This window comes from Mercenaria mercenaria, chromosome 18 (genome assembly GCF_021730395.1).
Source record: "Mercenaria mercenaria strain notata chromosome 18, MADL_Memer_1, whole genome shotgun sequence".
Taxonomy (NCBI): domain Eukaryota; kingdom Metazoa; phylum Mollusca; class Bivalvia; order Venerida; family Veneridae; genus Mercenaria; species Mercenaria mercenaria.
The window spans coordinates 16,142,874-16,287,052 of NC_069378.1; the positions used below are offsets into that span (position 1 = coordinate 16,142,874).

The 144,179-nt window shown below is 32.9% G+C and overlaps 2 protein-coding genes across 4 annotated transcripts; both read right to left on the reverse strand.

The window, feature by feature from the left end:
- Positions 1 to 40,013: 40,013 nt before the first annotated feature.
- LOC123539282 (NXPE family member 2-like) lies at positions 40,014 to 77,337 on the reverse strand. The gene is made up of 4 exons (XM_053529680.1): positions 77,206 to 77,337; positions 45,899 to 46,015; positions 43,116 to 43,261; positions 40,014 to 40,321 (listed from the first exon to the last, which is right to left on the reverse strand). The coding sequence occupies exons 1-4, from the start codon at positions 77,220 to 77,222 to the stop codon at positions 40,014 to 40,016; spliced, it is 588 nt and encodes a 195-aa protein (XP_053385655.1). The 5' UTR covers positions 77,223 to 77,337.
- Positions 77,338 to 88,053: 10,716 nt separating this feature from the next.
- On the reverse strand, positions 88,054 to 104,259 carry LOC123539395 (NXPE family member 1-like). Of its 3 annotated transcripts, none has more exons than XM_053530368.1 (7): positions 104,067 to 104,259; positions 97,638 to 97,778; positions 95,383 to 95,528; positions 93,454 to 93,641; positions 91,494 to 91,759; positions 91,013 to 91,194; positions 88,054 to 90,153 (listed from the first exon to the last, which is right to left on the reverse strand). In XM_053530368.1, exons 1-7 carry the CDS (start codon positions 104,102 to 104,104, stop codon positions 89,486 to 89,488), a joined length of 1,629 nt encoding a protein of 542 aa, XP_053386343.1. In that variant the 5' UTR covers positions 104,105 to 104,259; the 3' UTR covers positions 88,054 to 89,485. The 3 variants fall into 3 exon arrangements, with proteins under 3 accessions (XP_053386343.1, XP_045179899.2, XP_045179898.2); XM_045323964.2 differs by having other exon boundaries at positions 93,454 to 93,731; positions 97,638 to 97,775; positions 104,067 to 104,258; XM_045323963.2 differs by having other exon boundaries at positions 93,454 to 93,731; positions 104,067 to 104,258.
- Between the last annotated feature and the right edge of the window lie 39,920 nt (positions 104,260 to 144,179).

The window sequence follows — 144,179 nt, forward strand, 5'->3', positions numbered from 1 at the left end:
AAAAATAAAAAAAAATAGAAAGGGAATAAAAAGAAAACCTCCCTTGTTCAAAAATGTTAACTCAAAATACCCGGGAAAAGATTATTTAATGGAAAAAGTAAAGCTAGTCCTGGTTTAGTTCAAAAGGTAAAATTAAAATAATTTTTAAATTTCTTTTAATTTTTCTTGTTGATGCTTTAAAATTTTAAAGGGGAAGCTAAAAAACAACTAAAAAAAAAAGAAAAAGTAATCTTCAAAGTTACGGTGTAAAAAATAACAGAAAAAATGAATCTTTTTTTAAATTTTGTAATAAATAAAAAAAATGATGTTTTTATATTAATTTTTTAAACTTATATATTTAGTTAAATTTAGGTTCTAAAAATTAAAAAATTTTTTAAGAATTAATTTAAGAATAATATGTTCAATACCATTATCAAGAATTACTTTACGTCATAAAAAATGTAAAAATGTTTATTTATAAATAACTGGAAAAATTGTGATTTCAGAACGAAATAAATTTAAAAAGGGGTGATTACTTTGGGTTGAATTTAAACAAAATTCTTTATAATTTTTTTGAAAAATTGTTTTTTTAACAACAACTTTTTTAAATTTCCCTTTTCATTTTTTGTTAAATTTGTTTTTAATAAATATGAATACATTTTACTTTTTTAATCCGACAAATTCAACAATGGGAAGCCGGCGCTTATCTTTAAATTTTCCAGTCTTTTTTTTTTATTGTCAAATAAAATTTTGAGTTGTGATGTATCACTATTTTCAAAAAAATCTTTTTTCCTTATAAAAAACCTCATAGGGATCTTTGGTTTTAATTTCTAACATAATGAATCAGGTCAGTGAATAGTAAATTTTCAATTACCCCCGACTTTTTCCCTTTAAATAATTTTAAGAAAATCATACATTAATATTTTGAAATCTAGAATGACTTCCAAAATAACAAGGTCTGTTTTTTTTCAAACTTTTTTTTTCTATGAAACCAACAAATTTTTTGTTAAAAATCGTTGAATAACAAAAGAAGGTTTTTCTATATATTTTAAAAAAGGTTTTTTATCATGAGTTAATTTAAAATTAACCCTCTTGCGTAAATTCTTCATCGTCTTACCGAATACAGATTTTGCATTAATTAAAAAAATCTTTTTCAAATGAATTTTTGCTTTTTTTTTTTGATGTTAAAATCAAAATATTTTTTTAAACCCAAGGGGAAAGATAAATTAATATTTTGTTTTTTTTTGTTATTTAAAAAACCCCCTTATTTTTATATAGTAAGTTTTTTTAAAAGAAACATAATTTTGTTTTTTCATTAAGTTGGAATAATTTTTTTACATTCTTTTTTTTATTTCAAAATTTTTTTTTAAATTTTACTTAACTGGAAGCCATTCGTCTGGTTTTTTTAATTTTTTAGGAGCTAAATAATCGTTGTGGGTTTTTTTTAAATTTTTTTGGATATTTAAAATACATTCAACTATAAAATTAGTTTTTCCTTTTGCAATTAATTTTTTGAATTGTTTTTCAGATTAAATTTTAAAATTATCAGAGGGTAAAAGGGTTTCACTGGCCCCAACGTAAAGGTTTTTGGCGTGAGGTACAAAATGTATTTTCGTCAAGTTTAGGATATAAATTTTATATATTTATTTTTTGCTTTACTGTTCTTTTGAAATATAATTTTTCCTCCTCTCCGTCCTTTTTTAAAAAAAAGATACATATCAAAATTTAGTTATTAAATCTAATTTTAATTGAGTCATTTTTTAAAATTGCATTCAAGAAACCAGGATACTAAAAAATGACAAGGATTAATTTTTTGTACTCTAAACATAAATTTTTTAAAATTTTCGAATCTCAGCTAAAGTAATAGTCAGTTTTTTAAAAATGATCATGATTCTCCCATTTTTTAATTTTTAAAATTTTTTCCAACATTTTTTAAATTTTTTTTTTTGTTTAAAATTTTTTTTTTTTTTGTAAAATTTTTTTTTTTTTTGTTTTTTTTTAATTTTTTTGTGAATTGTAATAAAAGGAAAAAACAATTTTTTTTTTTAATAATTTATGAAAACGAAAGGTTTCCAGTTCGCAAAATTTTTTCAAATTCATTGGTGATTAAATTCGGGAAAATTTTTTACTAAAATTTTCAATGATTGAGATATAATTTGGGAAAGAATCAAATAAAGACCACCCGGAAAACTAAATGCCCTATATCTTTCCAATTTTTTAGGAAAAACTTAATTTTTTTTTGGGAAATTTTCCCATTTGTTTCATAAAAATGGCCGTCATAACCTCTTTGATTATGAAAAAAAACAGAATTTTTGGGGTTAGTCTAAATTTAAAATAAATTTGATGAGACTTCCCTGAATTTTTCCTGTTATATGACAAGATCCGTATGGGGAAATTTACCTTCATTTTTCTTTTTCACAATTACAAACTTTTGTTTTTTAACACTTTCATTTTTTTTGACATTCTTTGTTCTTTGTTAAAAAGTTCTTTAAATTTTCTTACAATATTCCCCTTCCTCAAGATTTTTTTTAATAAAAATTAAACTGATTAGGACTCTATAAATCTTGGTTTGGGTTTTGTTAACTGTTTCATAACAAAAAACCTTATAGGTAACCCAATCTATATGATTTTTTATAGGGTTAGTAAAAGAAAAACAAAAAACAACAACAACAATTCTTTTTTTAAGTCAGGGCAATGTGTAACAGTAGACTGAATAAGTAATAAAGTGTGGGTTTTTTTTTAGCAATAAAACAATAATAATTTTCTGGATGAACATGGGGACGTTTTTTTGTCTCAACAAAGCATTTGTTAATGTTTTCAGTAGATGGAAATTTATTTGCAAAAAAAAACATCCTATCGCCTAAAATTACAGATAATTACAGAGTCAAAAAAGTTAAGTTAAAAAAAGGGGAAAAAAAAAGAGCGTTCCATAGGATGAATAGCCCCCGATTGCCTTTGAATGAGTAGTTTTGGGCCCATGTTAGAGTTTTGGGCCTTTGACCCGACTGGGGCTTGCGCGCGACCGTCTGTTCCTGTTCACACATTTGCGAGTTATTTTAAAATCATGATGAAAAACAAAGATTGGATCGGACACGCCCCCCAATGCATATCCCTTTTAAATCTAAAGGGGACCCACCTTTAGTAGGACCGGCTTTCGCGCGACACGTAGCTTACGTGTACACATTCTGCCAAGTTATTTTTAAAACCCTCCCGATGCCCCAAAATTGGCCGGACCGCCCATCAATGCACATCTTTTAAAGTTATGTGTGACCTTGCCTTTTAGCTACGGGCCTGGGTCTTGCGGCGACACGTCGTCTTACTGTGGGACCATTCAGCCAAGTTATTTGAAAATCCTCCATCGATGACAAAGATATGGCGGACACGAAAATTGGGACAGACTGACAGACCGACAGCTGAAAACCGACAGACCGACAACGGTTCAAAAACTATATGCCTCCCTTCGGGGGGGAAAAATAAGTGTCAGTCTCACAAAAATAAGGGATAACGCAAATTGAATCCAAAAGCGCAACAGGATTTAAAGGGGCCATCCAAATACGGGCATTATCGTGGGGAAAAAACTACAACCCTATACGATATAAATTTTTCACGAAATCTCGTTACTGCGGGTTTTATGAATACATTCTCGATAGGATTAAAATAGAAAAAAAAGTGTTTCAAAGGTTTTTGGAACATAATTTTAAAACAATAAATAAAATTTTGCAAACAAAAAAAGGGACTTTATTATGGAATGATTTTGAAGTGAAAAAAAGCTAAATTTTTTGAAGACGATATTCTTAAATTTGGGTTTTATAAATGTTCGGGTGAGTAAAATAAATACACTTTCCCTTTTTAATTTTATCTAACTTGATTTTAAAATGTTGCATAATACAGTACAAATAGTGCTATTTTTAAGGAGATGAAAGGGCCTGTTGAAAGCAAATCCTTAAAATTTTAAAAATATTGCCCCTTTTAGAAAATGGTATAAAATGTTTTCTTTGGATGCAAAAAAAAGGGCATACAAAGGTAGTGAAACTCATCGCCAACTTCTTCAGATGCACAAATTCATTTACGGGCTTCAAGGGGGTTTTGGGTTTCGCCCCGTCCCGTTTCTACAGGGAACCTATGATTTCCCGTCCTAAAATGAAAAATCGAGTAACGGAGGTTGTCTGGCAGTATACTTAAATATGGTTCAAATTTAATTTCACTTTTAAATAGTCTATAGTTAATACCTTTTGAAGAATTTGCAAGTTGCCTGTGCCATTTCTGAATAAACTGGTCGATAAGTGTTCTTTTAACACTTTTTTCCGTATGAGTCAAATTTATTGTTCCTTGATGCGTCCAAATATACGTTTTACCAGTTTGATTTAAAATATTTTTGATACAATTTAACCATTTGTAGTTAATAGTAGAATTTAGCATATTTTCATAACATATCCGAGAAATTTTATCGGAACTACTTGTCAATAGTTTGCACCAGAAGCCATTGAGAAATGAAGATTCGGGTGATGGTAAAGCAGTTAAAACTGTTTTAGTTATTGATTAAAAATCAGCATAAATTACAAAAGGTACTGTTAAACCTTTATAATAATTTTTAAATTGTACTTTACTTCCCTCTTTTGGCATTTTTTACACTTTGGATACCATTAATAGCTAAACAGTTTGGTATGTGTTCATTTAATATTCTTTATTGGGTAAAGTGTTGCAGGCAAGATCTACAAAAATGTTTCTTGTTTGTATTTTTTTTTTTTTGTTTTGTTATTCATTAATCTATTAAAGTCTTTTATCCAAACATAATGTTGGACTGGGGTCTCTGGTGATTTACAGTCGCCATTTATCTTATCTTTATTAATTAATAACATATCACAGTGTTCTTCGTATTGATATTTTGATATGTACAATGGATAAATTCCCGTAGGTTCTTCATAACCAAATATATTAAATGATATATCATTTAAAACTTCAATTTTAGGTATTTGATTTAATGTAACAGGAAACTTTATTCCAGTATAATCAAGATCGTTTATATGATTTTTATATTTTGAAACTCTATGAGGGTTTTCTTTAACAGGAAATTTATAAGCTAAATGACACCATCTAAAACATTCATTATCATCGTTCTTTATATTTATTAATCCTTTCATTGAATTTTGTAATGGTTTTGGTAATTCTAAATAACTTGAAGCAGCCAGTGGACTATACTTATATATATTTATATAATGAGCATCAACTGACTCTATTCTCCAGCCGCTTCCTTCAGAAATCCAATTACCAATTATATTTATTATTTCATCAAAGGCTTGATGTAAAGTGTTTTTTATTTCATTTGTGTTAATAATTTCTAAAGCTTTTGATTGAAAATAAGCTGATTTAAATATTGTATCAGTTTTATCCATATTTGCAAAAGCTTTTTTTAAAACAACGTTTATTTTTATACCTTTTTAAGTTCAGATTTAAGTATTTCATAAGAGTCGTTTATAGTAAAATATAACTGATTCTTTGGATCTTGTCTATATGTAATTTAAATTTCAAATTTCTTATAATATCGTTTTGTAGATCTCTCAATTTCCATCTATATATTATATTTAGAAAAACAAGAGCTGTCTCCGTAGGATGACACATGCCCCCGATGGCACTTTGAATGAATAGTTATGGCCGATATTAGAGTTTAGGACCTTTGACCTATGGAGCTGGGTCTTGCGCGAGACACATCATCTTACTGTGTCACACATTCATGCATAGTTATTTTAAAATCCATGCATGAATGACAAAGATATGGACCGGACATGCCCATCAAAGCACTATCATGAAAAATGATCTTTAACGTCTAAGTGTGACCTTGACCTTTGAGCTACGGACCTGGGTCTTGCGTGTGACACGTCGTCTTATTGTGGTACACATTCATGCCAAGTTATTTGAAAATCCATCCATCGATGACAAAGATATGGACCGGACACGCCCATCAATGCACTATCCTTTAACATCTAAGTGTGACCTTGACCTTTGAGCTACGAACCTTGGTCTTGCGTGTGACACGTAGTCTTACTGTGGTACACATTTATGCCAAGTTATTTGAAAATCCATCCATCGATGACAAAGATATGGACCGGACACGCCAATCAATGCACTATCCTTAAACGTCTAAGTGTGACCTTGACCTTTGAGCTACGGACCTGGGTCTTGCGCACTGCACGTCGTCTTACTATGGTACACATTCATGCCAAGTTATTTGAAAATCCATCCATCGATGACAAAGATATGGACCGGACACGCCAATCAATGCACTATCCTTTAACGTCTAAGTGTGACCTTGACCTTTGAGCTACGGACCTGGGTCTTGCGCACTGCACGTCGTCTTATTGTGGTACACATTCATGCCAAGTTATTTGAAAATCCATCCATCGATGACAAAGATATGGACCGGACACGAAAATTGCGGACAGACCGACAGACTGACAGACCGACAGACAGACAGACGGTTCAAAAACTATATGCCTCCCTTCGGGGGCATAAAAATCACTAAGGAAAAAAGGATTAAAAAATAATAGAATAAATAAAGTTTAAGATGAATTAAAATATTTAAATTTATATCTTTTTCCGCTGGTTTTTGATATTCCACTTTTAACTTGGTTTTTTCCCTTTGCAGCACATTGTTATTAACCCTGAATTAATATTAAGGTCTTTGGATGCTGCGTACGTGCTTCTATATATTTTTTCTTCATTCGTATCCCAATTAGTTGCAATAACTTTTTTAGGATTGTTTCGAATATTATTTGGTCTGGGGCAATCACATAATCTTTCAGCATTTTCTTCTTCAGTTAATAGACAACCACAGTCCCATTCAAATAAATTATTTTTTAAAAGATAAGGATCTATAACATTTTGTAATTTATCAATGACATGATTTTTATATTCATCGTTAACTATTTGATTAAGTTTTGATTTAATAACATTTCTTCTTTTAAGAATTTTTTATATGAATTTTTGTCTGGATTCATTATTTCTCCTAAAGTGCTAGATAATTTTGGCATAATCATTCTATCTATCTTTCTATTAACCAACTATATATAATATACTTATAGAAAAAAATCTTTAAAAACACACCTAAAGAAATTATATTGATTTGAGAAATTTGTTTATATTATCTATATCTTTTGAATAAGATTTTAAAGTCATTTTTTCTAAATTGTTATCAACTGTTAAAATTTTAATACCTTCTTGAGACATTCTGTTTAACCATTCTTCATGTAATTTGTGTAGTTTTTCTAAATAATCTAGACCAACTCTGTTTTCTTCCGTTCTGTTTCTTTTTTGAAGTCTTTTGAAACATATTTCTGGGTCGGTTTTAACATAAACAAATCCATCAATTGGGATTTTTCCGTATGGTTTTATAATATGATCAGTTAAGAAAAGATTGTATACTACCCACTCGGGGTCATTTATAACACCGTTGTCGTGATGTTGTTTTGTAAAAACGTTACTGTTAGTTAAATAACAACGCTCAAGGACAGAAACCCCATCAAACTGTTTAGCAGAAGATAACATTTTTATATGACTGTTTAAAGTTGTTAGCTGAAAAGGAAATAAATATTTGGAAGGTTCTTGAGCAGCAAGTTCAAAAAGGTTATATGAATTATAATCAGAGTCCATAACATTTTGCCATTCGTGAACTGGTTCTGGAATTATATTAAAATTAGGATTATATTCTTTAATAATATCTGAAAACGTACTTTTTCCTGATGCAATATTACCTTCAACTGATATAATTTTTCTCATTTATATAAAATATTTATAGAAAAAATCTTTAATAAATCTTTAATAATCTTTAATAATCTTTGATAATCTTTAATACAACTCTTCTTCTTTTTTACTTTTATATCCGTTAAGTTTAAATTCCTTCATGTGCATTTCAAGAGGTGTTGAATAATTTTTTTCTTTCTGCATTTCTAATAGTATTGTAAAAATATCCTGAATAACTTTTTTCTCTTCTTCTTTATTTACTTTTCCAGGATCATTAGGGTCATGAGCAGCTAAAGCTGCGATCCGTGCTTTTGTTATAAGTTGTTTTATTTTGTGATGATGTGTTTTTAAAATAAATTTCTTGTCGTCAAGTTTTAGTGTATTAGTAAATATGGTAGTTATTGTTGGAACAGCGCCAGCAACTGCTACAAATATAGGAATAACTGAAACAAGTGCTAATGCAGCTGAGCAACCAAAGATACCTGCTGTAATATATAACCCAGTACTTACTCTCCCACAAAATTTATAACTTTTTCTGTAAGCAGCAGCTAGTTTAGTTAAGTGAATAATTAATTGATCTATTGTTTCTATTCCATTATTATTAGAAATTAGATTTTTTTTTACTCATTTATATAATTAATATTAATATTTTTCAACTTAAATTTCTTCCTATTCACTAAACGGTACCCAACTATTAAATTTTTCATTGTAACCTTTCCATTTAAGTAAAGCTTGTTTTTTCTTATAGTCTCGTCTAATAACTTTTTCTATTCTAAAAACCTCTTGTGTAGTAGGTAAAAGTTCTTGTTCATAAAATGAACCTTGAATTATTTCATCATTTAAATCTTTAATAGTGTATGTTCTGGGATTTGTATTATTAATTTTATAAATTATAAATATTTCCTCTGTCCAGTTTGGTGTATATCCTTTTTTAAAAATGTCTTTTAAGTTTACTTATTATAATAAGCGAACTCGATCACCAATATTAAATTTTGCTTTACTCTTTGGTATCTTTAAACGACCATATAAATTATAGAAAACAGTACCCTTATTTAAGTTTTTACTAGCTTCGGTTGGTGTCATTTTTATACTAGAAAGTTTTGTTTTGTTATATTTATCAACCATATCCTGCAAATTATCTAAATAAGTATAAGTATTATTTGCTGTAAAATATTTCCACATTATTCTTTTTAAACTTCTATTTAATCTTTCAATAACTACAGCCTTTCCTTTATTAAATGTATGGTACATATTAATCTTATATTTTTATAAAAATGATTCAAACTTTTTATTAAAATTCTTTTCCTTCATCTACCCATAAATTTGTTGGAATCCTTGCAGTCTTCGGGGACTTTCGTCCCTGAATTCTATCTTCTGAAACTATTTTTTCAAATGCTTCTGTAACAGATTCTCCAGTTTTATTCTTTAATGGAATAACCCAGGCATATTTACTAAATATATCAATAACGGTTAACAAGTACTTTACTCCTTTATTGTATTTTGAAAAAGCTTGCATGTCAACTAAATCAGCTGACCAAGTATCATCAATATCATTAACTATCACTCTTCGTTTCCTAAATTTTCTTTTAATCGGTTTGTGTAATTCTTCTGCTAATTCATCGCTCCAGCGATAGCTTGGTACAGTTATTCCAGGGGTATACTCTACCCCCTTTTCCCGTTTTTTGACTTTTGTCTGGGTGTTAAGCCCATAGGGAACTGTTGTTCCTGTCCCAGCCCAAGTTTGTATTTCGTTTTAATTATAGGTTTTACAACTAAATGTTTTGCAATCTTTTCTCCAAATGTTTTTGATTTAGTTTTATTTAAGTTGGAAAGCATTTTTTTGTCGCATGTACCCTTTTTTACACCGCTGTCATAGCAAAAGTCATGGTCCATACATACTGCATCCAGTTCGTTGACAGGAGGTCCGTTATCTAAAGGATTTCCTGGTCCACAATAATTATATCCTGGGAGTGTTACACCTTTCTTAGGTAATAAAGGTAACATTGCTTTATGAATATCTAAATTGCCTGCTGTGATAGTACTTTTAACAAATTTTTATTTCATTTTTCCACAAGACGAACAGGTAGCCATTATCATCCTTTTCCCGTTTTTTTTTTGCTGTAACATAGTGAGGATTTATATTATCAGTAAATTTTCTTTCTTTCAAACAATATATTTTATTCTGTAAACTCATTATATGTGTTTAAAACTTTTAGTTGGTTTCAAACCTGTGGATTTTAAATTGTCCGGCATTGACCAGTCCTGACCAAGGGTCATAGGTCAAGTGGGGTTATACTGTTTTCGCACAAACAATTACTTTACTACTTCCCCTTACCACGGGCTGACATGGAACTCAGAAATTGAATTTTTCCGTTAGCGTTAAGGAAACACAAAATTTATCATCACATTTCAAGGCATTTGACACCAATTATCGTAATCGGGAGTTTTCGTTTAATAATATATTCTCCGTATACAATTCCGGCATTTTCCGGATGGTACGGAGAGCCATTTTTTGTTGCTTAGAAATTAACGACACGACTTAGTGTTTAGTAAAAAATTAGAGCATATCTAGATTTTATTTAATTAGGCTGATATCTGTTTTGAACACCATACTAAAAAGAGGTTGACTTAATAACTTAATTTAAATTTGCAGCCGAAGTAAAGAAAATACATTTGTTCAGGGAGGTCCTATAATGTCCACCTGTCATACTGTTGAATAACTGTATGTACCAGTGTTTCGAAGTTCAAGTGAGAGGAAAATGTAGGTCTCTGGGTTGTGGTGGGTTTTTAACTGGAGAATGTACATATCAGTTTCTTTTATCATTTATTTTACTGGAAACAAACATTAAAATAATATATTTTGCCTCATTAAGTTATCAAAATAAATGCTTATGAATGATTGAACTAGCTTGTGATAGGTCAACTAAAGTTCTCCTTTGTTTTGGCAACAGCTTTATAACATGGATTTGACCTATATTCTATAGTAATCTGAACACGGAACAGGTGCACGCTGAAAAGATAAACCATGTTATTAACGTAGAGTACTAAATCACATGGCACATATTAAATGGAGAAAATTCAGTAGTTATGGAAACCAAAACTCAAATGATTTATTTTAATTTTAATCTTTTTAGTAATATATCATCGCACGGGAAATCCCGGTTACAGATGAATGGGTGACTGTAGAGTTAGTATATCCCGTTTCGGACTGTAAGCGGTTTCGCATATGTTCTTCTTGGAAATAAAGCAGATAATTTTGCAAGTTTTGTTATTCTTTCACAAACTGGCGTTACTCCCTAAATAATTTGACACTAGAGGTTGTTCCCCCACTGCAGCCTTGCTCTGGTAATTGCGGACGAAAACAATAACAACACCGATAAAGGCAAGTAGGACAGCTGAAAAATCTTAAAATTCTTGAAAGTCATGACTATGTAAACAACGACAAATTTTAAAATCACTATTCCATCATGTATTATTTAAATATTTAATTATCACTTTACCCAAACATAAAAGATTTTACCACTTACTGAAGGTCTCATAGTCTGCAAATGTTTCATTTTTTGCTTTAAGTTATTTTAAACTGAGAACTTAATCAAGTAATTAGAGTTATGGGGGTCAAAGAAATTCAAAAGCTAGGATTTTATTTCCATTCCGGTATTCAACTGTTTTTAGCATTTTTTAGTCCAACTTATTATATGCTGGTCGGCATATTGTGCTAGTGGGTTTCTTACTGGGGAATAATACCAATTCAGAATCAGCTAATGTTGTCAGATTATTTTGACCTATCAATAAAAGGATACCTCTTGATCATTTAAATTTACTGCTTAGTTGAAATGCGTCATGTATGTACAGTCTAACCTGTACTAACGGTCACCTCCGATCAGCGGTCACCTCCGTTCAGCGGCCATTTTATGACGCCCCCGACGGATTTTCCTCTATTTTATCACTTTATTCAGCGGCCACCGAAATTGCCTCCCGACCGCCGTATTTGACCCCTTTCAGCGGCCATTTTCCTTCCAAAACCAATTATTTTTAGGCAATAATCGCCGAAGATACCCGATTTTTGAGCAGCTAAGTTTCGCGTGACTTCACTATAAGAACGACACAATGACCTGAGGTGTAATCCCCTTTTTGTTATGATCAAATGGCCAGAAATTATCGGCAATTAGCGTGTCACCTCGTGTCAATTTTGTTGTTCACAGTTTGACCTCGGTTAAAGATAATACTCGATAACTAATTAGTAGCATAATATTTGTGATTTTTTTATACTTCTGTCATCACAATACCATTAAATTTATACGAAATTAATTGTGTTTGAAAAATCTTTTTTGTCTGTACAAGATTGTTTAATTTATTTTCATGCTCCATACATTATTACATCTACGCCGTTTATCCTTTTAAAGACATTTCTTGCTTCTTCAGTAATTCAAATGTTTTTTATTGGACATAGGTGTTGTCCCAAGTGTTTGACCTATTTAATGTTTCACTTTGACTTCCAGATAGTTTTATGATGTCGTTACTATGTAGGACCACATGTGACTGCTCTAGACAAAAGGTTGTTGTTTTACTCTTAACCAATTCACATGCACTTTTACAAAGATATCACTTAAATGCCTTTGGTATAAAAATATATTCGCAGTTTTGAAGTAATTTCTTTTGCAAAACGGTATGTAATTTTATTTGCAGCTTGTAACGTGTTTACATTTAAGACGTCAAATCGTCGGCGGGGCCGCTTGACGCGTTGATATGATTATTAAATTACCTCTAGATTTGTGCTCTGTGACGTCATTCTATTTTAACAATTACAGTGGCAAGCAGTAGCACCTGTTATTGGTTGCTAAGGTACCAGTTACACTAAATCGAAGTTCAAGGTGACAATGTCTACGTATTAACAGAACAACATTGTAATAGTTAAAAATATGTATGCATGCTTGGCCTTTGAACAAGAAAGACAATATTTTGGTTTTTTTTCACCTTTGTTCTTGAAAACAATCAGGTCAGTTGCGCAACCTAATGTAACTGGCTGATACTATACAGCACAAATGTAAGCGCAAAAGTATGTTTGTGTGTATTAACATTCGAGCTTGTTTGATTGTCAAATAATACACATATTGATATAAAAGTAGCAACACTAATTGTGTAAAACCACTGAGAACCTGCCGGTTACACTTACAAATGTTTATTACTACATGGCATTCAATTGTAAATCCAGCTTTTTATGCTGTAACAGCAGATTTTGTGTAGTTAGCTAAGTTAAAAACACCCACATTTAATATCTGGTTTCTAATGATAAATCATTCAGAGATAGATGAACATTGGATAATCTTCTTTTAATTGAAAAAGAATGTTTAAGTTACTACCAAGACAATTTCGTAGATTCCATTTCCCCCTATAAAAGAAGCCAGTTGGTCTTCTGGATCGCCAGGTAAGTGAGAAATCATACAACGAACATGGTATGGAAGGTTTGTCTACAGTAGATACAGGAACATCTACATTGGCGTTCTTCACATTAACCGTTAACGTTTGCTTCAATGAATTTTGTCCCCTGAAATAAAACTGTTGTTGGTACGCATTTGCATATCAAGAGCAAAAGTTTTGGCTATATCCTGATTTTTAAGTCCCCACACCTTGGTTTTGCATCACGGACGTCATGGCAGAAATTGACGGCTTTTCTAGTACATAAAGACATCCCTTAAATAGTAGTAGAAATAAGAAAACTAAGACAATAATCATTCTATCAAATTAAAAGTTGCAAAACTGTTGACAAGTGACTGATGTACAATAAATAATTGCAACCAAAAGGTTTTGAAACCTTGGAATTTATCACAAGTACGATGGTAATAATTCGCCAGATTTGCATCAGGGGAACCGGTTTCACCGTGACGTCATTTGCCATCCGCCGCGTTTGTTTAAGAGTATTAATTGCACGCTTTTCCAATGTCTTTCTAGAATTTATCTTTAAAAACTGAAATCATTTTCTTTCAACTTGCTTAAGACCTCTCTTAGGGTCCTTAAAGTGACGAATAATTTTGAGCGACCGGATGACGTTCTGTCTTCTCCGTAAAGTATACACTTTTTATAAACAGGTGCGCTTTGGTAGCTTCCAGTGAAAGCTTAAGAATCCATAACATTTGTGAAAATTTACTCACGTTGCCGTTAAGCTCTATTTTCCAGCAAATCCTTAAGGTCTTTTCTTCGAGCTCTCTGTTAAATACAAAATTAAATATTTCCTCCAGTCGCGTTTGTTTGTTTGGTTTTTGTTTTTTTTTTGTATTTTTGTAGTGTTTTTTTTTTTGTCTTTACGTTGTGTTGTGGGTTTCTTTTTGTTATCATCGATAAAATAAAAAGTAGGTTTTAACGGCCTAAATGCAAAAATGGATAAAAGTACACAACAGTATATATTTTCGCAGCAACGTTTTTCACATTTACTAATCAAGCTTTTATTATTGGAATATCGAAGGCTATGTCAAAGTTACCACTGTAAAATGTTTTTGAGGAAACGTTTACAATAGTGTTGATGAAAATGCCTGACAATAGCCTTTTTGATAGACCATGACAAGCATTAACAAGCAGCAATCATATAAATAAAAGGATATTAGGATGGCGATGTCATCCTATTTTCCTGCCATTGGTACCCAAAACACTACCATCGCTTCCATACAACCCTACTATTGGTCAGAGACCACTAATTCAAAAAAGTACAGGGAACTTACTGGGAATGAGGTAAGAGTATACCTGGGAATAAGGTAACATCTGTGCGTTCTGATTGGTCAGTCATGTAATCAAACCCAGAAAGTGATTATTTTTTCAAAATTGATTTTTTCACTGCATTTACAGTATTTTATTATACATTTTGACAAAATGTGCTACATTTTATGTGTATTGAAAAAAAGTTTTATCAAACGAATTTCTCCCGCCATGTCAATGATGTAAACAGGGGGTCATCTCATTCACACGAAAATTACTTAAATAAAGTATCACTATTCATATGTTTTTCGTCCAATATTTTGGTAAAACTAAGATAGTTCTTGAAAAACTTGTAATTAGATATACATGTTTCGATGTATGGAAGGCCGTACACGCCATAATGTTACAATGTATGTCTATGGGAAAACAATTGGTGGTCTCTAACCTATTGCACCGCCATACCATATCGTTGTCGTCCTAATAATAATTGCGCTTTGATTATTGGGAAAATGGCGATGGAAAGATATGAATACATCAGGATTCCGTAATAACTTTTTCTGCAATGAAATATTTTGATATTGGTACTCTGTCCGCTATAAATTGTGTTCAACCGTTTCCTATTATACCAAGAGAACCGTTAAATAGATATTCTTATCTGAATACATCAAGAGGGTAGCGAAGATATTTGCAATAAATAAATACGTAGGCTATTAATGAAACGACCTGCTGTAATTAGATAGCTGTAATTTTTCAACCTGCTGTAATGAAGTTAATGTTGAACAAATAATGAAACTTCATATAAGTTAATTACTATTCATATAATGATAAATAACTAGAATAATTGAAACTTTAATTTTTACTTTTGCTAAAAACAGAGGTAAGACATATGACATTCATTTTGCTTACAAAGAACTAATGAATTAAGAATTTAGTATTTAAGTAAACTATTTACCTTGTTTAACAACATGTTTTTAGTTAATTACCATAAAACAATCAAATAATACACGTAAGTATGGGCGATCTTTTGAAAGCAAATATATTCTTCTTGTTTATTTTCTATTAATCTTTAAGCTGATTTCTTTAGTTCTTCGTCCGTTTCTTACTATCGTTCAATGACAGTATAACTGCCTTGTGGCGAGGAGACTAAATAAGCAATCAAAAGCTCCTTCAAATAACTTACTACCACGTGCGTGTAAACTATGATTAATACTTCTAATAAATGCAGCCTATGCTTTCTTTGCAAAACATTATCGAATGTCAATTTAATTTATTTCAAGTCTTGTTCACTTTCGTTTTGCAGATCGCCGTTTCACTAGAGTTACTCCCTTTATGTTTTGGAAGTTCCTATTGTCGCAAAATAAAGCAAAATGAACATTATTTAATACAAAGACAAATTACGTTCGCAAGGAGCATGCCAGGTAAAACGCCTTTTATAAATTGTTATTATTTGTTATAACTTACACGCACATAGCTGCGTAGCTATGACTAGCGCATTGTCAAATTTGTAAATGGTTAACTTATTTCTCAGAAATGATCAATGACATGTATATGGTCAACAAGCATCTGAGAAGTGTCTTCTATGAGTTTTGTTTGGGCATGCATATATTTGGTCATATTAGTATTGATTGGAAAAAAATACAGAGCATGGAATGGAGGGCGTGGTGAAATGCAGCACTGTTGAATTGAACAGTTTTATTCAATTATTATATAGCATATTGGTGCTGGATGGATGTTTTGGAGGAGTGGGGTACCTTCTGGACGTTTTTTATCATATACAGCATCATTCTTGACCAAACAAATGTTCCAAATGACTAAGACATCAACTAAATACAATGATAAGGTGACAATAACATGTGAAGAAAATGAAAATGGGAATATCCTAAATGCATTCTTGCAAACATCAACTAAATAAAATAATAAAAGGACAATAAAAGCAAAGGAAATCGAAATGTGAATAGATGCGAGGGCCATAAGGCCACTCTTATCACCTGGTAACTCTTTCTATAGATTTTCATGAACACTTGTCCTTACATTAAGCTTAATATATGCATGTATGGAGACAAAACATGAAGACACCCTTTTGAGGCTTAATCAAAAGTTTTATCCATTGTTTTCTATATTTTGGCAAATATCAGACAAATCTGTTAGTCCATTGTAGGTATAGAGACGGACAGACTACCGTACTAAAATATTGAAAGATAAGAGTCTAACAACTCATGAGCAAGTCCTTTACAACTTAAAATATCGTTTATGATAGGATAGATGAACAGAACAATTCAAAAACCAAAAGTATTCAAACGTATTATCCATTTATTTTTATATCTTGGCAAATTTAACACCCGTGGGACTCATATATATGCATTTTGTTCATTTCCGAACACCCACACTTATTAATTATTTCCTCTGACATAAATTTAGCATGACATTTTTGGAACATTTTTATTACATAGATAAGTTTATGGTAGGTTTTGTATATCAATATTTCTTATAAATCATTTCAAGAAACGTAACTCTGACCCTTCTTATTTATCATAAAGAGGGTGGTTAGTGAGTGAGTGAGTGAGTGAGTGAGTGAGTTGGGTTTTACGGCGAATCGACACAAAATGGTCATATATCGCCAAGAAGAAGCCATATTGCGAACGCCAACTGTAAAGCATAAACATTTATGTAAAAATGTAAAACTTACCTAAAACATCCATGTAAAAAGGTAAAGCACACTGCATAATGTAAAGCATATCTAAAATCATCCACGTAAAAATGTAACGCTTAGAGAGGGTGGTTAGAGTTCGGTTAGAGTTCGGTTCTATTTTCTATGTTTCGTTATAGATCATTATATCAGATAGAGAACCAAACTCTTCAAAAAATGCACAATTCAAGCCTGTCGTCTGTCTTATAATATCCACTTTGCCAGTGATAGTAGCTTGGAGGATACTCAGTGTTATATAGGTTACACCGTAACATTAACACCATCTTATATTATATATATATTTTAACTTCTGAATAAAATTATTTTCAGAATGACGATAGATATTAATAATAGAAAATTCGGAGTACGAAATTTTAACCTAGAGTTAGTATGTTTAATATGCTTTTTTACATAACTGCTTCAGCGTCTTTAGTACTGACGGGAATTAGTGATCAAGAACTTAAGTTTCATTAATTACAGATTTTTCTCCCCTTCCTCACACGATAGCGGCGAGAAATATGGTTGTATCTCGGGCTGCTTTTATTACTTAGGTGGCATTTTCATTTTTAAAACAGATGACTCGAAAATCATCTCGATTCTTTGTTGAAGCAGTTTCTTGTTTGATATTGTTGAGTTAAAGAAATATCAAAACAGTCTCAAATCTTCGAGGAAACTCAATTATGATGAGATAATGATTTTAATAATACGTTTTTGACGATGCTTTCTTACATATGTTTGATACTATTATTACACCAGTCTGTTTCTATTTTAATTTTCCAATTACCTTTTCAATAATATTTTCTCGCATTCTGTACCTGGCAGTTTCGGGTATGGTCGATGATTTCTTACAAGCTGCCAGTCTTGACAGAGCAAATGTTCATCCCTTGGTTTTCCACAATAATACGGCATCCCTGAGTTAATGTAAGTCATGTTACAAAGTTCTGTATAGTTTGTATGTTTCAACAGTTGAGTGTGATTCGAATGGCAGGCTGTTTCTTCGCTGAAAGATCTACTTTTGTACAATCCTTGTACGTTTTTTGTGGCTAACATCTGACAACGGAAATATGCATGTAAATATTTAAAGTGAACGTTTGATATTGATGACAATATGTATGTATATTTGGGTATTTAAATTCCCTGCCTCCTGACAATAGTTATGTTTGTGCTATTACTTCTTCTAATTCTAAGTGTTACTTTTGAAAATGCTGTATGTTAATACATGGAAAATTCCTGACTAAGTTAATTAACATGTAAAAACATTTAGTACATAAAACCTTTGAGAAATCTGTACATGTTTCAGTAGTAATAAAGAGTAATCAATATATTTGCATGTCTCACTTAAATTTGATGTAAGTTTATAATGGTTACAAACATTTAAACGTGGCCCACTTGTCTAGTTGTAACACGCTTGATTTATCTGAAGATCCCGCGTTGAACGGGTGAAACTGGTTATTTATTTCTTTGTTTTGATTGATTTTTAAATGTTTATAGACAATATTAAAATGTAAAGACTTAAGCATCTTTCTCCACATCTTTTTTCCCCTGTATTTAATCCGTATTGTGCTTTTCAATTAGGATATATATATATATATATATATATATAAGATTTTGACCCACCAATCATCTAAATCATAGAGACCCAATTATCAGTTCCTAACACTTTAGGCTTGTTTCATAGGGTAACCGCCCCCTCCACCCAAGACGGAGGACGGATAGCTCAGTGGTTTGAACACTGGCCTTCCAATCCTAAGGTCGGGGATTCGATCCCCGGCAGCTACTCGGGAATTTTCAGAAACGCTTTTCAGTGTTTCACACCCAACTAGAGGTGTACTGGTCAAGAACCCAGGCAATCCTTGCATGTATCAGTGCCATACACTGGGCACGTTAAAGAATCAGGCTGTCTATTCGCAACGAGCTAGGCTAAGTTAGCCGGACATGCCTGTATCTGATTTCTGATCTCTCTGTCGTGGGGGCTTTGTCTCACTCTGTCCCTCTGGTCAGATCGCTCTGTGTCTGTACTAGTAGAGGATGAATTATGCGCCCTGTGTGGTTGCATTTGAACTATGTGAAGCGCCTTTGAACGTGAAATTGATCATGAAAAGGGCGCTATATAAATCTGGTATAATAATAAGACCATTGGGAAAGTGGTAAGGAAATTGTTTGGTGCCAAACTTAGTGACCCAACACTCGACTTCGCACCCAATTGTTGACTTTCAGGAATAAAGAGACCCTACAATTAACCATGTTTAAAACTATATTTATGTAAAGGTATTAATATTCTTCATTTTCAATAGATAGATAGTCCATGACAGGTTTTTCTACATGTAGAAGTTAACACATAAATCTGTTATGTATTTTGTCTTTTTACAAATTATGGTACGGTTGCTAAAGCAAATTTTTCCGAAATATATATATTCAAAAACTGTTGAAAAGGCATGTGAAGTCATTTTATATATATATATTACTGGTCTTTGGTCTTTCGAACAGAAAATATATTTATATTAGTAAACATGTAGTTAATTGACCTTTACACTTTAACTCGGATGACTCCATTGCATACATACTTGTGTCCTTATCCGATAAATGTACGTAATTGTCTCCCTTGTATATGCAAGAATTACGTTTATTTCCGAAACACCGCTCCATAATGCCTCACATACCACAAAATGCGTTCCATCTTTGTTATCTGTCACCACACATGGGGCTGATGCCTTGAGGTCTTTGTTTTCAATTGTCGCTCTAAGATGGTCGCCACCGGAGAATTTACGTTTACCATAACCATCGTAAAGCGTGGCAACAGCACGAATTGTTTTGCCAATATTGTAAGTCAAATTTACATGATCTGTAAGCAAAATTGTTAATAAAACAATTGAAGATCAGTTGGAAGGCTATAACGCAACCATACAATTAAATAGCAATTGCTAGACTAAGTTTGACAGAGTCTGTTTACGAGAGGTAAACACCCCTCACGCCCACTAGCACATAAGCGGAATTCCACTACAGTACGAATAAAGGTACTCTATGATCCCAAAGAACAAGAAAATATAACTATATAAGATACTCATTTTTTTAAAAGCAAAGTCCATTATTTTGACTTTTTGATACGTAGGTATTGACTGGAGGTGCTGAAATAACCTATATAAATTTCCTGGCGGTTAACTTCCTTAAATGACACATATATAAAATTCGTTACAATACAGCTTATTACATCAATGATTTCTTTTTAAAGTTGATATCAATATCCCTATCGGCCGTAACATAAGTTAAAATCAATTGTGCGAGTTGATCAGTTACCTGATGCTAATTCGAAAATTAATGTTGATAAATAAATGATAAGCAAACAGATTACATACAACAGAAACAATATTAGTAATATTTTTTAGAGTAAAATTAACCTATTTAGGAACAGTTGGCGAACATTTTGGATTAAGCGAATGACTGACAGATTACAACACATTGTTTTGTCACATACTGTGTCCTATTTTATCAGGCCAGATGTACAGATTAGCTTAAAGTGCGCCACAGAATAATTGTAGTCTTTTGTATTTCTATGATGATAATTTTACATGTCTTGCATGCTGAAAATATACAGGCTAGACAATGTGTTAAGTGCTTAAACATTGTACAGACTGACTGTAGCATTATGCAGAGTATTTGATATATATTAAACTGAGTTAAAGTTAAACATTTGTTCCAAAGGGTAAGATAGTTATTTATCAATTTTATTAAACTAATACTAAAAAGGAATTGACTGAATAAGTTTGTAGATGGAGTTAGAGCAACATTAATTCAAGGAGGCCTAAATTGTTTATCTGTTATCATACAATATAGCTTTATAATACTAGTATTACCAAAATGATTTTCACGAAGTTCATAGAAGAGCTGAAAATGGGGGAAAAACGTAGGTCACCAAGCTGTGGTTGGTCTCTAAGCGTAATACTCAGTCTCCTTAAGCAGACCGAGAAACAAGAGACCAGTGATAATATTTCGCCATTTTGGTAACTTGATTTGATATGATTTATACTAAACAGGTCATATTCTTTTCTAGACTCCAAAATGAGCATGGAAAAACATATCAACTCAGTTTGTAAATCAGGGTACGGACAACTACGTCAAATAGGCCACATCAGGAAATATCTAAATACAGATGCTACAAAATCTCTAGTAAATTCACTCGTCACTTCACGCCTTGATTATTGCAATGCACTCTTGTATGGTGTTCCGAAGGTCTTGCTGAATAGACTTCAAAGTCTTCAGAACACTGGAGCTCGAATTATAACGAGAATATCGCGTTATGATCACATTACGCCGGTATTAAAAGAACTGCATTGGATACCAGCTACTCATAGAGTGGACTTTAAGATTCTAGTTCACACATACAAAGCATTGCATGACCAATCACCGATCTATGTTAAAGACTTGCTGGAATTCTATCAGCCAGCAAGAAATTTGAGATCCAAGAACAACTCAAAACAACTAGTTGTTCCAAAAAGCAAAACTGTGAGGTACGGTGGTCGTAGTTTTTTATCAGCTGCACCGAAGTTATGGAATGTTCTTCCGGGTACCATTAGAGACGCTAAAAGCTTGGATTCTTTCAAACGATCATTGAAAACACACTTTTTTTCAAGGTCTATTGAAACTCACTTTGCACTGAAAAACAAGCTTTGCAATGGAAATTATTTCCTATTCTTTATTGTTCTTTAAAATATCAAGTACAATTAAAATGTAAAACCTGATTCAGGCTAAATACCTTTTATTGTTGATATATATATATATTTTTTGTGTTATATTTTATGTCAATATCATTCTGTGATATGTAGTTTGTACAGCGCTTTTGAACGTTTATTTAATAGATGAAAAGAGCGCTATAAAAATCTGGTAAATAATAATAATAATAATAATAATAATAATAGTGAACTGCGTCTTTCTTCTCAAATGTTCAAAATGGCGAAGATTTTGTACTAATCGTACACTAAAAACACTTGTATGAAGGTCCTAAGGATGCTAGAATACAGCAAAATAAAACCATAACATACCCAGCCGGCTTGAGTTAGCTGTTACAAAGTTATGAAATATGTACGACACTCACTCGCAGTGTCATTAAATGAGATAATTGAATGAACCTCGCGAAACCAAAGAAAACATTCAAGTTCTATCAGTAAAAGTTATAAAGAATGGTCAAAACGAATTTGTCTATATTTTATTCTTAAGAAATGTCTTTAAAGATCTCCATTCAGTGATACTTAGATTAGCAATTAGCGCAATAATATTTAATAACGTTCCCTGTCATTTAAATCAACAACGTGTCCCATCATATAGAATAGAAATAACGTATGAATTGTTTCACGTAGTTGTTAAAGTGCTAAACAAATTCGTCTGTAACATTCTAAAGGTCCAATACTGGATCATCAGGAAGCTGAAGAGATAGATAGGTTATTTTACAAAACCTTTATATGATTACAGATTCATTCTTCTTTTCCAAAGAGTAGTAAGAATGTTTTATCATATATTTATTGAATTATTTATTACTTTATTCATGGATATACATTTACTTTGGTGAGTCCTCTTTTACCAAAAAGCAAAACACAAACATAAAAACGACAATTAATTATACCTTTCAGTGATAGTTTTGAGTGTTGAACGGATGCTGCTCTTTTTACATCTTGACAAGGTTCAAACTTGAGCGCTTGTTCTTCAAGTATGATGTTGTAAAATCTTGGGTCGTGAGGATTTCCAACACCTATGTCCTTTGATGCATAACTGGAAAAGAAAAATATGGATACGACTTTTGGTAAGAAATGTCAATGGTTTCAACATCACAATAAAAATAAAACGTTTATCCACAGCGATCAAATACAACTACAATACAGATTATTAGAATTGATCAAACTAAATTGTCATGAAGTTTGAAGAAAAAGACTCACCTCATCGTTGTTTCTGATTGTGTAAAAATTATACTGTACACGCGTGAGACCGGTACGTCAACCATTAACATTAGTGTTACCACAAGCAATGGGGTTAGAATCAGCACTCCTATTATCCTAAAACGAAGTAATGGAATACCTATAATTCCTCTTTAAACTAATGAGTGAACATCGTTTGTCAACCTTATTCTTAACCAAGGTATTTCCGGGAAATATAAAAGTTTTCTATAATTTTTACCTGCAATCCTGGATAACAAAGAAATGTAACTAAAAAATTTCAAATTGTTTTCCTTGATTTTTCATATTTCTACACATTTGAAGCATATATTCAGATACGTTAAGTTATTAATATACCCCTGTAATACACCAAGGCCATTTTCTAAGAGCGTTAGCGTCACATCGAGACAAACGTGAACGTGATTTAGTATAAATTATTTAACACCTTTTAGAAATAAGGAACTAAATCATGATATAGAATTGAGACCGGTCTTTGATTTCATATCATAAAATAAAACGAATATTTATCTTTACGCCTTGGCAGAATGAGCCAAATTTGTAAGTGTAGAACAATAATGAAGTTCTGTATTTTATAGTATCCACTTTTGAATACCAAAAGTGTTGCTGTGTTGTTAATGATCATACACAAGTCGGAGACCTTACAATCTATTAACTCTCATGATTTTTTAAATTTTTACTGCTCATACGTTTGGAAAGATATACAGGTCCGTCTTACAATCTAAGTACGTAGCGACTTGTCTCATAATTTTTCTCAAACCACTATGATGCTTCATTGACAATTACATCAAATGCAATTTTTGTTTTATATATAGGCCTAATAAGCTTTTTGTTCCTATATGATTAAAGTTTTTTCACACCCAATGAAACGTTTAGATATCTTTATTACTTCAAATCTGTATGTAAAAAGACAAACCAAACCTGATTTTAAGTTCTTGGTAACTAAAACTCTTAATAAGGTATATGTAATACTAGTATTTATATTTGAGTACTACATTCTCAGTCGAAACTAATTGTGGATGTTTCGTGTGATGTAAAATTTTGTTTGTTTGTTTTGGGTTTAACTCTGTTTTTTACACTATTTTAGTCATGTAACGGCTGCCAAACCTAACCTGTGTTCCTGGATTCTGTATCAGTACAAACCTGTTCTCCGCAAGTAACTGCCAACCTCCCCACATAAATTATCAGAGGTGGAGAACGAATGATTTCAAACACAATGTCTTTTATCAAATCGTCACGGAGAACATACGCCCCGCCCGAGGATCGAACTCGCGACCCCGCGATCCGAAGACCAACGCTCTTCGTACTGAGCTAATAAAATTATCAGACTAGTCTTACTATTGTGGCATATTTCTGCATATTTCTGCATTCACTTAAGCAGATAGTTTTTGCGAAAATTCGTACAGTTTTCGTGAAAATTTAAAAAAAAATCACGAAAAGAATTTTTTGTTCTAAGTAGAAACAAAATCCCGATAGTGTCAACTACTGCATACGATAACAGATACGGAATGAACAGAAATAATAAAGGGAGTTAAAAATACGTTGATTTTGCAACCCATCTAATTGTATTAATTATATTAAGTATCTGTAAGTATAAGACACTCTTAGGAGTGGTGGTCGGAGATTGAGGTGGATATAACACACTTCATTCCGTAAAAGAACTATCGAGTTATCTTTATGCATTTCATGGCACTATTTTGACATAGTCTCGATAACTAGATAATATCTTCTAAAAAACTTTATCCTACTTTCACGAAAGTTTATTCAATTTTTCGCGAAAAGTACTGCTTTTTCGCGAAAGGTCATAAAATTGTCATGAAAACTTTATGATTATCGTATGCAGAAATATGTCACCATATCTTACCACTAATATTCATATATATATATATATATATATATATATATATATATATATATATATATATATATATATATATATATATATATATATATATCTGAGGGGAGGAGAATCGAAACATTACTAGAAATAATGAAACACATTACAAAATTATCTTCATACTAAGTAGCAACACTTTTTCGGCATGATTTTGTGTTGTCGTTCTTATTTTTTTTTTTTCTTTTTTTTTTTTTTTTTTTGCTTTTAATTTTTTATTAATTTATTCATCATTCATTTCCACTTACTATAACTGTTACTGCATTTTGTGATTTATTTCTCTCTCATTCTTATCCATTGAAAAATATGTTGTCTTTTATGAATATCCGACTTATTGATCAGAGACTCGTTTCCTGATGTCTACTTAGGACAAAGTTCGAACTTAGGTTTTTCACAAAAAACAAATCCAGTATATTATTTAACTATTCTGCTACTCTAAGGATTTCAGCAAAACAAAAATGAAAAATAAGTTAGATTTGTCCTAATCGTACCTTTGAAAAGCATATACTGGCTGTATTTTATGATTAAATGAGATTTAAAAGTCTATACTTAAGACAGAACTTCATTACATTTACGAACTTTCGTGAAACGGATTCCTGATCCATATCTTTTTTCACGTTTACATCATTTTCTATTTCTTATTTAGACACAACGGTCGAAACTCGTAGGTTTATCCAGATATTGTGGGGGCCTGTGTGGCCGAGTGGTTAAGGCCGCTGACTTCAAATCACTTGCCCCTCATCGATGTTGGTTCGAGCCTCACTCGGGGCGTTGAATTCCTTATGTGAGGAAGCCATCCAGCTGCCTTACGGAAGGTCGGTGGTTCTACCCAGGTGCCCGCTCGTGATGAAATAATGCACGGATGGGCACCTGGGGTCTTCCTCCACCATTAAAGCTGGAAAGTCGCCATATGACCTATCATGTGTCGGTGCGACGTTAAATAAAAAAAAATCCAGATATTGTTTAAAACGTTTAATTGCGCTAGAGTGGTGTGTCCAATACCTAACGATATATCCGTTTATTTCGTGCAAATTGCTTTACCAGTGACTGAATTATTTCAAATTGAAATACACGCAGTCTTATACACTGACCAATTTACTTGTCACATTGTATGGGACTGAAATTCGTAGCTATATTAAATGCCTTATTCAAAGTAGTAATTTCAAAATTGATTAATTGTGTGGTATATATGGACCTTAGGCCATTTCAATGCGCACAGTTTTTACTTTTATGTTAGTTGAAGCTGTCGAAGATAATTCCCGTTTTGGTAGGCCTAAAACCTCTGTTACCAAAGCAAATATCGCTGTTGTAAAAGATGTGATCGATCAGTATGCGCGACTGTCGGTGAAAGATATAGCCAGTTGTACTGGAATATCAGAAGGCAGTGTACAAACAATTCTGAAAAAGCGTTTGGACCTGAGAAAGATTTGCGCTAGGTGGGTATCTCATTTGCTCACTGCGGTGCCAAAGAAACAACGCCTTACATGTGCCCGGGAACTTTTGAAAACATATAAAGGCTATGATAGTCGGATTTTTACTTCCTCACTCGCTAACAGCTGACAAACCTGTTTGCACATGTTTGAGCCACAGCGAAGGGCTGATAATAAGCAATGGAAGCGAAAAAACTACAAAAAATTACGCCCCTGTATGCCAAGGGGACCATAAGTTCGAATAAGATAATGTACGCAATTTATTTTCTTCAATTCTAGTGGACCAGTCGTTGAAGTGTCTTGTCCATCCCGTCATACAGTCACTGGACTATTCTACAAGATCTCTGTACTGAAGAAAGTGAATAGAAATTACAATAATAAACTTCCGAGCAAAAGATGGTCAAGAGTCCATCTTATAGATGTTTTACACAAGTTATTGGTTGCTATGCAAATCCGGGGATGTTTTGATTTTAACGCGCATGCGCTCTTTACGTGTGGCAAAAGAACTCCCAACGATAAGAAAACCTACATGAAATTGTCATTACATTACGAATTGTTTTGCCATTATAAAGATAATTTCAATCAAGTAATTTATTATACAGTATATTTTGATTAAAGACATGTATGTTAATTAATCATATCTTACCTGAAAAGCCTGCTTTATTCTTATTTTCGTCAGAAAAGAACAAGCATTTCCAGTCTTCCACACATCATACAAATATAAAACTTGTTCCTTACATTTAAAAATTTCATATTTTTCATTATATCTTTTTTTCTTCAAATAGTTATTATATATATATTTTTCTCCGCCTTAAATGACATCTGCATACTTTGGGGTCGCGACTCCATGCCACTGAAGTTGTTGTTTTAAGAGATATACCGGAAATCATTGCGTAACTATTATGCAATTGACATGATAAAACATAGGTCACCTGGGTAATCAAGACTGTAAGTTAATTTGGAAAGTGTCCCCTAATTAGAGCGGACCATAAAAGTTACTGAAGCAAATAAGATGGTTTTGATGGGATATACATTAATGCCTTCGGTCATCAATACCATTAAAAGAACGCACTCAGATTAATATATCACGTGGCGGAGCTGTTTTGTGAATCAAAAAATAAACATTTCACGTGAATATCTAGTATTTCAAAATCTATAAAAATATACTTTGGAACTTTAATGGACATTTCCTTTTAAAACGATGAAAGTGTAGTTACAAAAAATCTAAATTCGTAAGATATTAATCAAATCAAGGACTATAACTACACACTGAAGGAAAATACCTGATATAAATCTCTTCATTTTTTATTTCTTATGTTTACATGCTGAATCATTTTCATATCGAAAATGTATCGCGCAAGTACTCATTATCCGTGATTTAATAAAATAATTATGATAAACTTGAATTCCACAAAGAAAAGAACAGATAAAGAATGTAAATATAGAACACCCCTCCCCGCTACCTGCCCCCTCTCTATTAAATCTGACCGCTGCATTCACCATTCGAACCACTTTCAAATTCGAAGAAAATAAAATAAAAATAACAATTTTAAGATGATGATTTTTTTTTTAATGTTGAATGAATTGATCACCGTTTGAGTATAATTGGATACAAAAGCAAAGGCTGAACTTTATTAATTAAACATTTCATTTTCAACTTCCACTGTTAATTATATTTCAAATATCATGTAAGCTAACTGCGACACGTGGTAAGTTATGGGAGATCACGTTAGGAAATAAAACAAAATCTTTGTTATTGCTTTAAAAATTCATCGAAAATATCATTTTTTCATTTTTCTTAACCTAAATTTGTCAAGATCAAAATTGCCGAATGAATAGTCCATTAATCCAAAATCATCAATGATAAAGCAAATTAGTTAAAGCTTTGGATTTGCAAAGATCTACATATATTTTCCTTTGTCTTTCGGTGGATATTTACTATAAAACAAACTTATTATTGATCGAATATATCAAAATACAATATATCTCTAACGTAATTTGTATTGTGCAGTCATGTCTTTTTGCCCTACGTAGAGTGCGCATGCGAGAAAATTGTTTCCCGTTGCTTAACAAATAGCTCTGTGTAAAAAGGTCTATACACGAAAATTCCTCCTCTCACACATATGTGGTTGTTGAGTCCTTTTTGGCTTATGAAGCAGAGGGAGTTGTAAAGTTTCCGCCTTATTCACCTGACCTGAGTCCCTTTGATTTTGTTTCATTTCCAAAGCTTAAGAAATGCTTTCTTGAAAGAAACGTAAATCCAGAAGCAGCGCCATTTATCAGTCTCAAACAGATACCAAAAGAAAACTATTTATCTGCTTTTTATGATTTGGAAAAAAGGTTACAAAAATGTGTTTAGGTAAACGGGGGATACTTTGAAGGCTTGTAATAAAAATAAGGAAAACACGTAGTACTTAAGAAATCCAAACCCAATGACAGAACCTTTTTGGACATATTGTAGGACCGTCGTAATAGTAAATTTACGAAGAATACGTGCAATGTCTGAGAGAAAAGTTAATGTCGGCTGGAATAAGGGTAAATGACAATTAATGTCTTTTTAAACAATTATATGGAAATGAAAATTTAGAAAAGCTGCTAACTATTCAAACAGCGCAATGATTATTCTTAATATACAAAATATAATCTGTCTGGAATGTACGTATAGTGAATGTTCCTCGATCAAATAGGAGTATGTAAAAATTACTAGACAAATAGCTAAAATAGTTAAATTTTGAGACAGACCATAAAATCATTAAATGAAAATTAATCTATTTAATATATACCCGTATATTTGCTCCGTGGACAACGCTCTACGCTATAAGATGCCGAGACGTCCCAAGCTTTAATTCCCCATGTTGCTTGATTGATAGGTTTGAACATTCTGAAGATACATTGATTGGATTTCGAAATCCATTTACCGGGCTCAACGATCTACACAATTAACGAATCTGCGTCTAGATGCATTCTCCACATCGATAAATTGATCGATATGAACGTCATAAAAATTAATTTGATTGGGGTTTGAAATTCATCTACCGGGTCTACGAAATTGAACATTAATGAACCTGCTTCCTAGAGACTGTCTGTAGACTGATTCGCCATATGACTGATAAAGGTAACTTTTTATATTTTGATTTTGCTTTACTTAGCTCCATTAAATGAGACTGTTTTTCAAGGCAACACATCAAAAAAATGATATGTGTATTACTTATTTATTTCTTAAAAGTGTATGATATAATCATGCACGAAAGTTTAATGACATTCATATAAACATTTTGTATGCACCAATAAAACAAGTTATATAAACCATCCTTAATTGTGAAAGTTCAAAGAACAGAAAAAGGTATCAAAAGAAAATAAACTTACTTTGAAAATCTGGACATCTTAAAAAAATCGAATCGTACAAGTATTCTTCCGTAGTCAAAACACAAAGATTTTATCCCAACGGTCACTTCCTTCGCATAGTTACTGTCAGTTACTTAATACACGTGTACTTTAATATTCGTGGCAGGTGTTCTTCCTTTTACCGATACGTAACTAATTTCAGTCTTTGTTTCGTAACATTAACGCTTTGTTTGTGGCTTAGCCCGATAAATGGCTTTTTATATGGGCTATAAATGGCTAATATTAAGGATATTATGTTATTTGCTATCGCAACAGCAGTCTTTAATTTCCATGTGACGCCTTGTAAAATTCTCCCTGTACTCTTCTGCTGTGTAGTCACATTTCCGGTCCTTTGGGATTATGGAGTTCATTCGTTTTTGTTAATAGACGTCGTTGCTAGGGGTTTGAAAGATGTTATACATTTCATTACCTGTCACGAACAGACGCAATCAAACCAAGTCTGCTCTCATGTTGTTTGGTGGAGATCAATGCTTTCGAAGGATCTTTTAACAAATATTAAACAATCTTTACAGTTGAAGAGCCGTCTGTGACAGTAAAAGGTCTTTATGTACACAGGCCCGTGCCCCCTCCCCCACCCCCTCCAATCCATTCCCCTCAAGCTGGCCACCATTTTATACCTGTATTTCAAACTTTTCCATAGGGAGATCGCCTGACGCCCCCTCCCTATCAAAAGGGGAGTAACCCCTCCATTGCCTCAAACATTTAGACCTAAAATGTATCAGAGGCCACCATTTCATGCTTGTATTTAAAAAAATCACCTGAATCCCCTAATATGAGAGGAGTAAATCACCAATAATGCACCTGAGGACACCGTTTCATACCTGTATTTCCGAAAAGTAAACATTTCCAGGGGAAGACCGTCTGACCCCCTAACATGGACAAAGGCACCCCCTACAATACCTCGCTATGCACATCGGCGGTGACGTCTTCGTTCTAGACTGGTGCGTTCCCAGTCAAATATTTCTGGATCCGGGCCTGGCACTTGGACTTGTTTCTGGTCCCTTTAGATCATGGAATACATTCATTTTTACTATAATAAAATTACGCCAAAGTAGGTGTAACGGTCATCAGAGGCATGCACATTTCATTACCTTTCATAAAATATTTCAATTTGATCGAGTCTACTAATATGCTGCTTGGCTGGATTCCATACTTTTATAGGTTCTTATTTTACAGACTTTATTATTATAAATAAAGACCTCGTCTATCTATCTTATTCTCTATTGATTTTCAATAACATTACACGTAGTCCAAATAAAACAGGCTGCAAAATTACTGATATCTGGTTAATTGCAGAAGATTGTTTTAAGATCCTCGTTCAAAATTTATACATACAACTTTTCTTTACAAAAATCCATAATATGTTCTGTGAAAGTGATTAGTGGTACAATTTGTTTACTTAAAAGTTTGCAATATTTCTTAATAAAAAACCAATGTATTGTTCAGACGGGAGTAAACCGTTGAAATGCTCTTGAACAAACACAGAAATTCAACATTTTTCCCCAAATATCTGGCACCTATTTTCACTCTCAACATCCTTTATCAGTGGCATATATACACTCCTTGCCAACACGTGCTGCAAATTTATATGTCTGAAATCTTTACTAAAATTTTGGTCGAGAGGTTTTAAGGCTTTTCAAGTATAATGTCTATTAAGAATGTGCCCAAAGGTTCGAATTCTGCTTGTCACAATCTTATGTATGACAAAATTGTCTTTTTCTTCGAATAATCTGGCAAAAGGAATGGAAGCAAATTTGAATATGTCTTTCCGAAGAGATGAGCTTTGAATTCATGAAATTATTTACATGCAGCAAATTATCAGGAACTATAATGTATACAGCCTTGTAATTTCAACTTAATATAATATTCAGTAAATGATATATTTAGCGATCTCGAAAAAGATATATTCGCATGAATATGCTGCTAAAATATAAGAAATCAGATTAATCAAAAAGACAACAATTTTGTAACGTTAATGATATATCATCAGATGCACTCCCTTTATATACGCATGTTATATATACACATATGTATACAGTCAAACTCATTTATAGAGAATTAGGATATAGCATGAGTTTGGGCAAAAGAACAAATTTTTCAGCTGATCACAATACGTCTTTCACTATAAATGGTTCAATCTTTCACATAGCGAACAGATTCGTACTTATTCCCATATACTTATAAGGAACTGTTCATTATACGGATCCAAAGAGTTCGATATATTGGAGTTTTTCTATATTTGAATAAAAACTCATGTCTTTACACAACATATTTGACACTAATTTTATTTATTGACATTGCTGTTTTGAAAGTTAACATTCTTTATCTATTATTATTATATTATATTTACTACGAAACCACCCCCGATGGTATGATTTTTCTTGATTATATTTATCACGACACCATCCCCGATGGCATCATTTTTCTTTATTATATTTATAACGACATTATCCCTGGTGGCATCATTTTTCTTTATTATATTTATTACGACACCATCCCGGATGGCGTCATTTGTCTTTATTATATTTATTACGAGACCATCCCTGGTGGCATCATTTTTCTTTATTATATTTATTACGACACCATCCCTTGTGGCATCATTTTTCTTTATTATATTTATTACGACACCATCCCTGGTGGCATTATTTTTCTTAATTATATTTATTACGACACCATCCCTGGTGGCATTATTTTTCTTAATTATATTTATTACGACACCATCCCTGGTGGCATTATTTTTCTTTAATATTATATTTATTACGACATCATCCTGATGGCATCATTTTTCTTTATTATATCTATTAAGACACCATCCCTGATGGCATTATTTTTTTTTTATTATATTTATCACGATACCATTACTTATTGTACCATTACTAATAGTACGATTTTTCTTTACTATATTGATAATGATATCATCCCTGATGGTATGATTTTTTCATTATATTTATAAAATTAACACCCCTGTTGTATCATTTTTCTTTATTATGATTATTACTATATCACCCCTGGTTGTTTCCATTTTAATAATGCTTACCGTTTTCAATGAGATATCGTCGAACATCCTTAAAATCCAAAAATAAAAAAATGGGTGAGTATATTGCCAGTAACTGATTTTTGTTTTAATTTTAGGGCCCCTTGCGGGTAACCCCGTTTATTTGATAGTTTCATAGTTCATAAACTTATCATACATAATTGATATACAGGAAGTAAAGCATGAACAAGGTGAAAAACTACAGTACAAGTTACTGATATAATTTTGTGTCAAATCAGTCTTTATTTCAGGAAAATACGTCTAAACGCGGTTTCTCAGACACAAGTGTAATACGATCTGTGCCCTTTTTGTCAACTCAAGAAAATTGAACACTTTTGCTTTATAGTACACTGTAGGACGAATACGGTGCTCATTGTCCTGAGTCGAAAGCTGCAATATCAAAAAATGACAAGATATTTCTTACTTGAAGCGCGTAATTTTTCGCGTGGACAACTTACACACTATGTACCCGGATAATCTTGACACTGTTCAGCGACACTGACTCAATGCCAACATGGCTGATGTAAATCCGATACAACTTTGTTTTCTGTATAATTCCGATGTATAAAGGTATGTTTCGGTTGTTATATCTGTCTCCGTTGCTCAAGTGTATAATTGTTTCAAAATGTATAGGCCCGTTTATACTATGTTGTTAACCCACTGCATATTGACACAATACACGTTCAGATGTGCTGACAGCAAGAAAAGGGATAAAAAACAAGAGGGCCAAGATGGCCCTAGATCGCTCACCTGAGAAACACACCATAACAGTGTAAACATGTTTGACCTAGTAATTTCATGGAAACAAATATTCCGGCCAATCTGAATTAAGATTGGACCAAAAATGTGGTCTCTTGAGTTTAAACAAGTATTTTCTTAGAATATGACCTAGTGACCTAGTTTTTGACCCCAGATGACCCATATTCAAGCCTGACCTAGATTTTATCAAGGCATTGATTCTGACCAAATTTCATGAAGATCAATTGAAAAATACAGTCTCTATTGCATACACAAGGTTTTTCTTTGATTTGACCTATGACCTACTTTTTGACCCCAGATGACCCATATTCAAACTCGACCTAGATTTCATCAAGGCAACCATTCTGACCTAATTTTATGAAGATCAATTGAAAAAAAAAACAGCCTCTATCGCATAAACAAGGTTTTTCTTTTATTTGACCTAGTGACCTAGTTTTTTATTCCAGATGGCCCATATTCGAACTTGACCTAGATTTTATCAAGGCAATCATTTCGGCCAAACTTCATGAAGATCAATTGAAAAATACAGCTTCTATTGCATACACAAGGTTTTTCCTTGATTTGACCTAGTGACCTAGCTTTTGATCCCAGATGACCCATATTTAACCTTGACCTAGATTTCATTAAGACAATCATTTTGACCAAATTTCATATGGATCAATTGAAAAATAAAGCCTCTATCGCATACACAAGGTTTTTCTTTGATTTGACCTAGTGACCTATTTCTTGACCCCAGATGACCCATATTTAAAATCGATCTAGATTTCATTAAGGCAATCATTCTGACTAATATTCATGAAGATCAATTGGAAAATACAGCCTCTATCGCATACACAAGGTTTTACTTTGATTTGACCTAGTGACCTTGTTTTTGACCCTAGATGACCAATTTTCTAACTCGGCCTAGATTTTATCAAGATTATCATTCTGACCAATACTCATGAAGATCAATTGAAAAATACAGCCTCTATCGCATACAAACGGTTTTTCCTTGATTTGACCTAGTGGCCTAGTTTTTGACCCCAGATGACCCACTTTCGAACTAGATTTCATCAAGGTAATCATTCTGGTTAATATTCATGAAGATCAATTGAAAAATACAGCCTCTATCTCATACACAAGCTAAATGTTGACAGACGGAGAGACAGACGACAGACGACAGACAGACGCCGGACATCGAGCGATCACAAAAACTCACCTGCTCAGGTGAGCTAAAAATAACTTCGAGTAAATGATAACCGAACTCAGTTTACATGAAGAATGGATAAAAACCTAACTTACACGAAATCGTGGAAGGATAAACACCTAACTGACTAATATTCTATAGAAATGAATGAGTTCACATGTACATGGTCTGATTATTGTACACATTACTTTACTTTATAAGACGTATCGTCTTCAAACTTTGTCATTAATTTTACAAGATGTTATATGTATGCCTATTACAGTAACATATTTTTCATAATATCAATATTATGCAAATAGCAATGTTCGCAAAAATATGGATAAACCTTCAAAAATAATTCGATATATAATTCATATCAGAGCACATAATTATATAACGATAAAAGAAATTATTTCATACCACAGATGTTCGAAGTTCTGTGACCCCCCTCTCTCTCTCTCTCTCTCTCTCTCTCTCTCTCTCTCTATATATATATATATATATATATATCTCTCTCACACACACACACGCGCATACACACACACCCACACACACGCACTCATACACATACCGTTTCAGAAGAATAGCGTTTGTTTCAAATCTTGAATATCTCATAGAGTAAGAGATTTTATAGATGTGCTAATGGAATATTTTGATATTGTTTAAATGGGATTAGATTTATGATTAGTTATTAACTATAATAATATGACATTTTTCAGACGGTTAGTAGGGGAGAAAAGTTGGGGAGATGCATGGACTGACAGGGGTGGGTGGGTCATAGAACTTCGAGCACCTATGGTTCATACATGAAGCACGGGCGAACAGCTATGTTTTCGTTTGGTAAGGTATTTATCCATTTTAAGTTCGTATGGTTGTGCAGGCTGATCATGATCTACACTGGTCGCAAAGGCAGAATCAATCGTGTCCAGCATGATAAGGGTTAAGGAAGCAGGAAGAAAATATGAACTTACGGAAATGCGCGTGACAAATCCTCTTTACTGGCAAAGTTAATATTATTAACACGGTGTGGCAGACAAGTAAGAACATACGTAATTTTGCATTCACCTTTAACGATAACGTTACCAATATTGACATTTCCTGCACTGTATTGCATTCAAATAATATGAAAAAATCACTTTGTTGAGTTTAATTCAACATGAATCGTTTGATAACAGAAGACAAGAATATGAAATTTAAATTTAATCTGATAACAGATAAATAAAATTACAAACGTACATGAAACTATACTTTTCAAGAGCTATCATTAAACTGGTTCATTTAACACTCTCTTCGTTTATGGACTTATTACACTGTACAGGCAATAAATAATTCCAAATGAATTCTTTGAAGACACAGACGTTCTTGTATTTGTTCCATTTTAGCATGCAATTTAATCAGAAATATAAGGTCATTAATAAGGCAAACATATTGGCAGTTAAAAATTGAGATGCTTTACTCATTTAGACAATTATAATGCTTCCTTACCTTCCCTTGCACTATGATCAGTGTATTAATTCTCAATAGGAAGAACACAAATGTAATTATTCAAACTAGAACTATAATTCTTGTGCAACTCATGTCAGTTCCATGTCGTCTATTATTCTTCTAAGTTGTAGTATATTTCCTCGATATCCAATTAGCTGTCGTAAATATGTCGCAAAATGACAGAGTGGTTCCACTTTATCGCCCAAGAACAAACAATTTGGTACTTGTGAGATATTGCATTAAAATTGAGCGCAACTTTTATTAAGAGCCAGTGGTGTACTTCGTTCTTTAACAATACAAAAAGTAACTGAATTGTAGTCTCTTTATACAAGTCGTCTCTTTTTTAGAAACCTTGTATCTTCTGCAGATTTGCCTGCACAAGCTTTGCAAATGTTCTGTCATAGAATTTGTGATATTTTTTCATCTCATATCATAAAGAATTTATATAATGTAAAAGAGTATCTTTCGTTAAAGCAGCATGCCTCCAGATTTGGCTAAAATAATCTTCCTTTCAAATTGAAGTTTGATCAAATTATGAACATCAGAATATGAATTTTTGTTTCTAACATATTTTAAAAGTTCCAAATCAAGAAAGAGAGATGACCGCGTAGGATATCGAACCCCGGACCGCCGCGGCAATAAAGACATTTTCCCGTCGTCGTAACCAATAGCGCTATAGCTGAAGTAGTGAATAATGTCTTCAAAATATAGCTATTTATAATCGAGACAGTTTATCTTGAGTAAAAGCGTGTCAAATGCTTTTCAATTTTCATCTTAAAATGTAGTAAAAACAGCAAATTCTCAAGTGTTTCCGTAACATAAAGTTTGTCAGTAATTAATTTTTAAAGCCTTCTTAAGATTTATTTCAAGATATATAAAAAATATTATTTTGTTGTCGAACGATCTGGAGGCATGCTGCTTTAAAGTTTTGATTGCACTTGAACTGTATAAAGTTCGCTGCTCACAAGCATAACTTAACACCCCTTTGAACAGTTAATGGCACTGTACAAATTGGAAGATGGACAAGATCATAATAAAAATTTAGCAGGGTAAGGGTTAAAGCCAATGTGTGTGAGGTTCATTGATCACAAGCATAACTTAACATTTGATCGACCATAGCATTTACAATATTTCCTGGTGGGTGATTAAATTTCACGTGCTGAGCTACAGTAGTATCTCTATTATTCAACAAAACAATTCGGTCATGTAAACCCTCAAATACTTCATATAAAATTTTACTGTAAACATAGCCAAAATAGTCATTAAGTCTAAAATTTCCAGCCGGCGTGTTTTCAAATGAATGTGGTGCTTTTATCATAACTATTGATTGTTTATTATATGTTAAAAACTTGTCAACGCTTTCACGAATTATTTCCATTCTTTGTTTGAAAACGCTTTGATGAAAGGCTATCATATGCATGTATATGTGTATAACTACAATGGCACGTTCAGTTCGTGGTATATCATCTATACGCCGAGAGGTGGAGTATAGGGTGTAACGTACATCGTCCCATATTTGTCCAACAAAGAATGGTTGAGCGTGCGGGTACCATCCTGCCTTGAAATTAATTTCCTTATTGTAACACTCTGCCTGTTTATGCCATTTTTCTTTATGCCATTTTTCTGTAATTGGTTGGCATTTAAAACGCTTTAGAAATGTTGTATACCAGGCTCTGTTCGTAGAATCGCCAATTAAATACAATCTCCTATTCGTAAGATTCTTTTGAAAACCTATAAAGTAAAGAATTCATGTATTTTAACACTAATTGAAAACGGAAAGAGAAGTAGAAAGATAAGAGTGACTCAGATACTGCTCTGTCCATTTATGTTATTACATAATATTACAATATTTCTATTATATTAACGTTGAAAGACCCTGAACTGTCCGGAATATGTGAATATGAGCCGAACATTCATGAGTTCATCATTCAGTACTACATTAAGAATAACTGTTTGTTACTTCTCTGCAGTGTTTCATTTATTCAGTAAAATATTTAATGGTAATATAAAGTGTTCAATAAATACACGGACAAGGGTTGTCTGTCTTTTCTTCATTTATCATAAAAAATCAATGAACTGATTACATCATGTAAATTAGAGAACATATGGCTGATATGTCAAGAGAATGGGTATAGAAGTTATAGACTGGTAGATCTTTTAACAGAAGCAAAGAACGCAAGTAACAAAACTAACAGCAGACTCGTGTATATTCAGTCTTGATGAATGGTGAAAAGGTGTAATGCATTTCACTCAGTTTTGCACAGGCTATAGCGGAATTCTATTACATAAAAACTTTGAATAAACTTCACGATCACAAAGGACTAGAAATGATAACGAAACTGAGACCAAGTACGGATAAAAGTGATTGATCGTTTGCTTTTGGACGTATCTGATATATTACTATTCTATTTCTTTCGATTTTTTCCAAGTTTCTGTTTAAATAACTTTTTATGAATATATAAAAATGGAAATACACGTTTTAAATGTTTGCATTTGATATAATACTGTAACGATGAATTTGGTCTCGCGATACTTTTTTACCGAGACAGTTACGCAGAATCCATTTTCCATCGTGGAAAAATCCTGTCGGTTCCCTAGATTGCCATAAAAGGGAAATATTGTACTTTGAACAAGGTACGGGCGGTATCTCTATAAAAGAGACATGATCGTTCCCCTTGCTGTTCTGTACATTAACCGTTACAGCTTGCTTCAATGCACGTTGTCCGCTGAAATAGGAAAATATGCCCATAAATATGCTAATTTACCGGTACAGATAAAACACATTTCTTTACAAATAATGAATCATTATTTCTTGCTGCAACGTTTTTGGAAGTACTCGACTTGATCGTTCTTCCAACTTTAGAAAACTATACAATCATGTCATTACGTTTAGAATAATACCATGCTACCTTGTTATATAATACATATTTAGCGATAAATTTTCACGTACTGTTTTGATATTATAATTTCAACCAGATTTTTGTTGATTAATCAGTTACCTTTTAAACAGAATTTGTTCACATTCTGTGACTTGAAGTATCGGATATGGTTTAGGCAATCCTACGAGCTGCCAGTCTTGGCACAGTCCTGACAATATATATGAGCCGTGCCTTGGGAAAACCAACATAGTGGGTGTGCGACCAGCATGGATCCAGTTTCTCCAATTCCAATAGGCTTTAAAAGCGAACAGCATGGAGCCTGACCAGACTGCGCGGATGCGCAGGCTGGTCTGGATCCATGCTGGTCGCACACCCACTATGTTGGTTTTCCCATGGCACGGCTCAATTATCTATGTGTTATTACTTATCCTCGTTTTAAGTGTTACTTTTGTTAAATATACAAGTTTCTAGAGGCAAAGTCCTGACATTAAAAGAAATATTGTCTTGCATATAATCTACTGTCGTGAAAACAAATACTATTCGGGAATGTACCTTTTCAAACAGATACATGCATACATATCATATATACATAATAAGCATTGTGTGCAGAAAAAACTCAGATAAAAAGTCACCATCTCCGTTCTCGCTTAATTACAATCATGGCGCTAGAGAAAATTTGTTACCAAAGGTATTATTTCTTTTCCCTTTTTTACAGATAATCCTTGACAGGTTTGACTAAGTAGTAAAGTAAAAGTATAAAGTTGAAATCATTATGGATTTTATCTCTTTACAAATTGTGGTACGGTAACTAAAGCGAAATTTCATGCAAAAAATATTAATATACATGTATCTCGAAAAGTACTGTCACCATTCATCTTTCAAACAGGAAGAATATTTATAAAAGAGAAACCTGTAGTTAATATACCTTTACACTTTAATTTAAAAAGCTCGACTGCATACATACTTGTGTTCTTATCCGATAAATGGACGTAATTGTCTCCCTTGCATATGCAAGACTGATGTTTATTGCTGAAACACCGCTCCATAATGCCTCACATGCTACAAAATGCGTTCCATTTCTGTTATCTGTCACCACACAAGGGGCTGATGCCTTGAGGTCTTTGTTTTCAATTGTCGCTCTGAGATGGTCGCCACCGGAGTATTTACGTTTACCATAGCCATCATAAAGCGTGGCAACAATACGAATTGTTTCACCAATATTGTAAGTAGAATTTATATGATCTGTTAACAAAATTGTTAATAAAATATGTGAGAAGATCCTTTGGATGACAGAACGCAACTAAGCAATCAATATATATAAGTTTATAGCAGACTCGGTTTGACAGAGTCTGTTCACGAGAGGTAATAAAATGCGCAACACCCTTCACGCCCACTAGCACTTACTTAAGCGGAATTCCATTACAGTACGAACAAGGAAATTCATTGATGCAAGCATCAAAGACGCCGCCAAGTGTTGTGTCTGAAGTACATTTATTGCAATATGAGAAATCACCTAATCATTACTTTATTAGTCTGACTAGCACATAAAACAATATATGTTATAAACATGAAGAATATAACATTGCGAGTAGGTGGTCCCTATACATACAAAATTAAAGTAATTATTTCACTAACTAAGGTGACCTCCTGTGAAAAGTTGTGGTTCACAGAAACCATTATTTTTATTGTCATGTAATGTAATGAGTGTTTACTATTTACTGATGAAGTTTTATGGACCTTAGTCACCTACATTATAGATTTCAGAATGCAGATTATACACAGCAATTTACTGTTTCCGTTGCCAAAAACAACCAAAAATTTTGTCCAAGAAAAGAACGATATAACATAAATAATCTCTATATTGCCCCTATTCACAAAACATGAATCTTTCTTATATACTTTTGAATATCATAGAATTCTTTTTTTATTTGGACGAACGATAAACTTGAAGTCCTCGTTGAACTGTAAGGTTACTAGGCGTATGTCAGTGTCTAGTTTCAAATTTAATATTACAAGAAATTTAGCAAGCATAATAACCCACTGCCAAAGTGTAGAAAATATTTCAATGATTTTTTTTTTATCAGGAATGGACAAATACAAAAACTATCTATTAAATTAAAAAAAAGAAAAAAAAAAGAAAAAAGTAACAAGACATAATAAAACCACAGCAACTGACTAGTCATATAAGATCAAAGTCACTGATGCTTTGATAAGTTATGGTCCCATGGCTTTTGATATTTCGATCTAACCACATTTAAAGAAGTATTAACTTGACACTGACAAATTCAGCCAAATGCTCTTTAGCCTATTGCACACCTTAGTTGACAGTGTATATCTGTAAACTATGAGTAGATCTATATTACACATAAGCAAAAAAAAAAATAAATAAATAAAAATAGGAATTTGCAAAAGTGTGCGCATTCTGAAATTACATCACTGTACCTATCAACGAAGAAAATAAGACAAAAAGGTTAAAAATAAGTTAACAGAGACATTTCCTTCGTCCATTTCAACATATCTATGCTTATTGATTCCTTTATTTACTTTGTAAATACGTTTTTCTTTCCAAGGAATTTTTATGCAGGCAAATTGTAATTTTCCATAATTTTTTTTTAATGTTCTCTTCGAAGTTTACTGCAAGATTATTATAAAATACACGAACGCTCCCTTGTCCAGGCGATTCACGCGTTGTGGTATATCTGCGGTGTGTTCTATTTATAGAATATGAGATCGGTAAGTAGGTCATGCTAAGAATAGAAATAGAAAACTTGACTTACTGAGTAACCTCCCTTATCAATAAATCGGATCAACATTTTTGACGAAATTGTAAAATAAAAAAATATGTTCTGCTCTACAAATAAGGAGATGAAAGACAGATAGAATTGTTTTAAATCACATAATAAGTTGCATTACATACATTTTTTATGTTTTCTTTTTGCCATTTTTTGTTTATCCACTAAAATGTATTGTGCAATATCGTTGATCCTTTTACAAACTATTCACTGTATTCAGTTTATCACTCCGAAACTATTCATTACCATCTTTACAGGGTCCGAAATAAAAGTGTATCCCATATACTCGACACCGCCTTCAGGGCGGCGTCGAATGAAGGTATTCCATGATCCCAAAGAACCAGAAAATATAACAACATAATTTAAGATACTCAACATTTTAAAAGCAAAATACTTTATTTTGACTACATACTTAGTTTGGTACATGTACGTACGTATTGACAGGAGGCGTTGAAATAACCTACTATTTACATTTCCTGACAATCACCTTCCGTAAACGGCACAAATATAACATTTGTTAGGATATAATTCAAGTACATCATTAGTATCTTTTTACGTTGATATTAAGACAATATAACAACATAAGATAATCATTTTTTTAAAGCAAAATCTATTATTTTTGAAGTGTTTAAATTTCCTGACAATCAAGTTCCGTAAACGGCATTTATTATATAACATTCGTTAGGATAAAATTTACTTAATAGGTAAATCAATAACATCTTTTTAAACTAACAAGTGAACCTTGTGATACCAAAGAAGACACTCAAGCTCAGTGAAAGTTATAAAGGATAATCAAAACGAATTAATCTATATTTTATTTTTGAGAAATGTCTTAAAAAAACTCCATTTCGTGATACTTAGATTAGCATTAAGCGCAATAATATTTAATAACGTTCCCTGTCATTATAATCAACAACGTTTTCTATCATCTAAATAAGAAATTCTTTATGAATTGTTTCTCGTACTTGTTTTAATAAAAGGTGCTAAACAAACACATCACGTAATAATTCAAAGGTCCAATACCCCGATCATAAGGAAAGGGAAGAGAGGGATAGGTTATTTCATACATAAAGGGGAGGAACCTTAAATAAATACCTTGACCGACCTCTTTTTCAAAGAGTAGTATGAAAGTTTTATAATATATCTATTAAATTATTTATTACTTTATTAATTATATATTAACTTGGTGAGTCTTCTTTTACCAAAAAGCAAAACACAAACATAAAAAGGACAATTAATTATACCGGTCAGTGATAGTTTTGAGTGTTGAACGGAAGCTGTTTTATTTACATCTCGGCAAGGTTCAAACATGAGCGCTTCTTCTTCAAGTATAATGTTGTGAAATCTTGGGTCGTGAGGATCACCAATACCTATGTCCTTTGGTGCATAACTAGAAAAGAAAACTATGGATATGACTATATGACTTTTTGTTTAGATAATTAATTGACAAAATGTCAATGATTACAATACCATCGTAGCGGTTCCAAACAGACCAGCCATGGATTCAGCAATTTAGGTCGTGTCCTCATAATTAATCGTTATCAAATCTTCATAATTTTACAAAATCTTCATTGTAAGGTGTGTATCATTTGGTGGATTGAAACTATAAAATATATAGTTTTTATATATGAGCCATTATATTGTCGATCAGACGATAATAATTTGAAAAGTACAATTTGTCAAGTATATACTAAACGAAGCGCTGAGCCTTATCCAATAAAGAGTTAAAGGAATTTAATCTGACATGACCTTTCAAACATAGCGACTGTTTTATTATCATTCCGTCCACAACGAATGACTATGCAATTCGAACACAAAGACATGCCTCATTTGTTACATTTTCTCATAAATATTAAAGAAAAATAAAAAGCCTCATTATTTACTTCACTGTCAACATGTATCATAATATTCTGAGACGTGGACTCACTACGTCTTTACCTCTGTGTACACACTAATGTCATAAAGCTTGAAAACAAAACATAAGAACTCATTATAAGCTCTTCTCACACTTACTCTTTCTCATATTTTCAGTTCTTAGCTCTGGTTATAATGCATTGTGTTAAAGTTAACTTTAAGCCTGATGCTGGCAAGTGATTCTGCCTTTGCGACCAGTGCAGACCAAGGTCATGGTCTGCATTGTTCGCTATTCAGTCAGTAAATTTTCAGTAAACGCCCCTTCTGATAATAAATGGTATTGAATAATGAACCAGTCCATTTTAGAAATTTAGCAGGGCAAAGGTAAAAAAACACACATCTAAATAACAACTATAATAACCCAGTACATAATCTATTGACATACAGACTGAAGACAATGTCTTAGCTTATCCATAGTTAACTCTGTACTCAACCTTTAGTATAAAGTTTGAAAATAACGATTAACCTCATTTCTAGCTTTGTATACAACCCACAGTTTAAGGTTTAAAAACAACTACTAACCTCATTATTAGCTCTGTACACAACCTATTGCCATAATGTTTGAAAATAGCGACTTACCTCATTTTTTGTTCTGTACACAACCCATTGCAATAATGTTTGAAAAGAAGGATTTACATTATTACTGGTCCTGTACACATCTTATTGTCTTAGGGGGTTTAACTCATCGTTAGCTTTGTACACAACCCTTTGTCATAATGTTTGAAAAACAGCGACTTACCTAATTATTTGCTCTGTACACAACATATTATTATGAAGTTTGAAAACAACGATATATCTCATTATCAGCCATTAACACAACTCATTATTATACTTATACAACTTATTGTTATAAAGTTTGAAAACAAAAACTTACCTCCTTATTTGCTTTGTACAGAATCTATTGTCATAAAGTTTGAAAACAACGAAAAACCTTTCTACTGGCTTTGTACACAACTTCTTGTCATTAAGTTTGATGCAGGGACTCACGTCATCATAAGCCCTATAAATAACCTATTGTAATAATGTTTGAAAACAACAACCTACCGCATTACCAGTTATAAACATGGTGTGTCGTATAGTTTGAAGCCAGTGACCCAACGTGTACACCACCTATCGTCTTAAAGGTTGAAGACAATATTTAATCTTTTTAGTCCAGTACTCAACCTATTTTCAAATGTTTGAAAACAACGACTTACCGTATTATTAGCTCTTCACACAACCTATTGTCATAATGTTTGAAAACAACGATTTACATCATTTAGCCCTTTACAAATCCATCTATTATCATACTTACAAAATCTATTGCCATAAAAGTGGAAAAGGTAACAGCGAATTGCCTTATTATTTGCTCTGTACACAACTTAAAGTCATTAAGTTTGAAGACAACCACTTAACTGATCATTAGGCATGTACTCAGCTTATTGTAATAATGTTTGAAAACAACGACTTACCACATGACGAGCTCTGCACACTGCGTGTGTCGTATAGTTTGAAGTTTGAAGCCAAAGATCTATCGTGAACACAACCTATTATCCAATATTTCATATCAACAGTCCAGTACTCGACCTTTTTTTCAAAAATCTAGGGGACAAAGTCTTAATATTTCAATAGTTCAAAGACAGAAAAAAACTATAGTTCAGAAGATTGAATCAATGAATGACCTCAACTTAAGCTCTTTATACAACCTTAGCTGAGCTCTATACAGTTAGAATACAAAGTCTTACCTTAGATTAGCTCTGTGCATCTCTTACGTATTACATTTAGTCATAGCGGCGATCGAAGGCAACTACAATACAAACTAATGGAGAAATAACAAAGTCTAACTACATCAATACTTCTAAGATTGAACACTACCTATAATAAAGAAGACTGAATCAAAGAATCACACCGACATAAGCTCTGTACGCAATCCACTGTCAAGAAGATTGAATCAACGAATAACCTATGCTGTTCACTGCGCACAAACTATTTTCCTTCGATAAGAAGTCATAGTCTTACCTCACATTAGCTCTGTACATATAACGTTTATCCATAACGATCAAATGCAACTAAAATACAAATTATCAGAATTAATCAAACTAAATTGTCATGAAGTTTGAAGAAAAAGACTCACCTTATCGTTGTTTCTGATTGTGCAAAGATTATACTGTGCACGCGTGATACCGGTACGTCAAACATCAACATAAGTGTTATCACAAGCAATGTGGTAAGAATCACCACCCCTGTTATCCTATAACAAAGTAATGGAATATATATATATGTTGCATTGGTGAAATAGTATACTATTATTAGACGTTCTGTGGAATGAAAACATTTAGAGGCATTTTACTGCTTCTCCTGAAATACTGCCATTCATAATATCAGTAAAGGAAGTTTATGGTGTCTCATTTCTGCTATATCGTGCTGTCGTGTTGGCGCCCCCTACAAATAATTTTGTTGTGTAGTCATGTTAGCGCCTCCGCCAACACGACAGGACGAGGACACGACACGAAACAACTAGGACGATGACACTAAAAAAATTTCTTTCCTCTTGATGCCCTATTTTTGACGTGTTCTAGTGCTTGCGGGTGCACCATGCTACATCACGACACCCTACAAAATAGCATTTAGTCGCTCTGTTGTGCTTGTGAGACGTCGAGCGACAGTAGTATAGTAATTGTTTGTTTTGGCCCGATTTTGACCCCCCTGACCCCTTGACCCTATTCTAAAAAATCCAATGCCGGACAATTTAAAACCAAAAAATAAACAACTTTTCATAGTACTTTATGAAAACCTATAGTAAAATATGATTAAACACTTTTACCAAATATTTGCCAAAAACCTGCCCAAATGGCAGCAATGTGGCAGTCGCCGCCCAAATGGCAAACTTTGGCAGAACGTTGGGAAACACCAAATTCAGCCAATCAAAAAGCCTGCCATTTTTCTGCCAAGTGGCAGCAATGTGACAATGTCGCCAACTTGGCAAACTTTTGGCAAACTTTTGGCAGATTATATTATATTAAAATTTATTAATAAAATGTAAGATATCTGATCTTATTTTGAATTAAATAACTACATTAAATTTGTCTTTAAAATATTTTAAATACAATTTTATATAGATGAGTTTACAGAATAAAATATATTGTTTAAAGAAAGAAAATTTACTGATAATAAAATCCTCACTATGTTTACAGCAAAAAAATGGAAAAGAAGTTAAGCTACCTGCGCATCTTGGGAAAATGAAATCAAAGTTTGTTTAAAATACAGGGGTAATTTAGATATTCACAAAGCAATGTTACCTTTATTACCTAAGAAAGGGTTTTAACACTTTCCCGGATATAACTATTGTGGACCAGGAAATCCTTTAAATAACGGACCTCCTGTCAACGAACTGGATGCAGTATGTATGGACCATGATTTTTGCTATGACTCAAGACTAAGTAAAAGTGAATGTGACAAAAAAATGCTTTCCAACTTAAATAAAAAATAAATCAAAAACAAATTTGGGGAAAAGATTGCAAAACAATTAGTTGTAAAACCAGCCATCAAAACGAAATAACACACTTGGTCTCGGAAAAAAAAAAAAATCAAAAAAGGGGAAAAAAGGGGGTAGATATACCCCCGGAATACTGCCCCAAGCTACCGCGGAGCGATGAATTTAGCAAAAAATTACACAAACCAATTAAAAGAAATTTAGGAAACGAAGAGTGATATTTAAGTTTTGATGATACTTGGTCACTGTTTTAGTTAAGCAAGTTTTTTCAAATATAATAAAGGGAAAAGTACTTTTAAAATGTTTTTGATATATTTAGTAAATATGCTTGGTTTTTCCCTTAAAGAAAAAATGGAGAATCTTCTGAAACATTGAAAAAATAATTTCTGAAATGAATTCGGGAAAAAGCCCCCCAAAGATGCGGGTTTCCCCAAAAAATTTAGGGTAGATGAAGGAAAAGAATTTTATATAAAAAAGTTTGAATCTTTTTTGAATAAAAATAAAATTAATATGACCATAAATTTAATAAAGGAAAGGCTGTAGTTTGAAAGATTTAATAGAAGTTTAAAAAATATGGGGAAAATTTTTACAGCAAATAATACTTTACTTTTTCAATAATTTGCGGGATAGGGGTGATAAATATAAAAAAAACAAAAACATTCTAGTATAAAAATGAGCCCCCAACCGAAGCTAGAAAAAACTTAATAAAGGTACTGTTTATTTAAAATTTTTATGGTGTTTTTAAAATCCCAAGGCAAAAAAAAATTTTAAATTGGTGTCGAGTTCGTTAAGCAAATTTAAAAAGGGGACTTTTGAAAAAGGATTACACCAAACGGACAGGGAAATTTTTATTTTTTATAAAATTAATAATAAAAATCCCAAAACATACACTATTAAAGATTTAAATGTGAAATAATTCAAGGTTCATTTTTAACAGAACTTTTACCTACTACAAAAGATTTTTTAAAATAAAAAAAGTTTTTAAACCCCGAACTATACAAAAAAACAAGCTTTGTAAATGGAAAGGTTATAGTGAAAAATTTAAAGGGGGGGTACCATTTACGATCTTGAAAAAAATTTAATTTAGAAATAAAAAGTTAATTTAAAAATGACAAAAAAAATCTAATTTCTAAAAATAAGGGAATAGAAACAATGTAAATTAATTATTTCATTTAACTAAATAGTGCGCTTACAAAAAAGTTAAAAATTTTTGTGGGAGAGAAAATACTGGTTTATATATTACAGCGGGTTTTTTTTGGTTTGTCAGCTGCATTGACCTTTTCCCAGCTTTCCATTTTTGTAGAGTTGGGGCGCTGCCCATCAGAAATTACCATTTTTTACTAAAAAAAAAATTTGACGACAAAAAATTTTTTTTTTAAATCCACATCACAAATAAAAAACTTTATAAAAAAAGCAGGGATTGGAAAAGTAAATAAAAGACCCAAAATAAAGTTTTCAGGTTTTTTACAAATTAGAAATGCGAAAGAAAAAAATTTTAAACACCTCTGAAATGCACATAAAAGGAATTTAAACTTAACGGATATAAAGTAAAAAAAAGAAGAGTGTATTAAATTTTACATGCGTTTTTAGAGTTTTTTTTCTAAAGTAATTTTTTGATGGTTAATGAAAGGTAGATAGAATGATTATCCCAAAAAATTATTACACTTTAGGGAAAAAAAATAACCCAGACAAAAATTCATATAAAAAAGTCTTAAAAGAAGAAAGTTATTAAACAAAACTTAATCAAATAGTTAGCGAGAAATAAAAATCATGTCTTTAAAAAAATTTACAAATGTTATGCCTTTCTTTTAAAAATAATTTTTTGAATGGGAACTGCGGGTCTATTAACAAGAAGAAAATGCTAAAAGATTATTGATGTCCCAGACCAAATAATATTCGAAAAAATCCTAAAAAAGTTATTGAAAACCCCGTTGTCCCACTTAAAAAAAACTTTAAAAAAAGCACTTATGGCATCCAAACTTAATAAAATTTCGGGTAATAACAATGTGTGCAAAGGAAAAAAACCATTAAAAGGGGAATATAAAAAACCCGGAAAAAATAAATTTAAAAATATTTTTAATTCTTCTTAAAGATAATTTAAAATTTATTTATTTTTTTATTTTTTTTATTTTTTTTTTTTTTTTTAACCTTTTTTCCTTGTGATTTTTTTTCAAAATTAATATATAGTGGAAATCGAGAGATTTCCCCAAAACAATATTAAAAAAAATTTTTAAAATTTAAATTTACATTAAAAAGATCCAAAAATCAATTTTTTTTAATATAAACGACTCTTATGAAATATTTAAAAACTGAACTTAAAAACTTTAAAAGGTAAAAAAAAAAACGTTTTTTAAAATAATTTTGCAAAATGGAAAAAATGTACATAATAAACAGCTTTTTAATAAAAGGGGCTTTAGAAATTTTTAAACAAAAATAAAAATAAAAAAAAATTTTACTCAAGCTTTTGATGAAAAAATAATAAATTGGAAATTTGGATTAGAAGGAAGGGTGGGGAATAGAGTCAGTATCTCATTAATAATAGATTAAATACCCTTTGGCGAATTTTTTAGAATTCCCAAAACCATTACAAATCCTAAAAGGTTTAATAAAAAAAGAATATGAAAACGTTTTGGGGTTTTTGGATGGTTTTGGGTTTTGGTTTTTTTTAAAATTTCCTGTTGAAAAAAACCCAAAAATTTAAAAATATAAAAAACTTAAAACGATCTTGATTAAAAGGAAATTTAAAATTTTCCTGTTAATTAAATCAAATCCTAAATAGAAGTTTAAAAAAAATTTCATTTATATTTTTTGGGTATGAAAAAAATATTTTTTACCCTTGTACATATAAAAATTAAATACAAGAACCTGTGCATGTTGTAATTACTAATGATAAAATAAATGATAAAAAAGAAAAATAACTGTGTCTGAAAACCCTCAGTTAGTCCAACATATTTTTGGGAAAAAAGACTTTAATGTTTAATAAAACAAAACAAAAAATAAAAACAAGAAACTTTTTGTAAAAGTTTGTTAAAATTTTCCAAGAAAAAATATTAAATGAACATATTCCAAATTGTTTACTTAATGGTACCAAGGCGTAAAAAATCCCAAAAAAGGGGGAAAGAAAGTAAAATTTAAAAAATTATCAAAAAGGGGTTAGCAGTTTTTTTGAATTTTTTGCGATTTGAATAAATCAAAAAAAAGTTTTAACTGTTTACCATCAACTGAATCTTTTTTATGAACCTATCAAAATCTTTATAATTGGGGTTAGGGTTAAAGGTTGTGGTTATGACGATAATATACTAAACCAACCCCAGTTTTTATAGGGCCAAGCAGTTTAAAAGTTTATTAAAAAAATGCTTGGGGAAGGGGAAAATTTTGAAAGAATTTTAAAGAACTTTTAACAAAGAATAAAATGTAAAAAAAGATTAAAACCGAATTTAAAAAAAAATTTTGCTTCTGTGAAAAAGAATATATAAAAGGTGAGTGCAGTACGTGATATTGTCAAAAAACAGGAAAATCAGGGAATGTCACTCAAATTAATTTTAATTTTAAACTCACATAAAATTCTGTTTTTTTCAAAATTTTAAAAGGGTTTAGGACGGTCATTTTTTTATGCAACAAATAAAAAATTAAAAAAAGAAATTAAGTTTTTCCCTAAAAATTTTGGAAAGATTTTGGGCATTTATGATTTCTGATTGATTTTTATTGATTCATTCCTTTAAAGTCTCAATCATTGGATAACCTAGAAAAAAAATTTTCCAGAATTTAAATATTTTCTCAAAATTTAAAAAAAAATATAGAATTTTTAAAAGAAAAAGGGTTTTTATCCAAATGATTAAATGGATTCTTTTAAAAAATTAAAAGAAAAGAATTCCCTTCTAAAGAAGGTTTTTTCAATTTAAAGAAACTAATTTTTCTGAAAACGAATACGAACATGAAAAAAATCGGGAAAAAAAAATTTAAAAATTAAAACAATGGGGAATTCATGATCATATTTTAAAAACTGACGTTTTACTTTTGCTTGTATTTAAAATTTTAGAAAATATTTTTAAAGGTACTAAAATTAGCCTTGTTTTATTTTAGTACCCTGGTTTAGCTTTGGGCCCATGAAAAAAATTGGGGAATTAAGTAGATTTAAATAAGATATTGATATGTACTTTTTTTGAAAAGGGACTGAGAGGGAAATTTTATTTCAAACAGATACATAAAGAAAACAAAAATATTTAAGGATTAAATTTCCAAAGAAGAAAGCAAATCATATGTCCCTCGAGCCAATAATCTTTCGGTTGGGCTTGGTAAACCCTTCCCCTCTGGAAATTTAAATTTAACCGAAAAAAATTTTAAAAATTTAAATTGAAAAGGGTTTTTAAAACTAACTTTATATTTGAATGTGCCCTTTAAATACCCAAAAAGAATTAATAAAACCCAATGATTATCCTTTTGCCCCCTGAAAAATTTTTATAAGTCAAGGCTTCTGATTTTGTAAAAATATTAAACGAATTTAAAATGGGAAAAAAGTAATGAAAAGAATTGGTTTCCCCTTTAATAAAAAAAAACAAATTGTGTGTTCTTTAAAAATCTTGAATTTTAAATAACAATTGGGGTTAAAAGTAACAAAAATTAAATAAAATATAACTTTTGCAAAAAGTTTTTTGGTTAAAAAGTATATTGATTTTTAATACTCAAAAAAGATCTAAAGAAAAATTCATTTGAAAAGGACTTTTTTAAAGTTAATGAACAATTCTGTTTTTTGGAAAGACGATGGGGAATTTAGTAAGGGGGTTAATATTAAATTAACACATGATAAAAATTTTTTTTAAAAAAATCTAGCCAAACCTTCATTTGTTAGTTAAAACGATGTTTAAACTCTAATTTTTTTGGTTTCATAGAATAAAAGAAAGTTTTTATTAACGACCTTTTATTTTGGGAATGTGCATTCTAGATTTATAAAATAAAGTTGATTTTCTTATAATTATAAAAGGGAAAAGACAAGGGGAAATTTGTAAATTATTTTTTTCTGACTGATTCATTTGTTATGAAATAAAAAACCAAAGAGCTATGAGGATTTTTATAAGGACAAAGTTTTTTTTGAAAATAGTGATTACGATAACAACTCAAATTTTTTTGGATAAAAATAAAAGAAATTTGGAAAATTTTAAAAGATGAAGCCCCGGGTGTAGTAATTGTTGAATTTTTTGGGTTAAAAAGTAAAATGTATTCATATTTATTAGAAAACAAAGTTAATGTTAAAAAATGTAAAAAAAATTAAAAATTGTTTTAAGAAAACAATAGTTCAAAAAAATTACAAAGGTATTTTGTTTAATTAAACCAAAAAATCCCCCCTTTAAAGTTATTTTTCGATAAACACAATTTTTCCAGTTTGTTAAATAAAACATCTTTATCATGTTATGATTAAAAGTATTCTTGAAAAGGGTATTGTACATTGCTTATTCTTAAATTAATTTTAAATTTTTTTTTATAAATTTTTATTAAAAAAATTTTTTTTTTATTTAAAATTATAAAAAACATAAAAATTTTTAATAATATTTTTAATTTAAAAATTAAAAAAAAGAAAAAAATATTTTTTTTTTTAAATTTATTACAAAAAATTAATTTTAAAAAATTTTTGTTTTCATTTTTTTGGGTTTTTTTTTTAATGTAACTTTAAGGGGAATTAATTTTCTTTATTTTTTAATTGTTTAGCTTTTTTTTATAAAATTTAATTGCTCAACAAAGAATAATCCCCAAAATGCAATAAAATTTAAAATTTCTTACTTATTCCTTTTGAATAAACCAGGACTAGCATTTACAGTTTTCCTTTTGAAATAATCCACCCGGTTTTTGGGTTAAAAACTTGTTAAAAACAATGGGGTTTTTCTTATTAATTGTCTTTTATTTTTTTTTCTTTTTTTATTTCTTTTTCATTTATTTTATTTTTTTCCCATTATTTAATTTTTCCCAGTTAAAAAAATGCCCTTTATTTAGTTAAAAAAATTTTAATAGTTTGCATTTACTCTTTGATTTGATTTTTTAGTTTTTAACATAAATCAAAAACGGTACTTTACTTGAAACATTTTAATGAAAAAAAAACAATAAAACGAAAAGCATACTTGTTTTGTCTTGATATTGAACATTGTTTTTTTTACATTTGGTATATAATTAATTATTTCGGGGGGAAGCCAAATTGGATCGAAAACTGTTATTTACAAAACAAACCCAATTTCAGGCCCAATAAGTGCCCAAAAATTTTATAATTCCACTTAAAACCTTTTCTTTTAATTTTGGTAAATTTTTTTCTACTAAATAACCCAAAATTTTTTAATTTTTAAGGTTTTCCCATTGTTCAATTTCAAAGTTAAAAATTGGGTTTTGTTTTAAATTGTTTTTTTTTTTTATTAAAAATTCGTCTGTAAGGTCTCTTTGAGAATCAATTGTATCCTTTCCCCTTAAAAAGAGTAATAAAAGGTTTCCTAGACTAGCACCCAAACCTACCAAAACCACCGTCTTGTTTTTGTTTTTGTGTTAATTTTTTCACCCCAGATCCTACTAATTGCTTTCTTTATTAGTGTAAGATATGGGTATTTTTCTCTTATCATTAGTCAAAAACTTTCCTTTTCCCAAGTATTTTACTAACCCAGTACTGGCTAACCCAGAAAAAGCCCAATCTAGAGGGCAAAAAATTTTTTGGGGGCTTTTTTTTGCTGCCATTGGAAAATTTTTTTTTCTAACAAAACCACCAAAGCTCCCCAAAAATCCACCATTTGCCTTTCGGAAAACTGTTTTTTTTAAATTGTAATTTTTAATCCCTTTTTATTTGCAAAAGCTTTTTTTTTAAATTTTATTAATTTTTGTTTTTGTTTAAAAAAAAAAGGAAGTTTCCACTATTGTTCTTTTTAATCTAAAATTGGGAAATTTTTTTTTTGTAGGCTCGGGCTAATTTTTTTTTTGTCCCCCCTGTAAGGTTAACTTTATATTCAATATAATTTTATGTGGGTTGTTTTCAACCCCCGTGTTTTTTTCCATTTTTATATAATTTTTTTTATTTTATTTAAACAAAAAAAGTTCATTTCCTAGTATTTTTTTCAACTGTTTCTTTTATACAATAATTGCGTAAACAGAAAATTTGCTGCTGGTGGAATATTTTAATTTAGGGGTTTTTGTAAATATGCTTAGGTCTTCTGTTATTCTTTTTTTATATTCCCCAAATTTGAAAAACCAAACAAACTTTTGAAAATTAAAACTATTTTAAAAGACTTTTCCCGTATTTTTTTTATTTTGTTTTTAATAAATTTTTACATCTCTTATTTTGAAATTTCTTGTATATTCTGTTTTGGATAAAAAACACCATTACAACTTAAAACGCAAGAGCAAATGCAATTTTCTTTGCTGATTAATTTTTAAATGTACTAAAAATGTGGTTTTTTTTTGTGAATTACTTTTATCAGGCGTTGTAAATAAACAAATAATGTTGGGTTTTGTTACACACCGTTTTTCTAAGGTTATATTAGTTTGTTGTGTGTAGTTGTTGCTCACCCTTTCCTAAGGGATGACACTTCTTTTTAAATCTTTTGTAGCAATTAGTCAAAACCCAAATTCATTAAAAAACCCAAAAGGGAACCCAAGAATTATTTTGTTACAATTACCTTTTTCCTGGGTCTCCGCCCTCTAAAAATTAATTCTCATCATTGCCTGCGTGTTATTTAATTGACTTTGGGGTAAAAATTGTTTTCTAAACCCCGAAAAAAAAAGAATAATTATTTAGGAATTTTCATTTACCTCTTTTCCCCCTTGGATTTTCCTTTTCAAATTTAAAAACCCGAAATTTTCGCATTGCGCTACATAGTATCAAAAAAAAATTATTTGTTCCCGTTGATTTTTTCATAATCTTCGATTTCAACCAAACTCTTTACATTTTTACTTTGTATAAATTATTACATCATAAAAAATTTTTCCATTTTTTTTAAACCCCTAACTGATCAATTAAAGAAGCTGCATTTTAATTTTAAAAAAATTTTTATCTCCCAAAATCATAATTATTTACCATCAGCAAGCTTATTTACTTTAAAACTTACTTCAAAATAACCATTTAAAACCCAAACAAAATTGAATTTATCTTTTTTTTTTAAAGTGATATCCCTTTTTTTTTTTGTTTTAAAATTTTTTCCCAGAAAAATATAAAGGTTCTAATTGATTAGGGGGTTAATCCTTTTTTTGCAAATTCTTTTTTTTTAAACAAGTATATATTAATATTTTTTTATTTTTATTTAAAATTAAAATTTAGTTTTTTTAAATTAATCTGTAATCGTTTTTGTTGATGGCCAAAACGAGCTAAAGTCCCCGATCCGACAATAAACTATTTTATTTATATTAAAATCCCCTCATTTTCATTTTATTTTATTATTATTTTTCGTTATTTTTTTTGTAATTCCTTTGGGAATTAAAATTTTCCAACCCCGGGGCAGGTTTCTTTTTAAATTTTTCAACAAATTTTTTAGTTCCAGGAAGCTTCCCAAAAGCTTTTCTGCAGCAAAATTTTCCCAAATTCTGTTTCCCAAACCTTTTTGTTCCACTTTCAGGTGCTTTTTCCCGCTGTTTTCCCAAAACTTTTTTTCCAGCTGTTTCAATTGAAGAGCAACTCCGCTTGAAACATTTCGTTAAAATGTCAAAGATACCCGTTATGTATGATTTTTTTTCCGTTGAGCATCAATAAATAAAATTCCTTTATTTTTGTCATAAAATTTTTTGTCTTATTAAAAACTAAATTTAAAAAAGTTTTAAAACTTTAGTTTTAATTAATTTTTTTAAAATTGTGTAAAACTTGTTTCAACCTCTTTAAAAATTTAAATTTTTTCTACCAAAACATCTGTAATATATTTTAAATTTAATTTTTTTAAATTTTATTAATTTCAGAATATCCAACTCTTTTTTTGGGTTCTTTTGTAAATGGTAAACCCTTTTTAAATCTGCGTACTTAAGCATGATAATATCACTGAAAATTTCCACAACAAGTGATTATCAATAAGATCCAATGAAAAGTAAATTGATCCCAGGGGTTTTGGTTATTTGTGTTTTTTGTTTCCCCCTTCTTTTGTTAATTTTTTTTTTCAAATCCCCAATGTATGAAAAAATTTTATATTTTCCCAAAACCAACTTAAAATTCTGTAATTGAAATCAAAATCTTAAACTCTTAAAACAAATTCCAAACTTTTTGGAGCAATTTTTTGATTTTCAAATTCTAATCTCATTACTTTTTAATTTTCCCTAAATTTTTTTAATATCGTGTAATGTTAAAAACCCTTTGTAAATTAATTCTTTCCCCCTACCATATGATAACGAATTCTTTTTTTTTCATATTCATCATAATATTATGCCCAGGTAGGTCTATGTTTAACTATCCAAAACCAAAAACATAAGTTTTTTTTTACTAAAATTAAAGAACGAAAACGATTTAAATCACTTTGGAGTTTTTTTATTATCTTTAACGTTTTTAGAACTTAATTTATTTTTTTTCCATTTTTAAAATTTAAATTAAAAATTTTAAATTTAAGTTTTAAATTCAAAAAAAAATTTTTATATAACATTTCATGTTGTTCTGGTAAAAAAGAATTATTTTTAAAAGTTTAAATTATTCTAAACCCCATGTTTGTTTTTCTTATTATTTTCCCATTAATTGAACCCCAAATTAACTCTAAGTCTTAACCCAATTTTTTTGGTTTTCATGGACAAACGTCATAACCTTGTCCCCCAATTACTTTTTTAAATTTCATGGTTTTTTTTTGATAGGGAAACCGACTTTTCTGTTTATTCTTTTATTTTTTTTGAAAGAATTGAATCTTTTTCTTTTTTTATATTTTTATTTAAAAAAATCAATTTTAAATCATCATCAACTTTAGTGTTAATTACTTTTCCCTTTCCAGTTATTTTAAACCTTTGCAATTAAATTTGTTTTGATATAAATTATTTAAGTTAAAAATTTAAATTACCCTATTTTCCTTTGGGGAAACTTTATATGGGTTAGAATCTTATTCCTTTTCCGTATATTTTTTTTGTTCTAGAAAATAGTTGATTGGTCTCTTAATTGTTAAATTTTTTGTTGCTATAAATTTCTTTCTGTTTCTTTAAATAAGACGTGGGATTTTTATTCTTGATATTGCCCGGGTTTATTACCCTTTTTTTTATTTCATCCGAACACGTTTTATAAAATCCTTACTTCTTTCCACATTTTTTCATTTGGATTTTCAGTTCAGTGTAAAAAAATCAAAACATTCTTTCGGGGGTGTTTTATTTTTTTTTCTAAAAGTCAAAAAAATTTTTTTTTTAAATTAACTGTAAATTCTTTTGGGTTTGCTCCCAATTCTTTTCTGATTCTTTAAACACATCTCTTCATACCAAACCCTTGCTTTAGGAATTTTTTTTCTTGTTATAATAATTTCCCGTTTTTTTAACCCCTTTTTTGTTGTTTTTGTTGTAATGGTTGAATGGGTTTTGTAGTTTGGGGGGGTTTTTCTTCCATTATCTCTCAAATTTTTTGTTGTTGTTCTCTTTTTTTATTTTTTTCAACAAAACTTTTTTGGGAAATAAACCCAATTGCTCCTTAATTCCAGGGGTGCTTTTTAATGACTTGATAATTGTTCTTTTGACTTTCTTTTTTTTTTAGTAAATTTTTTTTATAAATTTCAGTTACATACCGTTTTGTAGCTTTTTTTATTTTTTTCTCATTATTTCTTCCTAAGAGCTTCACTTTTTTCCCGATAAGTTTTTTTTTATTTTTATTTCATTAAGTTTGTTGATTTTTTTAATTTATAAGATAAAGTAAAATATGTAAAATAATGTAAAATAAGTAAGATAATGTTAGATATTGAAAATAAAGTAAAATAATGTAATATTATATAAAGGAAATTCCCAAATTATGTCAAAAATGATAAACCAATAACTTTAAAAAATTTTATCTTTTTAGCCCAAATTCTGTTTTAAAAGTTTTAATAGGGCTCAGGATCTGGAAAAAACAATCATTAATGCATATACTTCGAAAACCTCTTATATTTATGATAAATTATACTTGTTGCTAAAAAATTAAACAATTAAAAATCAGGATTTAATTTCAATTAAGCCCAATTGCAAAAAAAAATTTAAAATGATCCAAATGAAATCTTGAAATTTGCTGATCCAACCAAATTTAAACCTTTGAGAATCTTTAATCAGAAAAAAAAAAGTGTAATATTTGATGTTTTGTATTTTAAGTAAAAAAGTTCAAAAGAAAAAAACAAAAAACTTTACAAGGAGCCAAAAACTGTTTTGGATTTATTTAAGTCAGTCTTTCTATAAAACACCCAAAAGATATTCGAATTAACTGTTCACATTATATTTTATTTTGAAAATCCAGGTAAAAAAGGAAAAATGGATTTGTGAGAAAAAAATTGAAAACGTGATACTTTTGCTAAGAACAAATCAAAAATTGATTTCTTATAATGACAAACCCAAAAAGTTTTTAAAAAACTTTATGGTAATTATAATAATTTTAAAAATGGGGGTTTTTTATGATGTAAAAAATTAAACACCTGACAGTAAAGTAAAGTTAAATTTTATATTGTTTTTAAATGATTTGCTACAAAAAAAAAATTTAAAAAGCTTTTAAAAAAGGGAAAAGAAACGTATCTTTAAAAATAAGGAACTTGTAACAAATGAACAGAGCTTAGATATGGGAGGGAAGAATAATCAACCCAGGAAAACCCGATAAACCAAGATGCAGTTCCAAGACGGGTTTTTGTATAAAAATTTAAAGTGTAAAATGACTATAAAATTGAAGCATCAAAAGTATAAAAAAAACATAGAAGAAAGTAAAGAATATTGAAAATTTAAAAAAGATTTTAAAAAGAAAATTTATTATTAATTAATCAATTCAAGTAAATTGAAGAAAAATGAAAGCTTTACTATTCTATTTTAAAAAATTGAAAAAATCGATTTTTACGATGCAACATAAAAAAAGTATTTCGAGTTTTTTTAAACATTTTATTTACTCAAAATTCAAAATTTTAAAAAAAAAGATGATTAAAAATGAAACTAAAAGCAAGATTTTTGAAGCGAGAAAAAGTTTCAAAAATGATCAGTTTTGAAATCAGAAAAGAAATAAATAAACTAAAAACGAAATGACAAAAAAGGGAAACAGATTTATCGCACATTTTCAAATAAATTGCGAAATAAATTGAACGGAAAAGGCAGCTTTACAAAAAGGGGGTGATCTGATCAGCATTAGATAACTTAAAAAAGAAATTTTAAATTTAAAATAGTGACTTTAAAAAACAAATTCGAAATTGGATTTTTTTATTGTTGACAACCCCTCCAATTTAAAATATGCAGAAATTAAATAATATTACAAAAAATTACAAAAAATATTTTAATTTAAGATCAAATTAAAAAATAACAAAAAATTTGGACTTTTGGGTTTAAAAATCATTAAACAAGAAGAAGCAATTAAAATAATTAAGATAAAATTTTAAAGATAAAAAATTTAAAAAAAAAACAAAAGATTGGATCTGATTGAAAAATCCTAAACAAGGGAATCAATACTCTAAAACCCGTTTACTGCTAATACTAAAGCAATAACCGCTAATGTCGAGAAAAACCACTAATACCCAAGAAATTACAAAGTAAAAAAAAGTTTTTTTTTAAAAAAAGAAAAACAAATTGCTAGAAAAAAAGGTTTGTTGACAATTTTTGTTCTGAAGTTTCCACAACAAAACGGGTTTATGTTTAGCTGAAAAATTTTAAAATTAAAAAAAAAGACAAAAAAAAAAAAAGAATTGGAAAAAAAAAGAAAAAATTTAAACCACGTGAAGTGTTTCTTTTGAATATAACAGCGGTTATTATATGAATCAAAAACCAGAGCAACAAACTTAATAATATAATTTTAAAATAAAAAAATATTTTGATAGTCAAGGTGCTGGAATTTTTTCAACATTAAAAATATAGTTTGGGAATTATTGGTCTATTTTTATATGATTAATTTTGGGAAACTGGGAATGTCGTAATTTAAAAATTTTTTAAACCAAAAACCCAAAAAATAAACGTTTTAGGTTTTCTATTAAAAAAAGTGTTTTCAGTCAAAAAAAACGGGAATTTATTAATAGAATGGTTTTAATTTTAAAAGCGACCCCCAGAAGGGAAAAAGTAATATCCATTTTTTTTTTAGGTGTGGCAAGATGGGTTTTTCAGGTCTTTTCCCCCCGGGGTGTAAATAAACCCCATAGTCGGTTGGGGAATTTTACCTGAACGGTAAATGTTTATATCAGAAAAAATTAAAATTTTTTTAACAGAAAACAATTTTGATATTAAACCTTATGACATTCAACATATACAAAATATCTTTACTTTTTTTTGGATAGTTTTTCAGATTCCCATATTGGAGGAATTATTATTATAAAAAGTAAAAAATTTTTGGGTTTAAACCCCAGTTTAATTACAGTGACCCTAATAATATCTTCTAATTCAAAATAAAATAAAAACCTTTTAATTTATCAATAAAAAAATCTGCCAAAAATTTGCCAAAAGTTTTCCAAATTTGGGAGACATTGTCCATTGCTGCCATTGGGAGAAAATGGCAGGCTTTTTATTGTTGAAATTTTTGTTTGCGAACGTTCTGCCCAAAAATTTGCAAATTGGGAGCGACCCGCCCTTTTTGCCACTTGGCAGGATTTTGGCAAATATTTGGTGAAAGTGTTTAATCATATTTTACTATAGGTTTTCATAAAGTACTATGAAAAGTTGTTTATTTTTTGGTTTTAAATTGTCCGGCATTGGATTTTTTAGAATAGGGTCAAGGGGTCAGGGGGGTCAAAATCGGGCCAAAACAAACAATTACTATACTACTAGCGACAACACAGGAACGTGACAAAGCAGCCTTCTGACTCATTGTTAAAATTGTATTGCTGGCTTTGCGCCGCGCGACAACGAGAGGACTTGATATCATGCTATTTTGTCGTTTTCTCACATTCCAGTTGCCATGCACAAGAAGGCAGGTATGGCCGCCTAAATTTCATCCTGATAACAGCAAAAAATGTTTCTCTACCACAGTAAATAAAATTTGAAGGATACTATCTTGGCTTCATAGGGTTCCATGCGGATCGCATGCAATTTTCATCACCCGCATAAACGCAGGCTTGTCAAAAGATGTGTTTGTTATTTTTACACTACATTTATTACAAATTTACCAACATTTACATGATTCAAACATGTTCAATTCATCGTTTTGAGTAAAACTATAATTTTAAAATTTGTTCTGCATGAATGTATTAAGAACGTATCCTATTCCTCTTTAAATTGATGAGTGAACACCGTTTGTCAACCTTAGTCCTAACCAAGGTATTTTAGTGCAATAGAAAAGTAATCTATATATGTTACATGTTACCTTCAGAACTTGATAACATAGTAACACATCTAACACTCCTTAAATTGTTTTCCTTGATTTTTCATATTTCTACACATTTGTCACATACTTTGAAGCATATTTTCAGATACGTTAAGTTATTAATATACCCCTGTAATATTTCGAAATGTACTGCACACCAGGACTATTTTCTAACAGGTTAGCATCACATCGAGACAAAAGTGACTTCCAGGAACAACACAAAATTTCAAATTTGTAGAAGAAAAATGTAAAGTTAAGAGACCTCCAGTCCTACCACACGACTACAGATTGATGGAGGTACTATAATAAGAGACTCTGAGCTTTTAAAAATGTATAAAAGGAAGCTGAGACGTCGATAAGAATGAGAATGACAGAAATTGGGAAGTCTGATTTATCCGAAATGTTGTAGGTGTCCGGACATATGATCAGTCAGAAAAGCCTTCAATACAATCGATTAACTTAGTACAGTAATACAATAGAGACAGGTTTTTGACACAGATATGAATAAATGTAATGAGTCCAAAACCAAAGCGCAAACTTCATAGTCCAAAGGTAGATCTGAAAATTAGAGACAGATCATCCTCTACAAAAACAAAAGTTACTTCCCCTGACGAAAGAGACAATCAAGAGAAAAACATACAAGCAAACAAATTCAATAAAAAAGACAATAAGAGCCATAAGTGATAGCACTGACAATTCAGAAAGCAAATCTATGTCAAATAGAAACCTAGAAATGGAAGACAGAGATAGCACTGGCAGTGAAACAATGATTTATGAAAATGAAGTTTACTCACAAGCTGCAAACCCAAGTTCAACCCCACAAATGGCAATGTTTCCGCCACATATGTATAGTATGGGTCCATCAATGATACCTCATATGCCAACACCTATACCACACTTAATGACATCTCCTCTTGCTCAATCACGTAGTATGTCTACAGGTATCTCTGATCAAGATGTTGAAAGAATTGCCTCCATATTAAAAGAGGCCCTAAGACAAGAGATCCAAACATTAGTTCAGATACAAGTCAAAGAACTACATCAGAACTGGCTAATGAGATAGGTAATCTTAGAAAAGAAGCTAAGAAAAGAGATATAATAATAAAATTCACAAATTACTGGGCAAGAACAGATTTTATCAAGGGAAAAAAAGCTGAGAGAACTCAAAGAGGACATCTTCATTAATGAAGGTCTCACTAAATATAGAAGTGACATAGCATATGAAGCTAGGATTATGAAGAAAAGTGACAAAACCAATGTTAAGAGTATCTGAACCTTCAATGGTTCAAACTATGCTCAGACAGAAAAGGATGAAGTGGTAAAAATAAACAGTAAGGAAGATTTTCAGAAATACAGTGTGAAGCCAAGCTAGATTTAAATGTAGCAGATATTGACTGAGTGACAGATGTTCTGTCTGTAAACATTTCAGAAAATGATACAGCAATATGAACAAATATGACCAAGTCATTATTTACAAATGACAAATCATTAAAAGCTTGATTACATAACAAATAAAACAAATAAAATGACGATGATATTGTAATCAAAGAAGTTGTTGATTATGCATGAATATGCAGAATTATTGATTTTGATACTGATGATGATGATGAAGATGATGATGTTAACAAAGATGATAAATAACCATACTTAATAAATGTAAATGCACTTTTTTAGCATTAATTAATATAAATTGTTTACTGCTGGTGATGATTATGATGAGGGTGATGATGATGATGATATTAATCATGTTGTTGTTGTTGTTTTTGTTTTATAATGATAACGATGATAACCTAAATCAAGAGGGTAAAAGCTAGAGTTGAACAATTACAGATGGATATATATCATAGAAAATTGTCATAATTGAGGAGGTTGTTGATGATGATGATGATAATGTTAACAAAGATGATAAATAACCATAGCTAACAAATGTAAATGCACTATTTTAAACATTATTTATCATTAATTGTTTACTACTGGTGATAATAATGATGAGGATGATGATGAGGGTGATGATGATGACTATCATGTTGTTATTGTTGTATTTGTAGATAATGATGACATGTTAATCCTAATCAAAAGGATATAGGCTATAGTTGAACAATTATATATGTATAAATATGAATATATATAACAGAAAATTGTCATAATTGATGATTATGATGATGGTGATGATGAGGTGATAATGATGATGATGATCGCATGATGAAAATGATGGTGCTTAACAAAATGACAAAAGCTGTAGTTGAATAAGTGTACAGCTTTATCTGATGATGATGTTCACCATGATGATGATTATAGTATGATGATGATAATGATAATTGTAATCCAAAGGATAAAATATATAACTGATACATATATGATTTTATGAATAAATATGTACACATGAAACTGATAATACATATACATGATAATATATATATACATACTGTCATAGAAAATAACTGTGTTGTGTTTTACAACAATAAAGTATGAATATATACATAATGAAATTATAACCTGATGGTGCTGATCATGAAGATGATGATATAGATCTGTTGAATTAAGTAAACAAATATTGTTGACTAAGTGTCTAGCAATATATATTATATATATCACCGAAATGCTTGTGCTTGCACTTTGTTCATTTAAACTGGTTGTTTGCTTTTTTAGACAAGTTACACATGCAGTCCCAATATTTGCATTAGTACATTTACTAGGTTAAATATTGTGAAGATAACAAGAATGATGATGATCTAGCAATATCTACTAACTGAACAATATATAGGCTCCTTGATCTGTTAGCACTGTGTTAAGGAAGTACGAGCGAATTTTTTCTAACGTTAAGAATTTTTTCATACCCTGTGAGCTTGAAGAATATTAGTTTCTAAGACAAACAAGAGCAGACAAAACATAGGTCACCGAACTCGTTTTAATTTTATAGGGTATTTTCATCACCCACTGTTTTTGAAATTGAAAAGATGTTGGTACTTTATAAAACATATTATACCCTACTTAATCTTATAGGGATTTCAGGTCTTACAGGTTAATATGAATTTATGATGTTGTCAGTATTAGATAAGCATAACTGTCACTAACAAACCTCTTTAAGTTTTACATGTTGACATAATTACCCCACCCACTTTATTTTCAATGGAAAAAACGTATTTAGATCTACAAAAAAAAATTCTGACGTTAAGATTTTCAAAATATTTTGAAGCATTAATTACACACAAAAATGCTTCAAAATGGAAAGAAAGAAAAATGGTGTCACCGTGCATCTAAGAGATTTATTAAGAAAAAACTGTTAAAAAGTGGTGGATTTTGATATTTTTTGTTCTTTTTGTTTTAATTTATATTTTCTTGATAATATAAAGTGCTATCTTTAAAACTTTTATTATATTTATAGCTTAACATTATATGTATCAGTCAGAAAAATTTCAAAACCAAACCTGATCTACTTTAATAGATATTTGAAATTACCTACCCCTACCCCATTGTAAATCTTACGTCAATTTTAGGCAAATGCCAGCCAAAAATAAGGGTGAAAATTTTTTTTTCGCAAAAAGCATAATATATTTGGTTAAATGGTACATTATTAGCCATATTTTAATTATTTAGCATTAATTTTTGGCAAAACTTTTGTTAGAAAGCAATATTCGAAGAAACATATTTCAAAATGGCGGATATCCTGAAAAAAACGCTCGTACATCCTTAAATCAATCCTTCCTTAATATATACCTCATCTTGTCAAAGCTGCGAACTCTTGGCATCTTCCCTTCTTATCCTCAGTTCTCTGCACGAGTTTATGCAATCCGAGTGAAAATTACCTGAACTTCTCATTTTTGGCACATGCACTCGAGACCTCAAATGTTAAACAGTAAGACTAAGTAACAATTCTTCCTCTCGAATTCGGCCCCTTGCCGGCGTGGGGATAGAAAATGCTGGCTGTATCTCCATGCAGAGGGGTACGACTCCCCCGAAAATGGAACCACCTGTTTGCCGTGGGTGGCGACCCGTAAGCCGGAGAGGAGGGTCCTGGATGTTGAGGTGCCTCATAGCATCCCGGGGAAATGATGCGTACTTGTTTGCATGTGCTCATCATCTTCCCGGGATGTGGGTGCTAATACACATCTTTGGCCTGTAATTCGGTGTAGACGTTTTGGCGGTCGTATTGGCTTGATACGATCAATCGGCTAGTCATGCCAAGCCCTAGGAAATCTCACATATACGTTTACATTTTCTATTGTTTATTTCAAACTGCATCTTCATGTGATCATTTTTATATTTTCACAAATATAATTTTGAACAAAATACGTTACACAAAACCAGTCTTTACTCTGCTCTACTGTCACATTTTACTGCGTTCAACAAACTTCATATTACGTTCACACAAATTTATTTAACAATATATTTTCATATGTACTTCAATCTATGTTTCCTAGAAGGCGGTGGCTTAGGGTCAATCGGGTTGGTAGAGTAACAATCCCTTTGAATCCCATGTTTGCTTTTCTGCAATACAGCTGGTGATATGAACAAGATTGTAAAATACCTGGCCGAGTATATCACTACAGTATCCCTAACATGTATGAGCTGGATATCCGCTCTGTTTTCATGTTCCCTTGTTGGACTCCGCGGCGGGTGGGGGCTGCGAGTGACTAATTTTAATATTTCAGTATGGAAAATCAAAATAAAAAACGACCGCATACCGAAACGGATTCTGACGGCATGGAAGGTGAAAATTCTCATCAACCTCTCGCATCAAATACGGTTTTTCCAAGATTTCTTCTCATTCAATCAAATATCGAAGATTTCAAAATGACAAGTATCTCACCGTTTGCAATTGAGAAAACAATAGCTAGTATAGCTGGTGTTCCTAAATCAGTTAAAAAGTTGCGTACTGGTGATCTTTTCGTTGAAGTTGACAGGGCAGCACACGCTAAAAATCTACCTGGCATTCTTTAACCATCCGGGTAAATGTATACCGCACTGTACTTTGAACTCCTCAAGGGGGTCATTCGATGTCCTGATATTGCTGGGGTATCAAAGACGGAGATTGTTAAAGAACTTACTGCTCAACACGTGACAGCTGCGAGACGCATCAAAATCAAAAAATTAGGCAAAGAAATCCACACCAACACTATCATTCTAACATTTGGCATTCCGTTCCTACCTTGTCAAAAGTGCTGCCAAGATGGATATTCTCACGAACATGACACCTGCAAGTATCCAATGCGTTGTGTGAATTGCGGCGAGCCGCATTCAGCCAGGTCTCGAGACTGCAAGACATGGAAGATTGAAAAGGAAGTTCTCCATGTCAAATTCACACAGGGCATTGGATTTCCTGAAGCTAGACAAATTGCCAATGCTTAATTCGTATCTCCATCACTGACATCGACATATTCTTCCATAAAAAATCTAACTCAAACAAATCAACTCAATGTATTGATGCGTCTACGCAAACTGATCCTGTGCGTGTCCCAGATGTTCAAACCGAAAAGCCACATGTTGCTGCAAAACCTGTCCAGAAACCAGTAGTTTAAAATGCAGCTGCTAAACCAAGGCTGCCACCAACTGTACAAAATGTTCCAAACTACGCAATTCGCAATCGTCAAAGCAAAATGTAAATTTGAATTCTAATCAACGTAGGGTGAGTCAAACACCCAGACAAAAAATTGACTTGAAAACTGATGGGTTTGGAAAGGGATCAAATGATCCCATGCAAACCCATAACCGGTTCCCTCTTGATATGAACCGGTTGACGGGAGAGGATGATGACGATCCGCCATTATCTGCTCCGTCCTGTTTAACTAGCACAAAGGAGGGGAAGATCAAAAGGTTCCCTCACGAGTCAATGCAACACTAATACTTCTTTAAATTTCCAGTCGTTTAATTTTTGTTTACCATTGTAAATGGCAAGTAAAATTATCCAGTGGAATTGCCGTGGACTTAAAGCAAATTATAATGAAATTCTCCTTCTCTTATCAAAATATAATCCTACACATATGTGCCTTAGTGAAACATTTTTAAAAGAAACGGACAAAATAGATTTCAAAAACTATTCAGTGTATAACTTCATTAATACTAACACTGACAGAGCTTCTGGTGGTACATCTTTTATCATTAATAATGCATGTCCGCACAGGCAAATTGTTCTAAATACAAGTATTCAGTCAGTTGCAATTAACGTTACATTGCATCGACCAATTACTGTCAGTTCGATTTATATACCTCCCAAAGTTAAACTAAATCTTGAAGATCTTGATGATCTTATAAAACAGTTACCACAACCATTTTTGCTTATGGGAGATTTTAATGGTCGTCATGAATTTTGGGGCTGTTCTGACAGCACCACTAGAGGTCAAATTATTGAAACTTTTATTGAAAGAAATGCCCTCTGTTTACTAAATGATAAATTAAAAACGTATCTTCATCCTGCAACAGGTAACTTTTCTTCGCTTGAATTGACAATTTGTCAACCGAACATCTTTCTTGATTTTGAACGGAAAGTACTGGATGACTTGCATGGCAGTGACCATTTTCCAATTATTATTTCAAATACTTTTCAACTGCCTTCAGACCACCCTTCATATTTTAAATTTAATAAAGCTGATTGGAAGCAGTTTCAAACGTTATGTAAAAGTGATTTGACTTTGGAGAATTTTACAAATTCTTATGATCCTATGGATCGGTTTTCGGTTCTTTTGTCTGATATTGCTGACAAGTCCATTCCTAAAACTTCAAGAAATGGTAAACATAAAAATACGCCTTGGTATAATGATGACTGTAACACCGCTGTTCGAAAACGTAGAGCGGTCATTAAAAAATTCAACATACAGCAGACAAAAGAAAATCTACAATCAGTTAAGATTCTGAGAGCGAAAGCTCGTAGAACAATAAAACAAGCAAAGAAAAGATCATGGCATTCATACGTTTCAAAAATTAATTCTAGGTCATCGGTTAAAAAAGTCTGTGAAATGATTCGTAAAATAAGTGGAAAAGGAAAAACTTCAAATGTTTCCCATCTAACAAAATCAGACCAGTCTATTGCATTTACCAAGGAGGACATTGCCAATACACTTGGTGAAACTTTTTCAAAAAACTCTTCATCAAACAATTATGATAAAAGGTTTCAAAACATAAAATCTACTAAAGAAAGTAAACCTTTAAATTTTGATTCAAATAATGATGAAGATTATAATAAATCTTTTTCGCTCACAGAATTGCTTGACTCTTTAGATAAATGTCACGATACAGCAGCTGGCCCAGACCAAATTCATTATCAACTTTTAAAACATTTACCACAAGAATCATTAGACCTCCTACTTGAAATTTATAATATTACATGGAAAACTGGAATTTTTCCAGATTCCTGGAGAGAAGCTATAGTTATTCCAATACCAAAACCCGGGAAAGATAGCACGAACCCCAGTAATTATAGACCGATTGCCCTTACTAGTTGTTTATGTAAGGTCTTCGTATTGCTCTTGGCGCATTTAGAACATCGCCTGTTGAAAGTTTGTATGTTGAAGCAAACGAACCCTCCCTTTACACGAGACGTGAAAAACTGTCATTGCAGTATGCTCTGAGGGTATCTGCCAACAATCAATCCTGCTCATAAAATCATATTTAAACCCAAGTACCACGATTCGTATGACAGTAAACCAAAGCAAATTAAACCTTTTGGATTTCGCATCAACGATTCTATGAAGGAAACTGATTTTGAATTTGATGATGTAAAAGAAAATATAGTTCTGAATACACCACCATGGGCTCTAAATTCTCCAACAGTTCTTTTTGATATGAAAACCGCCTCGAAAAAGTCAGAAACAAACCCTGAAATATTCAAGTTCAAATATAATGAAATCAAGTCGACTTACAAAGATCATTTTCCAATTTTTACAGATGGTTCAAAAGATGATTCTAAGGTTGGATGTGCCGCCGTTAGCCATCTACATCAATCAAAATTAGGTTTGCCAAATAACGCTTCAGTTTTTTCAGCCGAGGCAAAAGCTATTAATTTGGCCCTAAATTTTGTTTCAGAATATGATGAAGAAAAGTTCATCATCTTTTCCGACTCACTGTCTGTATTACAATCCATTCACAACCGAAATACGGTAAATCCTCTCATTCAAAATATTCTTCTCAGGATTCATGAACTATCTTTTAAGAAGTCCATCATATTTTGTTGGCTACCAAGTCATGTTGGTATTTAAGGAAATGAGGATGCTGATACCGCAGCAAAGACATCACGTTCGTTACAACAATCTAAATTGAAATTACCATATACTGATTTTAGGCCAAATATCAACAAATACATTTTAACTAAATGGCAGTCTTCATGGGACAATGCTTCGTTCAATAAACTTCGTGAAATTAAACCTACTTTAGGTGAATGGCACTAAGGAAATAGATCTGTTCGCAGGTAGGAAGTTGTTCTTTCTCGTTGTTGAGTAGGTCATACTCGGTCATTCATATCTTCTGAACAATGAAGATCAACCTGAATGTGTACCATGTCAAACACCGCTTACTATTAAACATATTTTAATCGACTGTATAGACTTCGCTCCACAGCGCAATTCGTACTATAATGTTGAATCGTTAAAAGAACTGTTTGAGCAAATTTCAGCCGACAAAATTCTAAAAATTTTGAAACAAATAGGCAGATATCATAAAATCTAAACCTTATTTGATTTTTATTCACAACTTTTATACTTTTTTAATGTTTGAAATTTATTTTTACACTATATATGTATATACACTTTTACTTTAATAGTTTTGTATATGCTTTACAATTAACGTAATCCATTTAACTTTTTCTCGGCGATATATGACCTTTTTGTGTCGATTTGCCGTAAAACCCAACTCATTCATTCATTCCTCTCGAATTCAAACACATTACCTCTCAGATTCCTATAAATGGCATTTCTTAGTCACAATTCAATTTACACTATGACTATAGTAAACAACAGTATCTAAACTATTCCATTCATAAACACGTGTTGTAATCCATAACTATCCAAGCGCTTCCATCACGAAAATATTGTAAGCCAATGAAATACACACATATTCGGTCTGCCCCAATAATTGACCAATCACAATTCGCTTTGGTTTCGTCGCTGTCAATTAAAGTCTATATTTAATCTATATTTAGGTGTGTTATTCATATGCAGGTATAAAGCGGGCAACCACAACTAAATGTACATAATGGCGATAAAGCACTAATTTTGTTTACCTCACCGTTTCAAAAAAGACAAAACCAAACGTGTATTCAATCTTGTCGTGTAGTCTACATAACAGCATAATGCACAATTGCAATCGTACTATTGTTCTTAACATTACCTTTCTTTTCAAACATTACTCCTACTTTCTTTTCTTTCCTCTTCTCTATGTCACTTTAGACTCTGGGGTGCCTCACCCTACAGTATTTTTAGTCCAGGAATTACTTAATGTCTGTAGATCTAACCTTATATAGGGCGAGGGTAGGACTTTTTGATTCATTCCAAATGAAGATAAAGGGTCTAACAGGCTTAACAACTATTGAGCTGATAACCTGGATGGCTCTGATTCTACTTTTAGCGGGCGATGTCCATGAGAACCCTGGACCTGAATCGAACAGTAGCCTACCTTTTTCTGTATCATCGTCATCTTCTTCTTTGACGTCTACTTCTGATCTCAAAGATGGCTTTAAGAAATCACTATCTTTTGTACACAAAAATGTTCAGACTTTCTTCCACAAACAAGACATATTACAAGGAGAACTCCAGCACCCCGACGTCATCTCTTTTACCGAAACTTGGTTAAGTAATGATACTGATTCTGACTCTATTATTTTTGAAAATTATGCTGCACCTTTCAGAAAGGACAGACCTGGAGACAGCCATGGCGGCGTATTGGTTTATGTTAAAAGTAATATCCCAGCTATTAGGAGATCTGATCTAGAGATTGCTGGAGTCTGTGGATAGAACTTACAATCATACATAGCAAATTTTTTATGGTACATTCTGTCGCCCTCCTAACTCGTCACCTCTTCTATCGGCCCTGCCTCCGACACAAACATAAACAGTGTAATCATCACTGGTGACTTCAATCTAGATATGCTAAAACCGACAACACATAGAAAAATAAATGTCATAGCTACACAAATATTATCGTTTTGTATTTGTTGCCTTAAATGGTATAAAATCTAAATGATGCTTAATACTAGAAATAAAGCAAAACTAAAATACAAAAGATAACCTTGAATCCTTGAGTTAATCGTTGAGTTAAGAAATGAGTAGAAATGGTCATCGTTGTGTCAGTTAAATGATTACTTCTTGACTTGGAGCAACCAAATGATCTTTGAAATGTACCCTTCTACATTTTCTAGATCTTACCAAACAAAAGCACTTGAAAGGACAAACTGATGGACGCCGTTTCGAGAAACACACATGTTAATTTTTGTGTTTTCAGTATGCGACTGAAAAGTAAAACAATAAACAATTCAACACATAATTACGAGTTTCGACCGTTATGTCTTAACCAGAAATAACATACAACCTGTATGCTTTTAAAAAGGTGCCGTTAATTGAATTTTAGGACAAAACTAACTACTTTTTGTTCTGCTGAGATCTTAAAAATAGCCGAATAATTATAATGAATCTACTTAAAATGGTGTTTCTGAAACATATTCTACTCTATAAAGTTCTATTTTTGTCCTAAGTAGACGTCGTGAAACGAGCCTCTGATCAATAAGTCGGATATTTATAAAAGACAACAAAGTTCTTCAATGGATAAGAAATAGATAGGAATAAATCTCAAAATGCAGTTATGCCAAAGTGAAGAATGAATAATGAATGAATAAATAAAAAATGAATAACAAAACAACACGAAATCACAATATAAAATGTCGTTACCACTTATCAAGATAATTTTGTAATGTGTTTCATTCAATCAAGTTATTTCTAATAATGTTTCGATCCCAAAACATAAGAAATGCAGGTGGTAGTACTAGTTGGATGATTGTATATACTCTCGGCTATACATTGCACAAAGGTATTTTACTCGACGTCTCATATTGTAGAGCGGTGTCCAAGTAGATAATACTTAACAAATACATTCAAATTACAGTCCGTCCCAAACTTTAACACATAACGATTAGTCTTATTATTTTTCGCTTACCGCAGTATAACAGAAGAAAACACACTAGAGGCCGCATACCGCAGTATAACTGAAGAAAGCACACTAGAGACCGCATACCGCAGTATAACTGAAGAAAGCACACTAGATGCCGCATACCGCAGTATAACTGAAGAAAGTACACTAGAGGCCGCATACCGCAGTATAACTGAAGAAAGCACACTAGAGGCCGCATACCGCAGTATAACTGAAGAAAGCACACTAGAGGCCGCATACCGCAGTATAACTGAAGAAATCACACTAGAGACCGCATACCACAGTATAACTGAAGAAAGCACACTAGATGCCGCATACCGAAGTATAACTGAAGAAAGCAAACCAGAGGCCGCATACCGCAGTATAAATGATGAAAGCACACTACAGGCACATTTCAGCTAGATATTATTTCCATTGAAAAGATTATAAAGCGTAGAACGCTTTATATAATTACCGATTTTATGTACGATTTCTAACTTCAATTATTTTATGCTGACTAGCAATATATTTTTCATTGTCAACATGTAACCATTTTTCACATCACACGAAACATCCCCAATACGTTTCGACTGAGAATACAGTACTCAAATATCTAATGTATCGTTAATATTAAGATAAAGGACATCGGATTTTTATTCACCAAGAACTTAAAAATGAGTAAGTACAGTTTTTATTTGCCTTTTTACATATAGCACACTTTAAGCATATCTAAACGTTTCATTGGATATAGAAAAGCTATAAACATATACGAAAAAGAGCTAATTATGGATGTATGCATTTGGGTGTAATTTTCAATGGTATGCAACAAATTATGAGACAAGTCGCTATGTAATTTAATTTTTAGACGGACCTGTATATTTATGATGAGTAGTAAAATTTCAAATAAAATCATGAAAGTTAATAAATTGTAAAGTCTTTGATTCTTGTATGATCATTGACAACACAGCAACACTTTTGGTGTTTCAATGTGGGCATTATATAATATAGAAATTTATTTTTCGTTATACATTAACAATTTGGCTCATTCTACCAAGGCGTAAAGATGAATATTCGTTTTATCTTATGTTATTAAATCAAAAGACCGATTTCAGTACCATATCAAAATTTGGTTCTTTATTTTAAAAAAAGGGGTTGAATGATTTATATAAAATCACTTGCGGAAGCAATTCACGTTTGGTTTAAACAATATTTATTCAACATAATTGCAGGTATTACAATGTTACATATATCAACATAGAGGATTGAGTAGGAAGCTAATAGCTTTTTTTAGAAACTCTCTCAAACTGTTGTATAAAAGGAAATACATTTTCGGATATAAAATTTGACCTGTTTATATAAACTTAAATCTGAACTTAAACGACTTGTTGTATATTAATATTTTAAAAGATGGGATAGGAAAGAAGGAAGTGAAAAGGGGGAATTGAGATTTACAGGTCAGGAATGTCACTTTAGACACATGGAGTTTTTGAGGACTTTTCTTAAGACTGTGTAGTAGGGCTAAGGTGGCATGGGACCTAGGACACGAAGCTATTATCACAGCTATAATTGTGAATAGTATTAAATTACGTATCAAATCTCTTTGCTTTCTGTATATATTTATGTACATATAGAAATATTGATTCATTTAGTTGCTTGAAATTGTAAGTTCACCATATAACAATGTATTTAGTGTAACAGTGGTTATTGGCCTAATAATATTCAGGAGATCTGTGCGTTCCCTTTAATATAATGGACACCTGAAAAAGAAATGATATGTTTCCTCTACCTCCTCACACTCACACAATGGACTGTTTACAATTTGTTTTGAAAATAGATGTTCATTCAGAGATTTGCAGTGGGTTCTAAATATCTCATGAAGAATCCTTTTTCGTTCACCTGCATAATAATGACATGGGACTTTCTGTACGTCTGAATAAAGTTGTCTTTTGAATATGCTTAAAGTGGGAGAATTCCTGTGACATAATGGTAGCTGGTTCCAGTCAGTGACAGTTGATGGCAGAAAGGAGTAGCAAATAGTTGGGTACGACAATGCAGGTTTCTAGAATCGCCGGCCTTTCTAAGATTGTATACGGATGTTTGCGCAACAGTGTCAGGTACCAAGGAAGAAAGATACTGTGGAGTTAAATGATTTTTCATTTTGTAGAAAAGAGTGAGTTTGTGTTTTTGTCTTCTGACTTTGAGGGGTTGGAAACCAGTTTCTTTATAAAGATTATCAAAAGAAACGAGTTTAGTGGCTCCAGTGATGATTCTGCATGCTTCGAGTTGGATTTTCTCAAGTTCAAGTTTATCAGGCTGGGTAATGTTATCCCATACGACATCAGAATACTCCAGGACAGGCCGTATAAAAGACAGATAGATAGTTTCAAGAGACTTGCGGTCAAGAATAAATTTTAAGGTTCTCATTATATTTATACGTTTCCGTGCTTTTTCTTTAATGCTGTCAATATGTTCGTGCCAGTTTCCGTCGTTTGAAAATATTACTCAAAGATGCTTGTGAGACGACAAATCGTTGACTGGACCACCATTCATGTACAAAGAAGGATGTAGGGGTTTGTTAGTTTTATGAGAAATGTGAAGAGATTCTGTTGTTTTTTTTTAGGGTTGAAATCAACCAGCCACTCATTTGCCCACTCATCTATTTTCGTCCAGAGTTAGGGTTCCGGCTGCAGTGAAGGGATTGTCAACAACAATGTATAAGCTAGTATCATCAGCAAAGAGTCTGATATTTGAACTGATATTGAGGACAATGTCGTTAATAAAGACGATGAAAAGAAGAGGACCAAGAATAGAACCTTGTGGTACACCTGCTGAAATATATACAGTATTAGAGGAACCACCTGGAAGAACCACTTTCTGCTTTCTCTCGGATAAATAGTCACGAAACCAATTTAACAAGCATCCAGATATACCTGTAGATTCCAACTTGAACAGAAGACCTTTGTGCCATACGCGGTCAAAGGCTTTAGAGATATCACAGAAGACTGCGCGGACTTCTTTACCTTCATCTAATGCTTGGCAAAAAGTATTATATATAGAAACAAGTTGGTTGGTAGTTGAGTCATTGGGAACAAATCCAGATTGAAGAGCTGAGATAGTGTTGTTTGCTGAAAAGAAGTTAAAAACGTGCTTATGAATGATTTTTTCTAGTGCTTTGCTGATAGTGCTTAGAAGCGATATAGGTCTATAGTTAGAAACTAGCTGTGGATCATTTTTCTTGAAAACAGCACATACATGAGCTAATTTCCATTGGGATGGCATTCGACCAGTGTTAGTGGACTTGTTAAAAAGCTGACAGAGTGGTCTTGCAAGCTCCTATGAAAGTTCCTTCAGGATCCTGTTGTTTACGTTATCGGGCCCTGCAGCTTTACCTACTATAAGTGATTTGAGTGTATTCGTTACTTCTTCCTCCGTGATGTTAATTGAGTCAAGTTTTGGATGGGTTGTATTGGTTTGCATTTGTGGCAGTGTTTTGTTATTATCATTTAGTAGTGTTTGAGACTGAAAGAAATTATTAAGTAGGTTTGCTTTATTTGTCTGTATCTGATGTGACTAAATTACCATTGTCATTTAGTAGTGGAACAGCTGTGTTTTGCAATGGTGATATGAATTGTTTTAGTATCTTCCAGTAGTCGGATGTTTTAAGGGCTTCGTTTTGTAGTTTGTTTGATAATTTTTGTGACATTTGTGCTTTTGCATTTCGTAATAATTGTGTAGTTGTGTTTCTTATTTGTTTGTAAGTGTTCCAGTGATGTTCATTTTGAGTTCGTTTTGCCTTGTCGTATGCCCTCTTTCTCTTTTTAATGTGTTTTCTTATATCGTTATGCATCCATGGAGGGCCTGATTGTCTGATGGTAACCATTTTGTTTGGAATGTGCTTTTTTGATATGGATAGAATTGTATCGGTAATATTGGCAGCATATGTATCGATATCATCATCGGTTAAGGAGTCCCAATTAATGGAGGCAGCTTCTCGACTCAGGTTGTCATAATCCCCCTTGTCGAACTTCCATATATTACGCTTATATTTTTTTTGAGTTGGGTTTTGAGAATTAAGACTGCCATTAAATCTTAGATTTCATTGTCCCGTCTATTGTTAGAAGGGACAATGAAATCTAAGATTTTAATCAAGAAATGGGTCTCTAACTCCGGATGTATAAACACTGCATGCAGAGAATACCAAGAAAAGGTCGATGAGAGAGCGAGATGTTTCGGTGAAATGAGTTGTTCAATTTATAGGCTGGTTCATGTTGTATTGTATTACTTATTAATGTGTATGATATAATCTTAAATTATAGTTAAATAATTCCCATATAAAAATGTGTATGGATAAAATGTACAAGATACTTAAACTATCTTAAATTATTATAGTATTATTAGATCAAAGTACCGAAAGGGTAAATGAAAACAAACTTACTTTGAAATGACCGGCATTTTAAAGAAAATGGCATAAGGACTGTTCCGTAATTACAATTCAGTGACATTAACAAAGACCATATCCCAACATACACTTTCCAGACAAGAAAGTCAAAACTAAACATGTATTTCGACCAGAGCGAATGAGATAATAAATTATATTATGGATGCATTTGCTGGTAACAGATGTTCTGTTAGCGTTTAACAAACACATAAAAAAGTCGAAACGGGTATTTTAAAAGCAACCATTTGTGCAAACTTATTTATTTATCGTGTTTGCAAGTAGGTAGGTTCATTTGACGTGTATTTGTAACTGATATATAAAACGATGAAATAACATATCCTAGTACTGTTAGAACATCCTAAACTTTAAATGTTAGTAGCAGATGTTCTTATTCTTATTGTTACGTACCTAATATATTATATTCCATTATTATTGATGCTTTGTTTATGTACTACAAATGGCTTATTGAAAATAAAGAAATCATCTAACAATCTTTTCCATGACGTTGTTTCCATAGTAACGTCTTAACAACCACATAAAAAAGTCAAAATAGGTTGCAAAAGTAGTAGCATGTAATACTTACATTGTGCAGACAAAGATTGTCTAAAGTGACTCGAAAATGCTTTACCTCTCATATCTCCATAAAATGTGGGTATTTTTAAAGCAACCAGCTGTGCAAACTTATTCATTAATCATTTTTGCAAGAAGATAGGGATAGTTATTCGTAGGGCGGAAATCTGAGGAGAGGTGTTGAAGGGATACTACATATACAAGAGAATGTCAAAACGCAATACATTGTCAGTAGGAAAACGATAGCATTTCGGAAGGTGTTGATTGCGTGGAGAGATGCCAAAGTACGGCGAGACATTATCGAGAAACACATGTAAATGAAAATAAAAATAAAATGAGCCGCGCCATGAGAAAACCAACATAGTGACTTTGCGACCAGCATGGATCCAAACCAGCCTGCGCATCCGCGCAGTCTGGTCAGGATCCAGGCTGTTCGCTTTCAAAGTCTACTGCAATGAGAGAAACCATTAGCGAAGAGCATGGATCCTGACCAGACTGCGCGGATGCGCAGGCTGGTCTGGATCCATGCTGGTTGCAAACGCACTAAATTGGTTTCTCATGTTGCTGCTCAAATGAAGTTAGGGATCATTTCTTATGTGAGGGAGTAGTTCTAGCGTTAGTGAAGGGACATTGCGAGACAATACAAGGTAAATGAAAGTTAAAAACGAAACAGGTAAATGGAAATAATCATTTTTTTAAATAATGTGGGTGGGGGTATGAATTGTTACTACAAGACAATGTTCAAAACCACATGAAACTGAAAGTATCATAAAATATCTTTCTACTTGGATTTGGAGTGGGAATCGGACAGGCAGACGTATGAACAGACAGGTGTTTGGACAGCATTTTATATCCCATTTCGCCTTTACACAAGGAATTTAAAAAAATGACAAGCGAATGAAACCAAAGGTTATAATATGATATTGTAGAAAAAAGCATCATTCATACTATTGCAATTATGATGGCAAAGTTAAATGTAAAATGGCATAATAATGAGAAAATGTCTCCAATCATGGAATCGTAAAGGCGAAAACAGTGAATGACTCTTTCGTTAACTGTCAGAACTAGCAGCATTACAACACTTAAACCAAAAATATGTGACAATTGTTTCAAACATAACTACATAAAATATTCTAACATCTGGACAATTGAAGTTGAATTAATAACATCAACGTCATAATTGGTAACAAATTTGATTTAACCGGCAATAATTAAATCTAATTCAGTATTCAAAAGATAATATCGTATTGTTGTAGTTTTATTCACGTACTCATTTTAATGTTTTGTTAATGATATGTATACATGACATGCACATTATACAGGGTAGCATTAAACATTAAGGTTGGACAAGAAATGTCCTGTCACTGGTAACTTTTCAACAGACCGGTTCTTTCTTTAACATAATATTACACTACAGTTATTATCACTACCTGAATATAGTTTTAAATCTTTCCCTGACTAAAAAAACTCCTGTGGTTTTAATCAAGTCTGACTAAACCTCTCTCGTAAAGTTTAATAATTTTACAACATAAACAAAGAAATTGTGTCCTACTTGCGAAAAAGGAGAGACGTTGTTTCTGTCGCATAACAAATTATTTGAAAGGATTTTGTCATATATAATTATATGAACAGAAATATGCAGAAACAGAAAAATGAGAGAATAAAGAATAGAAATAATAGAGTTATATTTCTTGTATAGTGGGTTTAATAAAATTATATTCACCAGCTAAGATAAGTATGCAAAGGGGGGATAATTTAATAACTATTTACGCGTCAGTTACGTATGAACGCCTTCGCACTTCGTCTCATTGATACCCTTTGTCATTCAGGAACTTCGAAATTCCGTTCCGTAAATGCATATGAGATTTTGCTTAAGAAGGCGTTTATTTTAGGCCAAAAATTAAAGATGTATGTCCTACAAATTAACATAGCTGAAAATATGTTGATTAGTATTGAAACCTGGCTATACGACAGAACATATATATTCTGAAAGTCATGCTAGGGTTAAATCCGTTGAAACCTGTTACAGGAGTAATCATAACAGAACAAATATAGCATTTTATAGCATTTGAAATGTCATAACTGTTGAATCTAATATTTACATTTATCATAGCATTATGCACCAACCACTTCATAGTTACGTTTTTAATAAGTTCGGCTAGATCCTGAAGAAGCTGGAGTTATTCAGACAAAGATTATATGAGCCGCGCCATGACAAAACCAACATAGTGTGTTTGCGACCAGCATGGATCCAGATCAGCCTGCGCATCTGCGTAGTCTGGTCAGGATCCATGCTGTTCGCTTTTAAAGACCGCGCGGATGCGCAGGCTGGTCTGGATCCATGCTGGTCGCAAACACACTATGTTGGTTTTGTCATGGCGCGTCTCATATCAGTACTGGGCAATACACAGTCTTCTCTCAAATTACATGCATGGTGTATTCAGGACCAAAATTCACTCCATAGCTCAGACTGGGACAAATTCCATGAAAACCGTAAGAGGAATCGACAAAACTCGGACGGACAAACGGACGCATAATTTGGCAACCTTATTTAATTTTGAGATTCGTTTAAACAAATGCAAAGATATTATCCAATTCCTATCGTAACAAGTCGCTTGACAGTGTAAAAACCATCATGGATAGTCAACTACATGCCAAAACCTGGAGTCACATAACTATGGCTGATTTCTGTCATATATTCAAACTCGAAAACACGCCAGAACGAAGAGAAATGTGCGTTTAATTTTAACATTGAAACCTGGTATAGTGTCATGAATGAAGCATGATATAATATATTATATTAAATTAGATGCGTGGCTCGTAATATGTTAACACGACAGACCGTTAAATACCCTTTAAATGGTGGATATGACAAAAAAGACAAGCAATTGTCTTTTGCATATTTTAATTCTAATAACAGTGTCAGTACCAACCTTAATAGCCAGGGAGCCAAAAGTGCGAAAAGTGCCTAGAAACAGGATTTACCTGTCCGGTCATGCTATAGTCAGTTTCTATATATATTATGAAAGTGCAAAGTCTCGCGGATCAGAAAAATCAGCCTGCAAAACAAAAGCTCCTGCGAAATTTTAGAATATTAAGGGGAGATAACTCTGCATATTTGCAGTTTTTTTAAGATTCAAAACGCTTTTTTGCGAACAAAACATGGCATCATGTTTCTAAAATCAGATCAAATATATATATTTCAACATTGCTTTTACGCATAAGGCTTATGGTTGAAAAATACACAAAATGTACTCATTTTATGTACATTTTATTATAAGATTTGGCACCTAAAATACCAGAGAATAAAATAAAAACATTTAACCTAAAATTTACAGTATGAAGAAGTAACCTTTAAAATGGTCTTATTTCTCAAAGTCATTTATTAATACCGCTGCGAAACAGTCTGTTAACTTAGAAAATCATCTAGATACTCTAGTTCAAGTTTGGCTAAGAAATACGCAAATCCGAGGTATTTTATGTACCCCACCCACTTTATATAATGCAAAAAAATGTATAATAAAAATATTCGACCAACAACTAAGAAGATATATTCTTTTTATCACGTATACAATACAATCTATATTTTTGACCATATAAAGCTGGATGAGGGGTATTTAAAAGATTTTAAACAGAAAAAAGGGGGTAGGAAATGCTATGTATTTTACAACCGATAATTAGAATAAACAACCCGTTATTAAATAAGAGCAACACTAATGGAAGTCGAAAAAACCTTTACTTGCAAACTATTCATTTGGAAAGTAATTTATTTAGATACACTATAATGCAATCTAGTTCAGGTTTGGCTAAAAAATACACAAATCCTGGGTATTTTATGTACCCCACCCACTATATATAATGCCAAAAAATATATAATAGAAATATTTGACAAAAAATCAATGAGATATATTCTTTTTATCACGTATACAATATAATCTATGTTTTTGACCATATAAAGCTGGATGTGGGGTATTTAAAAGATTTTAAGTAGAAAAAAGGGGGTACCCCACCCACTTTATATAATTGTATAATGCAAAAAATTCATAATAAAAATATTCGACCAAAATAAAGGAGATAGATACTTTTTATCACGCATACAATGAAATGCATATTCGTGACAATTTAAAGATGGATGAGGGGTATTTAAAAGATTTTAATAGAAAATAGGAATATGAAAATGATGTCTTTTACAACCGATAATTAGTTAACAACCTGTTATTTACCATTTGATAAATACGAGCAAGACTAATGAAAGGGATGAAACCTTTACCTGCAAACTATTCATCTGAAAAGAAATTCATTTTAATACTCTTTCGTGCAATCTAGTTTAGGGTTGGCGACAAAAAGCGCAAATCCGTGGTATTTTATGTACCCCACCCACTTTATATAATGCAAAAAAAAATGTATAATAAAAATATTCGACCATCAATCAAGGAGAGATATTCTTTTTGTCACGTATACAATATAATCTATATTTTGACAACTTAAAGATGAATTCGGAGTATTTAAGAAATTTTAGAGTAAAAACAGTAGCCAATAATTAGAATTAACAACCTGTTCATTGTGGTGTGATAAAATGCAAGCAACACTACCGAAAAGTACTGAAGCCTTTACATTCAAACTTTAATTTTGTACTATCTCATTTTAATTATTAGTAACTTTCATTTGCAAGTTTGTCAAATCCAAAAAAAAAAACCAGAAGTAATTTATTCACCAACCCACCTTGAATAAGACAAATGTTTATACCATAGGGGCAAAAATAGCGAAAATGCACGGAAAACGATATTGCTAGTCCGTTGTTCTCTTCAAATGATTATAGTTAAATGCTGATTTATTTGGAAAGTTCGTGACTGCAAAACTTATCCAACTGATAAATGAAAAGTCAAGGGCAGTTACTCTTCACTAATTTTAAAACGTATCTTAGAATTATTATTAAGGTAATTTGCACTAAATATGAGCCACGCCATGAGAAAACCAACATAGTGCATTTGCGACCAGCATCGATCCAGACCAGACTGCGCATCCGCACAGTCTGGTCAGGACCCATGCTATTCGCTAACGGTTTCTCTAATTGCAATAGGCTTTGAAAGCGAACAGCATGGGGCCTGACCAGACTGCGCGGATGCGCAGGCTGGTCTGGATCGATGTTGGTCGCAAATGCACTATGTTTGTTTTCTGGATCTATACTGGTCACAAATACACTACGTTTGTTTTCTCATGGTGCGGCGCATATAACTTATCTGAAGTTATATAAAATATGATATAAAGAAGGGGTGTTTGTATAAAACATATGCCCCCTGATGGTTTGTTGAAGGCAAAGGGGAGTGTAAGTTCTAATTTTATAACATTGACCTTATTAACATCAGGTGTCTTCTATGAATTTGATTAATACTAGTGTATAAGTTGCGAAAAAGACATGTTGAACTGTTGCAGTCTAAAATCACATATTTAAAGTTAAAACAATACAACGTATTACCATTTACACTGCCAGTGCAAGTTATAGTACGAGATAATATCATTTTTGTGGTGTAGCCGTAAAGTTTAAATTGATACAAGTATTTCTATATACAGATCGCAAAAATAGTTACGCATGATATTATGAAGTATTGTGTTAATGTCTACTTAAATTGCACATACAGATGTAACTATTTGTCGTTAGTACTGCAGGAATGTGTAAATAAAATTGTGCTCCAGATGGACCGCATATAAATAAAATTCTAATTACTATTATAGCCTTTAGTGCCAAACCAGTAAATGTTATCTAAAATGATATGACTCTGTATAAATACTTGGTTCATGGCACTTTGTTGTTCAATTCGTGAAAAAATACAACAAATGTTTAATTCTAATGTCATGTATAAAAACACTAATTGAAGGGCTTGCCTATCAATAGTCAAAACTATGTGTTGTTTGTCATCCAGACATAGAGCAATATACTAGGTAATTTATAAGTAATGACAAACAAGCCATTCAATAAGTTTATAATTTAGATTATCTAAGATTTACACGCATTTTCTGAGAAAAAAAGGGTCATGTATATCGTTCACCTGTTACATTTGGCCTAGGGATCATCAAGATAAATAATTTGACCAAGTTTTACGAAGATAGGGTAATTAATACGACCTCAAGAATGTTAACAGACTCTTCGTTTGATTTTAGCGGGTGACCTAGTTTTTAATCACATTTGACCCAGTTCCTAACTTGGCATAGGAATCATCAAGACAAACATTCTGACCAAATTTCATGAAGATAGCGTCAGTAATGTGGCCTCTACGGTGCTATCAAGCTTTTCCTTTTATTTGACCTGGTAACTTAGTTTTTGGCCCCACATAATCCAGTTTCAAACTTGGTCTAAATATGATCAAATTTGCAAGTCTGTGTCAGATCAAAGCGTAAATGAAACCTCTTTATGGCTAAAAGGTCAATCAAAGCAGTTTTCGAACTGAACCGAGATCGTATCGTGACTTAAGTTGTAAGTGTGGTTAAAGTCAAACGTAAAATGTCATTTCTAGTGTGTTCATAATGTAACAATTAACAAATCTTGGGACTTTCGGGGTTCAGATAGGGGCCGTTATTCTGGAACCTATGATTTGATCTGATGAAGTCATCATGGAATGCAAGATTTATTGCTGTTAAAGATATTTCGCAAGTTTGTTTCAAATCAAACTATAAGTGAAGTGCCTGTGTGGCTACAAAAGCCAACATGGCAAATTTTGGCCCTTTAAGGGGCCACCACTCTAGAACACATTATGGGATCTCGCCAGTTTTTGACAGGAACCGAGATGTTATGCCAATAGAATATATGTGCAAGTTTGATTAAAATCAATTGCAAAATGTGGTCTCTACCCTGTTCACAAGCAAAACAGAAACTTTTGGCTCTTTAAGGGGCCCTAACTCTGGAACCCATTATGGGATTTGGCCAGTTTTTAAAGCGAGATTTTATACCAGTACAAGTTGCTATGTTGTTTCTCATCAGTGTTAGGATTCCTCCCTTGCTCCTTCCCAACCTGTCACAACGGAAGCACTGGTAGCCTCTTAACATTGAAGGATTTATCCTCGCTAAGGTGAATCTCTTTGATGCAGCAGACCTGAATGTCCTTATCAAATAATATGTTCTCTAATTCATTTTCTTATTGAGGAGTCCTTTTGCATTCCAATGCATAACCTTGAAAGGTTGCATTGACTTCTTTTTCTTGGTTCCTGGTGGCCAGTAGATTTCCTCTCTCGTCTCCTAGCTCTTATACAAGTTGCGCGCAAGTTTGATTAAAATCAATAGTAAAATGTGGTTTCTATCGTGCTCACAAACGTATGGACGGACGAAGTCGATCACAAAAGCTTCCCTTGTGTCACTACGTGACAGTTGAGCTAAAACTCTGACAGAATCTATTTGAATTATATATGTTTGTGTGATATAATTACGACTTTTTTGTACGATTTGTAAAAATTCTTGAATAGTGATATAATGAATTATCATTACATTTAATTAGTTTTAAAATCTTCTGAATAGTAAAGATTATTCAAAATGTCTCATTTTATAAACATTAAAGTTATACATTATGTCAAATTTCTACATTTCATTCAACACATCAGAACTCACATTCCATCAGTCTGTTTGTCATGAGAAAGGTAAAAAAACAGATGTGTAACCCCGAAGCAAGCATTTATACTTTGTTAATTTGTAAAAACTGTATTGATCGATCAATCACATTTTATACATAGTTTTAGATGGGTGGGGTAATGTTCATACCCCTACAATTTCACAATTTTGACAAAATTGCACAAAAGAGTATTTAAATTATTTATTTTCAAATGAACAGTTAGCAAGTAAAAATTTCGTCGCCTTTTATTATTGATGTTTGTATTTATTAAATGGTAAATAACGGGTTGTTTGTTCTAATTATCGGTTGTAAAATACATAGGTTTTCCTACCCCCTTTTTCTATTCAAAATCTTTTAAATACCCCTCATCCATCTTTAAATTGTCATAAATATAAATTATATTGTATATGTGATAAAAAGAATATATCTCATTGATTTTTCGTCGAATATTTTTATTATACATTTTTTTGCATTATATAAAGTGGGTGGGGTACATAAAATACCCCGGTTTTGCGTATTTCTTAGCCACGCCTGGAGTAGATTGCACGAAAGAGTATTTAATTAAATTACTTTCCAACTGAACAGTTTGTAAGTTAAGGTTTCATCGCCTTTAATTAGTGTTGCTCTTATTTAGTAACGGGTTGTTAATTCTAATTATTGGTTGTAAAATGCATATTTTTTCCTACCCCCTTTTCCTATTTAAAATCTTTTAAATAACTCTCATCCAGCTTTATATGGTCAAAAATATAGATTATATTGTAAATGTGATAAAAAGAATATATCTTCTTAGTTGTTGGTCGAATATTTTTTTATTATACATTTTTTGCATTATATAAAGTGGGTGGGGTACATAAAATACCCCGTATTAGCGTATTTCTTAGCCCAAACCAAACTAGATTGCACGAAAGAGTACTTGAATAAATTACTTTCAAAATGAATAGTTTGCAAGAAAAGGTTTCATTGCCTTTCATTAGTGTTGCTCTTATTTAATAACGGGTTGTTTATTCTAATTATCGGTTGTAAAATACATAGGTTTTCCTACCCCCTTTTTCTGTTTAAAATCTTTTAAATACCACTCATCCAGCTTTATATGGTCAAAAATATAGAGTATATTGTATACGTGATAAAAAGAATATATCTTCTTGATTTTTCGTCGAATATTTTTAGTATACATTTTTTTGCATTATATAAAGTGGGTGGGGTACATAAAATACCCCGGTTTTGCGTATTTCTTAGCCACGCCTGGAGTAGATTGCACGAAAGAGTATTTAATTAAATTACTTTCCAACTGAACAGTTTGTAAGTTAAGGTTTCGTCGCCTTTAATTAGTGTTGCTCTTATTTAGTAACGGGTTGTTAATTCTAATTATTGGTTGTAAAATACATAGGTTTTCCTACCCCCTTTTCCTATTTAAAATCTTTTAAATACCTCTCATCCAGCTTTATATGGTCAAAAATATAGATTATATTGTAAACGTGATTAAAAGAATATATCTTCTTAGTTGTTGGTCGAATATTTTTTATTATACATTTTTTTGCATTATATAAAGTGGGTGGGGTACATAAAATACCCCGTATTAGCGTATTTCTTAGCCCAAACCAAACTAGATTGCACGAAAGAGTATTTGAATAAATTACTTTCCAAATGAATAGTTTGCAAGAAAAGTTTTCATTGCCTTTCATTAGTGTTGCTCTTATTTAATAACGGGTTGTTTATTCTAATTATCGGTTGTAAAATACATAGGTTTTCCTACCCCCTTTTTCTGTTTAAAATCTTTTAAATACCACTCATCCAGCTTTATATGGTCAAAAATATAGAGTATATTGTATACGTGATAAAAAGAATATATCTTCTTGGTTGTTGGTCGAATATTTTTATTATACAATTTTTGCATTATATAAAGTGGGTGGGGTACATAAAATACCCCGGATTTGCGTATTTCTTAGCCAAACCTAAACTAGAGTATCTAGATGATTTTCTGTTCTAACAGACTGTTTCGCAGCGGTATTAATAAATGACTTTGAGAAATAAGACCATTTTAAAGGTTACTTCTTTTTACTGTAAAATTTAGGTTAAATATTTTTATTTTATTCTCTGGTATTTTAGGTGCCAAATCTTATAATAAAATATACATAAAATGAGTACATTTTGCGTATTTTTCAACCATAAGCCTTATGCGTAAAAGCAATGTTAAAAGATATATATATGATCTGATTTTAGAAACATGGTGCCATGTTTTGTTAGTAAAAACACGATTTGAATCTTAAAAAACTGCAAATATACAGAGTTATCTCCCCTTGATATTTTCCAATTTTGCAAGAGCATTTGTTTTGCAGGCCCGATTTTTCTGATCTGCGAGACTTTGTACTTTCATAATATGTATAGAAACTGACTATAGCATGACCGGACAGGTAAATCCATTTTTTCATGCCTTGGCTCCCCGGCTATAAAGCTTACAACATGCTGGAAGCCCTAAGTGTGAGTCTTATGTGTCCATCTACGATTTACGGAAGCAAGAGGGAAAGATTCCACACTCTAAAGTGTGAGTCTAATTTGTTTGTCTACGATTTACGAAACCAAGATGGAAAGATACCACACTCTAGTGTGCTCAATGGAATACATTTGAAGTTCACAATCTCGGATTCAAAGGGACCGAGCGTTTTTTCTTTGAGATAACCGAATTCGACTCAAAGGCATATTTTTGTACTAGTTTTCGGGACGGGACTTGAAAATTTCCTCGAGATATCCGGAATTTAAGATAAGCGTGTTCGAGATATCGAGTTTCAAATATAAATGAGCCAATTGCCCAACGAGGTAACTCATTGCAGACTTGGAGCGGTCTTCTGCGCATGCCCGAAAGTGATTATCAGTTGTAGCGCACGGCAAAAATATGCATATTTTTGCATGTCCGCATGCATTAAGTGTACAATATGCATAAAATACTGACTAAAGGTTAGGGTTAGTATCACCATGGTTACAAAATATACACATTTAAGATATTTTCGTTCAAATTTAATTAATCCGGTATGTACCGGAGACTGTAATTTATACCGGCGCTCTAAGTCTGCATTGAGTCATAGTCATTGCCCAATACTGGCAAAGTTGTTATTAATAATACGGTCTGTCGTACAATTAAGAACAGATGTGTCGTTGCATTCAGCTTTTAATGATTACTTTACCAATATAGACGGTTATTGCAATTGAGAGGAACGTATTGTATTATGACAAATGAAAAATAAGTATGGTGTGTAATTCAACACAAGTAAATTTAACGTCTGAAGACAATAAACTGAAATTCAAATTTAACCTGATAACAGACAAGTAAAGTAACGAAATCACAAACTTAACGTACCAATAATTATTATTAACTAGAGCTATAAATAAGGTTATTCATTCAACCCAGTCTTCATTAAAGGTTAGTTTGAAACAGTCAGTAAATGGTTCTCAATGTAAACTTTCTTGTATTTGTTCAATTTTCACAGTGCCATTTTAGGGGAATTTTTTCATTGGACAAAGAGTAAGATAATAACATTATTCTGGTTTCAATTTATTCCCAACCAAAAAAACAAAAACATTTTGGTATTGGAAAATACTGCAGTACAATCACTTCAATATGCATTGCGAGATCTCTTAACACAAAGTGCCTCTTAGTACATTTACGAAAATAACTTCTCCCTATAAAACATAAAACAAAACAAAATGTTACTTAAAAGGGGTTCTCTTAATACATGTGTTCTTTTAAGAGAATGTTACGGCATAGCGGTTCGCAGGAAAAGAAACCAACAGAAAACAGGAAAATATTGGATGGATAGCGTCAAGGATGTATATAATAATCCGTGACAACATGTTAGAATCGAAATAATATATCTCAAGCTGTGAGTTATTCTTGCATAAAATCAGTGTTTGTCGTTTGAATGCGTATCATTATATAATTCATTCGCATCTAAACACCAAACAATGATTTTATCCAATGAAAAATCACTGTTTGGGATATATTATTTCTTAATTATCAAAGCCGATTTAAGATTAAACACTTATAGGCAATTGTACCGCTCTACTACTATGAAGATACCATTGGACCTTTTGATTAAAACCAGCGTGTGTGAGGTTCACTGATCACATACATAACTTAACGTTTGATCTATCATAGCATTTACAATTTTTTCTGGTGGGTGATTCCATTTCACGTGCTGAGCTATAGTTAAGTCTTTATTATTCATTAAAACAACCCGGTCATGTAAACCTTCAAATACTTCATATAAAATTTTACTGTAAACATAACCAAAATAGTCGCATAATCTAAAATCTCCGATTGGTGTACTCTTAAATGTATGTGGTGCTTTTATCATTACTATGGATTGTTTATTATATGCTAAAAACTTGTGAACGCTTTCACGAATTATTTCCATCCTTTGTTTAAAAACGCTTTGATGAAAGGGCATCATATGCATGTATAAATGTATAACTACAATGGCACGTTCATTTCGTGCTATATTGTCTATGCGTCGAGAGGTAGAGTATAATGTGTAACGTACATCATCCCAACGGGGTCCAACATAGAACGGTTGAGCGTGTGGATACCATCCTGCTTTGAAATCGATTAGCTTGTTGTAACACTCTGCCTCTTTATGCCATTTTTCATTTTCCCATTTTTCCGTAATAGGTTGACATTTAAAACGCTTTAGAATCGTTGTATACCATTGTCTAAGCGTGGAATCGCCAATTAAGTATAAGCTCCTATTGTTAAGACACGTCGTATAAAGGTTCTCTTGAAAACCTGTAAAGTAAAAAGATCCCTGTTAAACACTACATTATGTGTAACATAAAGCTAAGTGTGACTCAGACACCGACAAGATGAATCACTGTCACACCGTTTATATTGTGGCAATACAAACGGCTCAATTTAACAATTAATGACAATGTAGTACAAAACTACTATTTAAATTATGGCAATACACACAACATGTTTTATCTAGTCATGACAATGAAGCGGAAAGCTACTCTGTCTAGACGAATTCCTGTGACACTATTTTAATCATGGCAATACTCATGACTCATTTTATCTATTTATGGCAATGTAGTAGAAAGCTACTCTTTCGAGACGAATCATTATCACACTAGTTAAATCATGGCAATGCAAGCGACTCAATTTATCCATTCATGACAATGTAGTAGAAAGCTATTCTTTCGACACACTAGCTAAATCATGGCAATGCAAACGACTCAATTGATCCATTCACGACAATGTAGTATAAAGTTATTCTTTCGAGGCGCATTACTGTAAGACATTGCATTACACTCATTTTATCCATTCCTGACTTCAAGCAAGTTGCAACTAACAGCAGACGCGAGTCGAATCATTATGTTAAAGAGCGGTAAAAGAAAGCAAAATATTTCACACTTTTACTGCTGAGGTTAGTGGAATTCTGATTCTATTAGATGCCTTCATGATCACATAGACCAGACATGATAAGAGATCAAGTTCGGGACAAAGTTGATACAATTGTTTCATATTAGACATATCCGATATATTTCAACTTTTCTTTATCGATTATCGATTTTTGCTAGCTACTATCTATTTCCTGAATACATGAGAGTAGCGAAGTAGACTTTTTAAATATTTCCATTTTACTCACCAAGACAGTTACGCAGAATCCATTTTCCTTTGTAGGAGAATCCAGTTGGTCCCCTGGACCGCCATAGAAGGGAAATATTGTACAACGAACAAGGTAAGGACGGTTTCTGTATAACAGATACGTGATTGTTTCCCTGGCTTCGTATATTAACTGTTATAGTTTGCTTAAATGCACGTTGTCCGCTGAAAGAGAAGCGTATACCCATTGCAAATATTTTAAGGATATGTTTTCTCATCAGTACAGTTCAATCACTTTTCGTTACAACCAGTGTATGTATATATATGTGCGTGCATGCAAGAACTCGACTTAAATATTGCTATTAAAATGAAAAGCTCCAAAATATTTTAGAAAACTACGAATATTTAATGTTATTTCATCTTGTTCAGAATCTATAATTCATATTTAGCGATATGTTTTCATATACTCATGATACTGTTTCGATATTACCGCTTCAATCAATTTTTGTTAATTTGTCAGTTACCGCTTTAATAGAATTTTTTCACATTCTGTGATTTGAAGTCTCGGATACGGTTGATGCTTATGTACGAGCTGCCAGTCTTGACACAGCAAATGTTCATCCTTTGGTTTTCCGCAATAAAACGGCATCCCCGAGTTAATGTAGGTCATATTACAAAGCTGTGTGTAGTTTGTGTGTTTCAGCAGATCAGTATGGTTAGGATGGCAGGCAGTCTCTTCTCGGTAAGTTCTACTTTTGAACATCCCGTATATGTTTCTGGTGGCTAAGACCTGGCAATGGTAATATACATGTAAATATAACAGTTGTTTGTTTTATTTCTGATACAGCCAAACAATACTTTTTTTGGTATTTTACCCAGGCGAAATTATAAGTCATATGGCGACTTTCCAGCTTTTGATGATGACAGAAGATCTCCCGAGTGCGGGACCTGGGTAGAACCACCGACTTTCTGTTAGCCAGCTGGTCATTTTATTCGATCTGTTTATTTATCCCTCCGTCCGTGCGTGCGTCCGTCCGTCCGTCCGCAACGATCTTTGTCCGGAGCATAACTCCAAAAGTACTGGAGGGATTTTCTTCAAACTTCACACACTGATAGAACACATTGGGAGGAAGTGCAGTGTGCAAGAACAATAACTCTACCTTGCCTATTTTCTGAGTTATTCCCCTTTATCATATTTTCTTAAAAAGATTTGTCCGGAGCATAACTCCAAAAGTACTGAAGGGATTTTCTTCAAACTTCATACACTGATAGAACACATTGGGAGGAAGTGCAGTGTGCAAGAAAAATAACGCTACCTTGCCTATTTTCTGAGTTATTCCCCTTTATCATATTTTCTTAAAAAGATTTGTCCGGAGCATAACTCCAAAAGTACTGAAGGGATTTTCTTCAAACTTCATACACTGATAGAACACATTGGGAGAAAGTGCAGTGTGCAAGAACAATAACTCTACCTTGCCTATTTTCTGAGTTATTCCCCTTTATCATATTTTCTTAAAAAATTTGTCCGGAGCATATCTTCTTTGCTGTGGTACAACATAGATGTTACTCTCCAATTTTAGGTGTATTTGATTATATATAAGGTATCTCTACCTGGTAAGGAGTTTTTTGTGGACTTAAAAAAAACAAAAGACTTACAATGATTACTAAACAACCACAAAATTAACATTCCGTTTGCAAATACAGCTGCTAGAGTAAAGACATTTGCTGCGACGGGCATATATTGTGACATTCTGGCACTCTTGTTCCCTGTTAGCTTTCCATTCCTTCTTTTTTACAGTAGCCATATAGAAAAATATCATAGCTATACTGTTCATGAAAATTAATAAAATTTAGCAGTAAACCACCTCACTACTGACTTATTCTTTCTACCACATCTTTAAAACCCCTGATGCGGACCACAACTAAACGGTTCTTTCCCCAAAATTAATACTTTCAGACACTCACTTGCCAGGAACTTTAGCCTTCAATTATAATATGCCCGGCGGGGGGATTAGCCATGTGTAACATGGCTCTTGTTGATGATGAGAGGACTTATTTAACAAGTTTACTTAGAATTATAATGTTCGGGGTTTTATTCAATGTGTGTGTTATTTCGGCGGCGTTTATACAAGCAAGAACACCTTAATGAGTGAGTGAGTTGGGTTTTACGGCGAATCGACACAAAATGATCATATATCGCCGAACACCTTAATGAGAAAAGGAATTTAATCCAATACTAGTATTAAACAAATTCATATGTTTTGTTTGCAAACAGAAATTAACATTTAGATGTACTAAAATGAATGTTTTAATTTGACACATCTTTTTAGAGACTAGAATTGAACACTCATAATATGCTTGTAGCAGTCTTCATTTTAAAACATCCATGCATGTTTATAATGGCTGATGCGTGGTCTTTTTGGTGCTTCTTTTGTTAAATAAGGTATTTTGACGAAAAGAATATGAACATATCTGCACACCTACTTGTGTTCGGATCCGATAATGTGTTGTAATTGTCTCCCTTGAATACGCAAGAACAAAGTGTAATGTTGAAGTCCCACTCCATAAGGCCGTGCATGCCACCGTCTGCGTTCCATCTTTGTTGTCTGTTACCACACAAGGGACTGACGCATTGAGACTTTTGTTTTCAATTGTCGCTCTCAGATGATCGCCTCCAGAATATTTACGTTTACCATAACCATCATATAGAGTGACAATAGTTCTAATTTCATCGCCGATATTGTAAGTCCCATTTACATCACCTTAAAAAGGGAAGGCAGAGTCTTACATTCGACACACTTATTCTGTAGCATGGTTTTTCTAAGATCTATAAGCTACACTTCGCCCTAAAAGCCTCCAACGTTGGTAGTGGATATTTTTGTATTTGTAGGATCTGTTAAAACTTATTCATTTTTGCGGTTTTTTTTTTTTTTCTATTTTTTTTAAATCGGGAAAATCACAAATTCGAATTTTACCTGAAATCTAGCAATTTTTACAAATTAATGTTGCTTATATGTTGAAAGTCTTAGATATTTTATGCATAAATAACGTTGAAATTGTTCTGGTTTATTTTTATAATTTTGTGTCAAAATGGCTGAACTTTTCACTGGAAAATACTCCCATCGAAATAGTTTTCAATTCAATAATAAATTCGAAACTAATCAAGATATTTTGAAATTTAACTAAAGTTCTTGTTGCCACCATCAGTGTTCCTTAGAATGATATTATGGTTTGGTGTCAGATTTAGTAAAAACATCAAGGTAAAACCTTGTTACGGAAAAGGTGGATCAAACAGTAAACCGATTTTACATTGCTTTATGATACAGTTCTCAAAACTTACGTTAACTTCGCTCAGTGACAGCTGACCTGTAATGGCGCCGTGGTAAGGAATAGAGGATGTAGTCGATTCATTTGATCCCACCACTACAGGGTAAGGGATGCTTTTCTCTATCATAAAAGTACCCCCATATTCATGATAGTTTAATACACAAGAAAAAAAAAATCTGGAAGAAGATCCGTTGGAAACATACAACACAACGCAACGGAATCTAAGACACAGGTATAGAGTGGAATTCAAGATCACGAAGGACCAGACAGAGTCCAGACCGTTTAAGTAATCCCGACAAAGAATTACAAGCTTGGAACCTTCTGGTGAATGCTTTTTCTGAGTCCTTTTTCATCGAAGGAAATTTCCTTACCCCATTTAATCACAAATACATAGAATTTAAACATTCTCCAGCTTATGTTTCCTAAATAAACCTGGCAACCTGTACAGGGAACATGCTGACCACAGACAAGTGTGTTCAATTTTTGCGAGTTCATTTAGGATTTCAAAAGATATAAGGAACTTAATAATCAAATTCCTCCGAGTTGTTCATCCTTTGAAAGAATAGTGATGATCTAGTTTAGAACCACACCACTAGAGGTTAGCTTGAAAAACAACAAAACTACAGTAAGTAGCTAAGTAAATTTATCAACAGACTTGAATAAATTTAATGGAGTGTGCTTTCAAACTTGAATAAAACGTCCGGTCGCCGGTACGGGCAAAGTACTAGATACAGCTATTATTCTTGTAGCCGTGATAAGATGACTGTTTTGTTGGATTTAACGTCATACCGACACAATTTTAGGTCATAATGCGACTTTCAAACTTTTAATGGTGGAGGAAGACCTGAGACGACCCTGCGGGCATTGTTTCATCACGGGCGGACATCTTTGTAAAACAATTGACCTTATGTAAGCCAGCTGGATTTCCCTTTTTACCTCACTTGAGGAATTCTATGCCCCAGGCGAAGTTCAAACCGACGCCGGAGAAGGACAAGTGATCCAAGGTCAGCGAAAACTCGGTCCCGGAGGCCCTTCGTGATTAGATGATGTAACGTTACTGATTAAATCAAACATTAACGTGTATACCTGTTAGTGATATCTTGGAGTGTTGTACCGAAGCTGTTTTCTTTACATCTTGACAAGGTTGAAACCTGAGTGCTTCTTCTTCAAGTATAATATTGTAAAATCCAGGATCTCGCGGGTCACTACTGCCATATATCTTAGGGGAATAACTGGAACCGAAAGAAAACGTGTTTATTGTTCGCGGTCTATAAATTAGAAAGTAAACTTGATTTTATTTTCTGAATTATGAGAGAATGAGTCGTGGGTAGCAGTTTCAACGGTTGTAGGAGATTGTAACAAATATTATTAAATTTTCAACAATAGGATACAGGATAAAAGTAGAAATAGCATTATTTTATCCTAAATAAGAGGACCAAATGGTCCTAGGTCGCTCACCTGAGAATAGCTTAATCAAATTTAATAAATACCCTGCATAAAATGCGACCGCTTTTGCATAGGCAAGGTATTTCTTTGATTCAACCAGGTGACCTAGTTTTTGACCCAACATGACCCATATTTAAACTCGACCTAGCTTTTATCAGGACAAATATTCTGATCAAGTTTCATGAAGATCCACTGAAAAATGCAGCCCCTACTGCATACACAAGGTTATTCTTTGATTTGACCAGGGAACCTTGTTTTTGATCCAACATGACCCATATTTGAACTTGATCTGAATTCATCAAAGCAAACATTTTCATCAAATTTCATGAACATCCTGCCTAAAATGTAGCCCCTATGGCATTCACAAAGTTTTTCTTTGATTTAACTGGGTGACCTAGTTCTTGACTCCAGATGACCTGGGTGACCTAGTTCTTGACCCCTATTTTAATTCGACCTAGATTTCATCAAAACCAACATTCTGAACAAATTTCATTAAGATCCAGTGAAAGATAATGTCCCTATTACATACACAAGTTTTTTCTTTGATTTGACCTGGCGATCTAGTTTTTAATCCAAGATTAACTATATTCAATCATGACCTATATGTCATCAAGACAATTATTCTGACTAAATTTTATGAAAAATCCAGTATAAAATGCAGCCCCTATATATTGCGTACACAAAATTTTTCTTTGATTTGATCTGATAACCTAGTTTTTTAACCCAGATGACCTATATTTGAACTTGACCTAATTCATCCAGACAAACATTCTGATCAAATTTCATGAAGATCCGGTGTAAAATGCAGTCTCTATTGCATACACACTGCTTTTCTTTGATTTGACCTAGCGGCCTAGTTTTTGACCCCAGATGACCCATTTTCAAATATGACCTAGATTTTATCAAAGCAGTTATTCTGACCAAATATCATCAAGATCAATGAAAAATACAGCCTCTGTCCAATATGCAAGATTTTTCTTTGATTTGACCGGATGACCTAGTTTTTTACCCGTAGACAAATATTGTGATCAAATTTCATGAATATCCAGTGTAAAATGCAGTCCCTATTGCATACACAAGGTTTTTCTTTCCTTTGATCTGGCGACTTAGTTTTTTACCTCCGATTCCCCGTATTCGAACTTGACCTAGATTTCATCAAGGCAACCATTCTGACTAAATTTTATGAAAATCCAGTTGAAATGCAACCTCTGCTGCGTACACGAGGTTTTTCTTTGATTTGACCGGATGCTCTAGTTTTGGACTCCAGATGTCTCATATTTGAACTCAACATAGATTTCATCCAGACAAACATTCTGATAAATTTTCATGAAGTTCTGGTGTAAAATGCAGTCCATATTGCATACATAATGCTTTTCTTTGATTTAAGCTACTGACCTAGTTTTTGATCTCAGATGACCCATTTTCAAACTTGCCCTAGATTTTATCAAAGCAATCATTCTGACCAAATTTCATGAAGATTGATTGAAAATTACAGCCTCTATCGCATACACAACCTAATGTTGACAGACGACAGAAGACAATTTTTGATCAAGTTTAATCTGAAGTTGATATAAGTGACGGGTTACTGTCTACCTGGTAACATTTACGTTGGACAATATTATACTTTGTTATGAAAACTACTGTGCTCAAAATATTTAAAAAAAAAAATCATTTTCCAAATAACATGAAACGTTTTAAAAAGAGAATTTAGACTTAACGCCCAGAAGCGTCAATAGTGTGTTGAAATATACTTGTCAATAAAAAATACGAATTAAAGCTACGTAAGCCGCAACGCGCGTAAGAAACTATATTTACAGTATGACAAGTTAACATTTGGAGGCAGAAATTAAAACGTTCACAACCTTTTACTATAAAACTTTGAGACAGAGACTTACCCTATAAGTTTAGTTGTTTCCTGTTGTGCAAAGGGTATTTGACCTGCAATGCTGGACATGCGTGTAACGTCAAATTTTAAACTGATTGTTACAACCAGCGTTATGACAAGAATCGTAAACCCTGTTCTCCTTAGTCCACTGCTGAAATAAATTAAAAGTAAGGAGTACCGGTATGACTCAATACTTTTGACATTTTCTGCCAAACTAAACTAAGCAAAGCCAGATCAAATTTGCAAGTATTTTGTAATAATATTTTTGATCTGTAAAGCATATGGCAAAATGTTCTTATATTAGTCAGTACGTAGGATAATAGATAAAAGCAACAAAGCTAAAAAGCATTAAGAACTTGCATAGAAAAAGACGCCATCTTAAAGAGGAAGCTATATATGGTGGTTTTAAGCACAGTACAATTACAGTACAAAAACTTATTATCATGATCTTTAGTCACCTTAAGGAAGCCAAAACACAATGTCTATTTATTATTCTAAGTTAAAGGTTAAGTTGATAAATAAATTTATACATGATTACGTGTTCTATTATAGTTCCTAAAGTCCACTTATCTCACTGGTGGGAAACTGATCACACGGAGGTCCATTGAAAAATGAAAGTGATATCCAAATCGAAAAAAACATAAGCATGATTCATAAGATTCGACGGACAGTCGGACAGTTCAAGGGGCAAAACAATATTGTGTAAACCGATAAAAATATAAGAAAACTACTTAAAAATAAAAGAAAACAACTGGGAGCTAATTAACTCTCCCAGCTGCAGAAATACCCAATGATATGATCTCTGTCAATGATGTATGCAAATTTTGTACTATATACATAATATATTTTAAGACACAATGTTTATGAATAAAAATCTACGATTGTTGATTGTTTATAACATACATAAATATAAAAACATTTGTGCTCAGTTAAACTAAATATTTTTCATAGATGACAGACAGGAAAAAAATATTTTGACTTTTGACCTCCATGTGTGAACCTGACCTTTAGTTTAGTTAGTTTATACTAATTTGTTTTAGCTCGATTGTGATGAAAGCTTCAAGTTTATATAAACCAGTCTCGAGCCCGCTTCCTGGAAAAAAACTGTACTTGGTTTGCGCATGACAAGACGTCTCATTATGATGGACATCTATGCTGAAAATATAAAAATCTCCTGGTTGATGACAGAAATATTGACTGGACAGGAAAAACGCTACCGAATTTTGACCTCCAAGAGTGTCCTTAACCTTTGAGCAAAGTATATGAGTGTTGCACATGACACATTGTCTCACTATGGGAAACATTTGTGCCGAGTAATATTAAAAACCCTTTTTTGGATGACAGAGTTACGGACCGGACAGGAAAACTCCTACTTACCTTCGACGTACAACTGTGACCTTGACCTTTGAGCTATGGATGCCGTTGTTGCGCAAAATATGATGTCTCATGAAGAGAAACATTTGTGCCAAGTAATATTAACAATCCTTAAAGGCAGAGTTATGGACAAAACTGGAAAAGAAATCTTGTTCACATTTCACTTCAAAGTGTGACCTTGACATTTGAGCTAGAGGTCTGTGTGTTGCGCATAGTGCATTGCCTGATTATGGGAAACATTTGTGCCAAACGATATCATGATCCCTTAATTGATGGCAGAGTTCTGAACCGAACACGAAACAAACCCTGTTCTTGCCGTGTTAGCCTTTGAACGCCAAATGTGAGCTTGACCTTACAGCTAGGAGTCTGAAAGTTTGCCTTACATTACCTTACAATGGAAACGTTTGTGCCAAGTGATATTAAAATCCCTTTATAGATTGTTGAGTTACAGACCGGACAGGAAAAAATTCCCTTTTGACATATGACCTTGATGCTAAAGGTCCAGGTTTTGCGCATGACACGTCGTCGTGCACATTATGGAAAACATTTGTGCTAAGTAATATCAAAATCCCTTGATGAATGACAGAGTAATGAACCGGATATGAAATTTCGGATGAACGGACGAAAAGGTGCATTTCTACAGTTCCCGAAACTGGTTTCCAACCAGTAGGGGGTAAATAAAAACACTACAATTTTCAGAAATGAAGATATTTAGCATTAAGTAGAATACCAAGGAAAACGGCTATTATGTAACTATTCACCTAATGCATGCTTAAATACAAGTTCAGTATATAAAAGGAACTAAAATATAAAAATGAAATATGTGCATGCTTGACTTGCATCCATTCGGAACAATTGTTCCGTTGAATGGAGATGATATGGCAACAGATGAATCATTGATTATTTTGTTATTCGTGTGGTAAATTATATTAGCATTTGTCGATAACATTATCCGCTTTATATGTTCTTTTTTCCCGAGTTTTATATTAAGCAAATAATTAAAGACTCTTATGGAAGCGTACATGTGCCAGGAGCGAGATTTGTTGTAAATCATGACTTACTAACTCCTACGGTTAACTTACACCTACGGACGAGTAAATAAGCCATAGGAGTTAGTAAGTCCTACGGTTTACTTACTCCTACAGCTTACTAACTCCTACAGTTTACTAATTCTTCAGGATGACTTACTTACTCTTACGGCTTACTAACTCCTACAGCTTACTAATTCTTCCAGACGGCTTACTTACTCCTACGGCTTACTAACTCCTACAGCTTACTAATTCTTCAAGACGACTTACGACTTACTAACTCCTACAGCTTACTAATTCTTCTAGACGACTTACTTACTCCTACGGCTTACTTACTCCTACGGCTTACTAACTCCTACAGCTTACTAATTCTTCTAGACGACTTACTTACTCCTACGGCTTACTTACTCCTACGGCTTACTTACTCCTACGGCTTACTAACTCCTACATCTTACTAATTCTTCCAGACGGCTTACTTACTCCTACGACCTACTAACTCCTACAGCTTACTAACTCTTCCAAACTGCTTACTTACTCCTACGGCTTACTAACTCCTACAGCTTACTAACTCTTCCAGACGGCTTACTTACTCCTACGGCTTACTAACTCCTACAGCTTACTAATTCTTCCAAACGGCTTACTTACTCCTACGCCTTACTAACTCCTACAGCTTACTAACTCTTCCAGACGGCTTACTTACTCCTACGGCTTACTAACTCCTACAGCTTACTTATTCTTGCAGACGACTTACTAACTCCTACGGCTTACTAACTCCTACATCTTACTAATTCTTCCAGACGGCTTACTTACTCCTACGACCTACTAACTCCTACAGCTTACTAACTCTTCCAAACTGCTTACTTACTCCTACGGCTTACTAACTCCTACAGCTTACTAACTCTTCCAGACGGCTTACTTACTCCTACGGCTTACTAACTCCTACAGCTTACTAATTCTTCCAAACGGCTTACTTACTCCTACGCCTTACTAACTCCTACAGCTTACTAACTCTTCCAGACGGCTTACTTACTCCTACGGCTTACTAACTCCTACAGCTTACTTATTCTTGCAGACGACTTACTAACTCCTACGGCTTACTAACTCCTACAGCTTACTTATTCTTCCAGACGGCTTACTTACTCCTACGGCTTACTAACTCCTACAGCTTACTAATTCTTCCAGACGGCTTACTTACTCCTACCGCGTACTAACTCCTACAGCTTACTAATTCTTCCAAACGGCTTACTTACTCCTACGGCTTACTAACTCCTACAGCTTACTAACTCTTCCAAACTGCTTACTTACTCCTACGGCTAACTAACTCCTATAGCTTACTAACTCTTCCAGACGGCTTACTTACTCCTACGGCTTACTAACTCCAACAGCTTACTAATTCTTCCAGACGGCTTACTTACTCCTACCGCGTACTAACTCCTACAGCTTACTAATTCTTCCAAACGGCTTACTTACTCCTACGGCTTACTAACTCCTACAGCTTACACATTCTTCCAGACGGCTTACTTACTCCTACCGCGTACTAACTCCTACAGCTTACTAATTCTTCCAAACGGCTCACTTACTCCTACGGCTTACTTACTCCTACGGCTTACTAACTCCTACAGCTTACACATTCTTCCAGACGGCTTACTTACTCCTACCGCGTACTAACTCCTACAGCTTACTAATTCTTCCAAACGGCTCACTTACTCCTACGGCTTACTAACTCCTACAGCTTACTAATTCTTCCAGACGGCTTACTAACTCCTACAGCTTACTAACTCTTCCAAACGGCTTACTCACTCCTACGGCTTACTAACTCCTACAGCTTACTAATTCCTCCAGAGGACTTACTTACTCCTACGGCTTACTAACTCCTACGAACGACTTACTAGCTCTTACGGTCTTCTCCTTCCTACGGACGACTTACTTTTTGCTATTGCTGTCAAAGTTTTATGGAAGACTTACTGACTCCAATAGCTTTTTAGCTTCTACGTACGACTTGCTAACTCTTACGTACGACTTACCAACTCCTACCAACCATTTATTAACACCTACGGACGACTTACTTAATTATCTTCATCCTTTTACAAGGCATTATAACAAATTTCTGAATAGGTACATTTAGTTCTAAACTAGCCATTAACAGTATGTAAATATAAGTATAATTTATGATGAGAAAGAAAACTACATTAATTACCATGAAGTTAACAATTTATGACACTTTTACTTGCTAAATATTACCTCCTGATATATAAAATCTCAAACACTTTAGACAAAATAATGAAACAATTGATAAAAATTATGTTGATTATATACAATGCATGTGCGTTCTCTATTTTAATCATGCTTCTGAATCATCATCATTTTAGCTTAGTTTTTGGATGACATGGATAAAATCATTTCAAATATTTATCATTTTTCGGAATATGCCATAAATGTTGACGAATCATTTTGAACAATAAACAAGCGGATCCATCTAAAATGTACATGATATTTTTCGTACGTCCGGTATTACACACAGGAGGCCTGGATTTGCCCTTTTCCGTCCGTTCGACCGTCCGACATGATGTCGTGCATATCTCAAAAATCTCTAAAAGTATTTGATCTAGATTTATCAAAATATACAGGATTGTTACGCAGAATGTGAAGTTATGTTTCTAAATTTTGTTCAGGATTTTAAGAAGCCAACCAAGTGTTGGAATTATAAATCGTATGATGTTTTATTTATGTACCTGTTGTTCTGGTTTGGATTTTGACTTGGTAAAAATACAAATAAAGGGCTTAAACTTTCGTGTGTCATATATCCCCAAAATTGTTTGATTTGAGTTATTTAACCGTACAGAAATGTTACTTAGCATTTGAATAAGTAAACCTGGTGTTCTGTTTAAAATTTAATTATACGTGACTAGAGTTTACATTATTCATCATGTGAAGATATGCACCAGGGGTTTTGTTTGAGATTTCTCTCAGCCAGCCCAGAATTATTGCCCTTGACTCAGTCTAAAATATGCATTAACGACGTGAAAGTTTGATTCCTAAGTTGTACACCTGGCGTTTTATTTTGGATTTAAATTCTCCTACTTCCCAACTCAAAATTATTTTAGTTAAACTGTTTTAGTTTAAGATGTATTATCCACCCCTGCCTAATCTAATGATGACTCCCACCCCAAACCCAAGGTATTTAAAAGTTTACTCAGTGTTGCATTATCGACACGTAGCATATCACCTTAGAGAGGCATGATGTAAGAGCACCAGTGTCCTATCGACACACAACTTGTTTTCTACAATTCAAGTGGTAACTAACTTGACGGGTGTCCAGTTTTGTAGAATTTTTGGTCAATAATAATAATGATAATAATTTTATCTAGAGAAGATAACATATTTGAGTAAAGCCAGTCTAACATTGGTCCTCTTACATAGTAATTTAAAAATCCTATCCCAAGTATGTAACATAAACAATGAAGTGAAAGGCATGAATTAAGATAATGTATTATTACCAAATTAATTCTTAGCGGTATAAACAATATCTTGGCAATATCATAAGATGAAATCGTATGGTTAAAAATAAATGTTATGAGCTTAGGTATCGGTCATCCCAAAATCTCTGAAATTCAAGGACGGATCGCATCAAGATGACCCTGACAGTTTTCATATTTGTGCAGGTTGCAATTTTTCTGGAGAAGGCTTTTGTTCAGATACGTTTCTAAATAAACCGAAGGGTGTCTTAAAGCTTATTTTTTGTTTTTCCACTGTATTTTGTTACTTTCTTGACCAAATTATTAGATTTTTTTTTCTCTTTTATATTTTGGGGCGACGAGACGGTAAGAAAAATCCAAACAGTCCTCTGTGCTTCCGCGTCAGAAATGAAATGAATTTAGCTGTAAATATTACTGCCCCTTGTAAACTTTGCTATTAATTAAGATATGACATTGGGGGGTACATGTGGAAGCATGCCCCTGCAATATATAACAGTCTCAATAGAAGTGCACTGCATTTCACTTAAAAGTGACAAAAGATTTCTTTGAAAAGTTACTTACTTTGATGCTATTATACACTTAGACTTCTGACTCTCCATCTAGGTAGTGTTGTTATTGTTGAGTTCAACTCGTTTTTGCATAGTTTCAACATAACTTAACTTAGGAAGTTGTTAAATATTTCATAAATCCGTAGAAAAGTGTATGCATATCTGTTTTATAACGTAAGTGTATGAATATATGTCATTTAAACGTTGGGACAGACCGTGTAAGTTGAATTAATTACACTCGCGTCATTTTTGACGTGTTTAATGTCAAACTGTTATACAGTATTGTACGGAAGAGCATTAGTACCAGGTGTATGTTATTTATTAACTCGAAATTCCCAGTTACTAACTCGAAATTTCGAGTATCTAAGTCGAAATTTCGAGTTAATATCTTGAAATTTTGAGTTACTAAGTCAAAATTTCGAGTTATTAAGTCGAAATTTCGAGTTACGTATCTCGAAATTTCGAGTTACTAACTACAATAGTTTACGTTGATGTATAGGTCCTGGCCAAGATTAGGTACCTGATGTATCCATCGGGTAGCCCTACAGGGTCATATGATTAAGATGACCGGGCAGCGTTTGCTCATAAAAATATCACTAATTAAACCATGTTAAGTCTGGAAGGTTTTCAACCTAGTTTGAGCCCATATAGCAAGGAAATATAGACATACCCTACACGAACATGTAGTAATGAGTCTGGCAAAGATTGGGTACCTGCATAGATCTAGATTTTGAAGAGAGGTCATAGAAGGTGACCGGGAAGTATTCAAACTTAGAATATTTCATTATTTTGACCATATCTGGAAGGTTTTCGACCTAGTTCGAGCCCCTACCACCGCCTGAATGAACATACTATACATGTAAATGAAAGTATATATCCTGGATACAGTTTGAAATCTGGTGTAGCTCTAGAGGCTATGGGGTAGGTCATACATTGATGTACGGTAGTATATGTTCAAGTTGCTACATGATGGGTACAATATAAAGATGTGTAGATAGATGAATCCACTTCGAAGAGTCAGAAGTCGTCAATTACATTTTTGGCCTTTGACAGACGGACAGACGGGCAGACGTTCAAATTTTGCGGATAAAAGGGCAAGATACGATGTTAAGAAATTTCGTGTTATTAATAAATTAAACGCACCTGGCACTAATGCTCTTCCGTAGTATTGCCACTGCAATACATTATCAATACAAAGTGGATCTATTAACGTAACGGTCATCCATTAATTATGTATTCAATAACAGTTTTGTTAACGGTGTGCACATTTTACAGCGTAACGTTAGCAATTAACGTGACGTTTAGATGTCCGAAATAATTTTACAATATGTAAGACACCTAATTAGAATCTAAGCTTGCTGGGTGTTCAATATCTTAATAAATAAATATAGATTTTTTTAACAGTTTTTACACTTTGTTTCAAAGTGGTAATTTCACCATTGACAGGTATTCTTCTAAAAGATCAATTAACCCTGATCGTACTGGGTCATTTTGGTGCGCATCGCTTTTAACAGTTAATGGCACTGTCCAAATTGAAAGATGGACAAGTTCATTATAGAAATATAGCAGGGTAAGGGTTAACACATTGTTCCAAAATGGTAATTTCATCATTGACAGGTGATAAATACCAGTATCTTAATAGCAACATTCTACGCTACAGCGTCAAAACACCGCCCGCTCTATATAGAATGATATTTCGACAACAAGCGCTTGAATTAATAAATAGTACGCCGTATATTAAGAGAGTGGTTCACTTATGATCAGTTCAGGGAGGTAACTTCATAATGAATTTCTTTTGTAAGACATAATAGTTATGTCCCTTACATTGTTGCGATTTTTCTCTCACTTATTTGGATATTTTACATTTGTAAATGTAATGGTCACATTTTTCTTTTTAAAAAGACAATAAAAAGACAATAAAAAGGCAACTGCATAATACCATATGGATAGACTATAGATTTTCCCGTTATAGTCTGTTTTAGATTTCAGATCAATGTTTCGATAAAAAAAAATGATACCAGAACCCGAAGAAATCTTAAGCCCTTGAGAACAAAACAATTTAGTATAATTATATAGTTTATATTGTGCTTTTGTTTTAGACTGATATGCCAAAGATACACAGGGAAAATACTTGATGCAATTTTCCAGAGTCGCCGCATTTATTTTAAATTTATTATAACTGATTGATACACTAGTCCCAGCAATCATGTTCACAGAAGTCAGATGAAATGCCCAACATTTTACAGTGCCTAGATAAATGTAGAAGCTGTGAAACTAGGACAGTGTTTAGACTATTGGTTGTATAGCAGTCTAATCAGACGAAACTCTATATAGAATACGGGCGATAAAAATGGTCGTGCCATGAGATTGGAGCATGACTCTTCATTCAATTATATAATTCATTTCAGCAGCTACTGTGCTTGTTTACGTTTCTTTGAAGGAAGTAATTACTCAAAATGCACATATATCTAAAAACGATGTCTTCCTTTTTTTAGCATGCTATATATCTAAACCTTAGGTTGCTGGCGGCAAGCGATTCTGCCTTTGCGACCAGTGCAGACCAAGATCAGCCTGCACATCCGTGCAGTCTGATTATGGTCTGCACTGTTCGCCATTCAGTCAGTATCTCTTTAGTAAGCACACCTTTTAATAGTCAATGGTACTGTCCAAATTGAAAGATGACAAGTTCATTATAGAAATTTAGCAGGGAAAGGGTTAAGAAAAATCTCCTACACAAATACAGTGAGCTGACTCAGTTTGTGTGCCATGGTAGCTTAGTAACTACTAATTCTCTGGTGTATTCATAGAGTCAATATGCCTACCACATCAAAATACGTTACACAATGAAAACCTTTAATGAAAATGTATATCCAAACAAAAATATGCGGAAACCTTCCAGACGATCAAAATACAAACATTTTAGTTTAGTTTATACTAATTTATTTATTCTCGATTGCCAAACAAGTTCTTACAACATATATTAATGGCTCTCGAGACTCATTCCAGATGGAATCAACCTCTAAGAGCAGAGAGAGAGAGAGGCAATGTGGAATTAAAGTGTCTTGGCTAAGGACACTACCACCAGGGCAGTGGTCGGGATCGAACCCGGGGCTCTTCGATCTCAAGGCGGGCGCATTTTGAAACAGACAGCTGCATCTATAGTGTACTAAATACATCAAATCGATATTTTTCAATTTGAAATTTATTTAGCTTAATATAAAGTGTATTCTCTTTTATGTAAATGTAAGATTTTACTGTGTGAAACTCGCAGTGTATAACAGACTATATCAGTGCTATTAGGAAATAAATCGTGGGTAGAACTAAATGATTCCTTGGCAAATAGTTAATACCACTAGCCCTTCGGGACATCAGGAAAGTAATTTTAACTATTCATTTATTAACATTAACATTAATTAGTATATTAGTGAAACATAACGTATGAATGTACATTCTCAAGTTCAGGAGAAAATATAAATATCGGGACTTATTCCCTTTACATTTGTTTCCTTTCTTTTGTAATCTTGCAAAAGTTTCACAAAGACTAAATATTTAAAAGGCTTGCATTTTAGTTTTTTAATACCCTAGCATAGATCAATATATATATCAAATTTCTGTAAAATGTTTCTATCTGACATAGAATCTATGTGTGTCAGGATGTCTCAAGTGAGGCAGAAGAAAATGATTATAACAAGTGTAAAAGTTTAATATCTTATAATCTTAAGACACATTGTTAATAACAAATCAGGCATACTCTTGTTCACTTAAAGGTTGTCATTTTCTATATATTTTGCAATCTTGTGGAAATCATTCCAAATTTGAAATTGAGCATGCGGAAACAGTCTCATTATTTTGTTTTCTATTTTTCAATGCAAATTTCCTTTTATTCCTTTACTAAAAGGTTCTACATTTAAAAAGTACTTTAGATCGTTATTAAAGGTTCCAAGTTTGCTTAAACTTTACTATGTTAAAGTAAAAACATATCATTTGTAAAAATGGTATTTTTATCCTTTTTCAAACCCTCTAACCTGCTCCGAGGAAATAGATGTCTTTGCGCCCGATATCCGCAAACAATTATCGTTTTAATCAAATTAATGACCCTGAACATTTTAATTCATTATACGTAAAATTGCGACGAAGCAGATACGAGCATTCTATTCCTGTTATCGTTTTCACTCCATAACAGCTTTAAGTGATTATTACAAAGCTATGTCTTCCAATAGACAAAGAACACAACAGAATAGAACAAAAGATAATTTCTTATATTTGTACAAAGCTCATCCTCAATGGCATTACATATGGCATAGTTGTTAGTAATACTTCAGTTAATATTGTATATATTCCGACTCATTTTTCAATCACTTTCACAATATTTTAAAAGAATCAGCAACCACTGAATATAAACACCAACAGCATGCTACTTCTCAATGGTGGTCCAAGATGGATAAATAGACTGAATTAACCGCATCAAAGGGCATTTTTCCTGGTATCATTTTGAAGATTTTGAGCGCGTTTTCTCAAAACCATCAGCTAGTTAACACAAATAGTTACATTATAATATAAAGGATAATATATTATGACAGCGATACAATCGTACTAATATCATTTTAAACAAAAAAAACTCTGTTCATACGTTGTTCTTCATAACTTAACCGAGAACCTAACAAATATTAAAAAAATCAGACTAATATCAAATAATTTGGAGAAGTTTTAGAATCTATTGTTTTACCATGCGAAAAATGCCTTATAAAATTACACCTTTTCTGAAAGATCATATTCATGTGATAATCCATATGATCCAAGGAATTTTCTCAAGATTTCTCTTTATACTTTCATTGTGTTTCTTAAAGAAATCCTTAACAATGACTGTATTCATGATGTTATGTATTGCTATAATAATTGCTTGAAACTTGAAATGGATGTTAGAACAAAGCAGCACGCAAAAATGAATAAATGAGCCGTGCCGTGAGAAAACCAACATAATGGGTTTGCGACCAGCATGGATCCAGACCAGCCTGCGCATCCGCGCAGTCTGGTCAGGATCCATGCTGTTCGCTTTTAAAGCCTATTGGAATGGAAGAAACTGTTAGCGAACAGCATGGATCCTGACCAGACTGCGCGGATGCGCAGGCTGGTCTGGATCCATGCTGGTCGCAAAGCCACTATGTTGGTTTTCCCATGGCACGGCTCAAATAATCTTTTAAAATAGTTATCTCTTTTTCTTTCAGATTGTATTTTCATGTCTTAGCCCTATAATCATTTTTCTATTAAAAGCATTAAAATATGAATAACTTTAAAAGGAAATAATCTATGATCATTTAGAAAAGAATAGAATCGCGCGATTATGCATTTAGCAGAATGCGCGGCAAGAGGCACGCGAAGTTATTAAATCTTGGTATCTCTTTACACTTAATGAAGGTCGTCCTCTCCAAGGGTTCGAAATTTTTTTACTGCTAATTGCAACAATTTTGACATTTTCATATCTTTTTCTTTCTTTATTACCGGGGAGCAAGTACTATAAGTTTGTGAAATACCTTGCAGAAAAACTCGAGACTTTCAAAATTTTAGATAAGTTTAAGATACATTAAGGTTATAATAAACATTGAAGAAAAATTCGAGACTTGTAGAATGTTAGATAAGTTGAGATACGATAAGGCTGTAAAATACCAGACTGGTAAAATTTTAAACACATTTAGCTATATCAAGGTTGAAATATAACCGTTTAAGAAACAGATAAAAACAAAGAAAAAATGGATAAGTTTTAGATACATTAAAGTTGTTATATACCTTGAAGAAGAAACCCAGACATGTAAAATGTTAAATAGATGCATTAAGGTTGTAGAATACCTTGAAGAAAAGCTAGGGACTGGAAGAATATTAGACTTAGATACATTTCATCTGACAATCGTCTCCCGACACTATTTCATGTTTTATTCAGTAATAACTGATGTCTGTTTTATGCACCGAAATCATTATTCATAATACGGCAGCGTCATTTTTACACAACCATTGTCGCAGTCATTGTAACACCTTTTCAAATATTACCGTATAAAAGTTATGATCAGTTGTGGTAAATGTATTTTGAAAAAAAAACTGTGTTGCTACAAATGAAAACATAAAACCAAGGGCAATTACTCTGTTCATTCTATTTTTACATCAAATTTGCTAGGAAGCAGCTTTGATTCAATACAGATGCTCACACAAAATCAAATTTGTTTTGACTAGCCGTTACCAAGATTACAGATACTTGTAGTGTAAGTATCGTAGCTTTTATCACGTTGACGTAACATGAAACACGACATATACAAAAAATGCTGTTAACACATATAGTTACAACAAAAAGTGTAACTGTTACAGACGGTATATACAGACTATAGCGACATCGTTAATTAAGGTAATTATGAACGTTTGTGAAACTGGAAGTGATGGCGTAACGTCATTGTCATTTATTCATTAGAATGAAGCCTGGATTCGACATACGGAAAAGAAAATCAGTTTATTAATAATTAAGTACTTTATTAAAACGGCAACGTTAATATCTTTCTAAAGAAAATATAAAAATAATTATAACATCAAACAATATTTCAAAATGTCTTAAAATCAACTTGAAAAGTGTGGATCCCTTTAATCATGAGCAAATATCTTAAACCAAACATACGAACATATACATTTTATTTACCATATTATAGAACATATGTTAAATAATAATTGTGAGAAGTTTCGTGAAAAACTACATGGTAGAAAACATTCTCCTCACGAAAATGTCATCAAAAAAACGGTAATTTCTTATAGACTCCACTTATGAAAAACTGTTTGAGGTCCACATTTGAGCCTCTATGAGAAAACCAACATAGTGCATTTTCGAGCAGCATTGATCCAGACCAGCCTGCGCATCCGCGCAGTCTGCGCAGTCTGGTCAGGATCCATTTTTCGCTTTCAAAGCCTATTGTAATTAGAGAAACCGTTAGCGAACAGCATGGATCCTGATCAGACTGCGCGGATGCGCAGGCTGGTCTGGATCGATGCTTGTCACAAATGCATTATGTTGGTTTTCTCATTCTGCGGCTCATTCTTTTATCAGTCTGGCCAAAATTCAAGCACATGACTCTATCTTTTTATAAAACCGAATTTTCTACATACATTAAGAAGATTTATAAAAACCAGGGTTTATTCAAATTCTACACCGTAGAAAAAAGTTTGACCCGAAACGTGCACAACAACCTTAATAGAGAAATATGAGCCGTGCCATGAGAAAACCAACATAGTGGCTTTGCGATCAGCATGGATCCAGACCAGCCTGCGCATCCGCGCAGTCTGGTCAGGATCCATGCTGTTCGCTAACAGTTTCTCTAATTGCAATAGGCTTTGAAAGCGAACAGCATGGATCCTGACCAGACTGCGCGGATGCGCAGGCTGGTCTGGATCCATGCTGGTCGCAAACCCACTATGTTGGTTTTCTCATGGCGCGGCCCATATAGTTTTAGATATTTTGTCCATTGTAGGAGTTAATTATGAAAATTATGTTGAACACAACTACGGCTAACGGGCATCATCTTCCTTAAGTTGTAAACAAATTATTAGCAAATAACAAAGCAAATCATTTGTTAAAATTTCAGACTTTTTGACTACAGTCTTGTGTTTTTATTTAAAAATAATAAATGTCTTAACCTTGTTATAAATAGAATATGTGACAGTGTGATTTTTATGTTATTTTTGTAATACCTATCTAAAACTTATATTCTTCGTACAACTTTACGTGAAATATGACAATTTAAAACCAGTCATATTTTTATGTGTCAATTGTTATGCATTTTACCATATTTTGCATGTAGAAAGATACAGAAGAAAACTTAAAATAGCAATGCCTCTTCTCAATGAATAAATTAATATACTCGGGGGCATTTGAAGCAAAGTAAATAGAACTTATTCAAAAATATTTTATTATACAATTTTATGGTGGTCTTCCACTTTTCTGCTGCTGCTGATGTTACTGCGATGATGATGCTGTTGCTGATGATGATGATGATGATGATGGATGTGAATGATAGAGTAATGATGTGATATAATAATAAGAGACCTCTTCGATTACTGCTCAAACACGTCTTCGTATGTTCACTATTTCGTCTTAATTCCACACCAAATTGATGTCTTGTTCTTCGGATTTTTTACAAACATATTTGGGGTGAGCGAGCGAAAAAAAAAAATTATATTTCTTTTTTTTTTCAAATCATTTATTGAAGCGTGCGAAGAGCAGTAAAATAAAAAAAAAAAAGAGTAAATAATCACTTTTTTCATTTTTAACACCAGATCAAGTGTGTTTCTGTTCATAAACTGGATTTTTTTAACAAATGTGTGTGGAGTAAGTCAGCAGACTGCGTTTTACTGTCAGAAATGAAATGAAAATCCAGCACTTTGAGGGTTTGACTATACAAAGTATACAAAAACAAATGTTCACACTTTTGAGAGACATATAAGCAAATGTCTATAATTTCTGATGTATTATCATGTATCATCTTTTACATCACTCAAACCAAATAAAGAATGTTACAACAATCAATAAAAACCGCCTCGATAGCCTAGTGGTAGAGCGTCCGCTTCGAGTGCGGGAGGTCATGGGTTCGATCCCGACCGCGTCATACCAAAGACGTGAAAAATGGTACCAGTAGCTCCCTTGCTTGGCGCTCAGCATTAAAAGGGAAACTGGCCTCTTCTCTCATACCCTCGCGGCGATGGATACCATCAGGAATGAGGTGTCGAGAATGATTAATATAAGTTGTAGAACTTCCTTCACAATCGACCTAAAATAAATCATGTATAAACTAAAAACCTCCGTTTGAGAAACACACATGCCCCCAGCAGGTTTTACACGACTGTATCTGTGGAAAGATTCATCTTATTGTATAGGACAGGAGCCCTAAACAACTCTGTAAAACTGCAGCTCGGGGAAATCTCAGCAGCTGTTGCAGGAAATACATTCCGTTCGTTGAGACAACAAAGACATAGGGGCTGCCATTTTGTTATGCCCGATTTTTAAAGCGATCGAATATTACAAAAAAATTAATCGAATAGGTAGGTATTCCTTCTGTGCGGTAGGGAGACTAGTAGTCAAATCGGTGTCTGAGTCAAAGAACATGTTCTTCCGATGTTCCGATAAATTACAAGCAAGGTGAGTTTAAACTTCGGAATTTCCTCTCTTTTTTTTTCTTTCCTACTGATTTCGACCCAGCGCAAAAAAATACGCCAGGTGTGGGCGGTCAAAATTATTTTCATTTCCCGTCAAATTGGTGCGGGAAATCCGACGAACAGGTAATCAGTTTGGTGTGGCCTATATGTACCATGTTTGTAAATAAAATCTAATGGAGATATTGACTTCTTAAAAATTATAAATTCTGTAAGTGCGAATAAACCAACATAAAACCACCAGCATGGTTTTATTGAAGGGGACCTACACTTAGATAAAATCTAATTGAGTTTATTAAAAATGAAATTCTTTTTAGAAATCTCCGCAGTCCATGGACACCATACTGTGCATTTTGCAATTTTTGCTTTTGATCATAAAGTAAAGTAGATAGGGTTTAGCCAAATATTGTTGACCTCACTTTACTATTTAGTCAATCAGTTTAATTTACATAAATTTGTCATGGAATTTATAGCATTGTCGAAAATAAAAAGTAGATACTGGTACCATTCCCTTGCGTGTAAAATATGAGAATTTATCACGTTACAGACATTATGAAAAGATGGTTGAGCTCTAGGCACCACACACTGGCTTTATACAACCTTATTCAGTATATGTTTATTGGGTTAATTGGTCAAGAAATGAAAATAAAACTTTGAAAGTTAATTTCTGAAGTTATGTAATGAAATGAAATGAAATGAAACGCTTATTGAAAGGCTTGCATAAATGCTCTAGGTCCGACAGACCGAGAACCTATTGGTTTGGCTACGGTCCGGCAAGCCATTCAACATTCCTGAGGGCCTCTGCAGACGTTAATACACACACAAAACTTGTATTAATCCTTACATAAATGATTGAGTACTCGTTATTGTGTTTAGGTATTTAATAAACAACTCATTAAACGTGTCGTGCATCACGTGGTCATTAGCACTCATAATCCTATATTGGCACCCAGTCTACGTCAACGTACACGCCTAGTCGTGCTGGTAACATGCATTAAGAGCACGTCATTGAAGTTTAGTAAGTGTTTAGTTTACACTCCAGCATAGAGATATCGTTTAAATATTCATCAAATATTACTAGCAGTTCTTTTCTAGGCCAAGTTCGATACACAGACCGACACACTTCGAAAATACTAGTGAAATTTTACGTCGCGCTGTTTTCATTCTTTATTTAGAAAGAAACGGTAAGAGTTTGGTTTTACCATATGGTGTAAAACTAAACGAACATGATTTTAATATAACTCTATTTGTAAATCAAATATGTAGTGTGTCCTTGCTATTCGGCCCACTACGGTGGAACACCGGATAAGACTCCGTTCGTCCATCCGTCCGTGCTTACATTTGCATACTTAGGTGGCTATAGGAACAATAGGTAACTGTACTTTTTCTTTGACGCCATTCATTCCGTAAACTTTTATGTGTATACAGGGCAACATGTTAATAATGCAAGTTCATGACTTATGTGTGTAGGTCAAAGGTCAAGGTCACTATTAAAGGTCAAGTAAAATTGTTTCTGCTCCTTAACTTTTTATGCACTGATGGGTTATCTTAGTGGTACACACAAGTGTTCCCCATGATGAGACAATGTGTCAACACATGATCTGTGCTTGCCGGTTAAAGGTCAAGTTCACTGTTTAAGGTAAAGCAAAAATTTGGTTCTGCCCCATAACTTTTAATTGCATTGAAGAATGTTTTATTACGAATTAGGAATTTTCTCTTGATTAGACTATTTGTCGCGCGCATGACCCATGGTTGTCGGTCAAATGTCAAGATCACCGTTGAAGTTCAAGTAAAATTTGTTTCCCTCCATAACTTTTATGTGCATTGATGGATTATCTTAATACTGCACACAAATGTTCCCCATGATGAGGTAATGTGTCGTGTACATGATTTATACTTGTTAGTCAAGGTCGCTATTGACATTTAAGTAAAAACAGTTTTTGTTTCTTAGCTCCTGAATGCCTTGAAGCATTTTTAGTCTTAACAACCACAAGGGACGAACACTAACAAAGTTTTATAGCGATAGGGGACTTCTGTTTTGCCACTGCCATACACGGTCTCCAGTTAAATACAAGTTTGCGTTAGCAAAATGGTACAGATGCGAGTCAAAACTGTGTTAATCTGTCTTGAGTGATTCTGACTCTTGCCAATACAGTGCACTATTTAGATATCTCTTTTTCAGATGTGTTCCTAAATAAGAATTTGTAAATTTACTTGGGTTTATGCTCTTAATCATATCTCATGTTATAAAGTAATTTACTCGTAAATAATTATATTTTAACGAAAATAAACGCATTTTTATTAACAGAAATCAATTTAAGAACCATAATTCATTTCTAGACAACTAAAACACCATTACTAAAGCCTGTATCATTTACATCTTTCAATGTACTTGATTAATGTTTTCACATCTGTATAAGCAGGACTCCCGACTTGTTCAGCTTTTTTTAATTGCAGTGAAAGCAATAATTTCCCCCATGAGTGATCAAAATATTTACCAATTCAATTAATTTTAAAGATAATCTTATCTGTAGTTCAAAAGTATGCCTAGTTTGTACAAATATGCGTAATTCATAAGTTTACGAACACCTAAAAATCTTCTGACACGGTACATGTTATGTTAATCTTTTTTTTTTTTAAAGATTTAGATCATCTCAAATCAGCGGTTAGATCATATTGCAGATAGACTAACTAACATTCATCGGTGACACGTTCGAAATATCAAACAGATTGCGTGCGATTTTAAGTGTTAGAATACATAATAATGAGCAAGTACATACTTTTTTCCATTCATCGTGCTAGTTTATACCAGTTTACAAACTGCAAGGTTTAATGCGGACGAACAGATGTCTGTCACTATATCTGTTTAACTTTGCATAGCTTACATATTCAGTACAACGGAATTAGGTGAGAGAAAAATGAAAATGTGCAGAAGTTAAATTCATTAAAAGGTGATAAAAAAGCTTTTACAATAATTTTAAACATTATCAACTCCAAAACCTGCCAATGATACATGTAATCGAACAGGGCACATTATATCATTTTTCAGAATACTGCAACGGAAATCCCTAATTATCCTTACCCTATCTTATCATCGTTGGATTTCTACTCCGGTTTCCTTCTAAAAATAAACACAACTAGCCAAGTCTGTGTCTCAGCCCTGCTCTTCTTCGGCAGTTTCTTATCCCGTTTCGACATGCCTTCCTATCTATCTATTTAATATCTAGCTAACTAGCAGGTGGTGCAAATAAAACCGATTCAATAGGGAAATGCAACCTGCTGTGGCAGTGACGGTCTACCAAGGTCAGAGGTTAAAAAATATATTGAAACCCAGTCACAAACCTTCAACCTCTGATATATACTCTGAACGTGTCTAATAGCAAAGTTACATTAGGAGGCTGGTCCCCAGGTTAATCTTCATAATATTGGCACCAGTGCTGCTTTTTTGTCGCTTTTTGATGACTTAGAATTATCAAACGTTACATTAGAGTATGATTTAAACATGAAACTACTATATTTACAAAATCTTCAAATGTGATGACATAAAGTATGTTTGTAAATTATAAGTCGGCTTAAAATTTTGAAAATGTGACCAAGTTTCGGACACCCAACGTTATCTAAAATGCAAGCACTTCAGCTGTTCGCAACATGAGTTATAGGTGCCTTACAAACAACACAAAAATTTTAGATAAATATTTAACTGTATATAAATAGCGAAATAAACAGTTCATGGGTAGCCACACTCGAGGATACTATTTTATGTCTTTGCTTGTTCAAGCACAGTTAAAAGAGAAGTTAAAATTTCAAATTCTTCCTGGAACAGAATTCCTTTGTTTATTTCATTTATCTAAATCGAAATAGAGAGGCATGGCCCTTTAGCATGTTATCATCACATCTTGCAATAAATTAGACATGGACAAAATGTTTCAAAAACTTGCATTTTAATATTTTTATGTGATCAAATAGATTAAATGCATCAAAGTACAGAAAACTATTTTTCTCTCTTACAAAGAGTCTATGTATGACAATAAGTAGGCAAAATATATTTTATTTTTCTAATCAAATTGGTCATATTGTTGTTGAATTGTCATTTAAATTTCTTCTTCTGGGAACCATTCCAATTTCGAAACTGGTCAGACAGAACACAGATACACAATTGTGACTCTCATTTTTCTCCCTTTTTTTTAGGATAACGGGTCTGTCATTTTTATATTCTGTGCAATATCGTAATCATGTTAATGTAGTTTAAAAAAGAAAAGGAGAAAGAAAGCAAAAAATGACCCCAGGACTTTTATTCATTTTTTTTCATAGTCTACCATTGCTTTTCTTAAAGAAATCTGTTACAATTATGGTATTTACTGACAAAATAATGGCCTCAAAATGAGTCACAAAATGAACAGCTGTTTAATATAGTAACAACTTTTCTTTCTGATTGTAGTTTTGTATATTCTAGTCTTACAATTATTTTTCTATTCAAATCATTTAAACATGACTTATTTCAAAAAGTTAAACATCTAATTTCATTTAAAAGAATGAATCGGCATTAATAGATTGCGCGGCGTGAGACATTGAAAGTAAAAATTGTGGTGTTTCTTTACAATTTTAAAATGAGGGGCATCCTCTCTGAGGATTTGGAAAATAAAAGGTAACTTTTTGAGAACATACTCTGTGTGGCATTTTTATGCTTCATTGTGTCCGAAAGAGCGGATGGACCGTTATTAAACTTAAAACAATACCTTGAGATGTTAATTGTTCGTTGTTTTGTTTTGTTTGTTTTTGTTTTTTGGGTTTTTTTTGTATTATCGCCTTTAAGGTATAAGAATGTTTTACAGAAAATTTCGAGACTGATTTTTGCAATGAAATAGATGTATTATATGCTCAGTTGTCATTACACCAGTTTCGTAAGAAGAATTTTGTTCTTTACCAATTACCATCGAATTTTATTTACCGAATTCCTAATGCATATCGTAAGAATGTCATATGTTTCATCACCGTTTTATCTTTTTCATATCTCGGTAATAATTGCACTATTTGCAACAATTTAAGGAAGTCAAGTAGAAACCGTTGCTTCTTAAGTTTTAACAATGTTTTTGTGACAATAACCCATTTTTAACCCTAGATTACCCGGTGACAAAGTGTTCTTATAATTTGACCTAATATTTTACCCCAGATAATCCAATTTCAAGCTTCGCCTACATTTTTTTACAAAGACAATGACTTTTTCATATACATTAGGTGGAGTGTTGTCTCTTTTTATTATTATTATTATACCAGATTTATATAGCGCCCTTTTCATGATCAATTTCACGTTCAAAGGCGCTTTACATAGTTCAAATGCAGCCACACAGGGCGCATAATTCATCCTCTACTAGTACAGACACAGAGCGATCTGACCAGAGGGACAGAGTGAGACAAAGCCCCCACGACAGAGAGATCAGAAATCAGACACAGGCTTGTCTGGCTAACTTAGCCTCTTTAACATGCCCAGTGTATAGCACTGATACACGCAAGGATTGCCTGGGTTCCTGACCAGTACACCTCTAGTAGTCTCTTGGTGATTAACAGAGGTTTTCTATGATTTGACATAGCGACCAAGTTTTTAATCTCCGATAACTCAATATTGAATACAAGATATTGCTTTATAATGCTAAAAGGTTTCTTATAAGTTACCCTAGTGACCTAGTTATTGACCCAAGATAACTGAGTTTTAGTCCCAGATTCTATACAAATACAAACTTTCTGACCAAGATTTATGAAGATGCCTTACAAATGTTAAGAAAGTTTATTTGTGATGTGACCTAGTTTTATATCCATATAATCCTATTCTATTTCTTTTTCTACAATTCAACAAGAGAAATATTCTGACTAAGTTTCATAAAGAATGACAACAGATGTAATATTCATTTTATCACATGTTTTCTTTTCTTTTGTTGTTGTTTTTATAGAAATTGAACACTTTTCTTTCTTTAAAAGTCAATTCTCTAGACGCTTTTAACACTTAAAACGACGTTGATGTCAAAATGTTATAAAACTAGCGTAACACCTAAGATTTTATAGCTTTAAAATGTATTTAAACTTGCATTGCTCCCACTTACTTTACTCTACAAAAAAACACACACAAGTAAGTAAGCATATGAGTTATCACATTGCCAAGCGCATGACCACAAACTATATTAGCTTACAAGTAAAGTAAGCGGGGACAGTGCAAGTTTATAATCTGCATGCTTTAGATCGAGCACGCTTCTATATGTTATTTACTAGCTGAGTACTTACTATAATTCACCATTTTTATCACATTACACGCACTGAAGGATTTCAAAAATTAATGTCAGTGATTTAAATTTTAAGTAGTCGTGGAAGGTGAGATGCATTCAAATAATAAACTACAGGTATTGTATCGAACATTAATATTTGCACTCCGTAAACCTACAAATATAGAGTAATCCCTTTTTTAAACAGTCGCATTCAAATGCAAATGGCATAAAATAACTCATTCATGTTGGAGATTTTGCATCAAAGAAAGTATTAGTGATATTTTACACTGACAAAATTTTTCTTTCATTCATACCTTCAATGTGTGTAAAGTAGATATGTTGCTAATATATGATTTTATCATTTTATTTTCTTTACTAGGCACGTGGATGCGCCTTTTTACCTTCAGGAATGATACAGAAGAGAAAATTCAATTTAGGCAATGAGTTAAAAGATATTTTTGTACTTGATTCTTAAAATATCAAAACTTTCATTTAGCATTTTCTCGTTTTGTATTCTTTGTAACATACATATACACAGAAGTATTGTTTGACAAATAATCCCTAAATCCTTTGAAACGTAATCTAAATCACAACTGTATGAATGGTTTAAATAAAATCATTTAGATTCCCCTCTACCATCTAAAATGATATATCGTAACTTCAAAATACGGTGGGGATTTAAGAGTATGGTTTGGTTCCAGCTTATAACCTGTTAGTCGGTTGTTTTTTCACTACTTGTTCAAAGTTGGCACCAACTGTGTCCCTTATTTGTTTGTTTTCGTCCATGTTGCCCGTGTCTATATATTTTATGTGTATATAATCGTGCACACATCAGTACGCTGCTTTAGGGCGATGATTTGAAGAAACTTCGTTTTTAGAACGTGTTTTTCCTACAGTATATGTATCTTTAAATGACATTGCAATTTAAACTTTATCAATGAAAACAATTGCTATGGAAACATTTTTTTTCAGAAAAATGATTGATATCAAATCGAAAGAAAGAGACAGAAAGAAATACATTTAATTAACCACATGTTGTGTTTGTTATTGTATCATGTATTTTATCTTGATATTATTTTACGAAGGAGTCATCATTAAAACATTCTGCTTCAATATTGATACAGTTAGGACGAAAACATGGTGTCCGAAAAGTGGTAATTTCTCCATGACTAATTTCTGATTTCCGTTGTTAAATTGCAAATTTTTACTTTGAACATGTCAATCTGTCAGATTAGCAAAAAATATTTTTTTACCAAAATCATATTTGGACCCAAAGTCTTATGCTCTGTCAGAAATGTTCGTTTTTGCATCTGTGTATTTATGTTAATTACCAGACTGTGCGTACCGTGCCACTTTAAAAATTATTTCGCGCCACGAGTATTCAATACATGACACATAGGTAAATGATTAAGATTAAAAATCAAAGAACTTTAAATGTACATTTTTATAGTTACATAGTATGGACGTCTAAATCATAATGTTTGGTAATGTTGAACGATTTATGAAGATTAAGATAGTACCATGATAGATCAAATAAAGATAGACCTACTGCTGTGTGTTTGATGTAAGTGCATTGGAGACAGCGGAGTTGTATCATTTAAATGATTGCTTTTGATTTTGAAGCGTTCAAATACATATAAATAAGCATGTAATTTTTATATATCGCGCCAACATACACCTTCACGAATAGTAACCTTCCGCTATTATATACATTTATGTCTATCTTTTTAATATACGCTTGGTTTCCGTCCGTACATGGCCTTCCATCATCCAATGTTTTCTGTCTCGCCTAGTTTCTAATTTCGTTTTTTCCTTTGCATCCTTACTGCAGTCACCTATTTTTGATATTCCAGTTTTCGTTTGTAGCCTCTTCTCATCAACATGCTTTTGTGTGTGCGTTTTTTTGTTTTTTTGCCTTATATACTCTCACTGCTCCTCCTATCCATTCCGATTTCAAGTCTTACAAGAGCCTGCCTGTCTCATCTTTTTTAACATCGATACGTACTGCTTATGTTGTCAGCACCCGTCATCTCCTTTTTTCAATTATCACTTTTAAACCGCTTAACCGATTACTCTTCTTTCCAACCATTTCAGAGTATTTCTCTCTCTCTCTCTCTCTCTCTCTCTTTCTCTCTCTTTCTCTCATTTTTGTCGCTTGTTTTAGTCATACGTTCATCTAGTTTTACAATAACTGGCTGCTCCAAAGTTAAAGCTGCACGTTTGTGTGCATTATGAGTGTCGACCATTTCATCATAGTACAAAATATCAATACTTGTAATTTCCATGAGTGATCCCTGGATTGACTCAATCTGCTTGAAAGACTTTGGAATCAGGATGCTATATAAGTATCTCATACATCTTTATGTAATGAAGTCATGACAGTAAAATGTGTATAAGGTGCCTTCTGATCAGCATAGATATTTACGGACGGTAAAATCTGAACCGTCTCAGAGGTAAACGATACTGGTGTAGAGAGTGGCTCTGATTCTACTAAATAAGTTTTCTGGCAAGGGATAGTGGCCATACTAGTTTAGTTGAAAGCGATAAGTATACTCAAAAGAGTACTAGAACTTTTCTCCCTGTTTTTTTATGTATCTGATATAGTACGGAAAGTGATTTGATTCATGTTGTGTTGTTTCAGACACGTGGTCAGTTAACAGAAAATCACAAGTGACCGTGAGGATAAGTTTATCATTTTAGATAATTTTAGATCAGAAGTTTCGATTTTCTGTCAATGATAAGGACTGATTTATTTACAACTGGTACGGCAAAAGAGTGATTACCATGCACATTAGTGGTAAGGTCCAACCACAAGTAAATTTACAAGGGTTTTACTTTACATAATTTATAGTCATTTCATGCATTTTCTATCAAATCCGGTAGATGAGACAAACGAACCTCTATCAGAGGTGTATACTTTGAGAAATGTTTCTGTATATTCCTTTCATTTCGATTATTGCTTGCATATTCAGACTTCAGTATTATAGTAAAGGGCATCTGTTTGTTTTAATAAAACCTTGCTGTTAATACACTGGTGTGATCTGTTACTGCCAATGTAAACTATGTCCCAGCTCATCATTATGTATTTAACATTTTAAAATTACTTGCAATGTTTTTATTGATATGTCTTCGTGTGTGTGTCTGTCTCCCCTATTGTCTATCATATGATACAATCTGAACTCTCTTAAAGCATTAAACCTTTCTGACAGGTACCGTCTTCGAAGTTTTTCAAGTGTGATTGTATCATTTACACACCTTAAAGTGATGAGAACATTAAAATGATCATCAAAATGAACATTTAAGGTTTTCTGATAAGTTAATCATCCCAACGTGTTGCATTTGTATGTATACTGATCACCCATGGGTGGAATTATTGCGTTTGCAACAATTAGAAATGTTTGTTCAAAGAAAATTGGACAGCTCACTTGTAAAGTAAAAGTAAAATTATGAATCAACATTAATTGACAAATATAATGATGTAAGATGTTTTGCAGAAGTTTAATGAAGCTGTAAAAATAATTCGGGCTGAAGTAATTTGAAAATAATTATTGTTACAGTCATATTAAATTACTTTTGTATATTTTATATCCTGGAAACATGAAGTGTGCCAATAAACGCAAGTAAGACATAAATGAATACGCCGAAAAAAAAATGTGAATGGAGATATGATTTGGTGACTGGTCAACCCAAGTGACTTTTCGGTAACATGAACTACCCGAGGAAAATTGCTCGGTTCAGGTAACATCTTCGCTAATCATTTCTTTATTACTTGACGAGTTCTAATAAGGCAGACTACGTCCAAAACAGGCAAACGCTTTTAAATTCTTTTAAGTGCTTTTGAATACAATTAAAGAGCATTGAGATGCACTTTGTAGTCCTAAGACAAATGTGAACAATATAAATACACAAAGGGGAAAAATAGTTCTTGCTGGCTTAGTGCATTTATTAAACATCATACGACGAAGGTAAGTATTGAGAATACGTGTAGCATATTTTAGTTCACCCTCTATATGCACATGTATTTATTTCACTATCTGATTTTGTTCACCGTCCTTAGTGACACATAAATATACTCTATACTGATGCTATGTAACGAGAAACATTATATTGTTTAAGATACTGGAAATAAAGAATATGTTCTGTTCTGTTCATATTAAGACTGCTAAAGTTCAATGAAAAATATTTTGTTGGCAAATAAGTGGAGAGGTCATCACTCAGTATATGACTATTACGCAAGTAAAGATTCCATTGACCATATCTCCTGAATCAGGCATGGCACACAAATGTCCTGATAATATGCGAGTTATACGTTTCTTTAAGTTTCAGTCCGATCTCTCGGATACTGTAAGAGAAGTTATACGGTAACTGCTTAAGGTATCCGGTCCACAAATAAGTAAGTTCTATATAACAGTGCTATCAAAGTATATCAAATGTTGATGCCTGGTAAGCTCATATAATTTTGGTATTATTTGAAAGTGTATTGTCTGTTGAAAAAAGAAAATACAAATTATATTACAATTTATTTTATTTTTTTTTTTACTTTATAGTTTGCAATGATACTTCAGCAGTCATCCAATTATTACAGTGTAAGATTTTCATTTCGCAGTCAAAAACAAACACATGAAAGAAATGATTCGTGCATATTTTTTATGGTCATTTTGTTTATTAATTCGTGTTCAGCAGACAAACCTCTTTCATATGATGCTAAAAGGCATGGGGTCACCAGGCATCGAAATGTTATCTATTTGTGGATCGGATACCTTAAATTAGTATTGCATTATTCAAATTCTGAAAAAATTAAAACGATCATAAACATGCAGAGATTATGCATAACAATAATAACCAAACGGGTGATACATTTCTGAAAGTTTGGTTGAAATCCAAAAAAAGCTATAGTGTGACAATGATACTGGGATAGATGGACCGGACGGACGGCACCTTTATTATCTCCCATCTTACCCCGCAAATGTTTTTGAGAAGAAATAACTATATCTAAATATCCCAATCGCATAAAACCGTTAATGTTTGCGAGAGAAAAAATGTCAAAATTGTCTAAAATACTAAGCCGTCCACAATACTTGATATACAAATAAATCGAAAACATAACACCCGCCCTCTGAAGTTTGAATATGAATAGTAGTTAAAGTAAGTGTAAAATTTGGTTAACAAATTTTCTCCTCAATAAATGAATGAAGTATGATTCTGAATGGAGCCTTTAGATACTATTGGAAGTTCAAATATTAAATCAGTTTGCTTTAAATGGTCATTAATTTAGTTTTTTTACAATCTGAACATTGAGGTAATGGTTGCGTAATGATTATCGCGCGATTACGTATTCTTAGTATGCGTTTTCGGCATTTTCCAGTAATGGTTCCGTGATGACTATCGGCAAATTCCGTGCGATTGCATATTCTCAGTATGCGTTTTCGGCATTCTCCGGTAATGGTTCCGTGATGACTATCGGCAAATTCCGTGCGATTTCGTATTCTCAGTATACGTTTTCGGCATTCTCCGGTAATGGTTCCGTGATGACTTTCGGCAAATTCCGTGCGATTTCGTATTCTCAGTTTACGTTTTCGACATTCTCGGTAATGGTTCGTGATGATTTCGGCATATTCCGTGCGATTCGTATTCAGTATCGTTTTCGGCATTCTCCGGTAATGGTTCCGTGATGACTTCGGCAAATTCCGTGCGATTTCGTATTCTCAGTATACGTTTTCGGCATTCTCCGGTAATGGTTCGTGATGACTTTCGGCAAATTCCGTGCGATTTCGTATTCTCAGTATACGTTTTCGGCATTCTCCGGTAATGGTTCCGTGATGACTATCGGCAAATTCCGTGCGATTTCGTATTCTCAGTATGCGTTTTCGGCATTTTCCGGTAACAGTTTAGTGATGACTATCGGCAAATTCCGTGCGATTACGTATTCTCAGCCGAAAAATGTATTATAGTATAACATGGAACCTGTTTAACACAAATGTAACAAAAATATTCATTAAGATAACACAATCACTATGAACCAATAGATCAAGTACATCGTGATATTCTAAGCATTGGTAGAAGTTTCATCACATTTCCTTCTAATGCCACTAAGGACAATTTCATATACGTTTTTATAAGGGCAGTGTCTTTTTCAGATTTTTTCTAAACGCAATAAATATCGTATAAATGAAAAATGACAGAAAAGAAAAACATTTTATTGCTGGTGTTAAATTGTCAAGTTTCACGTAAAATTGTATTGTATGATATCTGTTTTAGAAAAGTTTTTGATACAAATGGCATTAAAATCATATTGTCAAATATTCATTTCCTAACAAGGTTGAGACATTTATATTATTTTTAATGAAAAAGTAAGACCAAGTAGTCTAAACGTCTGAAACTTTAACAAATGACATTTTTTTTAGAAGATAATGATATGTTTACAGGTAAGGCAGCTGGTATACACAGTTTTGTAAGCAAATTATTTAATTGTACTTATTTACTTTTTAACACTGTGTTAGTATGTATATTTAATTGCAATATTCTATATATTTATTTGGTTTTGTTTTACGTCCCGAAGATTCTAACGGAGTCTAATACGGAAGTGATAGATTTGAAACCCACTGCGACTGTGAGACTGAAAACTAGTCTCAAACCTTCAGCCTCTGATATTTTTTCTGCGCTCAATTCTGAATGTGTCTATTCGGAGGCTAGTCCCCACGTTCATCTTCATAATATGGGCACTAGTACTGCTTTTTGTCACTCTTGGATGACTTAGAATTTTCAAACGTCTGTTACATTAGAGCATAAATTAAACATCAAACAAGCAATGTTACTTAATTTTTAAGCGCGATGACGTAAAGTATATAGGAAGACTATAATTCGGCTTACAATTTTGAAAATTTGACTAAGTTTTGGACACCCTAAGTTCATCCGAAATGCAAGCACTTCAGCTGTTACAGTCAATTTTCGTATAGACAAGGTTTTATATAGTTTTATGTCACAATTTACATACTACAACATGTATAATATTCATCAACATGAATAATAAGTTCATTACAAACAACACAAATATTTTGGATAAATATTCCTGTGATAACTTTATTCTATTATATACATCGCCAGTTCATGATTTACGCTATACGAGCAGTCTGAATTAAAAGCTATCTGTGAAACGCTAATTGAATGACGTGACTTTCGCTAGTCAAAACTATTAGCCATTGTCTTTCGCAACTCAGACAAAAATTTGACAGTGACTGGCAAGCCATTCAATGTGTTTAATGTTTACATCGTTTATCTTGTTTGTCGTGACGTAGAAGGACATGTCTCCTACTATTTTTATTAAAATGATATAAAAATGTTTAAACCTGTTTTATTGTGCTTTAGCAAAGGATTTAGTTGATAGTTTGGATTTAGCTGGAAAAACATTGAAAGGAGCATGTCATAAATACCATCTTTTACGAAACAAGGAAACATTTACTGTATTAATATCTGTGTATAATAAATACATAAAATAATTATACTAGAAATACATTCTGCATGCACACGGGCAGAATGTCGAGCCCGCAAGCTCCTTTGGCCTCAAAGTGTGACCTTGACCTTAGACCTTGTTCTTGTGCATGACACGCCGTCTCATAATGGTGCACGTTCATGCCAAGTTACATCAAAATCCCACCATGCATGAAGAAGAAATGCTCCGGACAAACTTTAACTTGACATTTGACCTCCAACTGTGACCTTGACCTTTAAGATAGGAACATATGGTTTGCGCATGACACTCCTACTCATTGAGGTAAACATTCATGCCAAATATAAACATGATTGGTCCATGCATGTCAAAGTTATGGTCCGGACAAAATCGGACGGACGCACGGACGGACGCACGCACGCACGCACATACACCGACCCATCAAAAGTGACGGCTATATCGAGCTCATCGCAAGCGGACTCGACAAAAAGCAATCGTGTGATCTGTCAGGCTAGTCTATATTTCATATAAACGTTACTGCAAAAGCTTGATACTGTGGTGGTCAGCATGAGACAAACCCTTTAAGGGCATTCTGTACATGGGTACATGTTCTATATTAGAGTTTAAGTAGGAACAATTCCACGCCCCACTCCGCCCTCCCCACTTTTTCTCAACTGATATAGGTTCGACACCTCGCCATGGGTGTAGGATACTTCATTGTGAAGAAGCCATCCAGCTGAAGTATGGAACGTCGGTGACTCTACACAAGTGCCCGTACGTGCTGGAAACACCACAAGGCATATAACTTAAAATGATTTTGGGTAAATCTAAACCTGACGGAAAATATTTCCCTATAGATGAACAGGGATTCACATTAAACTGGTTAGTATGTTTTCATTAAACAGAAGCTAGGATCAGAAAATTAATCAATGCTGACATTTTTGGTGACACCGAGCATGCTTCCGTATGGCAAAATCACTTCAGTCACCATCAAAAGTTTCACTTAGTTTCTGTTTTTGTTTTAGCCCGACGACGTATATTCAAGTTATCTTCGAGGCACAGTACTTTTAGTATTTGTATTCGTCAGTGTGTTGAGATTTCTAATACATCCTGGAAGTCACATAATTCCTTTGTTTATTTCATTTATGTACATTTTGAGTATTGAAAATACTTCCTCTGTTTCCAAATAGACAGACATACCGGTATCCCTTTAACATTTTATTAACATATCTCGCAATATATTAGACAAAGACAAATATTTCAAAGACTTGCATTTTAATATTTTTATGTGACGTACATTGTGTTATTTGTTTCTTTATTTGATATGGGTTGAAATGCATTTTAATGCAATTTCGACAGTATTTGCATCTGTGAAATTATTTTTGACAACATACGCCTCGTCCGTCGATAGAACATGTTACATTATAACATTCTACCTTTGTGCAGTATCGTAATCATGTTAATGTAGAGAGAAACAGACCCCAGGACTTTTATCCAATCTTCTTCATAGTCTTTCATTCCTACTCTTAAAGAAATCTGTTACAATGACTTCTTTCACGACGGTATTTATTTACAAAATAATGGCCTCAAAATGAGTTACAAAATGAATATAGTAACAACTTTTCTTTCTGATTGTAGTTTTGTATATTCTAGCCTTATAATTAGTTTCCTATTGAAATTATTTTGACATTATTTAAAATTTCATTTAAAGAATAGAACCGCACATTAATAGATTGCTCGGCATGAGACATTGAAAGTAAAAATTGTGGTGTTTTTTGTTTTTTGTTGTTTTTTTTTTTCAAATTAATGAAGGCCATTCTCTCTGAGGATTTGGAAAAGATAACATTACTTCCTATTGCAACACCTTGAAATGTTCTCTTTTTTTTTCGTATCATCGCCTTTAAGGTAGAAGAAGGTAAAATAATATTTCGGGACTGATTTTACAAGGAAGTGTTATAGGCTCAGTTGTCATTACCCCACTGTTTCGTAAGAAAAAATTCACTCGTTACCATCTATCATCAAATTTTATTTACCTAATTCCGAATACATTTTTAAGAACGTCCATTTTATCTGTTTCATATGTCGGTATCAGTTTACCATTTATGGTAACTGTTACAGTAAATATGGGCGGGCCAGTTTTTTGTTATTAGACCATTGACGTAATAAAAATATCAGGCAGTTGTTTTCGGGTAGATTCCGTTTTAGGTAGGTGCCTGATAAATGACTCCATGACGCCCTTACGTTTCATACACAAATACGTCGAATACCCTATTATTAGTCATAACGGTAGTGATGATAATTGCTGCAAAAGTGGTGGTACTTGTTTTTATAATGATAGTACTGTTGTTTTTGCTGCTGATTTTAACACTTTTGCGATGGGGATATAAATTTGGCTTTGTCTGTCTAATTTTCAGAGAAAATTTATGTTACATAAATAAAGTAGAAACTGTTGCTTCTTAAGTATAAACAATGGTTTTTTTATATACATGTATGTTATTTGAGACAGTGGTACTTGTTAACTCTAGATTACCCGATGACAAGATGTTTCCTAATACTCTACCCCAGATAATTTAAAACTTCACCTAGATTTTATCTAAAGACAATGACTTTTTTCATATACATTAGGTGGAATATGGTCTCTAGACGCTTAACAAAGTTTTTGTATGATTTGGCATAGTGACCAAGGTTTTAATCCCCGATAACTCAATATTTAATACAAGATATTGCCTCTATAACACTAAAAAAAGTTTTTCCTATGATTTACCCTATTGACCTATTTATTGACTACTTTTTTATTTGTCCCAGATTCTATACAATGCTACGAATGTTAAGTTTTTCTATGATGTGACCTTATGACCTAGTTTTATATCTAGATTACCCTATTTATTTCTACAAGTTAACAAGAGAAATATTCTGACTAAGTTTCATAAAGAATGAAGTGTAATATTCATTTTATCATATGTTGTTTTTTTTCTGATAAAAGTTAAACCTTTTTCATCCTTTAAAAGTAAATTCTCAAAACGTCCTAAATACTTAAAACGACGCCGAACTCAAAATGTTATAACATGTGTAACACCTAAAATATTTGTACAAAACAACTTGCACTGACCCCGTTAGACTGGCTCCCGTCCCTATGTTTGTTCTTATTTACATATATATATAGACCTATATAAGTTTATTCATTCAGAGGGAAGTAACTCCAGTAGGTTGTTTCTACATTGACATTTTTTATTGCCTCTGACTCCGAACATAGGGACTGGTGAAAGTTGGCTTACAGTGTCTCACAAATTTGTGAGACAAATTCCCATTAATTTCTTTTAGTGATAGTCAGCTGCTATCACTGTGACATGTTATCTAAGGGTTTCATGTGCTTACCATCATTTAATGAGCCGAAGCTAATTTACCGATTTATGGCCTGTCCTCAGTTTGTTATGGCTTATCAGACAACAGGAATGTGCTTTCATACAAGAGAGATACATATTTATAAGATGATTTTTTTATCTATTTTCAAGAATACATCACTATAAACTACACTTTTAATGGAGAAATGGGTTTAAATTATGAACAAATAAGACCAAACCAAGAGCTTGTTGTAAAAGGATATTCAAAAGGAAATGATGCTTTATTCTGGCAGTGGCAAAAGCTTAACTATTTGCAATTGATTTTTTTCCATAATGACAGCACACAATGTATCATTATTGTTGCGTCACCTCTTGTGGCTCTTATGAAAAGCCAAGCAGTGACTTAAAAAACAGTGTATTTACAGGATATATACGAAGGAAAAGTGAAATACAATATAACAGCTACATGAAGGCAAAGCCGACATAATTTTTGTTAGTCCAGAGTCATTGCTTGGTGAACACAGATCTTTGCTAATTGATATATTCAAGTCTTGTACTTACTACTTCTTTATGAAGTGTGCTGATTGCTTTCAGGGCCCTGTTCTTTGACATATATTATTTATATTATTTAGTCATGATTTTTTCAAGGCAAAGTTTAGCTAAATTGAATAAATAATAGGAAAAGGAAAGTCAGAAAGAAACATCAAAGAATAATTTAATTGTACTCTCTAGTAACTAGTACAATATGAAATGACAGCAGTAAATTAAAACAATTTAATGATTTAAGCTAAAAGGTCTTGCTTGTAAACAGAATATAATCATATATTATCTTGTTAAATACTTTTACAACAAGAGCTGTCCGTAAGACAGCCAGTGCTCGACTATTCGAATCACTGTCACAGAAGCAGGGATATTAATCTTTTGTTGAAAAACAATATAGTTTCAACCAAAACTTTAACCAGAAGTTTTCTAAGACCAAAAGGGGGCATAATTTGCCCAAAATACAAGTCAGAGTTATGGGACTCGATGCAGTCAACTAGTTTTATAACCCCGAAGACACATATTAAGTTTCAATTTAATATCTGCATTTGTTTTGCAGACGCAAAACTTTAACCAGTATTTTTCTAAGTCCAAAAGGGGGCATAATTTGCCAAAAACACATGTCAGAGTTATGGGACTTGACCCAGTGAGGTTGGTAATTCATCTAGAAAAAGAAAAAATAAATTTCAAATCTGTATGCCTTTAAGTAATATAGCTATATATTTCCACATGTATGTACTTGCATGCAAAACCAGAATATTCTAAGTCCAAAAGGGGGCATAATTTGGCCAAAATTCAAGTCAGAGTTATTGGATTAGATGCTATCAACTAGTTTTATTACTGCGAAGACATATGTGAAGTTTAATTTCAGTATCATTCTGCATTAGTTTTGGTGATAGTAACTTGCTTGCAAAACTTTAACCAGAATTTACTTTAACCAGAATTTTCTAAGTCCAAAAAGGGGCATAATTTGCCCAAAAAATACATGTCAGAGTTATGGGACTTGACCCAGTGAGGTTGGTAATTGACCAGAAAAAAGAAAAAATAAGTTTCAAAGTTATGTGTTTTTAAATGATAGCCATATGTACTTGCGAGCAAAACTTTAACCAGGATTTTCTAAGTCCAAAAGGGGGCATAATTTGGCCAAATTTCCATGTCAGGGTTATGAGACTTGGTGTTATCACCTAGTTTCATAACCCCGAAGATGAGACTTGGTGTTATCACCTAGTTTCATAACCCCGAAGACAATCTTCGCTTTCTGGATATAAGTTTAGTACAATATAAGATAATGACTTGAAACTCAAAATATATCTTTACCATCATCATCTGCGTGTGTGGTAACAATCCCAATAACTAAAATTTGTGTTCTTGACAGAATTATGCCCCTTGGCGTGTCTTCCTTTTAAAGTAGAGGTCTCTTACTGAGACATATATTCATTTTACTGTCACATCGCCGAATAGTGGAGCGTGCTGTCAAATACGGACAGCTCTTGTTATTTCCATTATTTGTTTAGTTAAAAATTTTCTCAATTTTCCAATGTATGCCCCATATAAATGTACATTTTTAGAAAAAAATATATGCACGTAGTCGAGTCATACGTAGCGATTTATCTGTGGTGTAAAGCTTTTTTAGCACAATTTCTACAACAAATTTCGCTGTGGTCATCTTCCGAAATATTAATACCCAAACTTGCTCAATTATGTACCACAAGTCTGTTTTTTTCTTGACCATGAAAAAAAAACAAACAAGCGCTGTCTTTCTTTTCTGTTTTCTTTCATTTCTGCACATAGAATACATTTGAACTTTTTTGATGTAAGGGTTAATTTTACCGTAACACTTTCTTTAGGTGGAGTTTCCATAATTAACAATTAACAAAACCTAAAATTCATAAAAAAGATCTTGAGTTTATGTTAATTCTAACTAATTATCCATATCCTTATCAAATTGGTAAGGAGAACTTGTCATCAGGTAGGATAGTTAATTGCCTTGCAATTGATAGGGTTCTCAGTAGTTAACAGTTTACAGGGGTAATCTAGGGTTACAGTGGCCAACTTTCACCAGGCTGTATGGTTCAGACATCAGATAAAATGTGCTATTTTAGAGGCTTAAGATTTTTTTATTTTGCTTGTAGTATTTATATAAAAAATAACCATGCAGCCAGGGAGCCAGGCTATGAACCCGCATACATTACCTGTATTCTACAAGATAACCTCACTCAAACCATGTAACCATATCACACTGCCAAGCAAAATTTTAGCTATTTGAAATAATTTACAAGTAAAGGAAACGGAACAATGCACGTTTTTAGATCAAGCACGCTTTTTATGTTATTTACTGACAGAGTACTTACTATAATTCACCATTTTTATCACATTATATGCACTGAAGGATTTTAAAAATTAATGCCAGTCATTTAAATTTTAAGTAGTCATGGAAGGTGAGACGCATCCAAATAATAAACTGCAGGTATTGTATCGAACATTAATATTTGCACTCCGTAAACCTACAAATATAGAGTAATCCCTTTTTTGAACAATTCACATTCAGATGCAAATGGCATAAAATAATTCATTCATGTTGGAGATTTTGCATCAAAGAAAGTATTAGTGATATTTTATACTGATAAAAGTTTCTTTCATTCATTCCTTCAATGTGTGTTAAGTTGATATGTTGGCTATATACCAATAAAAGAAATTGTTCTTTGTTTCATATAAAACTCAGCTACTTCAGTACAATTTTGTTACAGTTTCTAGATTTTCACTCCGTCGTAGACCTATTTTCCACAAGATATACATACATTTGCTTCAAGAAAACGAAAAGAAAAAGGGGTGTTGAATAGTATGCAGTGAACTGCAAGTCAACTGAAGTTAGGTACCCTCATATTGCCGCATTTCAGAAAGCGGTCCGCAGACTAAACACCCCACTTTCGTTTATAAGTAAACAACTCGAAAACATGCGAATATTAGCATGAAAAGTGTCCTATTTTATGTAAAATTCATTCCACGAGTGAAATAATGCCCATTTGGCCCCCGATTTACGCGCAAATGCGAGAAAAAATGAAAAAATTAGGATCTATTTATTAGGAACTTCTTTCGACTACACCACGGAAGCACATTTTTGACCGAATTACTGCAATATAACCTATGAGGGGAACTATTTTATTTAATTTTCGGCAATATTTGCATTTATTTCTCAGAAAACCTGCATTAAAGACAACCTGCGCAGTTCCATTTACAAGTCATCAGTTGAAGTTGAGAAATTCGCGTTTTTCTAAGGCCACCCCATGTCCGATTTCATCTAAAATGCCAAGGATTTAATAAATCCATCGTGATTTCATGTCTAAATCATGCAAATACGGGATTTGATCTGCACCAGATTTCGCGAATCATCACCCCATGTGCGAAAATTTGGTCAAAAATAGTAAAAATCCAAAAATAAGTCTCTTTTGTGCCCAAATGTCGTTAATATACGTAATAAGAAATAGAATTATGAAATTCCGCTCCTCCTACTTGCACTTTGAGAAAAATACTTGATTTGCCACTTATAGGCCACATACCAATAAAAGTAATTGTTCTTTGTTTCATATAAAATTCAGCTACTTCAGAACAATTTTGTTACAGTTTCTAGATTTTCACTCCGTCGTAGACCTATTTTCCGCAAGATATCCATACATTTGCTTCAAGAAAATGAAAAGAAACAGAGGTGTTGAATAGTATGCAGTGAACTGCAAGTCAGCTGAAGTCAGGTACCATCTTACTGCCACATTTCAGAAAGCGGTCCACAGACTAAACGCCCCACTTTCGTTTATAAGTAAACAACTCGAAAACATGCGAATATTAGCATGAAAAGTGTCCTATTGTATGTAAAATTCATTCCAAGAGTGAAATAATGCCCATTTGGCCCCCGATTTACGCGCAAATGCGCGAAAAAATGGAAAAATTAGGATCTATTTATTAGGGACTTCTTTCGACTACACCACGGAACTACATTTTTGACCGAATTACTGCAATATAACTTGTTGCTATTTTATGATTTTATCATTTTAGTTTCTTTACTAGACACGTGGATGCGCCTTTTTATCTTCAGTAAATGGTACAGAAAAGAAAATTCAATTCAAAAAATGAGTTAAAAGATATTTTTGTACTTGGTTCTTAATACATCAAAACTTCCATTTAGTATCTTCTCGTTTTGTATTCTTTGTAACATACATAATAATATTATACACAGAAAATTGTTTCACAAGTAATCTAAATCACAACTATATCAATGGTGTAAATAAAATCATTTAGACTTCCCTCTACCATCTAAACTGATATATCGTAACTTCAAAATACGGTGGAGATTTAAGAGTAAAGCTTGGTTCCAGCTTATAACAGGTTAACCGGGGCTTTAAGTGTTTTTTTTTTTGTTTTGTTTTTTTTTTTTTTTTTTTCACTAACTGTTCAAAGTTGGTACCACTGTGTCCCTGATTTCTTTGTTTCGTACAAGTTGCCTTTGTCTGTATATTTTATGTGTATATATATATTAATCGTACAAACATCAGTTCACTGCCTTAGGGCGATGATTTGAAGAAACTTCATTTTTGGAACGTGATTTTCCTACAGTATAATTTATGTATCTTTAATTGACATTGCAATTTAAACTTTATCAAAACAATTGCTATGGAAACGATTATTGGGGGAAAACTGTTTGATATCAAATTGAAAGAAAGAGACAGAAAGAAGTAAATTTCATTAATTGCATGTTGTGTTTGTTATTTCATCATGTATTTTATCTTCATATTATTCTTAAGAAGAAGTCATTATTAAGATATTCTGCATCAATTTGATACAGTTAGACGAAAACATGGTGTCCGAAAGAGTGGTAATTTCTCCATGACAAATTTCTGATTTCTGTTGTTAAACTGCAGACTTTTACTTTGAGCATGTCAATCTGTCAGATTAGCTAAAACCCTTTTTTAACCAAAACGGTATTTGGACCCAAAATCTAATGCTCTATCAGAAATGTTCATATTTGCATCTGTTTATTTATAAATGCTAATTACCAGTCTGTACGTCAACCGCGCCACTATTCCCATTTTAATCGTTTTAAAACATGAAAAAAGGCAATCATTTCGCACCACGAGTAATCAATAGATGACACATAGGTAAAGATAAAGATTAAAAATCAAAGAACTTTAAATGTACATCTTTAAAGTTACATAGTATTGAAATCTAAATGATAATGTACGAATTATGACAATTAAGATAGTATCATACGATAGATCAAATGAAAATAGACCTGCTGCTGTGTGTGATGTAAGTGCATTGGAGACAGCGGAGTTGTATCAGTTAAGAGATTGCTTTTTGATTTTGAAGCGTTTAAATACATATAAATAAGCATGTAATTTTTCGACGTGCCGTATTAAGCACGATTTTATGACCTCGTATGACCTTATGCCGCCTGAATAATGTACCAGTCGGATTGCTTGGTAAGGTATTCTTGGCATTTTCAGCCATAATGAGAGATTTAGTAAGAGTGGCGCTGACTGGAGGAAAGGCTGAAAATGCTTCACTCTGAGTCATGTGTGACACTGAGTGAAATGACAACGCGTTGGTCATCTATAACCTCTATAAGTACAGCACCATCAGGTTGCATGCGTACCACTTGAACAGGTGTGCGTAACCAAATATCCATCTGCTCATCCGGACTTATTTCTGTTTTGTTAAGTTTTCTTGTTAAGTTATTTCTGTTTTGCTAAGTTTCCTTTCCTTAAGTTTTGTTTTTACAAAAAGGTTATTTGTTCTATACAGTCATTAACTCTTACCCTGCATTACAGCAACAATTTCTATCCAGTGCAAATCATTACTAACCTGCAACAACATGTCCGATACTGTTAAATTTTAGACTCTAAATTTTAAATTAATCTTTCCGGTGAAAACAGTACTGTACATATTCTGAATGATAGACAAATTTGATAATAAGCTAAAGTAGGGTAAGGGTTCATTTTGCTTCCAACAATTCCAGAAATAAAGTATAGAACGTATTTCAATATTGTTTGCTTACTGTTACCATCTTTTAAGAACCAAAGGCTCAAAGTGAGCTTTTGTGATTGTTTGGTGTCCGTCGTGTGACACTCCACAATTTCTAAACACAGTCTTCTTCAGAACTACTGTCCTCATTTATACAAAACTTCACAGAGGCCCCTTTCAACATTGCCAAAAAAATTAAAATACAGGTTTCTACTCATATATAACTTGTGCTTCAGTTACATCACGCCGACCATCTTTTTTAAAGATATTTCTTGTTATATATCGCGCCAACTTACACCTTCACCAATAGTAATCTTCCACAATTATACACATTTATGTCTGTCTTTTTAATATACACTTGGTTTCCGTCCGTACATGGCCTTCCAATTCTTTCTGTCTTTCTTTCATCATCCAAGTCTTTCTTTTTTCGCCTAGTTTTCGGATTTCGTTTTCCCCTTTGCATCCTTACTGCTGTCACCTATTTTTCATATTCCAGTTTTCGTTTGTAACCTCTTCTCATCATCATGCTTTTTTGTGTGCGTTCTTTTTTTTTTTGCCTTATATACTCTCCCTGCTCCTCCTATCCATTCAGATTTCACAGTCTTACAAGATCCTGCCTGTCACATCTTTTTAACATCGATAGGTACTGCTTATGTTGTCAGCACCCGTCATTGCCTTTTATCAATTTTCATTTTTAAACCGCTTAACCGATTTTTCATTGCTCTTCTTTCCAACCATTTCAGCGTATTTCTCGTAGAAATCAGGCTTCTCTCTCCTTTTTGTCGCTTGTTTTAGTCATACGTTCACCTAGTTTTACAATAACTGGCTGCATAATTTGTAAGGTTCCAAAGTTAAAGCTGCACGTTTGTGCGCAATATGAGTGTTGACCATTTCATCCAATACTTGTAATTTCCCTGATGTGATCCCTGGATTGACTCAATCTGCTTGAAAGACTTTGGAATCAGGACGCTATATAAGTATCTCATACACGGGCCTTAACGCCCTTCATTATGTAATGAAGACATGACAGTAAAATGTGTATAAGATGCCTTCTGATCAGCATTGATATCCGGGACGGTAAAATTTGAACCGTCTCAGAGGTTAACGATACTAGTGTTTCCAATGAGAGTGGCTCTGATTCTACTTAATAAGCTTTCTGGCAACGGATAGTGGCCATACTAGTTTAGTTGAAAACGAAAAGTATAGTCAAAAGAGTACTAGAAATTTTTCCCTTTTTTATGTGTCTGATATAGTATGGAAAGTGATTTGATTCATGTTGTGTTGTTTCAGACACGTGGTCAGTTAACAGAAAATCACAAGTGACCGTGAGGATAAGTTTATCATTTTAGATAATTTTAGATCAGACGTTTCGATTTTCTGTCAATGATAAGGACTGATTTATTTACAACAGGTACGGCAAAAGAGTTATTACCATGCACTTTAGTGGTAAGGTTCAACCGCAAGTAAATTTATAAGGGTTTTACTTTACATAATTATAGTCATTTCATCCATTTTCATCAAATCTGGTAAATCAGACAATGACGGGCCTCTATCAGGGTAGTATACTTTGATAAATGTTGTTTATATATTTCTTTCCTTTTGATTATTACTTACATGTGCAACTTTAAGTATTTATCGTGAAGACATATGATTGTCTTTATTAAACCTTGCTGTTAATATACGTATATGAGCTGTCACTGCCAATGTTAACACTATGTCCCTGCTAATCGTTATGTATTTAAAACTTTAAAATTACTTGCAATGTTTTTTATTGATATTTCTGTGTTTGTATGTCTCTAGTATGATATGATACAATCTTAACTCGGTTTTTCTTTCTGACAGTTACCGTCGTAAAAGTTCTTCAAGTGTGATTGTATCATTGCGATGTGAACATTAAAATAATCATCAAAATGAACATTTAAGGTTTTCTGATAAGTTAATCGTCACAACATATTGCATTTGTATGTATACTGATCACCCATGGGTGGAATTATTGCGTTTGCAACAATTAGAAATGCTGGTTCAAAGAAAATTGGGCGGCCCACTTGTAAAGTAAAAGTAAAATTATGATTCAACATTAATTGACAAATATAATGATGTAAGATTAAATATAGTTGTAAAAGCTAATCAGGCTAAAATAATGTGAGCATAATTGTTGCTACAAATTAAATTCCTTTTGTATATTTCATATCCTGAACACAAAGTGTGCCAATATATGGAAGTAGGACATAAATACGCCAAAAAGTGAAAGGAGATGTTATTTGGTGGCTGGTCAACCCAAGTGACTTTTCGGTAACATGTACTACACAGGGAAATTGCTCGATTTGGGTAACAACTTCGCTAATCACTTCTTTATTACCTGACGGATTCTGATAAGACATAGGCAAACGCTTTTAAACTGTTTTAAATGCATTTGAATACAATCAAAGGACCTTGAAATTCGTTGTTGTAAATGCAATTTATAGTCCTAAAAATGTGAAAAAAATAAAGATACACAAAGTGGAAAAAGAGTTATTGGTTCTTGCTGGCTTAGTGCATTAATTAAATATCTTACTACGTAAGTATTGAGAATACGTTTAGCTATTAAGCTATAAAGTTCAATGAAATATTTATGTGTCGTCACTCATTGATTTGGCACAGTATAACGTGGTTATTACGCAAGTAAAAATTCCATTGACCATATTTCCTGAATCAGACATGACACACAAATGTCTGTTAATGTTTACAAGAAAAAAATGTCAAAATTGACTGAAATACTAAGCCGCCCACAATACAAATATATCGAGAACATAACACACGCCCTGAATTTTGAATGAAAATGAATTATTAATTAATCGTTAAAATAAGTGTAAAATTTGGTTAAAAAATTTTCCTGAATCTCAGTATGCGTTTCGGCATTCTCCGGCTGGTTGTTTCGGCATTCTCGGCATTCTCCGGCTGGTTGTTTCGGCATTCTCCGGCTAGTTGTTTCGGCATTCTCGGCATTCTCCAGCTGGTTGTTTCGGCATTCTCCGGCTAGTTGTATCGGCATTCTCGGCATTCTCCGGCTGGTTGTTTCGGCATTCACGGCATTCTCCGGCTGGTTGTTTCGGCATTCTCCGGCTAGTTGTTTTGGCATTCTCGGCATTCTCCGGCTGGTTGTTTCGGCATTCTCCGGCTGGTTGTTTTGGCATTCTCCGGCTTGTTGTTTCGGCATTCTCCGGCTGGTTGTTTCGGCATTCTCCGGCTGGTTGTTTTGGCATCTCCGGCTAGTTGTTTCGTCATTCATTCTCCGGCTGGTTGCTCGTATGTTAACATAACCAACAGAGAATTTCCTTTAAATGCCACTGAGTACATTTTCATATACGTTTTTATATTTTCATTCAGAAAGGGCAGTGTCTTTTTCAGATTTTTTTCTGCACGCAATAAATATCATATAAAAATGAAAAATGACATAAAAGAACATTTTATTACTGGTGTTAAATTGTCAAGTTTCACGTAAAGTTGTATGAAAAAAATCTGTTTCAGAAAAGTTTTTGATAAAAAGGGCATTAAAATCATATTGTCAAATATTCATTTCCTAACAAGGTTGAGACATTTATACTATTTTTAATGAAAAAGTAAGACCAAGTAGTCAAAACGTCTAAAACCGTAACAAATGACTTTTTTGTTATAAGATAATGATACGTTTACAGTTAAGGTAGCTGGTATACACAGTTTTGTAAGCAATTTAGTTAACTGTACTTACTTACTTTTCAACACTGTGTTATGTATGTATATTTAATTGCAATATTCTATATTGCAATTTATTTGGTGTTTTTTTTTTTCTCTCCCAAAGATTCTACCATATACATTAGTTAAATATGGTCACATGGCGAACCCTATATTTCTATGGAGTGTCATTAGATCTTTATGTCTGGTTAGACCAAAAATGGGTGGTCGATATAACAAATGAACTATTGGGTTAGGTAGTCATCCTCCGAGGACATATTTGGGGTATATATGATACTATGGGAGCTCGGCTGACACGTCAGTGCCGTCCTCCTCCCGCACCACCCGAAACTCCCGCCGCATCCCCCATCACACACACATTTATCCGTGGAGGATCGCTAACAGAGCCAATTACTGATAATGCATCTGTTTCTCTGAGGAGTTATTGTTATGATTCAGTGAATTCTTTAGTTAATATGTAAACATAGGATAACGCCGAAGGAAATTAACATTTATAAAGTTTTAACTCTTCATCGACCTTCATTAAGTCTAACAAAATACCACGGCTAAATAACTCCCAATGTTCTGTTCAATGCAATATCGCGTGGTTCTATTCTTTAAAAGTCTGTTGGGGGTATTTTCCTTGCTTTTCAAAGTTATTCATGTTTCAATAATTTAAACAGAAGAGTGATTATAACGCTATAACAGAAAACTACAGACAGCAATTAAAGAGATAACTGTAATTTTAAATGATGATTTAATTTTAATCGGCAAATAATTGTTGTTTAGGTCTTAAACTGTTTTTGGAGTTATTACTTTAATTGGTCTTACTTGGCCGAGTGGTTAAGGTCGTTGACTTCAAATAATTTATCCCTTATCGGTGTGGGTTCGAAACCTTGCTTGGTGTTGGAATCTTTGACTCTTGAAGCCATCCAGGAAGGTCGTTGGTTATACTCAATTGCCCGTCTTTGATGAAATATTTCCCGAAGAGGTACCTGTGGTCTTCCTTCACATTAAAACCAGGAAAAGTCACCTTATGACAGATATTGTGTAGGGATGATTCTTAACCCAACAGAAACAAAAACTTAGCGTAAACTACTGATATTCTTTCGAAGCGAAGTTTTAGAAATAATCGATTCAAAAAGTTATATTTTTACAAAGGATAATATTATGATAACGTTATTAAGAATACAGAATATGTGGGACTTAAAGATAAACTATAATCATCTGTAATTATTAATATGACTAATGATTATAATGGTTTAATGTACTTTTCAAATGTAGAACTCTAAATATATAAATAAGGAACGCGAAAAGAAAGAAAAGTGCATGTGTTTCCGATTGGCCAGTTTCCAATTTGGACTGGTTCCAACAAGATTGCAAAAATACGGGAAATGACAACCGTTTGACTGACTAGAATATGCTCCATTTGATGTTAACAATATGTCTTCAAACTATAAGATATTAAACGTCTATACTTATTACAATCATTTTTTCTGGCTAATTTGAGACATCCTGACATACATAGATTCGACAACACATAAAGATTTTACTGAAATTTGATACAAATAATTTACAAAAATATTTGAAAAGTGCTAAAATGCAAGTCATTCAAATTGTCCTAGTAAAGTGCAAGATGTGTGAAAGAAAGAACGGAAATATGAATGAGGTACGCGTCCAGTTCATATCATTTTTGTTGAAGTCGAGAATGAAATTTATAGGTAGGTTGGGGGGGTGTAAGACGTTTCATAACCTCTTATGAACAGACACAACAAAACTGTCGTCGACGTCCTCGTTCTCATCCGCGTCCCGATTTGGTTAAGTTCTTGTATGTAAGCTGGTATCTCAGAAACCACATTTGGGAATGGATTGAAACTTCACACACTTATTTACTGTGATAAAGTGGCTTACATTGCACAGGTTCCATACCTCTGTTTTGCTTTGTTAAAAAAACTGTGCCCCTTGTTTTTACTTAGCAGTTTTTGGTTAAGGTTTTGTATGCAAGCTGGTATCTCAATACCCACTCATGGGAATAGACTGAAACTTCACACACTTGTTAACTGTGATAATCTTACGTGCAGTGCACAGGTCCCATAACTCTACTCAGAACTGTTACAAAAGTATGCCCCGTTTTCGACTTAGCAGTTTGTCCTTAAGTTTTTGTTTGTAAGCTGGTACCTCAGTACCCACTAATGGGAAGGGATTGAAATTTCACACACTTGGTCTCTGTGATGTTATGACATCTCTACTTTGCATTTTTACAAAATCATGCCACATTTGCGAGTTTAGTTTTGTGTGTAAGCTGGTAGTTAAGTACCCACTGATGGACATGGATTGAAACTACACACACTGGTCCACTGTGATGAGCTGACATGCATTTTATTGGTTCCATAACTTTGTTTTCTTACGAAATTATGCTCCTTTTTGGACTTTTACATCTATTCAATTGACAAGGCTGTTGAATTGTCGAGCGTTGCTGTCCTCCGCCAACTCTTGTTTCCTGTGTCCTCTGAAGGTTTAACTTTGTCCCTGTATTCTTGAGTACATTTGAAATTTATACATACAAATGTAAATTGCTATATGGGTTCAGTGTGAGAGGGTTAAACGGGATTATCTGAAATACAAGCACTTCAGTTATTATCTCATAATTAAACTTCAAGTATAATATAAAGTTATGTCATAATTTACATACTACAACATATCAATGTAATAACTATCAACAAGAATGATAACTTCCTTTAAAACAAACACAGATTTAAGATAAATATTCCATAGTATACGTATTTCTTTCATAACTTGACCGCCCATTTATGTAAACATCTCTTATGTTTACATCTTATTGTTTTTAATAAACTTAACGTATAATGACAGTACTAGAGGCTTCCTCACTTTCGCAAACTCTATATCATTGCAGGATGGGTTATTGCAATAATGGATAGAATCTACAGATTAAAGAACATTTTGAAAGACGTTTTGCTAGTTAACCATGTGACTTCAACCAGTATTTTTCTGTTTTCAGTCCGTAACAAACAGGCATGTAGAATGCATAAAATAGCCATTTTCTGAAGAATTGTGTCAGGTTATTAGACATTTTTGTTTCATTCAATTTTATTGAGTTGCGCTATAGCTCGTCTCCTTGAAATAATGGGTACTGATGAATTCTGTAACATAACATATATTACATCTGACCACCACGGCTTGTCTGACAAGTTTTTAGTGAGTATCACACACTTTATTCACCTATCTGGCGTTGTCCGTCCGTCCATCAAGGTTTTCTATTTTCCGACTCTAAAGTACTCTAAAGTACAACAAATACAACCTTCAAACTTTACAGGATGACTAGCATTACCTGAGGAGGACCTTTTTCTATCGATGTTCATCGATTAAAGGTCAACGCCACAGTCAGCTGAAGATTGATATTTACTTATATGTATATGCTTATATATGCTCTAAGTAGAAAGTATAATGGCTACAACTGAGAAAACTTAGCTGATAACTAAACACAACCTATCATTTTTTGAGTCTAAAGGCCAGGGTGATAAGTGCATCCCTCCTTTTTATTTTCAGTTCAAGTTTCTGATATTGTATCAATGTAGTATCCCTCATCCGTATCCCTCACATGCCCCCACATACCACCGTTTCTGTTCCTGTATTCCTTTACTTTC

Coding starts and splice junctions, on each gene's coding strand:
- LOC123539395 (XM_045323963.2), bottom strand. CDS start 104,104: ATGGAGAGTCAGAAGTCTAAGTGTATAATAGCATCAAA. Junction 91,760..93,453: donor ATTATCGGATCCGAACACAA/GTAGGTGTGCAG, acceptor TACCATTGCCAG/GTCTTAGCCACCAGAAACAT. Junction 91,195..91,493: donor GAAAAAATTCTATTAAAGCG/GTAACTGACAAA, acceptor CTTCTCTTTCAG/CGGACAACGTGCATTTAAGC.
- LOC123539282 (XM_053529680.1), bottom strand. Junction 43,262..45,898: donor CAATCAGAAACAACGATAAG/GTGAGTCTTTTT, acceptor TTTCTTTTCTAG/TTATGCACCAAAGGACATAG. Junction 40,322..43,115: donor CTCAAAACTATCACTGACCG/GTATAATTAATT, acceptor TTTTGTTAACAG/ATCATATAAATTCTACTTAC.